Raw genomic sequence first — 144,179 nt, 5'->3', positions numbered from 1 at the left:
TGCCCTGACGTAATGCGCTCGAGGAGGCCACGGCAGGCATCGTGGCCGTTGGACGCGGTGACAGGTCTTCCGCCATGACAGGAATGGATGACAGAGTCCTGCTTAGAAGTTCCAGGTTTCAAGCCGTACCCCGCACCTCCACCAAACGTGACGAGGTTTATTGGGCTCGTCAAGTGGCAGCCTGAAACACAGTGGCAGGGAGGATAGCTCAGCTAGTTCTGCAAACTGGCAGCGTGACAAGTGATAGCCACAGAGCTTTCCAGCGTGCCAATCTCCTCCTGACTGCGAGACACGCGATGGTGACGGTACCTTCATTTGCCATTCTTGTTGGTGGCAGGGTAGAATTTCTAAGTGCCTGCGGGATATGCTGAGTGCGTCCTGCGGCGTAAATTTTTGTAACGACAGTTAAAGAAACATAATCAAGGGAACGCTAGCACAACGCCCACACACTCCTTAGGCACATTTTCCTGTCTAATGGCTCAGAGGTGCGTTAACCTGGTAGTACATTTGTAACCTGGTAAGACACTTGAAATGACTGTTATCTAAATGTGTGTACGTAACTAACGCTACGTATAAATAAAAACTATCGGTAGGTTATCACATGCTCGAGAATACTGCTTTCTCCAATAAAAAAAACTGCAGGAGCTGGAATCTTCATCACACCGAGCATTGTGTATCAAGAGGCGGGATCTGTGGGCGTCGACCTTCTCATTTGGGTAGCTGCAGGGGTGGGCTCTCTCATTCGTAAGTACGTTTATTGATACTGTGGAAGCTGTGTCGTTTTGAGGTGCTTGCGTTTTATTATGTGCATTTGCGGCATACATTATCCTGTGGTTCATTTGGCGCACATCTTGAAGTGTTCGCATTAATAATTACTTTGTTTAGCGCAAAACAACCGACACAAGAAAGACAGGACAAGGCGCTACTCTCAAGTGACATCATTTTATTGCGTCACTCATTTATTGACAGCAGAAACTAGAGGAACGTGCGTAATGAGCCCCATGTGCAGGAACCACCAACATCCGATCACAAGAGAGCACTCATGCAACAGAACCGAAGAAACCATATTCAGCACTTTACAAGGTTAAAGAAGGCACACTAATGCACTGTGACCCCAATGACTGTATGAAGAATGCTTCCGATAACTCTCGGGCGGGGGTATCCCGGCTCTTTTTCAAAATCGTAGTATCCCGAAACATGGCTTTGCACTTGCATATTTTACAATGTTGAGCCAAATGGGAACCTGTGCCTCTTGGTATGGATCGCCCATGTTCTCTAAGGCGCTCGTTAACACAGCGGCCCGACAGCTCTACATACACTTTGCCATATGACAACGGAATCTTATATACCACACCGACGCATCAATCTACAAACTTCGCGTGGTTCTTTTCACAATCAGGTTTTTACTTGTTTTAGAAATACGGCTGCACAACATTGACAGTTTCTGAGGAGCAGAAAACACTACCGGAATTTGGTATCTAGATTGTGAAAGATGTAAAACAATGTAAGGTGCTTGCTCTAGAGGTGTTTTTCAGTGCAAGAACGCACAAACCGGATGCGCCTTTCTGTACAATAGTCATTGAAAACAAATGTTGGCAGGTCTTGGTTAGCCGCGTTTTGCAAGAACAGTTGAAGCAGTGAACTATTGATGATCCTTATTGCGTAAATAATTCTTTGGATGTTGTTTTCTTTCTGGAAGACAACCATTCAGTAGCCGACGTTTTTTCTGTTCACGTCGACGATCTTTATTATTCAATACCCCACGATGAGCTATATCGTATGTGATGACGTGCATCGAAGAAAGTGGCGAAGTTGATTTTCGCGATGCGACCGGGTTGTCCTCGGAAAATTTCCTGTCCCTTCTTGACTTTTACCTAGTGCAACTTTTACCTGGTTCGAAAATATGCTTTTTATTCAGAAAAATGGTGTGTGTATTGGTTCATGTGTGGCGCCTGCTCTTCGTAATATTTTTTATCGTTTGTCGACCGTGCTCATAAGAGTGCTTGAATCAATGACTCGGTTCATATTTTTATGACTATTTTCTTGTTGTGATAAAACAGACTAACAACGAAAGCTCCGTTACGGTAGCTGACATGTTAACTGTGTTCAGTGATAATGGCGAAGGTTTAACTTTAACACATGAGCTATCTAGGGACGGTGAACTACAGTTTTCAGATTAGCAGCTATCCTTAGAAACAGGTCACGCCTGCTGGATGTACTCGCCACGTGCACGTAAAAAACCTTTACCTGATGCGTTTGTGCACTCAAAGATTGTGAAACGCACCGTTGCTTTGATGTGTCTAGAATCTTCGTTAATGAAATCTTGTCATCACCCTGCGAACCAGAGTTTCATTGTACAGGTAAATAGGCTGCAGGCTGCGGGTCACCGAACTGTGATGGTGACGTCAGTCTCAGAGGTATTGCTTCAGAAACTGAAAGGAAAGCGGCACAAAAGTAACTGTATTACACAAAAGCAGAGGCCTGAAGTTGTGTCGTATTGCCTTATAGAGTGGCTCACAATCTAAAGAAAGTCGCCACTAGATACCAAATTCCGGTTGTGTTTTCTGCTCCTTAGAAACTGTCAATGGTTTGCCGACGTATTTCAAGAACAAATGAAAAACCATATTGTGAAAAGAACCACGAAGTTTGTAGATTGCAGCGTCGGTGTGGTATATAATATTCCGTTGTCATGTGGCAAAATGTATGTAGGGCAGTCAGACCGCTGCGTTAACGAGCGCCTTAGAGAATATGAGCGATCCATACCAAGAGGCACAGGTTCCCATTTGGCTTAACATTGTAAAATGTGCAAGTGCAAAGCCATGTTTCGGGATACTACAATTTTGAAAAAGAGCCGTGATACCACCACCCGAGAGTTATCGGAAGCATTCTTCATACAGTCATTGGGGTCACAGTGCATTAGTGTGCCTTCTTTAACTTTGTACAGTGCTGAATGTGGTTTCTTTGATTCTGTAGCATGAGTGCGCTCTTGTGATGTGATGTTGGTGGTTCCTGCACATGGTGCTCACTGCGCATGTTCCTCTATTTTCTGCTGTCTATAAAGGAGGGACGCAATAAAGTGATGTCAGTAGAGAGTAGCCCCTTGTCCTGTCGTCGTTCTTGGGTCACTTTTTCGCTAAACAAAGTAATTATTGATTCTCACCAACTAGCCCGCCAACGCATTGTGCTGAACTATGTTCGGATTAGAATTTGATGGAAGAAGTCCTTCTGCAGTGACCATAAACAGGCTGATGATGATGAAAACAATATTTTTGATCATTCCGAAAAATGGAAGCTTAATACAGTAAGTACTATTCGAAAGCTGCCTATAAAGAACAACAACTAGAAGATTTTGTGTGAATAATACTGGTAATATACATAGTTGAAGCGAGCTTTTATTCGCGGTCGCGCTCATTCTAGCAGTAGCTTCAACGTCTATTCTGTTATTGTATAGTATACTGTTCTTTTCTTTATTGCCACGTTCTTGCTCTTAGGGTCACTTATATATAGGTTTGTGTCCAAGTCTATGCCCCAGATGTGCCTCCCTTCAAGTAATAAATACCAATCTCGAAGGCTATGCTTTTGCGGACTGCACCCACCGGAAGCGGCCGCGTAGCCGGGAACATGTGAACGCCGTGTATCGGACACCATCTATTCAGCTTTGTGTCGTCATCTTCTTAACTGCCCCCTCTGTTGATTTCTATTTCATTAATTTATTACCGTGCCCACGTGGTCTACTTCCTCCTGCAAAACACAAGCGCGGACGCGTACAATGTGCACAAACTTCCGCATCTCGTTGTTCGTACGCTTTGAACTTCCAGACGGACTTTGCATTGCCGAGATGGGCACAATGCTGCCATCTGCTGGTGGCACCTACGAGTACCTGAAGGTTGCCGTCGAGTCCCTAGGAAAAACAGGAGACGTGATTTGTTTCCTCTACTGCTGGTGCTTCGTTGTGGCTGACCCCATGGGGGCGGCGCTCCATGCGCTGACCTTCACAAGTTACTTTCTCGCGCTCGTCTATGGAACCTGCACACCACCGCATTTGGCGACCGCATTGGTTACTATTGCGGTAATCGGTGAGTGAGTCGCAAGATGCTTATTGATCCTGGTGTTAAAAGTGCAAAGCGTAGACGGGACACGAGGCGAGAAGGCGACACCACAAGCGCTGCGTTTCCGTCTTCTCGTCTCATGTCGCGTCTACGTTTTGCGCTGTTAACACCAGCATGGAAAGCGAATAAGCCCAAGCTGCTATTCTATGCCTATTCAGCAGCTCTCTGCCAAAAGCTGCTTGAAGTCTGCCGATCGTAGAATGCGCATTAGGTGTCCAAAACTGGTGCACATTATGACCTTCCGTCTTATCAATAAGTAAACATCAATGTCATGCGAGCCTATCAAATCATGCGACACACTGAAATCTTGTCTCGCCCAGTATCCGCAGCAAGCATTCCTTCAAACGCCCATCATTAGTAGCCACGAACAATATTTGAATGCCACTGTTTCCGCTGGCAATTTAATAAATAATGCGCACATTGCTGAATTTCTCGCATGTGTTGTTCAAACATTCTCTAACCGTTTCGAATACGAGCCTCAATAAATTGTGGGATTTTACGTGCCAAAAAGCACGATTTGATTATGACGCATGCCGTAGTGGGGGACAGCGGATTACGTTTGACCCCCAGGCGATGTTTAACGTGCCCCCAATGCGTGGGATGCGGGCGTATTTGCATTTCGCTCCCATCGAAATTGCGTCCGCTGCGGCAGGGATTCGATCACGCGACCTTGTGCTTAGCAGCGCAACACCACAGCCCCTAAGCCACCGCGGCAGGTCTATACTACATTCATGTCTATTAATAGCCGGCCACGAATGGCAACCAGGTCTAATTATGTCGAAGAAACATTTCCTGCTGGAATTGATACCCTAACTACGAAATTGGCGAGGAGGTAAAAGGAGAGAAGGCAAAGGAAAGTGGTAGTGGTAGCCAGTGGTAGCCAAACCCACCACCTTTTGCGACGTGTGTGATTTAGGTCAGAACCTGGGCTAAGATAGTAAGGCTGCGTTCGCACGAATGGCGCACACCTCTATTAGACAGTAATATATCCGTATGTTAGTCGTGGTTTGCCATATAAGCTACGAAAGCCGGACGGAATGATTAATTGAATATAAATCGATAAAAGTAATTTACTTTTAATTTAAGACTAGTTGCATGAATTTTTTTTTTGTGGCAAACTTGGTTGAACAATACCTATGACGTGATTACTGCGCTAGAAAAGGAAATGTTATAATATTCGGGAGGTACACGGAGTTAGAAAAATTAAAGCCTTCCTTTCCCTCAAAATTTCGCACCTTCATCAGGCACTGAAGCTTTACTTTATGCAATAAGCTTTGACCCTGAAAGGGGTCCAGAGGACTTATTCTAAACATTAAAATAAACGAAATAATTTCATTAATTGCTATTGTTTTTAACTGAGCCGTGTTTTTTATACAGAATGTCTTTCTTAGTAAGTTGCCCCCGCCCCCCCTCCCGCCCCGCCCACTTTTCCATATGGGATAGTTTTCTAGGCACTTTCGTGGGCTGATCGGCGAGATGGCAGAGTCTAAGAATGTGCGCCGTGGACGAAGATAGATCTGGCACCTAGGTTACCCCAGTGCGGTGCCAGTGTATGGAACAGGTAGTATCGGCACCAGTGGTACCGATGGTATAGGGAGCATTCTCACATTTCTCCTTCGTGAAAGCTCACGTTTCCAGATGCTTTCGTTGAGACACTGCGCCTTTTGCCGAAGAGCGCAGGCGCTGCGGTACTTTCAGAATATATTATATGGTTCTTAGACCCCATGTTCACCCTCAACTCATGCATGAAGACATTGTTTTTCATTGACGTCAAGGAGAGGTTGAATCATCTTCCACCATTTATTTTTTCTCTTCGTACATCTACCTCTGTACGTCTTGATAGCAGGCGCAAGAGGCGGTAACTTGTGCTTTCTGGCTTGAAAAATTGATGGGATTTCGAACACAGGTAATTGTGTTCCTGTGGCTTTTATAGACCACAATAGATTGTGACCCATTAACAGCGGCAACATACATTTTCCTGCTTACAATGAAAGCAAAAGCGACGGAACAAGTGATATCTACGATAGTGATTACGCAACATTCTCGTAGCATTACGGCCCAATATGTCCGACACAAGAGATGTTCTTTATGAGGAGCGCGAATTTTCGGATGGCAATGTGTGACCCTTACTGACACCGATCCCTGGACGTTTGATTAAAGTCAGTAGGGTATGTCTAGGGGCGTTTACACCGAGTGGTCCTACTAATGTAACAAAAGCTTATCAGCATTAAGTCTCAAGAATAGTATTTGTGGCTTGGGCCAGAAGCCATGAAATTAAAGTCGGCAAATATATATTCTTTTTCAGAACTGGCAGCCGTAGTCAACGTCTTTTCGCTACGGACGTCGATGAAATTGCAGAACTATATGTTTATTGTGAAGCTTGGAGTACTGATTGCCATCGTTTTAACGGGCATCGTGTGGGCCTTTCAAGGTAAGCACGCAACTGCTATGCTAATGTGTGGTTACTATTTCAAGGGGCATATGTTCAAGCAGTTATACCAATAAGACTTAAAGCGACAATAACGGAGAAAATATTTTGACGTATATCAGGAAACAAACGTTCTGGAGAGGCTCAGTAAGCCAGAAAAAGACGCAGAAGCGAAAGACGGATGGTGACGCCCCCATGAAGTTCTCGCGCTAGCATTCCGTGACGTGAAAGATATTGACGTCACGAGCTAAGTCCATGACGTCAAAGTCCGGGCTAGATTGTTCGAGATTAGCTAAATGTTTATAAGGAATGATAGATTGTATAGTGCTTTAAGAGAGCCCAAGGTAGAACGTATGAAGTTTCACGAACGTTTAGGGCACAACAACAGCCCAGACACGAAAAATGGCACGAAATTTTAAAACTGGTGTTGGCTCTAGGGTTCTGGCTCAAAACTTAACAAAGCGCAAGTTGGGCCTTAATTTTTTCCTCTAGAAATCAAGCTCCTATGGCTCAATTAGCGAAATAGATTATATAGATATAATAATTTATGTGTCGAAAGTCGTGCAATGTTTAGCTAACGTTCTTTTAAGGTCTTGTCAAGAAAATTCCCAAACCTAAATTTCATAAATACATGTAAGACAACAAAAATTATGAAAGTAGTCTCCGCTGGCATAATTTTGTCTTTCAAGAGATACGCTCCATACAATAAGCATGTCTCTTGCCCCTCCCCACGCAATAAAATGTACTTCTTCTTGAGCATCTCGGCGAGTTGGCAGCTACTTGAGCCTGTATATAATATTAAAAGAAAGAACACTACGGGCATGTCCCACAAGCACAAGGATACTTAGCAGCAGTATTAAACCTTCGTCAGGAATGTTATTATGTCATGTGTCGTCCTAGAAGGTAGGGAAGGATTTGTGCGTACTGAACTGAATATCGTGTTTTAAAATCTTAAATGTGACAATTACAGTAGTTCTCATTGTATGCATTAAACTGTTGCAAGAATACTGGCACTGGCTGCAGGCTAGTGCAAGTCATTGGTGAACGCTATTTCTGTGCAGTGCCGCTTCTGCTAGAGAAGTTCTCATTCAGCGGACGAACGACACCGAGGGGAGTCGTGGAAGCCTTCGCTGTGGCAATGTTCAACGGTGCCGGAAGGTAATGGTAACGCGCACAAAATTTTCTGCCTGACAAAAAAAATGAATTGATTTTCAGAAATTCGTAGATGTATACGAATCCGAGCAGGTCATAGATCAAAGACAGCAGAGCTCCATAAAGAGAGCTCGCACAACCTTTGGAAGTCCTAGAGGTTCGGCTTTGCGCACTGCCCGAAATATATCGAACCACCGCGGTAGCTTAGTGGCTGTGGCGTTGCGCCGCTGAATGCAAAAAATTAAAATAAAAGAAAAGAAGAAACTGTCGTGCACTTAGATTTAGGTGCACGTTAAAGAATGCCAAGTCATCTCCGTGATGATTTCCGTGATACATAAATCACCGGCAATCATTAACTCCTCCTCTGACGCCCAGCCACACACTGCGATAGAGACTACGAAGGACAAGATCGGCGGGAAGACCACATCTGCCGAAGTTTAGCCGGCTCTATGAAAATGACAGCAATCACCAACCGAATAAAGCGTTTCATGGACAACCCCCAGCGTCTACTGTCGGTGATTTATTCGACCAGGACAGGCAAGTGGCTGCAATGCGACAATCGCTAGTTAAGACGATCTGAATGATACTGAACAAGCTGCAAACACCAGCCGCTCGATGTGCTCTGTAAATACTGGATGCCATAAATTCAGTGCTTGCTAAAATCGTATCAGCAACATGGTTCGGCCAATAGTCTCCTCCTGCCCTGAAGTTAAATGTGTCTCGAACCTAAAATGGAATGCCAGAAGTCACAGGACATGTATGCCAGACTACCGCCAATTGGTTCGCACAAATTGTTTCCCCATACTGGTCATTTGCGAGCCCAATACATCGACCTCACTCAGACTTTGTGGAAACCAATCTTTCGTCTCGTCCACATGCGGGGCGTGCAGCAAAGTTATCCTTTACATCCGCATGAAAATTACGTATGTCGCCCACGTGGTTGAGCCTCACAATTACAATCAAGATATCTGCCTGTACGTAAAAAAAAAAAGACCGTGCCATTCAAACTTATTGGAGCCAGCATATCCCCAGGGGATCCCTTTGACGGCAAAAGCCTGAAGCAAGTGCTGCTAATGACCAATGGACCTGGATTATCACAGGTGACTTCCACACGCATCACCAACTATGCGGAAGCACCAAGTTTGGTTCCACAGGCAGGAGTCTTGCCTCTTTGGCTGCCGAACATATGTGCAATGTGAATGATGGCAACCATACGTATCTGCGGGGGTGCCACCTACAATGGCTGCTTGGACTTGACTTTAGTGTCATGACATTTCACCTCGAGCATCCAACGGATTAGGGACATGGAGACCCACGGAATCGGCAATAGTCCGACACACATCAAGACAAGTGGAGTTGAGTATGATTGGCCTTCATCTCTGTTCCTCCCGCAGCCTCAAGTGAACCTTGTTATTCCCAGAATTACAAAGAAGGCGACTCATCCATTCCCGGCTCTGAAGCAACTGACGCAAAGGACATATCATGACCGCGCACATATGTACATATAGGCGATTGATTCGACCTCATCTACCAGCATAGTTGCCGATTTCGCCATTCTAGAAAAGCGGCGGTAGAACTCAGAGCCCTCCGTGTCGCTATAAAATACGTCATCAATGAGCCGGCCCAAAAATGGGGCATATTTTGTGACACTAAGGCAGCTCTCACTGTATCAATCCGCCCTAGATTACGGAACATAGGAGGAGATGATATTCGGCATTAGGAAATATGTCACCATGCTCTGGAAACAGGGCACAACGTAATCTTTCAGTAGATTCCTGCTCGCTGTGGTCAGCAAAGCCGGTGACGACTTTGCTGACCGGGCTGCCCGGTCGGCCCACGAAGACATCCATACGCGTCCAATACATTTGGTGAAGGCGGACGCTGCCAGGGAATTTCGTGAGCTTACACTCAAGAAGACACAAGCTTTGTGGAGTTAAGGTGCCTTCCATTTCTGACTGGGTAATCTGGACCCCTTGCTACAGCTATAATCGCCATCTAGCCTGTCCCACGGCCAAGCAATCTAGCTATACTGCTCGTGACCGGGAGTGGTGTTCAGAAAAGCTTACTACTGTGGGAATGGCTCATAGCCCGACGTGCGACGCATTTAGGTGCGAGGAAACCATCCAGCACCTATTGTGTACCTGTTCCCTCTATGACGTAAAACACCTCTTAATCTGGACAAATTTGAACCAGCTGGGCTTGAGACCGTTCTCTGAGTCAAAGATACTCGGGCTGTGGCGACATCTGTCGCTGGCACAAAAAACGATTCGTGCATTAGTACAGTACTTGAAATGCACAGGTTTGAGAGACCATTTATAGTGCTTCTCTGCATCCTCCCACGTGCACTTAGTGATCGCTCTCTTCGTCTTTTTTCTGTTTACATTACCCCTTTCCATACCCCGCGTGTAGGTTACCAAAGTGGTCGCTCGCCTGGTGGACCTCCCTGCCTTTCCTCTTCTCGCATTCTTTCTCTCAGGAAGTGCTCCACATCTTTACACATGTTTAGAACACAATCATCAGTTATAGAGAACCATTCTAAAGTCCCCTCTACCTAATTTCGGCCCTGACCACTCCCGCTTTTCAGCATTTTTGTTCTGTTTCGGGCGTCACTCTGGCGGCTCCATATGCTGTTCAAGAGAACAGACTGGTGGGGTAGTTGGTACTGCATTACTTGAGGCAAAGCGCAAAATAGCACGTAGGACAACCGAAGGGAACAAGCACACAGCGCTGCTAACAAATGAATTTTATTGCACATGGTTACTCCATATATACCACAGTACAACAGGAAGAAAAAAAGCCACCATCGCAATGGCTGCTCGCTCTGCTCGGATTTTACTGGCTTCTTGATTATATAAGTCGCGATCATCAGGTGGCACGCCCATCGCAACACTCACATTTGTAACGAAACGCAAACAAACTCTACAGTATAGTGTTGTATAGCCGGCGTCAAGGCTTTATGAACTAGGGGATTACAGAAAATGCATTTCCGAGTAATTTGGGGCCGCAGTCAGTTAAACCATGCAACTCTATGTTGTTCGCAAATATCAGCGCATACTTTGATATTCGGATACCAAGATGCTTGCAGAAACTGCCGAAATAAACAGGGTCATTTTTATCTAGCGGTCAGGAATATATGAAGGCCCACTGTACTTAGCGCATGCAGCACCACTGTGAAATGGAGCTGATATTATTGGTTATCAGAACATTGACTCAAACAAGAAATTACGGTAAAGATACCGGACTATAAATAGCGTTACAGAACGTTATTTCTCTCTGAGGGTCTTTTTGCTTCAGTCACTTTCCTGGTTATAGAAATCATACGGCAACTAGCCCAGCCAAAATTATTCTTAACGTATGATATTACCATTACAGGACACGCTACCGCCAAAAAAAAAAGAAAGAAAGATGTGAACCGCTGGCCATATGACATGAAATATTTTATTTTGAGTTCTGAAGGTAGAAATCCTGGCAAGGTTTTAAAAATTTGTATTGATTACATTGTAGTTAGTTGTAAACACAAAAAGAGTGGGACAAAGGGAAAACTCCATCCTCGGTCCTGCTCTGCTGTGTATACGCTCTTGCTGCGTTGTATGCTAAGGAACTGCACGTTCTATTTTTACAAACTTTTACAAACTTGTGCAGTACGCCGATCTGCTGCATGGCCGAGGAGATGTCGGACCCCTGCCGAACAATCCCGAGGGCACTTTTGGGTGGTCTTTTCCTCGTTACTGCTGTGCACGTGTTTACCAATATGGCCTACTTCGTGGTCCTGGATCCGGGGAGCCTGACCGCAACTGAAGCGACTGCCGCAACATTTACACGACTGACGTGGGGAACCGCAGGACAATTCCTTGTGCCAATCGTCGTTTGCGTCTGTACGTTCGGGACGATGAGTTGCAGCTGCTTGACCAACGTTCGTCTCCTCATGGCATCCGCACGGAACAAGCATATGCCCGAAGTTTTCTCTCTCATATCAATGAAGACCTCACTTCCAGTGGTTTCCATATTCAGCAGGACGTGTATCGCGGTGGCATTCACCTTGACGGGCTCGGTGGGATTCCTTGCCAAAGGCTTTATGGCTATTGTTTCTGTCATGAATATCATGTCAATTTTAGCCATGCTCAAGCTACGCAGGACCCTCAAGGAAACATCGAGAGGCATCAGAGTTCCAACGTTCATCATACTTATAAACCTTGCCATCTTGTTGACCCTTGTGACCGCACCATTGCTGGGAAGAAGTCATGTCACGGAGTATATCGTGACATTTGGAACCATGCTGCTCGGATTTCCTGCGTACTTCTCTTTCTGCGCATTGAGTCAAACGAATGCAGCAACGGCTCTCTTCCACTTTGTTCAGAAACTTTTTCAGTGTGTACCGTGCGTTCCCTACAGGAGATAATGTGTGGCACCAATAAATGCAGCCGCATTTTCTTACTAGTAGTGCTGATTGGTGCGCCGTGCACTCGCCAGAGCCATGCTATCTGTCCCGACCGTCGAAGTAGAACCCGAAACTAAGTTGTCAAGGAACTTTCGAGCAATGCGATTCGAATGGAGCTTCAAGCAACTAAGGGCTGAGAGGACGAAATGCAGGGTGTTGCAAATGAGAGAAATATAAAACGTTTCGTTAGCCTCTTGATTTTCAGCGGACGTATTTGAAAACAAAATTGGGCACATATCCAAAAGTGTTTATGTTGAGTGTGTTTGTATATTCCTTCCTCCACCATTATGCAGATTCCTGCACATTTCTGCGTCGTGGTCACAATTTTTTTCTTTTTTGCTATGTCTCGGTTTATACGAGGCTTTTCCATTGAGGAAAAAGTCAGTCAATTCGTCTAGAATTGCTTAGCTAGCACCGACCGCGTGAAACTCTCTAGATATGTTAACCTTGCCTCTACTTGTTCTGAATGAGATTTTGTTTATACAATATGATTTATCCCCACAAAAAAGAACAGACCGCTTTTATGACCAACTCTTGCTGGGTTCAGCTCTTCAGATGTCAACCAATCAGCAGATGTTACAACGAACATTTACGACTGGACAATAAGGTAAATCACTTGTTCTGAATTTTAATCACTCTTTGCTTATGTAACTTTTCTTATAACGTCCTTTTTCCTAAAAGAAAAAGAATCAAAATACTGTTTTTTTTTCTGCAGCAGGTGAACATTCTTCTTCAGGTGAGATGTTGTTTACAAATAACAACTTTGATAAATTTGTTAACTCCTCACCACCAGGTTGAATGAGCAAAGTGTGTATTAGTAGAAACGCATGCATTCTTCAGATACACAAATATTTCCGAAAAAAGAATAGCTTCCTTTCTTTAACCTGCACGTCGAAACTGTATTATAGTTCTTATTAAACTTTTGCGCGCACAAAGACAGGAGGTCGAACAAAGAAGGGAGACACACCACCGAAACGTAACGCTTTTGAACTATTTTATAGTTAAGCGCAGCTATCATAGTTAGTTGCATTCAGTTTTTATGTCAATGCTACAAAGAATGCTACACCACGCAGCATACATGTATAAATATTTTTTTTTTTTCATGTAGAAGTGTCGAAAAACTCCTTCGAATGCAACGGTGGGAATAATTTCAAAACTTCCAACCGGCATCTTTAACACGTTGGGGCTAGATATTTCTGTCTCGCAACAAGTTGCATCTCTCGCGTTGATATGGCTTTCAGACATATCGCCGATTATACTTGCAACTGCAGTGCCCACGCACGGCCTTTAACCCGTGATTCCGGCGTTCTGAGGCCGCTGTCTATTCTCGTTGCGCCATATCGCGCTTCGATAGAAAAGTTCCGGAAACCAACATGGCGCTGACTTGCAATGAAGGCATGCGCAGTCACGTGGAGAGGAGGATTACTTTTGTTTGCATAGAATTGCTTCATTGCTCCCCTGCCTGACATGATTCTATGCTTGAGACAGGCAAAATAAATAAGCAAGACAACACAAATCTCAAACGAAGTTGGATCGACTTAAAGCAGAAATCTTTATTGCTATTTATATGACACGCCGATCTCCCTGACGAGAAACATCGGCCGCGGAGGCGGCGGGGGCGCGCCGATGTCTCGGCGCGCACGCCTGTTCGCTTGCCGGCGCGTGCCGAACTGCACCGACGCATGCCAGTGGTCGGGCCTTTACACTCGATGAGCGCGGACACTCGCTGTCAAAACGATAGTGTGAGCAATGCGGCAGCAGCAGCGAGCGAAGTGACCTTCGTGCGCTCTACCGACTGAACGCAAGAGCGGCGAGCACCCAGCGCACACAAAGGTAAGAGCCGTCTGCATATAGATTGGAAGATAGCGGGCGCGTGGCCGTGCGATGTATGTACGCACATGTTGGCGGGGTCGAAGCCGCCTGTCGCGCTGCGCCGGCTCCGGAGCATGGCTCCACATATGGCGCGCGACATTGAGCCGCGATCATCACTTCCCCGTACGCCCGGTCGCGAAATGCGCAGTTGCTGCCGCGGCGTCACTACGCCCATCCCTCCCTCCCATCCCCAACGGCCTTTCGCGTGACGGAAAACGGCGCGTCTGCACTCCGCTTTCAAAGCGAAGCTTTCCATGTCTCACTGATTCGTCCGTGCGTGCTGGAAACGCACAGCGGGAAAGCTGACACATCTGCGTAGAACACTACAGTTTGTATTCGCAGTAGCGCGCCAGCGCCGACTAGACGGCCGGTCAGCGCCTGATAACGGCGCGAAGCCGCTTAAGTGACGAAATCAGCAAGAGTTAGCGCATGCGCACAAAGCTCACTGGAAGTGCAAGTTGCGTCTGCTAGGCATGACACCACCCCTGTCGCGATTAACTGAACTTCCCTACTTATCGGAGACAGCAAGTACGCGTGAATACGGGCTGGTTTTAGGATCTGGGAAAAAGATATCAAAGCCCCTTTCTTACATAAAGATGGCTGGACGCCACGCTACCCAGACGAACTGTACATATCTGCATTGCATTACGCGCGTCACGCAATGCATTTCCGGCCGTCACCATGGATAGGCCGCCGCGGGTGCAGCGTACGGCAGAAGAAGAGGCTGCCAGACCCGCACGTAAGCGCGATCGCGATCGTGCCCGTGAGACCGATCCCGTGCATTGACAGCGGCATGCAGAAGCCATGTGGGAGACGCTTGTGCAGTCGAGAGGCCTACTGGTCTTGTGATCTTCAGCGTGTAGACCAGACCGAACACGTCTCGTTGTGACTCGGAAATGTTCCTGGCAAAAAAACGATGAAAACCTCAAAGCACAATAGTACGCCAGAACTCGTGTGCGGTGACATTAACATCGATGTGGCGGAAGAGCACGGCAAATGAATCGAGAGTTTCATGCTAGATTGCTACTCGCTGAAACTGAAGACGCTACAGAGGCCCACGACGCAACACTGTTCCTGCATTGATCTCATGTTTGCGAGCAGCCTGTGTCACGTTACGATGGCAGAGCCTCTAACCGTCTACCACAGTGATCCCAAGGCGACACTGTGAAAGTGTGGACTCGTCCCTGAAAATGTGAGTGCGTTTAATCAACAGCAACCTGATCTAAATTGAAGGCTATGCAACTTAACGGGATATGTCTTCATTCAACTTCAACGTTCAGAAAGTACAATCCTAAACAAGCAATCAAATGACATATGCATAGCATTGGGTCGCTCCGAATTTCTTGGGTTCGTTGTGCGGTGGTTTTCTTTGGACTTTGATTCATTTTGCATTTGGCGAAAGCTTCGCGTCAGCCGTCTTTTTTAAGAAAGGGGCTTTGATTTTCTTCGTTCGCGCACGCCAGATTGAGCCACAATCGTTGGCTTCGCTCGCGTGCTTTCACTCGCACATACAACCTATGGCGCACGGCGGCAGTGTTATCGCCCTTGGACCATAGAGAAATTCTAGAAGAGTGTACACTCGGCGAAAACTGGCAACAGAAACTACGTCACGGTAGTGCTAATGTCAACCGTTTGCTGCCGCGAGCATCGAAAAGAAAAAAGACGAAATGAAGTTAACATTGTTTTATTTTTCCTCATTCGTTCCCGGCAAAACTAAAAATATCTGCGTATAACTAAAGTTATACTTTGCGACTTAGTTGTGTTACGTAGCGGCAGGCCAGTGACACGCCAGGTGCATGCGTCAGACACGCCGCCGAAGCGAGCGTAGCCGGCCGCGCATGTGGGCGTTCGCTATATATTCGGTGACCCGTCTGCCTGTTTTTCTTCTCTTGGATATAACATAGTTTGATGGGATGCCTGCGCATTCTTGCGTTTCTTCTGCACTTCGACACGGCACCACTGCACTATTGGAATACGGCAAGGTGAGAAATTTTGTTTGACCATGTGCAACGCATTTCAACCAATTAGGCTTATGACAGGAACTTGGACTTGTGGCGCAGTTAGCTAAAAACAGCTCAGCCGTCCTGGCGCAGTTAAATTGACTCGTACTAGGAGATGTTTGCAACGCTTTCTGAGAGTCTCGCAATACTGTGATTTCGGTAGTTTTTGAGCGCACTTCCCGCGCCTGGTGTTGTGTCGCAGTTAGCGAAAAAGTGGTTCGGCCGTGTGACGCTGTTTGTTTCGCGTGTTACAGAACCTTACTAGGACACGTTCGTGACGCTTTCTCTGACCCCGAGCATTACTGTAAGTAATTTTGTTACATTTTGGGATAACTTTCGGGCACGCCCGCCGCGCCTGTCGTGACGCGCTGAAAAGCAGCTCGGCCGTGGTGACAAAGTTACCTTGGCGTGTGCTGAATCTTATGCCATCTTCGGCTCGTCGTTTCTGAGTGCTCTGGAGCGCTCTCGCGAGCGGCGTTGTCTTCGGCTGGTTGAAAAAGGGTTCGCGCCCTGCGTTCGGCGGCTTCTTCTCGATTGTTCTCCTCCATCTTCGTGCGCTCTGAGGCGCTCCGAACCAAAGCCACCTTTTTTCTAGGTGGCTTTGTCCGAACCCTCTCGTCGGAGCAGTCATCGAGACTGAAACGTCATCGCAGCACCGCGTCGCGTCTGTTGGCGGCGGCCCACCGTAACCTAGGCACCCTAGACCACCGCATGCTGGCGTCTCGACGAACGCTCGTCCCGCCGGCGCGTCCGCCGGTTTTCTTGGCAGCGCCGGCAGCTTTGGGTAGGCGAAACATCGGACGTTGGCAGCAGTCACATGGTTATGCGTCTGCCATTTCCTCCTCCGAGAGCAAGTCGCACGTTCGGCTTGCGTGCTTGTCCTCTACCTGACAGCTCGGGGAACGCCGGATTTGGCCGACTCTGCTTCGGGTGATGGAGGCGACCAGTCAAAGATACCATTAGTGGGACAGGTTTGTGACTCTTTTTATGGCCCCGCAACATCATCTACGTTCTTTCGGTCCTCGCGCTTGTCGAAAACGCGACGAGCGATTGCCAAGAGTGATAACCCGGGAGTGTGTTGCTTGCGGCGGATGAAGCGCGAATGATAACGCCAAGTAGCTCAAACACCAGGAACTAGTAACTCGAAAATTCTGTCTTCTGAACGGCTGTAAACAGGCTTTGCACCCACAAATTCGTCATGAATGCGAGTAGAAGGAATTCTGCGATCGTCTAGCACGGTCGGGTTAAGAGCCCTTCTTGTGGGCACTTCTGTGCATCCGTAGCATACTATCGCGTCGGTTGAAGGCGAGTTCTTCTGGAAACGCGCCTTCGCCCGCGTTTTTCTGCTCTTAAAGTGCAGGAATAAGGCCCGCGAGTGCAGGTATACTTGGATGTTTTGTGATATATATATACTGATATATGCATATGACTCTGCTGTAAAATCTTGGAACATATTATCTTAAAATCCGTTACACAGTTCATTGAGGCAAACAATGTCCTCCATCCATGCCAACATGGCTTCAGGACTGGTCTGTCTACCGTTACCCAACTCGTTGAGATATTACACGATTTCGCCAAAGCAATTAACGACCAGAAACAAATAGACGTTATTTACCTAGACTTCTCAAAGGCCTTTGATCGTGTCTGCCATGCTAAACTACTCCTAAAGCCTAAACATATACTAGGAGATGGGCCAATTTTTCGTTGGTATAGCAATTACTTACCAGACCGCCGCCAGTTTGTTCAGTTAGGCTCCCACGCTTCTGGAACTGTACCAGTACTTTCTGGTGTCCCCAGGGTTCCGTTTTGGCCCCTATCCTGTTTCTTCTGTTCATAAATGACATAACTAATCAGATTAAATCCAAAATTAGGTTATTTGCAGACGATTGCGTCCTGTATAGAGAAGTACTAAACCGGCAAGACCAAATTAGTCTTAACAAGGATTTTTCTTTGATAGTCCAATGGTGTGAAGACTGGCAAATGGCCATCAACTTCGATAAAACGGTTTCAATGTCAGTAACAAAAAAGAAATCCAAGCTTACTTTTTCATACGGCTGTGATAATACTATACTTAACACTGTCACTCAGTACAAGTACTTGGGCGTTATCATATCATCAGACTTAGGCTGGTCGGCTCATGTAGAGCACGTAGCAAGCAAAGCGATGCGAAAGCTTATGTTCTTAAAACGGGCCCTGCGATACTCTACGAAGGAGACCAAGCTCTTGGCCTATGTTACAATCATACGTCCTATCTTAGAATATGCGAACGTGGCGTGGTTTCCCTTTGCCCGAAATCAAATCACCACTCTTGAGGCTGTCCAGCGAAAAGCCGCGCGGTTTATCTGTAACCGATTTCGGCGCACCGACTCGCCTACTCAGATGCTATCCGAGATCGGCCTTCACACACTAAGCAGTCGTGCGATGCTGCACAGACTCAAATTTTTGTATCTCATCCTGCATAATAAGGTACATGTGGATTCTAACACCTATATTTCCTATAACACATCCAGAGAAACCCGTCACAAGCATCACCTAACACTCCAAGAATATTCTTGCACTAACAATACATTCGCCTTTTCGTTCTTCCCGCGAGCAGTTCGCGATTGGAATGCTTTAGCCCAGACGGTAGTCGCTCAGCCCACTGTTGACAAATTTGTTGAAATCGTTGGCGCAGCAGTACTGTCAACCACTACTAAATGATGTTATCAACATTGTCTTTATGATTGTATTAATTACCAAATGTTTTTGGAAATGTGTGATGTGAAATGATGTATGATGCTATCAATTGTATAACCATATGCATATCCTTCTTCCTTTTTGTCTCTTTGCAAAACATTATATGTAATTGAAATAAGCTCTTTGTGCGGCATGTTTTTGCCATACTTATTGCTGTTAACATAGCTCCATGAAACTCTACTCTTGCCAAGTGCCCTTTTGTATTCTTATGTAAATGCCTGTACTACTATGTCTACAGACCTTTCTAACCCACTCCTGTAAAAATCCCTGATGGGATTGACAGTATCACAAAATAAATAAATAAATAAAATATGCGGTATGTTTTGGAATGAGTCTGGTACCTTCTGCGCCATGTATGTAAAAGCGAATTGCCTTTGTTTCTAATGCCGCCCATTCACCACTTTCGCAGGTTTCGCCTCTAAGCGCATTATTACTATGAGGTGTTAATACCAAAATGACACATGCTTGTAATTTAATTTTTTCAGCGGACGTCGTCCGGTGGAGCTTCGTACTGGAACCGCTGCTGCTGCTTATCTGGTGCCGCAACATTCGGTGAAAGCACAAAAAGCCTGGAAGAGAGAGAGAAATAAACTTTATTGTGAGACCAGGCTTCTTGAGCCCAAAGGTGGGTGGCTTCCTCTGTCAAGGAGCATTTATACAGAGGAAATTAATAATTTCCTCACTTTACCAGGTGTCTTGCGTCTTTATGAAATTGCGCACGTGGCACATATTCGATGGAGGCTTGTAAATATCGTTCGCAATCATTTTTACTCAGCAATAAATCGATTCCGTGCCAAGATCGCACGCAGTTGAGCAGAAGAAGCGAAAAGAAAAAAAAAAATGCCGATTTCAGCTAGCCTTAAAAACGCGCGCGCTCAATACCGAAACCGGGTGGGTGGTTCCGGTATTAATGTCGGCGGCTTGGAGCGCTACAATCCGTCCGGGCGCTGGGCTGTAAAGGAGTGTCGACTCTTGTTGAATTTCTTTCTCAGCACTTGGACTCAATACGACGACGTCAAAAAGGCGCTGATTGTTTTTCCCCGTCCCGTTTCAAAGGGGATGCGACTTCATCGTCATTATCATTTCCATCGTATCGTGCCCTTTGACACTATTTGTTACACGCGCACTGCCTAGCATTGATGTGTACAAACTTTGCATTGCGGTTCCCTTGTACGCAATCCAGGAGTCCCAACATGTAGCGGTGGCTACAGCTACTGTATAAGGCCTCCCGCAGGGAGCCACATACAGCAGCTCCCCGCGGCAGCCATTTACAGTGATTCTGGCGGTTGCATATTGGGGCCAGGATTTAGGGAGTCGCCATCGGTCGGAAGCGCCTCGCTTGCGTATTATGAGGGATAACGCGGCGCGCTCCCCATAGGTTTCGCTTTCCGGCACTCAATAAAAAAACACCACGGGGAGCCCTCCTGGACATCTCTGGAAGTACTCTCGAAATGGCAGAAGTTTTTTTTTTTTTTACTGTGAAAATAATAATCATGGGCAAACAGAAAGCACAGAATGGTTCAGACACTATCTCTTTACCAAATACGTACAGTTATCGACCACTGCGATGGTCGCCGCGATGGAGTCACCCGAAGCGGCTTCTTGAGTGAAAGCTCGACAGTTGTTCAGAGCGAGCTGTGTGAAATATGTTACTATACAGGGGTCTGTCATCATCATCAGCCTTGTTATGCCCACTGCAGGGCAAAGGCCTCTCCCATACTTCTGTCAGTATACTTCTGTTCCCATACTTCTGTCAGTGGTCTGTCAGTATAACCTAAGGGCGTGACAGAATGAAGCTTCAATGCAGCGGTCGCGTGGGTTCGCGGTGACAAACTGCGCGTCTGCATGCATGTCGGCGCACAATGTTTCACGTTCGCCGCGAGCGAGTTTTCGCACCGTGCCGTGAGCGTTAGGCCTTAGCATATGAGCATTTGACAGTACACAATAAGGTATAACCGTACCTAATTGTGTGCTGTCAAATGCTCATATGGACACTATCAGAGCTGTTCAAAAATACTCTCGTTATAATCAGGGACTTCGACGCCTACGACGGCGACTTGTGATGTGCCGTCGCGACGATTCAATTTTTTTTTTTCTGCTATTCCAAGGACTTCGACGTTTCAATAGCATTATTTCTCAAGTCGCGTCGCGCAGTATGTTTATCGATCTCCTCGGAGAGCAATTACCCGCTACTTCATTTCCTAATCCAGTGACTTTCCATGATTTGGTGCTACACGAGCGTGAGCACATGCCATGCCTTTTTTAATGTGCTTTTTACCGTTCCATTTCTATCTAGCATCAACAAGTTCGTAGACGCCGTTGTTACGTTTCGCCTACAACGCGCGGTAATGCCGGCGCGGATGCAACGGACGCCGGGGCTTCGTTCAAAGCGGCGGACATTTTGGCCCGTGCGACGCCGCCGCAACGCTTCCCCGCCAAGCGTGTCCAGGCGTGTTTCAGTGCCACGTGTCTTCGTGTGTGCGTGTGTGTGTGTGTGCCCTCGCTTGTCAAAGCGCGGCAGCCGGGGAGCGGAGTTCCCCGAATGAGGAGCCTGGAGGTCTCTCGGCTCGACCGTGCGCGCCGTCGTGGGCTCATGCTCCGCCGTCCCGTGACCTTCATCCCGTGACCTTCATCCCGTGACCTTCCCTTTTGGACCGCGACGCCGAGAGTATAAGAGCAGCTGCCCCCGGACGCCAGGAGAGAGGCTCCGATTTGTACTGTTGAGTTACGTGCTCTCCCGTCTCTCCACTTCGGTCGACCTGACCGGCCGCTCTTTTGCTATGTTAGAATAAACAAGTTGTTCTGTTACCAGTCTTCTCTTGCTTTGCCGGGACCTTCGGATGCTTCCAGTGCCCCAGGCCGCCAGGCCAACGCTACCCTTGGGGCTTGCGACCCATTGGCAATATCGGGCGTCAGCACCGAGACCCCAACAACTCGTGCCAGCGGTGCGATTACAACATCTGGTTGCCAGCGGTGAGATCGCGACAACGGAGGCCAGCAGCGAAGAGATGCGGTTGACTGTATGCTGAGCAGCACAACGACCATCCGGGAGCAGCGCAACGAGCCCTGTGTGATGACTGGTTGCCTGCAGCGGAACGACTGCGCTGAATTCTTGGCTGCAAGGTTTGGTGAGTGCGGGACTTTCTTCTTCTGAGTTTTGCCAGGCTTTTGTTAGTGTTAGAAACAGAGCTGGTAATTGTGGTTGTCGTTGCTACCGGGTTAGTTTGCGGCAAGACAATAGTAGGCAGTAGAGAAAGCAGCATTCAGAGCAGCCATGGATTTGAAGTCGTTGCGCAAACCGAAATTGCTGGAGCTTGCAAGAGAGTTGGGTCTGGATGTCTCAGACAAACTCAGAAAACCAGAACTGCTAAGGGCTATTCTTGAGTTAGAAGCTGAGGATGACGAGCTGTCGGAATGCCTTGAGACCATTGAGGAGAGGGAGACGGCAAAAAGACAGGAGCGCGAACTTAAAGAACAAAAAGAGAAACAGGAGCGCGAACTAAAAGAACAAAAAGAGAAAGAAAAAGAAGAGCGCGACCGTCAACACGCATTGGAAATGAAGCGTCTCGAGTTAGAGATGGAACGCGCTCGTAATGGAAGTCAGGCACACGGTGCAGGAGAACGAGTATTGTTCAAAATGACTGACCTGATGCGGCCGTTTAAGCTTGGAGAGGACATTGGTTTGTTCCTGGTTAACTTTGAGCGAACGTGCGAGAAGCAGGGGTTCTCTCGGGAAACGTGGCCACAGCGCTTGCTCACTTTGCTACCCGGCGAGGCGGCCGACGTAGTCGCTCGCTTGGAGAGAGAGGAGGCAGAGGATTTCGACAAAGTGAAATCGAGTCTGCTAAAAAAGTACCGGCTGTCAGCGGAGGCGTTCCGTCGGAAGTTTCGGGAAAATGAGAAAGGCAGAAGTGAGTCATATACAGAGTTTGCGTACAGGCTTATGTCAAACATGCAGGAGTGGCTCAAAGAAGAGAAAGCGTTTGGTGACCACGAGAAAGTTCTGCAGTGTTTCGGGCTAGAACAGTTTTATAGTCGGTTACCTGAGAACGTGCGGTACTGGGTCTTGGATAGGCCAGACGTTAGTACGGTGGCTAGAGCCGCTGAGTTAGCCGAGGAGTTTGTGACGCGTCGGGCTCGTGGAGCTAAGGACGGTCAAAAGGGTGAATTTGGCTCCAAGTTTGAGAGGCCAAAGTTCACGCCCATGAGAGCAAAGGGGGACACACGTAGTTCGGATGCGAGTGAAAGCAGTCCGACCGAACGTAAGGAGACGGCGGCAACCGAAGCCGAACGCAGAAAGCGGTTCGAGATGAGGCAAGCGCGCGTTTGTTATACGTGCCAGAAGCCGGGTCACTTTTCGGCGCAGTGTCCGACCGAACGTAAGGAGACGGCGGCAGCCGAAGCCGAACGCAGAAAGCGGTTCGAGGCGAGGCAAGCGCGCCTGTGTTATACGTGCCAGAAGCCGGGTCACTTTTCGGCGCAGTGTCCAGAAACAAAACCAAAAGTCGTGTTTTTGTCATTATGCAGCACTGACGAGAACATCAAGCTTCTCGAGCCTTACATGCGAGACCTCCTCGTGAACGGGAAAGAGTGCCGAGTGCTTCGCGATACCGCAGCTACAATGGATGTAGTTCACCCCTCTTACGTAGAACCCGATATGTTCACGGGCGAGTGCGCATGGATCAAGCAAGCAGTGGAAGCTCACAGCGTGTGTCTGCCGGTAGCAAAAGTGCTTATTGAAGGACCTTTCGGAGCACTTGAGACGGAGGCCGCAGTGTCATCTATGCTGCCCCCCCAGTACCCGTACCTATTTTCGAACAGGTCCGATCACCTCCTGCGCGAGAAGGGGCTTTTGTTTGGTGAGGCTAGCGTTCAGGCCTTAACCAGATCGAAGGTTCGGGAGCTCGCTGCAAAGGCGGTAGTTGCGGGGCCGACGTTGTTGAACGGTGAGAAAGGGTCAGAGGCGCAGCAAGCTGGTATTCAGGGCACGCCCGAACGGGATAAAATTGAGCCTGTAGCGTTAAAGGCACCAGATACTGGAGAGGAAATTCCCGATGCGGGAAAGTTAGAAGAGCTTCCGGTCGAGCTTCCGGGACTAGGCTCAGTGACGAACAGGAAAGACACCGATCAAGTCATTAGTGACTTAATAAGTAAAGCATCGCTGTCACCTGAGCAGAAAACCGAACTACACCAGCTCTTACAAGAGTTTCAAGGTCTGTTCTCTGAGAGGCCTGGTAGGACTTCTGTCCTTACTCATGACATAGAACTTACCTCCCCAGAGCCAGTACGATCCAAGGCGTACCGGGTGTCACCCCGCCAGAGCGATATTATGGAGGCTGAGGTAAAGAAAATGCTACAGCTCGGTGTTATTGAAGCGGGGGAGAGTGATTATACCTCCCCTTTGATTTTAGTTGAGGTACCGGGCAAGGAACCTCGTCCTTGCGTCGACTACCGCAGGCTTAATTCCATCACTAAGGATCAAATTTATCCGATCCCTAACATCGAGGAGCGCCTTGAGAGAGTGAGTAGCGCTCAGTTTATTTCCACCCTAGATCTTGTCAGGGCTTATTGGCAGGTTCCACTTACAGAAGAGGCTAGTAGGTATGCGGCGTTCATTTCACCAATGGGGACATTGCGTCCTAAAGTTTTGAGTTTTGGTTTGAAGAACGCGCCATACTGCTTTTCAAGCCTCATGGATAAAGTGTTGCGGGGACAGCAAGAATTCGCTTTACCGTATCTAGACGACGTAGCGATATTCTGCGCATCCTGGCCTGAGCATATGGCGCACTTGCGGGCAGTGCTAACCCGCCTGCGCGATGCGGGCTTGACAGTCAAGGCTCCCAAGTGCCAGTTAGCACAGGCCGAGGTTGTCTACCTCGGACACGTGATTGGTCGGGGTCGTCGCCGCCCCTCTGAAATAAAGGTGGCCGCTGTGCGAGACTTCCCGCAACCGCGCACGAAGACCGATATTCGGTCGTTCTTAGGTGTCGCCGGCTACTATCAGAGGTACATCCCCAGGTACTCTGATATCGCGTCTCCCCTAACGGATGCTCTAAGAAAGACAGAGCCGCAAACAGTCGTCTGGGACGAGGCAAAGGAAAGAGCTTTTAGCGCCCTAAAGAGCGCCCTAACAAGCCAGCCTGTGCTACGATCGCCCGACTACACAAAAGGGTTCGTTGTTCAGTGTGATGCTAGTGAGCGAGGCATGGGCGTTGTACTGTGCCAACGGGAAAATGGAGAAGTAGAACACCCCGTCCTGTATGCTAGTCGTAAGCTGACCAGTCGTGAGCAGGCGTATAGCGCCACCGAGAAAGAGTGTGCGTGTATCGTGTGGGCCGTTCAGAAATTGTCATGTTACCTAGCCGGCTCGAGGTTTATCATTGAAACGGATCACTGCCCTCTCCAATGGCTGCAGACCATCTCTCCCAAAAATGGCCGCCTCCTGCGCTGGAGCCTCGCTTTGCAACAATATTCCTTTGAGGTACGTTACAAAAAGGGGAGTCTCAACGGTAACGCCGATGGCTTAAGTCGAAGCCCCTAACGTGGGAATCAGCCTCAAAATTGCTTGTTACTGATGTTTTTCTTCCTGAGGCAGGATTTTTTTTAACTTATTGCTTTTGTGTAGTGTTTCAAAGTGATGATGTGCTTTTTAGTGCAATTTTTCCGATTTGTGGACGCGTTCTGAGTGCTGCTAAACTACTGTAAGGAACTAGGCAGCAGTATAAAAGGGGAAAGAGCCTGGCAGGGCTTAGTGAGGGTTGTGCCGTGCTTGCTGACTGAGCGGTTGACTTTCGGCGTAGTTCTAACGCTTGCCGGAAACGAGAACAAAAATGTCAACTCTCCCGAAGTCACTTTGCAGTGTCCTGTGTGCACCTGAACGTGAGAACGAGGCCTTCTCTGTGCGCTGCGCTCAAGAAACGCCAAAGGACGCCCGACTTCGGTTATGAGCATCATCGAGCGACATCCCTCCGGACAGCGGATGCAGTCCCCTGACCATCGGGATCTCCTTCCCCCGGCGGGGCGGTCTGTTACGTTTCGCCTACAACGCGCGGTAATGCCGGCGCGGATGCAACGGACGCCGGGGCTTCGTTCAAAGCGGCGGACATTTTGGCCCGTGCGACGCCGCCGCAACGCTTCCCCGCCAAGCGTGTCCAGGCGTGTTTCAGTGCCACGTGTCTTCGTGTGTGCGTGTGTGTGTGTGTGCCCTCGCTTGTCAAAGCGCGGCAGCCGGGGAGCGGAGTTCCCCGAATGAGGAGCCTGGAGGTCTCTCGGCTCGACCGTGCGCGCCGTCGTGGGCTCATGCTCCGCCGTCCCGTGACCTTCATCCCGTGACCTTTATCCCGTGACCTTCCCTTTTGGACCGCGACGCCGAGAGTATAAGAGCAGCTGCCCCCGGACGCCAGGAGAGAGGCTCCGATTTGTACTGTTGAGTTACGTGCTCTCCCGTCTCTCCACTTCGGTCGACCTGACCGGCCGCTCTTTTGCTATGTTAGAATAAACAAGTTGTTCTGTTACCAGTCTTCTCTTGCTTTGCCGGGACCTTCGGATGCTTCCAGTGCCCCAGGCCGCCAGGCCAACGCTACCCTTGGGGCTTGCGACCCATTGGCAATATCGGGCGTCAGCACCGAGACCCCAACAACTCGTGCCAGCGGTGCGATTCCTACACCGTCTACATGTGGCGCATTAACTGTCTCGAGAACCTAGCGCCACATGGCGTCGCACGATGGAAGTGCAGCCCGCTTCTGCTTCGGGCGCTGCGGTCTCGCATCTGCACCAGGGCGGCGGTCCCGCAGCTAATTCCTAACGCGAAAATCTTGAGTTGGTTCCTTGTTCTAAGGATCCTGCGTTTACATTCTCCGCGAGAGTCTACTTGTGCCCGTAAATCTACTCTCGCCTGGCACATTAAAGCGATGCGCCTTCCTAGCGCATTACCGCTGTTTGCATGAATGTGATGCGCTAGAAATGCAATGCGACGCTGTCGCATTCATGTTAACGGGACAATATACCAAAGCTTTATGACAACCGGGCAGCGCGTGCGGGCGACCGTTACAGTGCGCGCTTTCTACTACTCGCCGAACGTCGCAGACCCGACGTCGTATCAGAAATCTTCGTCGCAGAAGTGCTTGCTGCACACCCGAGCTGTAGTCGATGATTGCTTACCGGTTCTAAGTTTCCGGATCCAAGCTTCACGCAGCTTCCTGTCCAGCGGGTACGTGCGAAGGATGACACCGGGCTCCATTGCGTACGTCCGGCACTGCGGCACCAAGCAGTAGCCTAACGAGTCGGACGCCTTCAAAGGCAGCCACTACCTAGTATAGGGCTTTCAAGTGTTGTCAAGCGCACACCCGAAGTGGGAAAACCTACCCACTTAATCAGAACCGCAGCACAGATTGAACTGCTTCGGCTCTTCCCGAAGCAGCCGACACGGCCGCTGTGTCCACGTGATTCCTCATACCACCAGCTTTTTTAGTGGTGGAACTCGCTCCCAGTATCGGTTTCATGCTGCGCTTAGCTGTACCTGGTGAACTCAACCAGGCTAGGTGGTTAATTTTCACCACTCCGTTTTGAAGGGGACGCCAATAAACTGTTAGTTTCACCGTCATCAACAGCAACGTATTGCGCCACGCGTAAAGGCATGTGACATGTGCACCACGTAGTCTGGGTACTTTTGTTTGCTCTTCGGTACACGCTATGGCACTTGCTCCCAAGGTACGAAGAACTGCTGAAGAAGGCAATCGTAGAGCTACGCGCGCTGTTGCAACTAGGCAGCATCGGGCTCAGCAGACCGCTGTGTTGAGAGCAGGACAAGCCGCAGCGCAAGTCGCTGCTTGCCGTCGAGACGCTGGGCGGACAGTTCAGATGCTTCTCGTGAATACGACGCGAAGGCTCCGTAGTGCGTCATGCCTAAAATGGAGCTTATGCGGCGACTGTGGTACGTGTACTGCGCAGGCCTGTGACATTTACAGTGAAGCTGTTAAGGGCTAGTTCCCCCAGGATCGTGTCCGTGTGTCGGCACAAAGCTCGAGCCTCCTCCTCCGGCGTTTGCGTCAGACGCCACCTGCGTTCGTGCCGTCGAGTACGCGCCGTGATTAACGCGCCGCCGTTCATCGTTATTCATTTTTTTCATTAAGTCACTTGTGTGTTTTAGATACGCCTATCAGCCGACATTGTGTGCAGAGGCTTTAGGTTGTGATTTTGATTTATTTGACGATCGCGCAGAATACAGGTGTGCTCACTGTCGTTGATTTGTCGGCCGCGATTCAGGACTGCAAAACGTAGGTTCGGTGAGAAACGTTACCTATGTGCTCACACCAAAATACCCGAATGCTAGAAAATATCTTTCCTTAAAGGGACACTACAGGGAAACAACAAATCAGTTTAGACTAATGAACGATTGTTTGAGAACCCCGCAGGCAGTCATTTCAAAAAAATAGTTTGATTATTAGATGAGAAAATTATGGTCCAAGTATCAGTATTTGAATTTCGCGCCGAAACCCCCGCGCCGGTACGTCAGGGTGACGTCAGGGATACCAAAGTATGTTTTACTATTTGGGCCCCGTTGGCTGGGTAAAGGTTCCCGAAACTTGCCATGTTTATTATTTGGTTCCTTTAGAACACAATGTAGTCAATCTGTACCGCTATATATATTTAGTGGGCCCTAGAAAATGCCATGAAATTCTAGGACGTCACAGCCACCAGGTGCGGGTACTTAGGTAGGCGTCGCCACCCGTATTTCGTTCTTGCGCTTTTTCTGGCTTACCAAACGTCTTATCGTTGTAAGCGCGGTGTTTTTGGTGTTGTAGAAAGGTAATTTACTTTCCTTCTAAAAAAAAGTGGTACTTTTTTTTCTTACCAGTGATTCTCTGGAAGCTGCAGAAAGCAGCGGAATGGTCGTGCAGATGCAACAGCAAAACAGACTCGAATGTACCACGTGCCGGTCACACCCTCCCCCCCCCCCCCTCAATCCTAAAAGCAATAAGTGCATTTTCTTTCCCTCCACGACCGTGCGATACACCGCAGCAAGACATTCGGCACAACAAGGAACTCGCCACCGACGTTTTAGAGCGCAGCACTGAATAGCCCGTTCTTGCGGCGAGCGGCATCGGCGTAACCGAGTAAACGAGCGCCGCAATGAATAAAAGCGAACGTGGAGCGCACCGGTAGATGAAAGGAAGGTCATAGCGAAGAGAGGAGGAAGAAAGCGCAGGAGGAGGGTGCAGCGCCATGAAGGCTAAACCCCACGAGCGCGATTTTGTGCGCGACAGCGGCGAGCGACAGCTTCGCGCGACGGATCGGGCCGTCGCTCGAACAGATCGCTCGGTCTTGTCGCGCAATCGCTCGGTTCTGCAAATCTAGAATTCGTCGCTCGTCGCCCGGAAGTGCTATGAGCGACTAGCCAATGGTAAGCAGCCGGAACGGCATGTACATTAGTGACGTACTACCGGTTTGCGCACGTGCGCGCTTCTCGGTATACAAACGGAACGGGCAAACTACCAAATTTTGATATGTAAACAAAATAAACCTATTGCAAGGCCTTCAGAAACACTTTATGTTGCTTTGTACAGCCAAACAAATCAACTTAAATAATTAGAGCAAGTGTCACGCCAGGTTTGGCGCTAACTCGATCCCCTTATACCGGCAACACTGAAGAGCTGCCGCGCGAAGCGGTCGCTCGCTTGGAGTTTGACTTCTGGGCGACGAGCGAACGTGACAGCCATCTCCATCGCGTTGCTTGTCGCTGTCGCGCAAGAAATCGCCTGCATGGGGTTTATACTTGAGGCGGAAAGCGGAGTAGGCGCACAGGGGGACGGCCTGCACATAATTTGACTTTCCGGCGGCCACAGCATCCATGCACAGCCGTGCGGGCGATCTCGCCTGCGCTTACGAGAGGGTCCAGGGTGCCGTGAGGTGGGGAAAGCTACGCTCGTCCAGGGTGTCTGCTGCTGAGGTCAGTCCGCGGTACCAGCAAGTGTGACGGGGATCACTGCTTCTTCAAGGGGCGATGGCGAGCGGCTAAGAGTAAGGCTCGATGTGACGTTCTCTTGGGTGTTTTCGCCGCTGACGCTGTCGCCAAGACTTGCCCGCGACGAAGGGCCACTCTCGTCGTCGGTGGAATGAAAGCGTGAGAAGAGAAGCGTAGTGCCATGCAAGAGGGGCTCTGCGGCGACGATGGCTACGATATGGCTCTAAAGTAGCGTGCATCGTCTGTATGGAAACAAAGCGCTGCTTGAGCGGAAGTCTGTCTGTGGCGGCTGTTGTGAATTGTGCCGAACGCGTCACCCACGTGCTGCCTCTCGCGATCTCCCGATTAGCGAGGCAGACGCGCCATACCTTGCTTCGTTTGGAACGCGCGCACGAGAAAGATTTTCCGCCCCAACCAACATATTGCGAAATGAAAGCACCTATAGAGCTGCGCTCATATTTTGCATTAGGGAGCATCATAATTGTCGGTGAATTTTTAATAAAGGGAAAATCAGACATCCACCCGTTCGTAGCAATTGCTACAAAGGTTTTTTTTGCTACGTTATGTGCTCAATTCCTATGGAAAATAATTCTCACGTGGTAGCGACAGCGAAGAACGACACAGTGTAAAAATTTTTCCTTACAAACGTAAATCTTTATCGGGGCGAACTTGTACCCAGCAATACAAGTAACCTTTAAGCAAAAGGATAGCAGCGAGCAAAGTCAGCGATCATTGAAAATCTGCTCAGCGGGTCAAGCGCATCAACTTTTGCATCTGATTCGTCGAAGGTTCCAGAGTAATGGCTGGCACCTGCGTGTCTTCCAGAAAGTTCTACAGTATTTGTGTCGTACATACACTCTGATTACACAAGGTTCGGTAACAGACAACGGATAGAACAATTGATAACGTCCGAAAAAACTTGCGATACGTGCAGGCGCGTCTTGCGCTGAGCGATAACGTTTAACCTTTGTTAGCCGGTGATAAGTGGTCACCCGATAAATATAAACGATAGACGGCTAATATGGCCATCCTACATGACTACGGAAAGACTAGGTACTGCTCTTACTCTTCACTACGGAAATTACGTCCAACCGCTGGTTTGCCTTTGTGTGACTTGAGCTATGTGCCTGAGCGAGTTGAGCATGCACTTGTTGCTATATAACAATATCACTGTGAACGACGCTCATTCACCTGCTCGTTAGCTTCCATCAGGAGACAGTTGTGCGAAGATGTGGTGCTATACTAGCGGACAAATTTCTGTCGCTATGAAGGGAAAACGATGGGCGCATGGCTGCTGCACATGTGTTACCACGCCGAGTAGACAGTGCTTTTGGTTGCTCGGAACAGACGTTGAATTGACGCAGCTTTCACTTGCGGCGGTCTCTCGTTTCGCCAGACGCAGAAGGGAAAAGCCGTAAAGTAAGTAAACCAATACACTCAGTGGTGTGTTCTGTTTTATTTGACTGTTGCTACTGAGGTGTTTGTGTTTTGTCGTCCCCAGCCTAAACAAGCGTGGTATAAAACGCGGGACTTTTTTCAGAAGCACTCTCACTCGCACGTGCTTTGCTTCTGTAGCTTTCTCTTCATAGCCAAAGAAAGTTGTGCGCGAGTATAGGTAGAATGCTGCAAATATCCACAAAGTGAACCATGAAGGCTTTTTAAAAGTTCTTTGTATAAACACAAGCTTATATTCATGGTTGGTAATGCGCTTACCATCATCGGAGCTCCTCATACCCATATTTTTTTCATCTTCACCTTCCCTATGACAAGAGTAGTAGATGAGTATACTTTAAGCTCAGACCGACCTCACTAGGTCTTTAAAAAAAAATTCCCTTCTCTATCTCCCTCTTTTGGAGATTCCCACAATACATCGCCACAAATAAATGGTTTCTTCGCCTTTTTGATCCCACTCCTATAACAACATTGCGCCACGTTGCCTATCACCGCCGATAGTGATCGGCCATTCCTAACAGAGCATTGTATATGTATATCTCTTTGATGTGGCTATTTCACTATGGTAAAACAGCGCATACAACCAGGTGGATGAAACAAAGAGGACATTGCGCTGTTCCGTCTGTTTCACCCATCCCCTCATCTGCCCTGTTTCATTGTAATGAACGTAGACTAACAAGCCCTGCTCATTGTCCTTGCGCATGTCTTATTTTTGTTTACACTTGTCACTAACAGCCATAGTTTCGCCCGAACGGGGAAGCATCGATTGCGATAGCAAATTATTATACAGCTATACGAAGTGAGGATAGTAGTCTTATCGGCCGCATGAAGTCGTAAATACTCGCTCATTAACTAAATGAACAAGCACGGTGTCATGCGCATGGTGTCACTCGATGACCGCGGACACTCGCTTTCAAAACGTTGCGTTGGGGAAGAGCGGCAGCACTAGCGAGCGAAAAGACCTTCGTGCTGCCTCTCACTTCAGTGTGAATTACGCGACGAGAACACAGCTCACACGAAGCTATCAGCCCTCGGTGCACCTAGACTCTGTACTCATCGGAGATCGCTCTCAAGATAGGGCCTTCGCGGCCGGGCTCAGATGCGGCATAAGCCGCCGGAGTAGAACGGTTCCTGCCACCTTGGGATAGGCGTAAGACGGCGGGCTTCTTCCCTGCCTTCCCTCCCGTCGCACGCGCGCGAGTTCGAGCCGCCGTCCTCTGCACACCCTCGCACGTTTTCACTTGCACCCAAAGGACACGGCACGCGGCCACGACGTTACGAAACTTGGACTTTATGTGGAACATCACGTGAATAGCGATAGGGACGATGATGGCGGAAATGCGCCTGAAGTGTTGATATAATAGCTATCGCAACAATAAATGCACTTGATGAAAGTTAATCGTTTTTATTTCTGAAACATTTAGGTTATAGCTCTCTTTTTAAACTTCTAAGACCATTACTTAGCGTCTATTTTGTCTAAATATTTTCGTTAAGCATCGGACCAAAGTGAGATAATTTTCACTCTGAGAAGCATCTCACTTTAGTTTCACGCAATCAGCACATGGGACACTTAGAAACAACTTCTGAGCTGCCTTGTGTAATTTCTCTCCGGCGTACCGGCGCTGTACAGTCTTAACAAGGATGTAAACTGGCAAACCCACGAATAGGCACCCTATACTGAATGCATATCGCACGGTTTCAGCCGTTGAAAAGAGCGGGAAAAGAATAACGGTCAGAGAGACGCCAATGTTGACAAAAACGAGCCAAGTCGGCACTCTTACGGGCCTTGCGGCGTCTTTCATAGTGACACGGAGCCTGAGCATAGCTACCATCACCACTACAACATTGAAGCAGTAGAAAGTCATGGAGCTCTTAGCAAGAAAAGTCACTGATCCAGTCAGAGCAAATGGTAGGGCAATGCACGTCTTGAGCGCAATCGCAACGACAGGGAGCGACGACTTGACACTGATCAAGTTGATGAAAGATGGCAGGTGCCCTTGGCGAGCAGCGGCCATAAAGAGTCGGCTGTTGGTGAAGAATATGGCACTCAACGTTCCAAATGAGCAAATGCAGACTATGGCGGGCACAATAATCTCGCCCGCCGTGCCCCACGCCTCCCGGGAAAAAGTTGAGGCCGTCGCTTCAGAGGCTGCGATGCTCCCGGGATCCAGGACGACAAAGTAAGCCGCGTTGGTCAGCACTACCAGCCCGGTTACCAAGACAGTTCCGCCCACGACAGACTTCGGGATAATGCGCGATGGATCAGACATTTCTTCGGCCATGAAGACGATCGATGCGCTGCAAACAAGCGGCGAGAATTTTGAATCCTGGCATGTTCTCAGAAGTCCTGCAGGTTACAAAGCAATAGCACGTACAAAAAGTATGAACCACGGGTTAATTGAACATGGTTGTGTTCCTCGCTTCGTAGGTGTGACAGTTGTAATGTGATAGGTGCACTAGCGTGTCCGCTTTTTTACCATCAGAGCGAGCATTTCACTAGAAGACTGCATTTCTAGACAGCGAGGTAACTGTCTTCTTTCATGGCAGCATGCTTATTTTGCCAAAATGTGTGCAGACAAATTACCCTACCGCAATAAAGAGCGATCGATGCTCCTGATTCTTACCTTCCTGCTCCTGGGAACAGAGCTATTGAAAATGCTGCGACCAAATTTCCTGGGGTAGTGTGACCGTTCAAGGAGAGCCTGTTTAGCAAGAACGGTGCTGAAAATAAAGCAAGATCTGAGGCACTCGTGCAGTCTCTCCACTCAGCATTTGAACTCGCCGAGCGTGATGGCGCCAGACAAAGCATGACCTCTGAGATCACAGGTTCAGCAAACACACTCTGCGCTGCTTTTATGTGTAAATGAATGCGTAGCACTGCTTAGTTTCACGCTAGAGGCTGCAATACAAATCACCAATTTTCCGAAGTCGACACCATGTGAGGCTAAAATGCATTATAGCGCGCAGATACAGACGCTGTTATTGTTACTCAAGACGCTCTTATTGTTACTCAATGATGCTCTGAAGACCAGTTTTACATTATTCTGCTAGCAATTATATGGACACTCCAGGTGCATTTCTGCCGTCGCCGCCATCGTCACTGTGATATTCCGTATAAAGTTCAAGGGCGATAACTTCGTCCTCGCGCGCAGTATGGTGTATGGGCCAATGAAAGCATGCGAGGGTGAGCCGACGATGACGGCTCAATGTCGCTGCGCGCAAGGCCGGAAAGCGGGGAGTGGAGTAAGCGTGCCGTCTTCCGTCGCGCGCAAGGCACTTGGGGAAAGGGAGAGAGAGGGGTGGGGGCATTCGACTGTGGCAGCTGTTACATATGCTACACGTGGGCCTTATACTGAAAGCGATCTACGATTAATACAGGGTCTAGGTTTTCCGCTCGTAGCTTCGTGTGCGCTGTGTTCTCATGCTTGGTTTGTGTTCAAGTGAGAGGCAGCACGAAGGTCAATTGGCTCGCTGCTGCTGCCGCCATTGTTCACGCCACCGTATTGACAGCGAACGTCCGCGACCAACGAGGCCATGAAAACAATGAGGGTAGATGCGCTCATGTTGGCCTGTGTGCGCGTGACACCGTATTTGTTGAGTTGACAAGCGAATGTTGAAGAGTTTATGTGGCCGATAAAGGTAACGCTCTTGGTTTTCAGGGTTCGTCTAGAAGACATAGATCGATCTCACCCCTGATTAAGAAGATGCGAATATGCTCAATAAGCTGAAATGCATATCCATGACTGGTTCATTGAATGACACGCTTGCTTATTTCGGCCAATCAATGTGGGATTCAGTGAGGTAGCCGATATTACTTGTAATGTGTGAAAATATGAGCTTACCTCGAACGCACCATACGGTGCCAGTGATGATGATTCCCAGAAGTACAGCAAGCTTGAGCGCGAAAAAGATGTTTTGAGTTTTCATGGAGGCCTTCAAAGAAAACACGTTCACCACAGCTGCGAGTTCTGAAAATACAAAATGGAAAGCAATCCAATAACTAACACAACTTATTCAATTCTATACTCATAGAATAACTTGATGATTATATTACGGTAGCTTGTTGGCTACAGAGTTGGTCGGCTAAGGTCGAGAAGATGGGTTCAACCACGGCTGCGGAGGCTGCAATTCGATGGGAGCAAAATGCAAAAACGTTCATATCTTTAACGCCCACCTAAATGTAGGTCCACGTTCAAGAACAAGGTGGTAAAAATGAATTCGGAGTCCCCCGCTACAACGTGCTTTAATCTCAGATCGTGGTCTTGGTGCTAAATACCCATAATTTAGGTGTGATCGTGACCGCTAATATGTTTGTCCACAAATTATCCCACACAGCCAAAAATGTGGTAGAAGCTTCCACCAGCATGTCCACAGGAATTTTGCACATTGCCTCTTTAGCACATTGTCTAACTTTACGGCAAAACACTAGCGTAACTGAATTGACACTAGTTTAAAGAAGTTATACATCAAAATATCGGCCAAGTTTCAACAAGCTTCAACCAACAGCGCTAAGGAGGTACTCCCTTCTTGCTACGCCTGTATTTACGGCACCTAGTCGTAACTATCGTATATCGTATCAGTCGCATTGCGACGACTGGACGATCAACCGTTGTCTGTGCAGGTGCTACTTCAAATGTTGGGTGGACCAACTCCAATTCAGGGGTGGCCCAAGTTGAAATTTGAGGATAGCTCAACTTAACTTTTGGAGTGGACCGACCTAAAGTTGGTAGTGGGCCAGTGTGAATTTGGGCGTAGGCCATGTTGGAATTTCGGAGTGTGTAGGTCAAATTTGGGAGTAGGTCAACCTAAATTTGGGGGTGGACAAACTTAAAATCTGGGGGTGGGCCGAGTTAAGTTGGGGGGTGGACCAACTTGAAATTTGGATGTGTGCCAACTTGAGATTTTTGGGTGGCCCAGTGTCCAACTGAACGCTGCTACGCGTCCTTAGGGCTATAAACACCTCGCGCGCTAGCGAGCGCGTTTTTATTGGACCTTACCAAGAGGATCTTCTCGGAGCTACCACCGGATGTGGACGTGAGGTTTGGAGCTCTCGCGTCAACGGCAGACGATATAGCGTCTCACACACTTGTTCTCGACCTATTCCGACTTCGACAATAGACGCTTCTCGCGACCTTCCTCGGCGACCTCAAAATCACCACCTATGCAGCAGGGACGCTCGATGCACCCACGAGCCACCTTGCTCGAGCTAAGCCTCAGCGTGGTCAGGCTTGGCTTCCAGCTACTGCTGATCTTGTCCAACACCGCGAACATCCATTGACCGCCATCATGTAGGTGCAAGCCACCAACCGTAGGGATCCAGCAACAAAACGACATCCAGAAGACCCGCGGATGGACCATGGCCCACCACCCGTGGTCTACGGGGCCACCGCACTGACGCTCAGTTTGACTCAGCTGCCCGCAGCCAAGAGACACATCGTTTGAAACTAATTGTACCACGACAAGCCCACGGCCCCCACCTCTGACCATTGATAATTTCAGTCATCCTGAGCCCAAGAAATGGTCTCACGTTTGGTGAGTGGCCTCGCCACTCTTTGACTTGCGTCGTTGGCCTCGAGGCAACCCTGAAGGGGCAAGAGGTCGACGAATTTCACCTACGTGTTCAACCCGCTCAAAGCATCGCACTCATCAGCACGCCAAGCGATTGAATAGCGACCATACTCAACAACATGGCATCGCTTATGCTTGGCCCGCATCGCTTCCCCACTCAGCATGCCTCACCTCTCCCGATCCCGATAATTCCTGCCAAAGATTTATCACAGGTCCCGACGCAGGGACTACACAAACTGAACTTTTAGATCACCTGCTGGCACCTGGGGTGGGAATCTTCCGTGCTTGCATGGTGGGGCGATCGGCCATGGCCATCACTACATTTGCTGGTCTCAAGGTACCGCATTACGTGAGGTGTTATGGGGCCGAGTAGAGATGCTACATACACATCCCCAGGGTCCAAGTCTGGAATCTGCCTTACATTGGGCCATCGGTCGGACGTCTGCCCAACGCCAAGCATCAAACGCTGCACCACATGTGGGACTGAAAACGCATCCAACACCGAGCCTCACCAGTGCCAGCCCCTGCCGAAGGAAATCTCGGGAAACACACCACCATCGAGAAACACATCGACGCTCACAGAATGACACAACTCGAGCCGTTAAGCCGGACTCCCATAGGCCGACATTTACTCTCACCGCTAGGCTACCCACAGCACTCACGCTCTACGAGAACAAGTTCCCGTCCCTCAAACATCTGAACCATAGTCACCATAGCAATATACTTGCAGAGCATTATAATGGTGGCCGCCATGCACATGCTAGGTACCTTTAGAAATTCCTGACTGCCCAGCTGGAAGGCATCATGTATTACACCGACGCTACCCTCAACGATATTGCGATTTGGAATAAAGAAACACAAGTGTCAGTGGTGCTGAAAGATCAGAGTAATGTCTCTTCGTGTAGGGTCTAAAGCGGGGCTATGCTCACGGGGGAGCCGTTGTCCATAGCACTTGCGATCAGCCACATCGTCACCGACAGGACCAGATCCCGTAAACACGTCCACATCATCATTACAGACTGCCACGGCGCATCTCGAGCCTACCTCGGGGTTCATGATACTCCAGGAAGCTGATCGCGCCCTAGCCAGCGCACGAAAGCTCCCCACAGCTCTAGATCCTCAATATCACACATCAGGCTGATTTCAACAACTGGTCATGCCTCACTGTCGGGCAATGACTGCGCTCACGCGCTTGCCCGAATACTAACCTACGGGCCACTGGCAGTAGTGCGACCAACCCGGATCGAGCCTTCCAGAGATTGCCCAACGTATACCCTGACACTCTAGACTTTTACAAACTAGGGCACTTGGGATATAACTCCCAAATCCTTCTCACGGAAAGAAACCGTCTCCCGAAGACGGCTTCAAACCAACTCTCATCCCAGCCTTCTCCTTCTAAACAAGTTTTTCTCATCCTGATACCCCACCACCTGCCAAGGCTGCGGTGCAGCACCGACGACGTTCCTCGTCATGGTTGAGTGCCAAAGACTACCAATCAGTGTTGCGAAGTTACCCACCCGGAATTTGAAGGACTCCGGAATCTTTACCTGTTCTCTCGATCCCGGAATGACATGTGAATAAAATGGTGACAGCGCTTGGAGTAATGGAATGGGAATGTGAGTGAGCGCCATTTGCCCGGAATGGAATGGGAATGGATTTATGTATTTTTCCGAAAATAGGGCTTTCTTTCGTCTACGCGCAGTTGTTTTTTGTCAAAATATGCCGAAGAACCAACCAACCCACGTTTAAACATTAGTAAGTCAGAGCCTCAAATTTAACAATAAAGAAGTATTTTTAAAATAGCTTGGCTGATTATAAGCAACGCGCTTACTACAATTCTGTCCTTATAGACTGAGTTTGCGTAACCACGGCTCTACGCCGTTTTTATCCGTCGTGCGTAACTACGGCGGTGGCATACTCCTCGTCCGCCCCCCTTACGCCTTTCGATTTTTTTTTTACCTCGGCGGCGCCTTCGCCCCAACCGCCTGTTGCCTCCCCACCTTACACTTCTTTGTTTTTGCCTTTCTCGCCGTCGGCGACACGGACGTGTATTCGAAAAAGCGCTTCTCTAAGTTGTGATGCCTGTTGATGCTGGCGCGATGTTTGTGTTCACTGCAAGCTTTCGCATACCAGCTTGTGCGCCGTTTCACTTCGTACTCATCTCCCCCTCCTCCAATCCTTCCGCAATACTGTCCTCCCTGTCTAGACACACGGATGCCTTTGCCCGAAACTCGGGCGACGAAGGTCTGCTGGTTAGCACAGCACACAGTCGTACACAATGAACTGTGCGCCCTCTCCCTCCATACATGGCGAGAGAGAAAGAATTCACTTTTGAAAGCAATGCTTCACGAAGCCAGCCGAACCAGGGGAGTCCACTAACTGCGGCCACGGCGGTGCCTCCCCTAGCCCCGACGCGACGATTCCAACCAAAGAAAATCCACGTTCGCTCTGTTCCAGGGAGCTCTGTTCTATTGCAAATAAAAAGCGCTTCCGTAACGCACTACCACACTGGCTCCTGCGCTCAGTGGCTCACGCGCGCAGTAAGTCCGCCATCTTGGCACATTGGAAACAATTGTTTTGAGATTACCCGCGAAGAAAACAAACAAGCTGCACGCTGCAAGCTTTGCTCCGTAGCTATACATGCGGCAGCCAGAGTTTCATCTAGTTTGATTCGGTGCCTGAAAAGAAAATCCGAACATGAGTACACGCAACTAGAGAAAGGGCTGGCAAGCCAGTCGAAGATAAAATCGGCTTTCACCGCTGAGCTTTGTCCCTGTTGATCGAAAGGCTGCTCTTGACGACGCCATAATCAACATCATTTACGATGGCATGGAGCCCTTTCGTGTTGTCGGGAGGGAGGGACTCAAACAATTCGTAATGGTAAGTTTGACAATATCATAAGCTGCCTTTCATCAAAGTAACTGATTTGTATTCGTTCACATTCAGATCGCCGTCCAGGGCTACAAGCATCCATCGCGGGATGACCTGCCCGGGAAAGTATGAGCGCTGCAAACCAAGATATCATCGTCTCTGCCGCGAGCGAAGTACGTCTGTATCGCACTAGACGTGTGGACATCGCGGTCTACGGAGGGCTTCCTGGCTGCCGAAGCAACATTCATGGACAGCGACTTCATGGCTCACATATACCTTCTCAGTGTCACTCGCATAACGGGGAGTCACACAGCTGCTCGGATGCGCTACGAGTTTGACGCAGCTTTGCTGCAATGAAACATCGCTGACAAGGTGAAATATGTGTCTTCGTACAATTTCGCCTCCGTTAACTGTTTTTATTTCATTTTCCAGCTCCTTCGCGTGGTGACAGAAAACGCTTTGTCAATGATAAAGGCATTTGCATTTACCGGGTGGGTGACTGAAAAGGACGATGATAATGAAAATTTTGACGACGCTCCGTAATGATTAACCAAAGAGTGTTTAAGCGAGTTCCATCAGTTAGAGGAATTTCCATTTGGCTGCGCCGCCCACAGCCTGCAGCTTGCCGAAAAAGACGCCATTCGGCAGTTATGCGCTATTAAATAACATTTGTTTCACCTTATGTTCATTGATACGCCGTTCATTTATTACTATTTTCATGAGCAATTGTTTCGGCCAAGCTTTGTCAAATAATTTGCCATGACTGCATTGACAAAGAATGTATGAATGTAATAATTGCAGTTTGAAAAGAAAGGGCAGACAACTGTGCTTATTACAGTTCCGGTGCTTCAGAGCTTTATTATGCAACCAGCCCCAGCTTATGTTTAGTCGAATTTGCGAGCATTTTTCGCTTTTTCATATCGCGGTGCATTTGCTGCCATGGCCGAGGTAGCGAACTCTGCTTCCCTTCAATATGTGGCTGCGGATCATTTTTCTGCCGCAGTCCGGGCACCAAGCTTACATGACCTTGAGGTCGGCTCTCACCGCATCAATCAGCTGTTCTGAAATACCTCTAAAGATAAAAACAATACTGGGTCATCGTGTAACGAACGCCCACGGTGCAGCGAAGTTACGTTTTAAAAGGTTTGCATTTATTTGATTCCTTGTGCAAGCTATTTTGTTTGTCTTATTGTGTTTGGTGCTCCTTGCTTTTTTTTTTCTCCTTTCGTGGTCTCCTTCTCATTATGAGAAAAAAGGTGAGGCGCGCAGACAGCACACAAGAGAAGTGGACAACACATGCGATGTCCACTTCTGTTTTGTCCTTTCTGTACACCTCACCCTTTTTATATAATGAATACTGATCAACTAGCTCAGCTGTCTGTCGTTCTAAGTCTCCTTCTCCATTTTCTTGATTACACCCTCCTCCCTTCCCGCCTGGGAAAATGAAATCCTGCGTGCGTCACTGTTTGTAGTACAAATCGCTCTGCCTATAAACACACTTTCCCGGCATATAAGACCAGTGAGTGAGACGGCAGTCTGCTGCTAGTAGGTTTATTTGAATTACACAGCCAATTTCATTAAGATAATGCCAGCAGTAGTGCCGTGGCCATGGTACGACTTGCACGACATTTATTCCTGATGAACCGGAAGATGCAGCCTATGCATTAATGTGCACTCAATTTATCGTAGGGCTGGAGAAAACTGCTGTGTCTGTCGCCACTTTATTTTGTCTAATGCAGTCTTGAAGAGTGTCAGATTGTCGTCGAGTGTAATTCCATCATTCTCTTTATGAAACCCTATTGCATTGCATGTGTGCCGTTTGCGCTACTTGTGCTTGCAGTGGCGATATTCACTAATTATCTTCCTCGATTTCCTTTAGGACCCAAATGCCGAGTAAGTCGTACAAAAATGCGGTGCCATCGTTGCATCTATATGCAAGAGCACCACCGACACGGAAGAAGTGTTGAATGTGGCTGGTCTCCATTTAGAATCTCAGAATGCCACGAGGTGGAACTCGCAGCTGCGAATGATGAGAACACTCATTACCACGTTTTCGAGTCATTCGGGCCTGACAAAAGCTCTGTACGCGTGCATGAAGGCTAAACTGTCTAAATATGAACTGAGGCTGGCGATGTACTTGATTGAGCTTCTACCCCGGTAGAGGAAGCCACGGAGTTGCTGCAGAAAAGGCACGAGACAGCCGGGCTCTTGCTTAGCACGTTGCGAAGTATCGAAGTTTCCCTTGCGGAAATCTTAAGCAAAGTCGCACTTTGCAAAGAGGCGCCTAAAGGCCTACAGCTTAGCCTGGAGAAGCGGTTCGCAAGCACGTGGACCTGCTCTGTGTTTTTTTATGGGTGCCCTCTTAGGCCCACCATTTAAGCCTTTTGTGTTCAGCTGCAACAGCCGAGCAGATGCATTCTGCTGTGCTGGTGGGGGAGGGGGGGGGGGGAGGGCTCTTTTGTTAGGGTAGGACAGCGCCAGCGCCGTCGCCGTTGCAGACTATGAAGCAGGGCCAAGCAGACTGATGTTTAAAAACATCTGGCAAAATGAAAATGCCACCAAGTCAATATGCCTGGATCTACTGCAGGGTAAATTTCTCTTTACCTTACAGGGGAACCTTGCGTAGACACGGTTGAGCCCCTGACCTATTGGAAGGCGAACGGTAGCCGCTTTCTCTTGCTTTGCCGCCTCGCAAGGGCAGTTTTCACTGTGAATGTGACGTCAGCTGACGTGGAACGCGTGTTTTCTGCGGCATCATTGATAATGACAGCAAAGCGAAATCGGCTGTCAAGCACCTCTTTCGATCAGCTCATGTTTGTTAAGGGCAACACATAGTTAGGTAGACGGCAATTGTTTTATCTCACATTTTTCTTTTAGAACTAACCGCTGAAGCAAACATCATTTGCACTTCGGGCTTTCAAGAGTAAACGGCGAAGCGCCCATTCAGCTCATGACATTTTGTTTCCATATTTCGAGGAATAAAACCAAAATGCAGCTTCTTTTTGTACCTTGCACTGCTTGCGACCTTTACTACAGTATTTAAATATCACGACGACATCTAAGCGAAAATACGCTATGTCGTCGTTCTAGCATTACCACATTTAAGCTTAAACAATATTAAAACATCACAAGCCGTTAAAACATGCTGACTATGTAAATACTATAGGTAGTGCGAGAACTGCCCCTATGGGAATTAGTAGTGTGGTTGTACTGTAAGAGATATGTCACCAAGCTCCTATCCCTTGGCCATAGTAACATGTTTTGCGTATTTTTTCATTTCTTAACGCGTCTGATGACATCAGGTTAATGGTAGGTTCATCGGTAACTCGATAAAACTACCAAGGTGCCTTTCCTACGTCGAGGAATTACAGTAGTGGAATTGAGCTGCGCGGCCATTCCCGGAGTGAGGAATGGCCGGACGGTCTTTTTCATTCCGAAGAATTCAAAGGAATGGAATTGCTGTAAGTTCTCATTCCTCGTACTGGAACTGGAATGGAATGCGGGCGCCCACAACGCGACACTGGTACCAACGACGCATATCTGTGTTCTGAAGTTCCTCCAGCAAACATATGCGTAGTGGGACTCCGTCGCTCCGAGCCTCAGGTCTGGCTGGCCCTGATACCCCGCCAACAAGTGCGTACGTTGTACGGCAGGGGTGGTCGTGTGCACCGCATCTTGAGAAGAATTTGCAGAGGGCTAGACATCAAGGGATAGACATCAAGGTCGATCCGAATAGGTCGCCAAGCTTCGGGTGAAAAGCGAGTCAGAACGAACTGTCCCCGAGATCAGCAAGGGTGGTTACGGGAGCAGTGATTGAAGGTTACAATGTTTGCAGGCGAGAGAGATTGGGAAAGAACACTTCTTTTTAAATGAATCGAAACACTGATTCATTCAGTGAAAGGAAATTTTGTTAAATTTTTTTATGTGCGTGACATCAAAGAAAAGACAACTCTATTTTATTTCATTGTTGTCGATAAATACATTTTTTTCAGCGGCCAGCGTAAGAGGGGGCGGCGCGTTGACGCCGCTATCACTTTCAATGCAATGCAGCTGTTGAGTGCAGAAAGGCGTGCTCGTAAAGCTGACCTGTTATAATACGCCCCCCTGCCACGTTGTGCTGGTTTGCTTGTTGATAATGGCTTGCGTTGGACAATGATGTCCCTAAGTGTACTGCCAGATTCACTGCCAATATTTTGACTTTTCAGCAGTGCTACGGTAACAATTTAGTTTAACCTTAAACGAGCAACATCGCGTGCTTAATAAGAGAAAGTACGCTAATTGTGAGCCGCATTATATGTGGTCGAAGACTGTAGTGGGGAAAGCGTACTCGAAATAAAAAAAAGTTATTTTTTTCTGATCGAGAATTTGTACAATAAAGGGCGCGCCGTTTATGATATGGTGCGTATTAATCACCAGACCCTGCATTGTTGAAGAATCGATATCAATTTATTTCATTTCTTCTTCTTCATTATCTACAAAGTCCAAGCTGTAAAAGCTGCAGAGGTTCAGGAAATGAAATCAGGAGACTTCGCCGACAAATGCACAGGCACTGCTCCTGAAATAAATTAAGCGCACATAAACAGATCGTGCTGCGTAACAAACAGTTGCGTAAATGCTTAGCGCGCAGACAATCGAACGTTCACGTGCAACCATATGGCTCACCTATCACGCACACTGTCACCAAAGCTGTTGCTCCATGCGGCGGCGGGCAAGTACCGTAGACCAAGCTGAAGGCGTATCTCGTAAACGTAAGCCCGTTCAGGGAGACGGCCACAGGGTCCGTCAGCAAGAAGGTCCACAGATAGAAGAAAACCAGTAGTTCGCCTGCTCTTCCCATGGATTTAGCGGCCGCGTTAACGTACTCGTAGGGCCCGCCGGCGGATGGTAGTAACGTCCCGAGTTCGGCTATGCAGAGCGCATCTGTAAATTCGGCAATAGAGGTCATGTTACAATGGGATGCCGAGCGCATATATGTTTGCGACAGCATTTCGAAGGAAGGCTCAAGTAGGAATTCACCTGTGCAAGCTTTGCCCTGCAACTTACGCCTGTGTTAAACGCGCAGGACTGTATCTTTTACGAGCTCTGGATAGTGGCTGCTTGCTTTAAAAAAATGGCGCTCGTGGAGTTCCTTGATGTGACTTCGTACATACCTGAAGGTTGCCCGTACATGTATCAGGCTAAGCTCGTGGTCGGGGCACCTGCAGTAGTAGACTGTAAGCCAGTTTCCACATATACGGGTTTTTCTGTGCCTGTGAAGGATACCCTCATATCCCTCAACATGTGCGTTTCGCATTCACAAGCGCCTTTTATCGAGTTTGGAATTCACAATACTCCACCCTCAGTAAAGGTGGATGTTCACGGATCCAGTTACGAAATTTTGTCCTTCAGGCAGGAATAAATATGTGATTGAATTAAGCTATACTTAAACCCTGTCAGTAAAACCGACCTTTCGACAGCATATTTACTGAATAAACGAAGTTAAAAAATTTTTTTCTGACCTAATATACATTTGGTTGCAAACTCACCATAATAAGTGAAAACATTTAATACGACAACCACGTTATTAGCGCATGAAATAATAGCGCACGCATAATCTAAGACAGATAACAAGTAGCAGCCCTCTTCGCGATACTAATCGACAACATCCTTCGGCTCCTCCTCCTCTCAAGACCAGAAAGCAGATGATGACGACAAGCTGCAGCCCACATCTCCATGTTTATTTATTGCCTGACACATAAATGACAGAACTCACTTCGTGTGAACGCACGCTAATAAAGCACACGTAGAGTTTATGCCAAATAATAGAAGTGTGGAGATTTGACAAATTTAGCTACATCGCTAGCGTTGCCTAGGCTGTCACCATGTTTAAAGCTGATTTAACGCTGTCGGGAATTTGACACTTTCAGCGTATTATGGGCTTGCACAAAATCGCTTATACTTTCTCTCAAGCACTGCCCCTCGAGTCATAGCAAGAGCTGCCCAATCTGTGTATATAGCCGTACGTTAGAGAGCATTAATGTGAAGCGCCGTCTGCGCACATTCGCGAAAGCTGTTATTGTGCGGACGTTTCTGTGTCAGTGACCTATTTATAATTGTGTATTAAACAGTATCGCAAAACTGAGGTTCGCAGACATAATTTTGAGTTGGCACCATCGGGTCTACCACACTGCCTAAATAAAACACTCTTACACCGGACAATCACAGACTTATAAGGAGTAAGCTGCGAAATATTTCCTACACACTCACTAAATTGCCTTAAACATTCAGTATAGATGTTCTTGCTAAAGTTACGCATTACTTTAAATACCTAAAGTTCGCGCACAAAATGCTTGACGCAAGTTCGTGTGTAGGTACTTCCAATTTCTCAATTTCTTGATACAAGATAATTCACTGTACATTTACGTTATTATGCATTATTGCTAGAAATGATGTTCTGTATCTTTATTTTATTATTTTTATGCTCTTCTATGCACTAATGACCTGCCGCTAAGACCATTCAGCTGTTGGCAGGAGCCCAAACAAACAATAAACAATGAGGGTGTGTCAAGGGAGTCTTGTACAGCATTCTACCTTTAAGGGTTGTCTGGGAAAAAGAAAACATGTCGCATTTTGTTTTATTGGCAGCATATCTCACGGCCACTTTTTGATTCTGCCAATAAAGCTATCCCATGAGTGCGTTTTTTTGCGAGCTATGCGGGCTTGCGACCATGCAGATCTAGATCGCGCTTCAAGTCCGGCTCCTCGTCTGAATCCTACCACCGTAAAGGAAGGCCTAATTCACAAGGTTTCTTTTCACAGGCCATGCAAAACTATATGGAAGTTGGTTGATCTGGTATTATTTCCTACGTGCTATTTTGCTATTGAGAACGAAGGTAGTACAAATCAACAAGACAAGGAAAAGAGACACAGCAGTAACCCTGAAACGGAAGATCAACACCTTGGCCTTTTGTGCCCCATCCTTCCCTGGTACAATATTGCCGCGTGCAAAATGTGCCTCCCGTTTAAAGTCAGCGCTGTTCCTTACTCTCTTGCTTGTTACGTTCGCGCGGTTTTCTTCCTAAAAAATCGCACTTGTCCCTGAACCTCACAGTAGATCGTTGACAATTCTGGCCGCAAGTGGGCTAGAAGCAATCGTATCGCAACATTTGGTTTTCCAGTTGTCGCTCCCTGAAGCCCGTGTCTTTCTGACAGTATAAGCGAGCCACCTCTTCTCTGTCGGCTCTGTTGGGACCGCTTGACCACCGCGCTTCTGCAGCTCGCGCGACTGTGTCAACGAAATGTCTGCCCATGTGAGAGGTAGAAACACTAATTGAGTTTCCGCCCTCTGCGCTATGCTACTGGGTGTTGAGTTGGGTGTCCAATTTAAATGCTTGGAATTGAGGACGCGGGATTACCTGAAGTTTTCCCATACTTACGAGCTAGAGATGCTAGTCCTCCTGTCATCCAGACCAGAAGATCGGCGCCGCCGGAACCGGCATCCTTGTAGACAATACTTGGTGCGATGAAAATCATAGAGCCTGTAACATTGGGCAGCATAACGAAGATGCCAGGTATGAAACCCTTGCCTAGTAGAGGTTCCAGGATAGTGTACTGCACAAGAGAGTGACGTTCGTGTAGTTATTGCATATCTGCCATTTCTGTTGTTGCATTTCTGCATTTCAAGGTAAAGTTAGTGCATTTTTGTCACTATACCCCTCCGCAAATGACCGAAAATGGTTTGTGCCATGCCGACTTTGCCTGCTTGTTACGCGACGCCATGAAAAGCACCACACCTCCACATATGGTACAGTGTGTTCACACTGACTATGCATAATTTAGTCGAAAGAACGCCAAACTTTTCTTTTTCTGATTTTACGCCTATTTACGCAAACAAATTCTTCTCTCTGTATACTCCGATCAGACAGTGCCAGAACGATGAGCGGTAAGGCATCTCATATTCTTTTCGATATAGGAGTCTCCAGCTCCCCCCCCCCCTTCCCAAAAAAAAATCTAGTATTGTGTGGCACATTAATCATCTTCAATGCGCACACGTCACGTTTACGTGGTTTTTTCGAGGTTTTGTCACGTCGCCCGACAGACAGGCGAAATAGGCGCAGCACGGAAAAAGTTTTACCAACAGCGGCGGGCTAAGGGCGAAAGAGGCGTATAATTGGAAAGGATTATATTTCTTCTTTTCGGTCCACCTATCCACTCAGGATGTTATGTTACTCCTAAAGAGACAGATCTTCGACGTTAAAACAAGAGACGTTCGAGGCATCCTTGCCCTCGATCTCACGAAAGCATTCGATACCGTCTCCCGCCGCTTCGTACTGGAGTCTGTTGCAGGCCTCGGCCTCGGCCAGAGATTTCAGGAGTACGTACGCTCCTTCCTGAAAGACAGAGAAGCCCGACTGCGAGTCTTAGAACTTAAGTCGGACCCTTACACGCTGGGCTCCGTCGGAACACCTCAAGGCTCAGTCATCTCTCCATTACTATTTAATATAGTGATGAAGGGACTCGCAGACAAACTACGAGACATCCCGAACGTAAACTGCGCTTTATACGCAGATGACATCACCATTTGGACCCCGGGAGGCTCCTTGGCTGACATGGAGCAGGCATTACAGTCTGCCCTAGATACCACGGAAGACTACCTACTAGACACAGGCATGAAACTATCCTCCAAGAAATCGGAACTCTCACTATTTCGCAAGTCTTGCCATGGAGTCCGCTACCTAACTCCTCTAGACGAACTGCCGATCGCACTACACACAAGAGACGGACAACAGATTCCGCGAGTCGACCACATACGCATTCTTGGGCTCCTAATCGAAGCCACCGGATGCCACGGACACACTATCAAACATTTAACCACCAAAACCGAAAACATGATCAGACTCATCCACAGAGTCTCGGGGCGCAGAAAAGGTCTCTGCGAAGATAACCTTTCGCGCGTATACCACGCATTCCTTATGAGCCACATTAATTACGTCGCCTCTGCGCACAACTGGACGAAAATAGAAAAAACGAAACTAAACACACTCATTCGCAAGAGCATCAAACAGGTCTTGGGCATTCCACAAAGAGCAAGTACATCAAAGGTTGAACAACATCGACGAAGTGATCGAAGCTCAGACTATGGCGCAAATACTACGCCTATCCTCGTCCAAAGCCGGTAGACTAATCCTAAACGAAGCTAATATATCCCCATATCTCTATTTCGAGCATGCGATTACCCTACCGAGCGAAATTAGAGACAACTACAAGGTCTCACCATTTCCTAGAAACGTCCACCCACAACACATGGGCAGGCGCCGGGCCCGCGCCCGCGCGATTCTCGATCGCACCGACGCGGATCGCGAAGCCACCGCATTTGTGGACGCGGCCCAGTACGGCAACACATCCACTACACATCCAACACATCCAGTACAGCAGTCGTGGACGGTAACCGAACCTTACGATCATCCGCATCGGTTAAAACGACCACCAGCGCTAAAGCAGAACAGATAGCCGTAGCCATCGCCATGGCAGACCCCACATTTACTCATGTCCTCACGGACTCGCGTGCCGCAATTCGGGCCTACGAAAGCGGCAACGTATGTAAAGGAGTGGCGCACATACTAGTAGCGAGCTCAAAGGAGAGCAAACGACGCCTCTCCTGGTTCCCCGCTCACATGGGGAAAGACATTCACCCGCGGAAACGAAACCTCAATGAGACGGCCCACGACCGTGCGCGAGAACTTGCCCGCCGCGACGGTCCCACGGCCTCCGAGGGGCTGGACATTCAGTTTAATGACCCGCTACTCACTTGTCACGAAATCACCTTATACTATCGAAAAGGCAGAATGAAATATCCGCTCCCGCACTCCAAACTCGAACGCGCGCAGGCGGCCGCGTTTCGAATGCTACAAACGGACTCGTATCCGTCACGAGGCCTACTGAGTCACTATAACTCAGACATCCCGGCAAATTGTCCAGACTGCCAAGAACTTTATTGCTCACTCTCGCACATGCTATGGCAATGTACCGCGTTACCAAAGGGCCCTCTCTCTAGTGAGCCCGAATGGGAAGAAGCCCTCAAAAGCCCGGACCTCAAACTCCAGCTAAAGGCCGTCCAGAGGGCCCAAGAACTGGCGGAGCGTCACCACGTTCCCGTCCCGACTTGGGCGTCGCCTACGGTTTCGGCCCGAGGAGCTCCCCGTATGGGATCTCTAACGGCTTAAAACTCCTCAGGACCTCACCGAAGTTCTTGACTGACTGACTGACTTTTCGGTCAACTCATGCATAATCAAAGTGTACATGTCATGCCAGCTGGGTAATACCGTGGTTTTCATGATGTCGTGTGACAGACAGGCAAAGTGAGTGCAGCCACAAAATCGTTTGAGCAGTCTGAGAGGGCTGATTGCCTAAACGGCACAGAAAAGTTTGGAATAGCTTTATCTTATAGCGCCCCGGAATGGAATGGTCTTACGTTATACGGCCGTTGACGTTACAGCGCCCCCAAGCAGTTCTATTAGATATTTTTGCCGCAGGACGTTCTATCCTTCGATCCATATTTGTATGACCCAATTTATATATATGTAGACTTGCAACTTGAAACTTGAGTACCGGCTCCATATGTAATGTAAGCTGTAATAATCCGCAGCTAAACCAGCGCTTGTGACGGCGCCAAAGTTGCCCTTTTGACCATAAACAGCGTGTTTGTCAGCGGGCGTAAAGAACATTCGATCTCAGCCTCTGTACGGGTGGCAAAAATTGTGCTTTGTGTTTTTCTGAAAGGGGTGAATAAAAACAATCAATGCCAACAAGAAAAAGCTAAATTTCAAAATCACCATTAAAGCTAAGAGAACAGTAATGATTGCTCTGTTAAGGCTTACGTACTGTCGGGAGCTTTATGAAAACGAACCCGTGAGTGCGCAGCACATAACCTCGCACGGTGCCGATAAGAGCGGTCGAAATCGGTCGATATACGGTCGAAATCGAAAACAAAAGTACAGAGAAGGGAAGCCTTCCAGTCTCCAAGCAACCATCCTCGGGAAAACGTCTGCCGACTAAGTTTCTTTGGCAAATTCGTTTTCTTGAGAAAATTCAGGGAGAATGATGCCCTATGCACGAGCCTTTGTGCTGACAATCAGTGCTGCATTTTGCTTCGTCATGCCGCTGTTCCCGACATGCAAGATTTTTGAGGTGAAGTCTGCTCATTGTGCTATGAAGTTAGCATGTGCGAAAGGGCAGCTGTCCCAGTTTGTTCCTTGTGTCGCAGACTTTGCTTATGGTATCCCTTCGACAGGTGGAAAAGCTTATGTCTACCAAACACGCTGATAATTAAACGAGAGGTTTCGCGAACACCTCTACAGCGTGTCAAATTGAGTGAGAGCCCATCTGGGTGTTGATTGTAAGCAGCGGGATTGCCGGCCTGAGTTTGATAAGTATGAATTATTAGCAAGAAAGAGCAACAAGATAACATGGGAAATAATGGAAACCCACAAAAGATCACTACTGAAGGAGAAATGTTCCGCTGCAACATATATTTTGCTATACGAATAGGAATTTACTTACTCGTCTGAAAACTCATTGCCGGGCAAGGTTACTATTCGCGCCCTTCATGCTTTACAGGTGACTCCTTTATTGTGTCATTTCTCATGTTCGTTTAAAGCTTTTGTTTTTCACCTTTGACGATGCGTTTCAGGGTATTAACGTTTGTCTGTCGCAATAATAATGCACATGTTAGACTGCGCGACTTCTACATTGTTTTGTCCCGTTACCTTCGTCTGTTTTCCTAGCCTTCTGACAGATCGAATTTGAGGTGAAGAATTCGTTTTGCTTCTAGTAATAGCACCAGTAGTAGTAGTAGTAGAAGCGGTAGTAGTAGTAGTAGTAGTAGTAGTAGTATAAATGAAAAGGATGATGATATTAGAAACAACGTTACACTACACAGTCTTCGGTTAATGAAGGCGGAACTTTGAGCCACTTGGGTCCGATATGTTTGAAGAAGGAAAGATTTTCAGCCACTCGTACAGAAGTCATGCCTGGTGCCAGCATTACGCTTACAAGATTTTGTCAATCCTCTTCCAGTGCCCAGTTGAAGAGCGAAAGCCCCGAAGGCCTTTGCGATGTGCGGTGGGCAAACACGAACACGTAGAAAGTAGCCATAAGTTTTTGCTCGGCACGTAGTTGAAGCGATTAGGCTAGCGCAGAAGCCACATTTGCTGCTTGATGGGTAGTAACGTAAAAAAGAGCTCAGTGTAGGAGAAATCAGGTTCAAGAGGGGGGAGCTTTGAGCCAGTTGTTCCAACATGTTCTGAAGTCCACTCCTTCATGTTACGGCCCGTCTGAAGTCGCGGTTCTTTTCCTCTTTAAACATCTTCGGTTAATGTTATTTAGTCATTCAGGAGGGCGTCGTATTTTGGAAGCATGTTTTGCAGCATGTCATAGTGTAAAGGGTGAGAGTTGCAGCTTAGCGCACGCGTGGAGTAAGAACATTGCCCAAAAAAAGTAAGTGCATTGCAACTTCAAAAAAGGAAACACTCCTTCGGATAATCAAGCTCTAGTTGCGTCAACAGATCAAATTTTCATGTGGTTTAACATTGCAGAAACAATCTAATGGTGTGTGGTCAATTCACGTCGAGCTAAAGTATTTTGTGCAAGTGTCAATCGGGAATACTTAGTTGCACAAAGATATACTCTTTGTATTGTCAGAGATAACCACGGACGCTTCAACGTGAGAGCTGATTCCGCAAGGAATGTATTCAACCGATAGAGTCATTGTTCGAAGAGGTACTCTGGTATTCAGTACAATTGAGATTTTATACAAGACTCCGAATCAAGTCTTTGCAAAAGAAATATCCGCGTCCTAAAAATAATCTCAGAATACAAAAATAACGTTTCTTTTAGGCAATGGTCATGTGTTCCCTCCCGGTTTTGATCAGATCATTGATTAGAAAAAAATGGCCAGGCTTAGCTTGGTTAAGCCAAGAATGCGTTGCATATTGCGCGGTCTTTTTTTTTTTTTCACGCGCCGGCGCAGCGCCCCTAGCGGGAGGAGCGGGAGTCAGGTGGTGGCTGCGGCCGCGCGCGACCGCACGAGTTGGGGCCCAGCTTTTCCTCCGGCTGTCGTGACGTCACGTCACGTGGTTGCGCTAAAGGTCAATGGTGGCTGCCCGGCCGCGCCCAAGGGCTGGAGTGAGTGATTGCAATATGCAACGCATAAAATGTGAGGTAGTTTTCAAATGGCGATCTGGAACGGTAGTCCAAATACTACACACCGTTATATTGCGCACCTGCTTATGTACAGTTGTTTGACTGCGTTAAAGCCGGAGGAGGACCAATTGAACAAAACGAAGACACTTCAAAGAGAAAGACCTGTTGCTGGCAACGCAACCTGCTTATCGAAATAGTGGGGTGTTATTAATCTGTAATTCTTGCAATATGAAATCAGCAGATATAACCGGTTTCGAAGAATAAGTCACCTCTTCGTTATCTTCTACACTCCTTAAAGACTCTCAGTTATGTGGACCCACGAATGTTCAATCACAGCCACTTTAGATGTTTAATAGTCCAACCTCGTTATAACAAAACGGGACATACCAAGGTATGCGAAATTCTCCTTGAAATGCCCACGAAAACCCATGTATTGATAAGCTCGTTTTAACGAATTAAAATTATCCTGCCAATGGATATAACGAACTAGATTTGTTTTAGAAATCAAGAAACAGCGGGCCATTGCACGCCGAATACGTCGCTTTTCACGTGGTTTGCCCCACATTCCGTGCGGAAGTCCAAAATTCCCGCGTCCGCGCGTTCAATACGCTGTCGAGCAGCACGGGTCCTTCTCGTAACTGCGCGTGCGGCGCGTAAGATGCGCCTCATTATCGCCATCGAATTTCTCACATTTGGCGCGCTGTGTTCTATGCCACGTGTTGCTCGAACACGACCCTCTTTGTTGGCGTCACAGCGTGGAAGCTGTTTATTTTTGAACCGCGTCGCCGCCTCTCTGGTTCCACGACGCTGTCGACGAGCCAAGCGCGAAGCGAAAACGAAAGGCCGTCACATTGTAACAGAAGGCGGCTATCGCAAACGCAGTCGCGTCTGGTAAAAAGAAGTGGTACGTTGCGCACGCTGAAGATTCTTTTGCTTTGTTGTTGAAATGTCATTGCACACTTGGCATGTATCGGTTCAGTTGGCGTGAAAGCCGTCTTCGTTGCAAGTTTGAAGTTGTGCACCGCCATTAGGCAATAGTGGACAAAACGAAGTAGCAGATTGACGAAGTAACTTCGGCGGCCCCTTCAACTTCCTTATAACCAGATCTCTCCTAGTAATATTTTTCTGCAGCTGTACACGGGCAATCAGTCGTGGAATCATGAACACTCGGAGATGAAATTACAGGGGTTAAGTCAAGGGCGCTGGAAGGGAAATGACCTGTCTGTTTTTGAGGGGGACAGGCGCATGCCGCTGAAAAACAACCGTTGCACTGGTTTTCAACCCATGTCGTTGGAGCTTAACGTATGCCTGTGTTCAATACACTCCTCCACAGGTGCGCTACATTGACTCTACTAACAACGTTCAAGCCTGTTATCACTCAACGACCCCGTCTAGGTGCTCTATATACGGATCACGGCGGGCTCAGGGGTAACGGACGCCACAGCAGTGGCCTTGCTGCACGCCGTCTGCTATTTCCGGTGGTAGAAGCTAGAAGAGACAACACATAGCACTGATATAAACCCATCATAAGAAGCCAACAAACACTGACACCAAGGACAACATAGGCGAAATTACTCGTGCTTAGTAAATTGAAATCAACGATAATTTAATGGAAATGAAAGTGGTTGTAAAAAACTTGCCGCCGGTGGGGAACGATCCCACAACATTCGCAATGCTGACACGGATAATGTAAAATTTCAAGTTCAATTCTATACCCTTTCGCGCTTTATGAGTAATTCTCCATGCATTATCAATGAAACAGTCGATCTTGAATAGTGGGTGAAAAAAAAAACGAATGTTATTGAGCAATGTTAAGACTGAAAATGCGCTTCATTTCTTTCCCTTCTTTTTACCCTTCGTCTTTGGTTCGGAGGGTCACCCAGCAGTGGTTATCTATGGTATCAGCCACTCAGAACCGCCCCAAGAGAAATGCAATATGGAACAAATCCTTATAAAATACGGGCCCAGACATTCTACGGACCCATATATATGAACTGAATAGCTGCACTGCCGGTCCAGTGATTGACACAGCAGCAGGCTCATTACGTCGCTACAATGGACACAGTTTTGCCTCAGAGCTGATATATAGCGTAGTAGAATAATTACATTCTTTTAGAACACTTACCTATACTGTTGCCCACGATCAATGCCACTGCACTGAAGAGACCCATGTCCCTCCTGAGACGAATGGGTGCGGAGCCTGCGGGAGTTTTAGTATTTATTTATTTTGCGATCGACGAGCTACGGCCTTCAGAGAAAAATCTTTAACACCTTCGCCTGTCTAGCTTCATCACTTTCGGGCCACCTGTGCTATGTGCACGTATACGCTTGTGAAGATCTATTTGACGTTCATGCGCTAGAGGAAAGCAGACGAGTTATTTTAAATGATCTTCACCGAAAGACGTATCGAAGCCTTACTGAAGAGAAGACGCACGGATGACCAAAACAAGAGTAGGGTGTATCGGCATCGTGCACGTACTGGTTAAAGGCCGGAGGATGCGTAGTGAAATTGTAAGGCTCGTTCAATATTTCTCGATGAGCAATGAACATTGATAGTCCTAGATCTACAGCGCAAGTAATACGCAGACAAGAAAAAAATGGATACATTGTTAGCTATGTGCCGTGCCTACTCTACCTCGTCGATGTTCATCGCGTTTCAGCCTTACACTAATATCCAAAAATGTAGCGAATATCCGGCATACACTTATATAACATCTTTTCATCGTAAAAAATAGGAATTTTGACAGTAACATCAGCGTCATCTTCAGGTAAACTTGAGCAATCTCAACCTCTATTGGAGGTGTTGAATCTCCAGCTGATACATCTAATGTACCTCCAGGCAATATTCGTGGGTTTATGGAGCTACTACATCAGAAACGCATTCGAGCTCCCTCTAGACACTGTCGTTATTTCGTTCTCACTTAAAGCATTCCTCCATATACCTTGACTGCAGTTTTGTATATACCCTATTTTATTATCTACTTGAATTTGATATCATAAATTTTACTGCAATACTACTCATTTGAATTTAGTGCTGTATCCGTGTCATTTGATTGCGTGCATTTAACAGCTCTATTGCGGTGACACATCGATGTCCTAAATAGTCCCTGAAGTTCAATATAATTCTTATGTTAAATATGCTGTCCTGCCAATTACGCATGATCTTTGACTGGTTGGAGCAATTGCGCTTAGATGCTAATTCGCATACCTCAGAGATGGTGGCCAATTTGCGTCGTCGCCGTATGTAGATAAACACATCAAAACGCTTGCCTCGGTGATGTATCTGTATTCGTATGTTCTGTGCGCGTTCCACTTGTAACGCATTATTTGGTAGGCACGGATGATGGGAGTCGATATAGAATAAATTTATCCAGGTATGAAAAATCTGGTCCATACTTCCCCCAGGAGCGGTTGCTGACAACGTGAAGCGTGAAAAAATTGGGCGACATGCATTCCATTGTAGTGGTTTAGCACTGTCTGTTCCTGGCTCTACCGTGTGTGCTGATAAGCGTTGAATACTTTTAGCCGTCTTTGGGAACTTCCCCAAGGTTGAGATATGTCTATGTATCTCTACGTAGCTGCGTATATTGGGTCACTGGATAGGTGTTGCGCGATAACGACCCTATTTCGAGCAAACTTGGGTCACTGATTATGTGGCCACTGCGTATGTGTCACTCTTCAACCAGGCTTTGATGCCAACTTGGATGACGTGGCACTTGTCACAGGCTATGCGGAGCCCTTCAGTGATCTCTTTCGCAGTAACTCAGGTCCCTGGGTGTGTGCCCCGTGCTGTGTGCCGCTTTTCAGTCAGCCTCTTTCGCGCCAGCTTGGGCAACTCTACATGTGCGGAGTACTCTAACACTTGTGATACTTTCTTGCTGGCCAAGAAACTTCTCCGTAACGCTATGGGTGAGCTTCACTCGCTGCCACCAGTTACCGTGCGGTGGCGCCACTGGTTCGGAGGGGCACGTGACACGCGGCGCAGCAGCTGGCCGGTGTGTTGGTGTGGTGCCCTGTCGCGGCTTTACGCGGTATTTCTGCCTTTTACCATGCGCACAGAAACTCGAATTGTAGTCGGGAGCGTGAACAACGATGCCGAAGACTCGTTGTGTGCCGCAACGTTGTCTACATTGGGAACGGACGAAACGGTATGCCAATTTTGTGAAACCAATCACCGATAACAGCGAAAAAGAACACCGTGTCGACGACGCGATGGCCATATCACTTGTGCTTCTTGTGTGGAAATAGGCGAATGCCAACCCTTGCCAGGAAATTCACTTTCAAGGTGCGTCGATTTGGGTCGGTGGATCTTACACCTAGCTCCGCCGACGACTTCGCGAGCCGTCTGCCGGCGGACCTGAACAAAAGTACAAGCAATCGGGACGAAACAAACTGATCCCTTAGTTCAGTTCTGACCAAAGCGATTTGGCATGTTTCATGCTACATACACACAACAAGTGAGAAGCGGTGAGAAGGCGCAGTACCGACACCGGCACGTAACCGTTTTCCACCGAAGGCTGCCGGTTGCACTCGCCGAGTGTGACCACATGTAGGGGCAGCTCTTTGTGTACTGTTTAGGACATGCAGAGGAGGTCCTGGTGTTCTTATGCTAACACAGTTGCTGGCCTATTATGCTGAACGGGAGACAAGGGACATCTTGATTTGATTTTTTTTAGCGCGAATGAGACTTGACACAAGAAGACACACAGGACACAAACGATGTTTTGTGTCCTGTGTATCGTCATGTGCGTCCTTTACGCCTTCTTCCGTCCAGTCTATATCACGCAGAAAAGAAAAAAACGAAAAAAAAAACCCAGATCACGATGCCGTACCAACAAGTGACAGGCCTACAATACTGCAGCGCGCCTCACTCAATGGTGATGCGAGTATGCAGCAGGCATCGAGGTTTCCGAGAAAAATCGACGCGCTCTTTTGATGAGCGCTCGCGCGCAGAGCGTGCATCATGAAGTGTAGGAAGCGAGAAACACCTATCAAATACAGCCCTCCAAAGGCGCCGGCCGCTCCTGTCAAGCAGCTTCAGCCGAGCTAGTCTGATGCGACACTACTCGTATGCGTCAACCTGCACGGTTGGAATTTCAGGTAATATTGTCAGCGCTGAGCAATTAACACGGTGCATGAGCGAATAATCAACAGTGGTTGTACGTGCCGGCGTAAACAATTTCACCGCCCGGTTAAATCGGTATTCAGTCGCGAAAAGGTGGGCTCTAACAATTCTCGATACCACCAATATGCGACATGTTATTTTTTTTTTGGGGGGGGGGGATAAGTAAAGCAGGAAAAACGAAAGCAGAAAAGAAAGAAGTCGCCAGCACGGATGTAAAAATCAGCTATATAAATTTTGTGACCTCAGCGTTGGAGCGGGAGGCCGTTGTGTCTTTGCAGTATGACAATAAAACGATCTCATTTGTCTGTCCACGATTCCACTTCTGACGACAGGGACGTCGGCCCGACACACCTGTTGCAGAAGCTCGGCACGCCAAAATCGCCCGCCGTGTAGGCCTAGTGAGACCGCGCCTAAACCCGTCTAAGCTGTTCGCAAGCGCCGATGCAAGACGACGACACCAGCGATTATAATGTGATAATGATGATAATAATAATCATTTATTGGCGTCCCCTTTGAAACAGGGCGATGACATATAATCATCTAGCCTGCTTAAGATAATTACGTATGCCGCAAATGCGGTTTGTTCTAGCGTTTTTGTATACACTTCCCTAATCTGTTTCTCTCTCTCTCAAAACTTCCCTATCTTCCTTGTACCGCTACCTCTACCTGTAACGGATCCGGTGGTGTCAGTTTCTTCCCGGCTTTAATTCCCACCAATACTCCAAACAATCTGTGACTTTTCTTGGCTGCTGACCAGTTGATGCCTTCCGTCCGCTTTAAATCCAAGCGCTCCTGGAAGGCACACGCTGCCTACGGGTCTCACTGGGTGAATCCCTTCGCATTCCAATAGAATATGGTGAGTGGTGTCCAGATTTTCGCTGCAGCATACGCATGCTAGATCTTGTAGCGAATATTTAGTCCCGTAAGCTTTGTTTTTAGGCAATAAGCTAGAGCGTCAGCTAGCATGGCACTGCCCTTTGTGTTATTGTACAGATTCTAATTTCTTTGGTCCATTTTTGTAAATCTCCATGAACTTTCTTTTTCTGTTCTTTGCATCGAATTCACTGTCTCTGTCTGTATCACCTTTACGGTTGTCTCTTTACAGTTTCACTTACCCTGTACTTGATTTCGAACTTTCTTGACCTCTTCCTCCATTCTGTGTCCACGCTTAGCAAGTAGAGATACTTGTGCATTTTGCCCGCCCAAGTATTTTGATCCATCTTGCCGAGTATTTCTTCAAAAAAAAAAAAAATTTGCTCTGCGCTTCTCCGACTTGGAAAGAGGCCCAGCCTATGTCACCCTGCACTGCTAGTGACACCCGTAGTGGCCTCTTCTGTCCCTATAACAAACTTTGGCATGAAGTTTGGTGACCAGTAGAAAAGTATTAAAAGGATTATGGTAATGGGAAGAGGCGGTGTCGCTTGGTAGCTGCCGCTCTTCAATAATCTTTTTTGACGCCAATTTAACACCCATGGTTTGTGTCGCACTTCAAAGAGAAAATTATTATGAAAGTTTCTCCGGTGCAGGGTGAAATAGAACCCGCGTCATAAGATATGCAGACAATATTTTCTGTGGATATATTCATACATGTGCGTACTTCGTGGCAGTGTCCATAGATGGCACAGCGTGTCAAGAGTGAAGTTCGAGGGTGAAACCTTGCTGCATACCTGCCTCATACTTCTCTCAGCCGCCTGCAGCAAGGTGTTTCCCTTCATTGCTTCAGTGCTGACAGCATTTACGTCGACGTTCATCGTGAGATGAGCTCTGCCGAAATTTCTTTTCATTACCACATAACGTGACCCTCTCTCATTGCGGGACGCAGTTGTTATCGTTGAAGAGACAGACGAAACTCAATCGGTGCTGCAAAAGCTGTTGTGTACTCATTAAGCTGATGGCACGAAATGAATATCTATAGGACAGCTACACCAATTGCACCACCTGGAATCTCGCGTAAAAGAAGTAAGCAGCTTTCTTCGATCACTTCTGACTGTTAGGACAAGATCCAAATCACAGTGTAAAGAACAATTATGTTCATCAACTATTTGCTAATCCATTAGATGTTTCGGTGGAGCCTTATATTTGCTAATATGAGGCTCCACCTAAACATTTAATGGATTTCCTAGAAGAGACATACACTGAATCTGTGGAGCTTGAAATAATTTCACCATAGGTGAGGGAGAAGAAGTGAAGAGAAAGTTGTTAGACATGTTCCCACGGCATTCAAGATAAGTGCTATGCGCAACATGCAAAAAACGACAATACCGCGCGAACGTTGTGTATTTAAGTACACGTTATGCTTTCTTAGCGAACAACAAGCTTGAAGCTTTCCACTATTACGAAAATTGTTACAATAAGCCATCTACACACCTTTGTGGTCGCTCATAGTGCTCTTCCGTTGGAGATTTTTTGAAAAGCTGTGAGCCTAGGCTGCGAGATCCAGAGATGCACACATCGTCTCCGTACTATCGGCCACCGGGACGCAGTTTTGATGCAGTCGACAAGAAATTACGGGCCGTAATGCAAGGAGAATAAGAATAACGAAGAATTTGAAAGCTAGACACTAAAACAAAAATATCATATGAACTAGACGACAGTCGTTTACACATTTGCCACCTCCATCCGATAGCGAGCATCAGCTTTCCGACCGAAAAACGAACATGCCTGTGAAACGTTCAATAACTCTCGAACCTGCCCTGCGAGGTTTTTCAAATGTGGGAATATTACATAGTGGGCGCACAGTCGTACATTCTTTCCAGCTGTTCAGATCGGTATTGCTACGTGTTTCAGGCGATAAAAAAAAGGTAGCATGGCTCACGGTGCACGCAGTGCTTTCACTCAGGGACAGCAGCTGCAGAGAGAGCAGGATGTGGAAAATAAAGGAAATCAGCATTTGGCGAGTAAGTGCTTAACCGTGTGTACTAGGGGAGAGGAAACAAGAGGATATCTAGGAGCTGAGCGCTCGTTTCTCAGCCCGTGAAGAATTGAAAACAGGAAAAGCTGCGTTCATTTCGTATGTGCAGGCGGTCATGGGTAATTAAGCCTAACGAGTTTTCACCATTTTTCTTAAAAGGATCGATGGTTTGCGTTAAGCCGTCAGCTTGATGCACACGGGTATGCGATAGATATATGTATGTGATAAGCGATTATGTTAAATTCCTATTTCATGATGTTCTCAGAGTTGCTTCTGCTATTCTGCACTTTCTCGTTGATTCATCCAATAAAAGAAAGAGCAACTATTCTTTCTCACCCTCTTTTCTTATCATTTCTTGTTCTTGTGCTTATTATCATCGTTATCTGCTTATAAACGTACTTAAAGAATTGTCAGGAATTAAGAGCAGAAGAAAACAAGGCAAGAATTGTCGCCTGAAGTACCTCCGCTCCTGTTTATCCAAGAAAGAGAAAGCGTTCAAATAGAGCGAAGAAGAGAAAAGAGCATAGACGAAGTGCACAAAATAGAGGGCTGGACGAAGAGAACGTTAAATTCCATCGAGCGGAAAGCAGTGAGCAACGAAACGCATGCAGAAATAGATGGAGCTTATCCGCGCGTCGTAAGACATAGCATGCGCGCAATTGCCATGTTTCTTTTCTTCGTTCTCTCGTTCTTCCTTTGTCTTTGTTGCAATTGCAATTATCCGGACGCTCTAGGCGCATTCGTGCCGTCGGTGCCGCCGCCGCCGTAGTGTCTCAGCATTGTGAACCGACTAGCCCAGCAACATGTACTTCTGTCTCAGCGTTGACGGTGCAAGCACGATTCCGACGTGGGGGTATTAGAAGGTCGCACGAGACGCACGGGATTCGCAGTGCGTTGGCCTGCAAGCCTCCACTATTTGCATAAGCGGTGCGTGCGAGTGGCGTAGCCAGGGCAGGGGGCCGCTTGCCGGGCTTCAGCTGCCCTACCCTGGAAGAGTTTCGGGCCGACGCCCTGTTCCCTTTTACGCTTGGTACGTCGCCTATGAATACGCATATCCTTCGAACGCCCGCCCCCTGTTAAGTGCAGGATGGTGCAACCAGGCCCCGCCCAATCTCAAGTTACAGGGATCGCGACAGAGGGCGAAAAATAAACCGCGGTGCGTTCCAGCATGAAGCGCGCAAGTGGAGCTACTGTAATTTGATCGCAAACTTTAATTTCGGCTTTTTCTACTGGGGGCGCTCAACGCGGCTGAACATTTGACCTATAAATGTGCATATTATAACCGACAAACATAGTGAACATGTCATTTTGTTACAAAATAAGTACACACTTATTTTTAGTGGACTTCTGTAGTTAAACTCGGGGATTTATTACTCGAACAAAGGCTTTGAGACATCACTAACGTCTGATTTGCAGCAGTCCACGGGTGTCGATTGCAGTACGTGCCGATTCAAAATGCACAGCGGCAATGTTTACGAACGGGGTGATCGTTTTCTTTGAGCAGCATCACGCAAGTTTGTTTTAATTAGATAATAATATCTCAGTCAGTTTATGCGTCAAACATTCGATAGCAGCCACCAAGCAAACGTGTTTAAAGACGGTGAATTTTATCAGCTGCGGCGTTTCATTGCTATAACGGCTGCATACACGGCTTCCGTCGTTAGTCATCTGCTACGTGTGGCCGCGTAACGACGTGTTGGTTTTAAAAAAATTAGCTAGCTAGCGTGAAAATTCGCCGCTGGAATCGAACATGGTTCGTTTGGAAACTACCCACGAAAATAGATTAACCTTGCAGCCTCTGGGTGTGTGCACCGGTGAGCAAAAAAGCATTGCCTCGGATTTTCAACTTTGAATTTCTTTGACTGTGAGGCGGGTAAAACACATTCCTGTAGCCATTCTTAAAAGTGGAAAATAATAATTATCAAGATATTGCTCTTCAAAGGGAATTCAAACAAAGCTCTTGTTATTTTGTCACGTTGCTAGAATTCCCAGCAGGGAGTAAATCAGAAATAATAAATAGTTTTGGCTTTTTCTACATAAGTGATACGCTGCGATAATTTCACTTCGCATTAGTGCAAATGTACTTCCGATGATAGTTGGGTTAATTGCATTTCGTACATAACAAGATTACCGTTTATTACGTAGTAGATGGCTAAAAATTTCATCTAATCGAGGCTTCACTAAGCACAGCCTACACAAGGACACCTTTGAAAGAAATGCACACTGAAAGCAGTGTTGTGTGTCTGTGTGTGCTTTTCTGTCACGGAGCGTTTTGTGCACGGTTCTTAGTCATACATCAATGACAAACCCATTCCCACTTCCGCCATTGTAACTGAGGCTCTCTTGTTTTTTACTGCAGCCTCCAAGACACTGCTCATATTTGTTCGCCCCTTTGGACTCTTGTCTCTGGACGCACAAGTCAACAGTGAACGTGTCACGACTGGGTCAGAGTTCTCACAGGATATGTTTGTGAACATTTCACCTAGAACCATGAGTTGCTCATTTGTTCGACTAACTTTTGTTTCACCATTTTTTTGCTTGCATGTTCGCCATGGTTTCATCATTTCTCCTTTGAGGAAGACTCCTTTCAGAAAAAGAGAGATTACTGGTCTGCAAGCTGCCCACGTCGATCCCTGGGAAGCTCAACAGTCACCATAATGACAACAGGTCCTCTTGAACGATGTACCTCATCATGAAATGTTTGAAAGTTTACCAAACAAAGGGGTGTGAGCCCTATCAGGAAAGCAGCAGTCTATGGTTTTGTATCGTACCGAGCGGGAATGCTAAAATTTTACATACCAGCCTTCTTCAATTTGAGAGCGTTTAATGACAACCGAAGAAGTAACATGTTGAGTGCCAACTTGTTTCTTTTCTAGTCGTTATAGCCATGAAGACCGGAAGAGAAACAATGTAGCAAGCTCCTACTTGCTAATTCACAAACTATGTCATGTGCTCTTTGCTATTCAGTTTGACGGGAATTACTACATATTATCATATCATCCCAGACAAGGTTAATTTGTTACATGAAAATTCAAATAACTTTAAAACCTTCAAAAACGCTCAATGCAATTTTGAAGAATTTAAACTTCATCTTGACGGAAAGCATTGCAGTTACTCTTCAGTTCAATATTCTATCTTTTATTAACATACCCTCAGGGCCATATGGCATTAAAACGGGGAGTGGTTACAAAGTAGCAGAGTAAAGCAAACACACATAGAAGTTCAGTGAGTCATGGTAACGTAATGATTCTCCCGGGCATACAATGTTAGCTAATGTCTAGCAAAAAGTTCGCTATTAGCGATGGCTACCATTCTTGAGGGAAGGTGGTTCCATTCCTGAGATGTACGGAGGATGAAAGATTGAAATAAAGACTTCGTGTAACATGAATAAATTCCCACTTTACTGCGATGCTCAACGCGGTTTGAAATGTACTGAAGTCGCCATATGAAGTCATTGTGAAGTGTGGTGGGATGAAAACTTTTAGGAAATAGCGAAATACTGGCAACTTTGCGGTGCTTAGCTAGTGGAAGAAGTTCTAGGTTAGTTTTCATTGTAGTACTCGTGTTACGGTTATGAAATGAGTAGAGTGAAGTAATAAGATTAAGGCTACTAGGATCCCATATTGCAGATGCATATTCAAGTTTCCAGCGTATTAGCGTCTTGTTTAACTAATTTTGAAGTAGATAGCGTGTTGGAAAAGTTGCGCCATACCCGAGCATCTGATTTGCATTCTTGATGACGTATTTTATATTAATGTTCCAATTTAAGTTACATGTAATCCGTACACCCAGATATTTACATGACATGACGAAATCCAACAACGTTGTTGAGATGGTGACAGCTAGGATTAGAATTAGATCTGGATACGCGCATTATTTTACATTTGTTAACTACAAGAGGCTCATGTAGAGTTTGCATAAAATCAACAACTATGCTAGCCCTGCACCGTAAGAAACAGTTAGAAAAGGCAAATGCACACAGCCGGCTTACTCCACAGTTTTTAAACACGACCAATCACTAACAAAATCTATTCTTTCTCTTCAAACAGCAGCTCATAAACCTGAGCAGTGTGCTCCCTAAAACCTACTCGGAGCAATTTCGGCTTATCATTCAACCAATGAACAGTGCACCAGCAAGGGAAGCCTCACAGTGGGAACTTGCCTTCGTCACGGCCCTCACAAATATGTTTGCTTGTTGAAAAGTTGGCTCCAGGCTGAGGCTTTCCTTGCTCACCTCTGTTATTGAGTGGGAATGTTCATCTCCCTGCAACCTTTTAGACTTGTTTGAATACACAAACCGAGATATTTTTCAACATGAAACAGTAAATTGCATTTGCCAAGGATCAATAAGCATTAATTGACCGTATATGTTTATTTGGTGCCCTTGTTTATTCACAGAAAATTTGCAAAGGTCCTTGTAAGCACTGTTGTCTCCACAACGTTCCTCGCTCTTCTACGAGTACTGCGCTTGTGTCGAAGCCTTTCCTGCCGCACCTGAACACTAAATGTTCAGCAGAAATATCAAGAGCAGATAATGTGTGGCGTAAAATTTGGCCTAACGTTTGTTTCCCCCTACACTTCGTGCCTCTCGCCAATGTTCTATGAAAACAATGGGACATTGCAGATCGAGCTTATCTTGCGGAAAGTACATATTCGCCGAGCACTTTTAATGCTTCTTTTTTAAATATAGCTAAAATCGTTGAACGCAGACAAAATACTATGAACCACGTCAAGCAGCACTGTGCGCAATACAAGTACGAAGGTAGCCGACCATAAATGTCGTTGTCTGAAGCTTCGTACCCCATGCGGTGGCCGAACACGATTAGAAAACTCAATTTGAGCTTTCAATTTCTTTAAATAGATGACTATCTTTCCTGTACGTTGTAAACTCGGTGACTGACAGCATAAACTCCACCTGACCTGAACGAAAATTCTGGCACGTACTGCTTCATTCACCACTGAGAGTTTATAAACAATGTAAGCTTACCTAGTTGTTTGAACTGCTTCTTTTTTGCCAGTTGAGGCCTCTAGATCACCTGAGACCTAATAAAAAGATCTGTAGTCATGTTAGAGTACCTTACACACAAATACCGCCCCCAAAGCGGTAACAAAGCATCCAAAACCAACGAACGAGCAGTGCAAAGAGCCCCACCAGCCGCTACCTTAGCGGCCATATTGCACACTACGTGATAATGATGATATTAGTTTTGATTTTGCTAGCGCTGTCTCTGGGTCCCATGTTTTATTTCAGAACGCCGCCGCTACTCTTATTTCTGTTGTACTATGGAAGGTAGTTTCCCGTCTCTAAGTTTATATAAATGTTCTGTGGTACAACGCCTTCAGGCAGACCAAGGGCCGGCTCAAGGTAATAGTTGTTACGCCCCAAGCATGGAAAACTTGACAGAGAAGAATGGAACATTAGCCCCCCTCTCCCCCCCCCCGGAAAAAATCCTGACTGCGCGCCTGTTGCGTGCACGAACGTGATGTACTTGCAGACAGTTTACTGTGGCATTGGCGAGAAAGCTGCAAGCGCGGAGTTTCTGCACATGTGTTACTGCGCAAAGTAGTCCGGCAGCACCTACTGCGCATTTGGTTTGCTGAATCAGCCTAGGTTCCGCGTGTGATTGTTTCGCCTTTATCCGAACGCTGAAAACAAAAGCAGGAAAATGCATCAACTTTAATATTCAGCTGTGAATATGTCTTATTTTGATCTATCTATCTATCTATCTATCTATCTATCTATCTATCTATCTATCTATCTATCTATCTATCTATCTATGTATCTATCTATCTATCTATCTATCTATCTATCTATCTATCTATCTATCTATCTATCTATCTATCTATCTATCTATCTATCTATCTATTTATCTATTTATCTATCTATCTATCTATCTATCTATCTATCTATCTATCTATCTATCTATCTATCTATCTATCTATCTATCTATCTATCTATCTATCTATCTATCTATCTATCTATCTATGTATCTATCTATCTATCTATGTATCTATCTATCTATCTATATATCTATATATCTATCTATCTATCTATCTAATCTCAAAATTGCCGCGCAACTGGCCGTTCGAGACACTTTGCGTGTATTCATGGGCTTCTTTCCCGCTCGAAAAAACAACTTTTATTTAGCACGTATTGAGCAACAGAAAGGTGTATCGGGGGTTTCTCACGTTGCTGTACCATTTTCGTATTGATACTATTAATCTAATTATAATCAATAATCTGAGCATCTCCAAGCGACGGCAAACATTACTTTGGTTCTGTCCAGCTACGCATCATTTGCATATTTCTAAAGTTTGGCTCAAGTTAAGTGTAACACCCCGTATTGTTTTTCTTCGTTTTGTATGTGATGAATCAAGTAAGCTTCATGCCAGTCACTGTGGTAAAGATACATTTGTGACTGGTATTGAAAAAACGTAGTCTTTTTTTTCTTTATTTAAAGTATGTGTCACGTGCAGCCTTGCGGAGATTATGTCGCAGTTGAACTAGCTTGTCGATACTTGTCTGCTATAAACATATATAGACAGCCAAATACGCCAGTAGCTACCATCTTGTTTATTCATTTTTCGGCGACGCAGACACACTTCACAAAGGCTTGCTTCTATTGGGACCAGCTGCTCGTGAAATGGGCATGAATGTTTGCCATACAAGACATTCCCAGATCTTTTAATACTGTCCTTTATCATTTGCCTCCTAACACTAACAGTTTGTCAAAAATTAGTGCCACTTTTTGCATCTTTGCACAAGCCGTACCTGTGAAAGCTTGTCGTCTTCTCATGCGAAACCAGTTCGCGTTCGTTATCTTCTTTTGGTTCGAGTTTCTGAAAATGTTTGGGGGAATCTATCATTTCTCCCGATGTTTGGTGCCACAACACCACCATCTTTCAAGAAAAAATCAACCGATGACATACTTCCTCACATTTCAAGTGTCCTAATGAAGACCACAATTAACTACAAATTTTACATTTCTTGTTACCTTTAGGTTATTATCTGCACGTTATTGTTCTATCTGAGTTGCACGCCATTGTACATTACACTCAGCTGTGACGGTGGTGTGCACTGTTCGTTTAAAACTAAAGGCTTCTTTATAAGTATGAAATGGTAAAAGTTTATGAAATACGTTGAACATTTGCACGCGCCCTGCATTTCTGTCACGTGGTGCTCTAGCGATGGACACACGGCACACTGAGCATCAGTCTCTGTAGAAACCTGTTCATGTTTGTTCCGAAGCTTGACCGCTGGACCACCTTCAATGCGACGTAGGCGGGAAAACCTGCCAGGACACACCAGAGTGCGATTAGGTATTGCGAGACTTGAGCCACTGCTAAGACGGGGACCAGGACAACCACGAGGGAAATGGCGATGTTGACAAAGACAAGCCACGTGGGCACCCTGATTGGTCTGTCGGCATCCTTCATGGTCACACGCAGCCTGAGCATTGCTAGCATCTCCATTATAGTCATGAGGCTAAACACTGTCATGCCACCTTTGGCCAGTAGACCCACAGAGCCTGTTACGGCGAAGAGTATGGCGAGGCAGCACCTCGAGGCTATTGCAACTATTGGCAGTGAAGAGTTCATCGTGATGAGCGAGAATGCCCAAGGGAGGTGCCTCTTGCGGGCGGCAGCCATCAGCAGTCGGCTGTGGCTGAGAAAACTGGAACTCATCGTTCCGAACGCGCACACACACACAATTACTGGTACGATGTAAACGCCCGCCATGCCCCATGTGGTCCGAGCAAAGGTAACCGCTGTTGCCTCTGAAGCCATAACACTGTCGAGGTCCAGGACCACAAAGTAGGCCACGTTCGTCAAGACAACCAGCACAGTCACGAGGAAAAGACCGCCAAGGAGTGACCTTGGTATGGTGCGTGAAGGATCGGACATCTCTTCGGCCATGCAGGCCACCATAGTACTGAAAAAATGAAGATATTGTCAGCATCAACGTATGCGCCTGGAACGCACAAAAAGACAACACACGCCTGTCAGAAGGGTTCACAGACCGGCCTGTTCGTAACCACTCTATATCTTGGTCATGTGTCACCCTGCATGCAGTTAAGATCTAACATCACAATTAGTGAAGACTTGTCACCTGCAGCTCGACTAGCCTGTGAAAAAAAGTTATTGAGTTTGCTAAATCTTAATCATGATCACCCCAGTTTAAATTCAGGTACAGGAAACTGCTATAAATAGCAAATGGTACATGTACCACTCTAGCTCGGTAAGTACCTAGGAGGTTCAAGGACGCAGCGTGAGGCCTCAACCACGCTGTGGCTCCTCCGCAACGCGCTCCGACATTTAGGGATGCACGAGGGGTTGTGCGCATGCGCTAATTATTGAAATCAGCATCCTTTACACTAACATCAGAGTTGTTCTCAAAAAGCATGAGCCATCATCATCCGCAATCCGCACATATTTTACTAATACTGTGTGCTAATACTGTAATACGTTTGTGTATGAAACGTGGCTTTCGAAAGACGTTTGTGACTCCGAATGTTTTGGTAATAGTAAGCAAATCACGGCATATGGTCGTGATTGAACAGAGCGTCGTGGTGCCGGAGTACTTCTTGCTATTTCGAAACGTATCCCAGCGTCATCAGTAATTTAGAAACAATGTGGGCTACAGTAACTATCAACCATTAAAAAATAACTGGAGTCGTTTGCTACCATCCACACTCCCCGTCATCCACATTTACTAATGGTGATGTGATCGCTTGCATTAGGGGAAAGCGTCCTTCTATACCTTCCTTTCCTATTTTCTGGCATTTCTTGTAACAGAGTTTCGAAATATGGTCTACCTTACTTATTACTACGTTCTTCCGCTTCAAAAGAACATTTTTGTCAACTCAGTAACCTGTGTCCTCAAAATGCCTCTGTCACTCATAACTTACCCGGCCTTAGCGGCCATTTGTTACTAAATATTCACCTTAATACTTCTTTTCTGAAACTTCCGAAAAGCCCCTTGCGCCATAAAACACGACACATCATCATCAAACTTGCGAAAAGCAAAAAAAATACGTGTGGTTATTATAGGAAAGCTATAACTTATAAGTAATAAATAATGAACCTAGTTATTTCTTATTGTATTTTTGAAGGATTTTGATAATTCTACTGCGCAGTCAAAGTGGAATATATTTTTTTGAGGGGTTGGCGGCAGAGGTAAATTGTTAGCCAGTAACCACATTCGAACCACTACTATAACCTGTAATCGGCGTGCGCCTTGGTACAATAATTGTTTAAAGTGGCTATCCAACAAAAAAATGAACGTCTGTATCGTTCCACAAAGCAGTCACCCACTGACACACATTGGAAAACTTACACATTTACATCTGATAAATATGTAGCCACACTCAAATACTCTAAAGAAACATTATAATTACCCACATTTTAATTTACGCGGATAATTAATGTAAAGATGATACTTGCATGTTATACATTCGCTTTCTGATGATCTATCACTCTTAAACTTTTTCTGGTAAAGTTGTTCCAGAAAACCTTGGTGCAACTCTCCTGAATAATATTTTTGTTGTCTATATCTCGTGCACTGTCGATAGTGGGACACATGTCTTGAATGATTAGAACTTTTTAACTGTGCCTTCAAGGACTGCTTAAGTTCCCGATGTATTTAGGCTAATAGGTTCACTGTAGATACTCATGTTACCCGGCTTGGACAACATCTATACTAAATTATTGAAAAGCACCTCTTCAGGTTTCATTATATTAGTTAAATACGCCAGCAATCGCTTTGCACATCTTCTGTTCTATGGAATGAACAAAGAAAAAATTATGCCCTTATACAGATCCAGCAGCAAGATGTCAACAAGTATAGCAAGTATACATCTTGTCACTTGATTATCAGAATTTACTCAGAAACTACATCAGAGCTTTACCGTTCTTCTCTTGTTGAATGAACAGTACTAGATTTTTCAAAAGCCTTCGACAAAATGTGTCATACGAGTTTACTTTATAAACTAAGCAAGGTGGAGCTTCATTCTAACCTCAGATGGATCGAGTCGTTTCTTGTTAATTGTTTCCTGTTTTGAACTTATAATGCTCATAACTCACCTCATAGCAACGTACAGTATGGATTGGCACAAGGCTAAGTCATCGGACCTCTGTTATAACTAATCTATACTAATGACACACCGTCAGCAATAGCAGCTTACATATATCTAATTGGTGGTGGCTGTGTAATGTTTAAAGAACTAACGAACATAACATCAGGCTGGTTAAGACCGACCCTATTACCCTCACAAATTGGTGCCGATTGCAGAAATGGAAGTTAACAAGGCGCAAATTTGTGAGAGTACCCCGATATAGCGATAACCTTCTTATGCACTACCTGAATAATGTTGCTTAAGAAACAACAAGTGCATATGAGTACTTAGGCATGCATTTACCATCAAAATTACGAGGAATTATTATGTTTAATATACAATTAGGAAACAGAGCTGGTTGCTGGGATACTTGAAGTTGTAACTTTTCTCGCGCTACACGCCCTTTAATAATATAACTTTATGAAACCCTCTTGCGGCCGAACTTGATATATGATACGCTATACGGTATCTCTTTAACAAAACGCTAATGTATTCCTTTGTAGCAATAATTCCATTCCTCCATGGTGTGTGCGCCGCACTCAAGTAAACCTTACAATCCGACGACTTCAGAAAAAGCCGGACTTGCCGTCATCAGCACTCAAGCAACTAACTTTACTTCTCTTGTACGAGAAATACAGCGACTGCACACACGTCTGTACTGATGGATCTTCTACATCCACCAGTTCCGGTGGCGCTGTAGTTATACCAACAATGAGAATAACCCAGCGGTTCCAGACTTCGAATGTCGCTACGTCTACAGCTGCAGAGCTCGCAGCTCTCCGCGACGCGCTTCATGTGATAAATGCTGAAAGTCCTAGAAAATGGGCAGTCTTATGCGATTCAAGGCCGGCCTTGCAATGTGTGCAGTCGTTTCTCCGACATGGAACTCACGATCAGCTCACGCGCTAAATCGTGGAACTTGTCCATCAAGCGAAAAAGGCCACGGTATCGGCTTTCAAAGGATACCAGGTCATTGCGGTATCATAGGAAATGATGACGCAGATAAGGCAGCTCGGGCGCCAGACCAAGAAGACCGCTGCGTCACCATTCCTATCTCAAAGACCGACGCCGCGAGACAACTTCGCATTCTAGCACGCACGATCTCCTTAGCAGAGGGGAATACTGCGCATACAAGGCGCACAAGACTACACAGACTAAACCCGTCACTGCAACTCAGACCTCCAGCCAGTCTGTACGGAGGCGACGCGCTCTTCTGTGTCGGTTGTAGCTTGGACTTGACATCACGAGTGCCTACTCAGCACTAATTGGAATGGCTGATAGTCCTGCATGTGATGTTTGCGGATGCGAGGAGAACATTGACCACCTATTCTGCCATTGTCCTCAATGTCAAGCACAAAGACAATGTTTGTCCAACACATTGAGGAAATTAGACGTTCGTCCTCTGAGTAAACAGACAGTACTAGAGCACCGTCCCCACCGATCATCGGCTCAGAAGGCAGTGAAGGCATTTTTGTGTTTTCTCGGAACGTCTGGTTTGCGCGAGTGGCTTTAACTCAAGCATTGTCCGTCCACGTCTCTAGACCTTCTCTCTCTCCCTTCTCTCTCTTCCCCTTCTCCCTTCCCCCGGCATAGGGTAGCCAACCAGACTCTTGACTGCTTAACATCCCCGCCTTCCTCTCTCTCTCTCTCTGTCGTAGGAATAAAAAATGGCCTGCTTTATTCTTTCAGCAGCAAGCGCGCTGCGAGCGTATCTTCAATGAAATCAAATGTTTCTCTTCAGCCACAGGCAACACGTTAAAGAATTTCTCGCCTATAAATTTTTCATAAGCAGCATCACCACCCTACTCTACATCTTAATTTCATGTCCCAACCATAATACTCATCTAAGCACACTGATCGCCAGCATCAAATTAGAATTTGTGCATGCAACACGACGTGCTTTTTACAAACACTTTTGCCAAGTTCGTCAACAGAATGTAGTGAACTTCTTGCTGATATCGCTTCCATTATTAACAATGAAAGTTTTCGAAGCGACCTAGCTAATATGGTGTATGCACTTTTATATGGCTAGTACAGCGTACGCACTTGCTTACATGTGTGTGCGCACTTGTATGGACTAGTATTGGTCTTTCTTATGTTGCTTATAATGTGCCCGTGTTGTATTATTCCACTCACCAAATTTTAAGCTAAGATTGTATAGTTACTAAATACAGTACATCAACTGGCAGTTTATTTTCTCACTAGTTCTTGTGTAAACCATTCGCCTTTCTAATGCCGAATGACACTGAGGGTAAAATAAATAAATAAATATTTCGAATAACCTAAAACATCATACATCGTTATTTGCAGCGTTGACAATGCGGATAAGTTTTATTTTTCAATGAGAGCGCAAAAAGGCTATAGTGATTCTTACTTACATTCAGAAGGCACACAATGCCATAAGATTGACTAAGCATTAATAAAGCCGTTAACTATGCATTCTACGCGTCACCCATTCAATTCTCAAACCGCATATATACAGTACTTATCCCACATAATTTTGGCACCAGTGCGATAACATTTGCAATGGGCGATAAATGCGCAGTTTCTTCATATGTACAAGCAAGATAGTAGCGATACTCATAACGTAGTGTATGCCCAGTTAGTTGTGCACAGTTAGTAAAATATAGCAGTCCAGATCACCGTGTCATTTCTCCTACGCGGAGAGGGAGATAAGAGTCGTAAGATTCATACCTTCCACCCCCGGTGAAAGAAGCTACAGCGAATGCTTCTACTAGCTTTCCCGGCGTTGTGTGACCATTGAACGAAAACTTTGTAAGCAAAGCTGGTTCTGAAAGAAAATTATAGCGAGAACTTACCTGTAATTATGACATTCGGAAGACATGCAGGTATTTGACGGGTTATAAAAGCAATAAAGGCGATGTATGTTTCAATGCTGTACATAACATTGAAAAAGAGAATAAGTTGTCTTCTTCTTCTAAATAAAATAAAAAAAAAGAATTTAGTCACAATTAATGAAAAATCATCCACCAACGCCTATGGCTGATTATTACATTACCTGGGTGATGTAAATTTCAATTCAGCTGTACGAGTACCATGTTTGCAATGCTGATATGCTACTTCAGCGCTCAATAGGTCGTTTCGTACTCTTCCTTCCCAAGTCCTTATTTTCCTTTTTTGGCCCAACGATGTATTCTTTATTCTTTACTTCAAGACACACGACACAGTTTCGTAAATGTTCTCGTCATTCTAGCGCGAGATTGCAGGCTCCCGAGATGTGAAATGTTATATCAAATGTATTTCACAGGGTCGTGAAGGGGCCCTATATTATCTTAATTTCCAACTATATTTGTCATCACTGAACGAAGCCACAAGCCTTTCTTTGCACCCTACAGCGGCACTGGTTTGATTTTTCTGCACTTTAATTCCTTGTGCTCGTTCGCGCACGCTTCTGTACCTAGATACATGTATACCATAGGTATGCATTACTCAGTAGCTAAGTGCAGGCCTTACGGACGTGCGAATTAATACTGAACAGTTTCGCTCAGAGTGCGCGACAATGATGACGATAGCTATATGCAACCAGTGAGAACCGCAACTTTCAACGATTTTAAGATGGCTTACAGCGCCAGTGTTTCAAACGCTTTTAAAACGAAGCTTTCATTGTCTACCATTCCACAGTTTCGCCTTGGTTGGTCGGTATCTTCGGACTGTGGTCAGGTTCTGGCTGCATTCTACGCATTGAGTTAAAAAAATGAAGCACAGCCTGCAAGAGGATTCGAACCTCGTCACCCAGTGCAGCAGCCCGATGCTCCAAACGCTGGGCCACAGCCCCATTTTTTCTTCCGTCATTACAATTACAAAACACATCTGTACAGCATTTACATAGCGGCGAAAACAGCCATAGCCGCGTCTACCGCAACAAGACAAAGAATTCGCAGTACAATTATTACAGTAAAAAGTTCTCTAAAAGGCAGGCAAAACGAACACTTTATCAACAATGGGTATCAGTCCGGTTGGAAGTCTTTTGATCATAAAAGTCTTTCAGTTGTCAAACCATCTGAATGAACTCTTCCATGTACTACAAGTACCTATTGTTCCAGGGTTTACATTCAGCGGTTCCACAGAAGCCCTGCAACCTTAATTTGGTCCTCATCTTATGAGCCAATGAAGCGTGGCAATATTTTCAGACCAGTTAGTGCAGGCGGACTGGGAGTACTTCACCTTTGTGTTAGACAATTATTGTCTCGTTTCTTCTTTTTCATGACTGTTCTCACCCATTACTTCGGCGTTCTTAATGTGTTAATGTTGACAAAGTTTTACCAAATTTAGTCATTTCTACAAATTTTGCTTCAGGTCCACATTTGCAGGGATTCATGCGTGAAGTGTACCACTGAGTGCGCTTTCTAGCAGTGAGGCTCACAAATGAATACTTATCGTTTTTCTCACAGAAAACTCTTTATATAGATCTCATTGATATGCCTTTTTCACCTCCGTTATACCGATCACTGTACATCGGCCTACCTGGATATGACATGCTTCCACGTGTCTATAAGATGAAGATGCCTATTTCTCCACATCCGAAACGCTACCTGTTGAAGACTGGTTTACTACGAAAGACATTTTTGTATCTTGAATTAGCTGTCATCTCCGTAATGTACCGGGAATTATAGAACACTCTTTTCTTGACTGCAAGGACGTCATCTAGTTTTGGGACGTTCTCCAAAGGACATTTAAAAATTGTGGTGGCGCTGTCATGGCATGGTCGTCATTACGCCGTCGTCACCATGTGATCGCCGTGCATTCTTTGTCATACCGTGACGGTGTCGCCGCAGCAGTTCTTTGATCATCGCCTGTCAATCTTTGTGATTCGAATGTCGCCATACTGCCTTCGTCACACCATCGCCGTCTTACAGTCGTCGTCACCTACGCATCGTCATCCCATTGTCTTTACGCCGTTGTAGTCACGCTACCGTCGTTATACTGTCTTAATCGTTTCAAATTTGTCACCCCGCTGTCGCCATGACGTTGGTATGCCACATTCGTTGTTCCATAGAAAGAACTATATTATCATCACAATAACTTCTTCCTGTTCTCGTCGCCATGCCTTCATGGTCATTGGCGACCCCGACGAGGGTCACAGCAAAGTGGGCCGATCGCTGAGAAAGTGTATGTCGCATATAGCATGTAAATGCGATCTCATCGGGAAAAGAACAAATTTTAAATAAAGGTATCATCAGCAATGTGGCGTGCCGATACATTGCTTGAATGCTAATGGAATTATTGTCCACAATCATCGCGAGATAGGTTCTGAAAGAATTTTATTTTTGTATAAATCAACATTTAGGCTGCAAGTTATAATACAGTTACTACGTTAATTGCTTCTCGCATTTCACGCTGGATGACGGATGAAGGTCCTGTTTGGGGATTATTCAGCATATATGCCAGAAATTCTACTACAAATGATGTTCCACCAAACACTTTGTTCTAGGCGTATCCACCACGTGGGTTTGTGTATTATTTGGGGCTCATCTGTACAATTATCACGGACGCCTTCTTTGTGCAACCGACGCTTTTTTCACGAGCATGAGAACCAAGAATTGCGCTAAAACAGAGCTTCATATTGTTTAAAACAATTTTTGTAAGATGCACATAGGAACCGCGTTCGTAACAAAAATCTTGTTCAAGCTGGCCGGATTGAAAAGTATTGCAAATGGAGTGCCCCAACAGAAAAACGGGAATGACCGCTCCCGCCGTGGTTCTTCTGTGGCTATGGTGTTCGGCTGCTGAGCATGAGGTCGCGGGATCGAATCCCGGCCACGGCGGCCGCATTTCGATGGGGGCGAAATGCGAGAACGCCCGTGTGCTTAGATATAGGTGCACGTTAAAAAACCGCAGGTGGCCGAAATTTCCGGAGTCCTCCACTACGGCTTGCCTCATAATCACAAAGTGGTTTTGGCACGTAAAACCCCATAACCTAACTTTTTAATTTTGATAACCGGCATATATCACGTAACAACCGGCACTGACTTGCGCTCATTCCTTACAGGCCAATTTCTGGCCGCGGCACGCAAACAGAAATAAAATGTAATCACTGCCACTGTAACTGAGCGGGCATTGTTTCCCATTGTGCAATGAATTTCGTCCAGTGCTTTCAGACAAACGCCAATGCAGGTCCGAGAGCGCCGTTAAACAATGTGTGGAAATGCATTCGCGCCACCATTAGGGAGCAGTGTGCGGCCGGACCGGTCTAGTGTTTAAGATCTGATAATATGGCATAGCCAACACTGGAAATGCTAAGGCATTATTCGACCTTCATTGGCCCAGCCACATCCGACTCCAAACCAACATTAGCGCCATCTGATGTGCTTCCTGTTAAAGCTTGCGGACACTCACTGTTGTGTCCTTACCATCAGCACTTCAAACTCAACCAGTAGACTGAGATCAATTGGTACAAATTTATTGTCAGTGAAACTATTAATACAAAGTGACTAATCTAAAGAGAAGAATGAGTGATCGCAATACCGCAACCATGCATCAAGCAAAAAAGATAATGAAATTTTAAAACCTCTACTCACCTCTTAGGCAACATACGGTGCCGGTGACAATTATTGCAAGTAGAATTGCGATTTTCACAACAAACAAGACGTTCTGAAATTTCATGGACGTCTTCAGAGAGAAGCTGTTCACCGCGGCTGAGAGCTCTGCATGATAAAGTCCCAGTAGTAAAGCATACAGCAACATTACAGCAATTTAAGGTGAAAGGTTTGCATGCCCTATGAAGCAGGAAATCCGGTTAACGTCTGGCGTTAACATGCAATGAAAAAATAAACCACGTGACCAAGGAATGACGCCACAATCCTGGCGCTGGAACTGCTGCAGCTGCCATTGCGAAATCCTACAGTGAACAGCCACGGCATCGAACAGACGCTGGGGCCACACCCAAAAAATTGAGTTCGCCCAATTAAAGAACTGAGTTGACCCACGTCCGAAACCTACCTAGCCCAGTTCCAAAATTGACTTTGCCCGCCCACAAAATTTAGTTGGCTCGCACTCAAAAATTCAATTCGCACATCTGGAAAATTGAGTTGACCCACGTTCGAAACCGACCTTGGTCACTCCAAAAGTTGAGTTGTCACGCGCCAAAATGTGGGTGGCCCACTAGCAAAATTGACTTTGCCCGATTTGAAAATTGAGTTGACCCACATTGAAAACTCACCTGGCCCACTCCAAAAATAGACTTGTTCAACCCCTAAAATTTGGCTGACCACCCCCCTCAAAATTGACTGTCCAATGCGACCACATGAGCAAGTGAAAAGTATCACGCGGAAGAGTGAGAATTATTTCGCATTCACGGCACATAAGGAGACTTAAGTGCCTCTCTGCATTTTTTTAAGCAGCTTACTACATTTCTACGAAAAGAGAGATGACAAGGTTAAGCATAAATCTGCAACAACAGCTTGGTTAGACACAGGTTAGCGGTCAGTAGTTTTACACCGGTTCATATAACTCACCGATCACGACCACAGCTAGTAAAGCTGTAACGGCATGCGGTGGCGTACAAGCGCCATACACCAAACTGAGAGCGTAGCTTGTGAAAGCGAGCCCATGTATGGCGACGGCAGTTGGGTCCAAGAGAAGAAAGCTCCAGGCAAACAGGAATGACAGCAGGTCGCCCAATCTTCCCAGTGATTTTGCTCCAACGCTTACGAATTCGTAAGGCCCTCCAGCGGATGGCAACATTGTGCCCAGTTCGGCGATACAAAGACCATCTGCAAATCAAGGTTTACAGACAAGTTGACACAAAACGCTGCATCGACACACAATGACAAATCAGTGATTAATACTAAGTTCGTATGGACTCAACCAGCAAAATATGGGAAATGAGTGGTTAAGAAGTTGAATGAATATATTCAACTGAGCATTGAACGTAAAAAGACAACCACATCAGGTCGTGCATCTATCGGCCAGTGCTTCTCAAAGCTCTGTTTATGTGAAAAGTTACTGACGGTCTTTACGTCCCTGTCCAGCAATGCACAAATAATTGCTAACGACGCTAGAAGCACGGCTCGAATCCTTTCGTCTTTCCCGTGGCTTTCGCACGATACCCGAATTTGCGTCAACGCCTGGCTCGGGTGGTTATCAACCTCGTTACACCTAAATATCTTTTTTGCTGCTCAACATAGAATCTTTATTTGTGTGACCGCAAGAAAGGCGCGGTAATTTCGGCAACATTGAATCAATGGGCATTCTTGAGTGTTGCAAGCGTATCTACCGTTTCACGGGAAAAGACGTCCTTATTCGGCTCAAGCACAACGAAGGCGGTCAAACAAATGCGGGACAATAGCCGCAATCCGGGATATGTAGATGGCTGCCTAGTGCGCATAAATGAGTTGTTCCAGCTGCCATAAATGAGTAAAAGAGTTCACAGATTATTCTTACGTGAATAAGTGCACGTTGTTTACAATCTTGCAGCAAAACCGCCAATAACTTTCAAGTTCCTCACATTGAATATAACTAAAAGTGTTTATCTAACTTCTAAGTGTTGTTTTTTGTCACATTTTGTTAAAACGGTTTTAGAAAATTCTAAGACAAATCAGAATGAGCGTTTAGAGCAAGACACATATCGCGCGTTTGCTTCTTCCGGCAAATAAAGAAAGGTCGCGAAATATGAAAAATGTCACGTGGCGGCTCACTCGGGCGCACAGAATAGCAGCTCCATGAAACGGCGCACGTGGGGAAGCAAGCTGTTCTAATAATGGCCCGAGCGGTGGCGATAACAGTACCTGCCTTCTTCACATGACGCCCGAAAAACTCCGCGCGGAAGTTGCTTATTAAGATCAAGAAAATGCGCTGCCCTGAACGACCAGCGCGAAATGAAGAGCTGGCTTTCCCACTGAGAATATTTTATGGAGCTGACATTCCCTGCGCACGGGTGTACAGTCACACGAAATTTTTTCGTTATTTGCGGGCTTTCTGTATTTGCCGGGAAATGTAAGCGCACGATGTGTAACTTCCGGAAACATCATTCTGACGTTTGTTCTGTACAACCGCCGAATTGACATCGTGAGAACTAGACCCAGAAATAAAATTTTGGTTTCTTACTGTTTCATTCATTATTTAGATGTAAGTTGCGATTACAATAAGAATTCATTAGGTAGAGCTAATATTTAGTGATGGTTGCTCAACACCTTTAAACAACATGCACTTGGTTTTAGTCACGTAAAATGATCCGCATTTTTCCTAAATCTCGCTGAATTTACTAATCCAAAACGCACTTCCTGCGGCAGTAAAACGTAGTTCGTAATTAAAGGCGCCAATTGTATGTCTTGAGGGAATTTTCATATCAAAGACCCAGTTTCTGTTGCAGTGAAACGTGGTAGGCAATTGAAGTCACGAAGTTTGTTCATTCAGTAAACTTACGAATGAGAGACGCAATTCCTGCAGCAATCCATACCAAGAGATCAACGCCTACGGATCCAGCGTCCGTAAAGACAATGCTCGGAGTGATGAAAATTCCAGCGCCTGTAGTGTTGCGCAATATAATGAAACTGCATTAGACTACAAGGAAGCCTATCTTGTGGCCTTCGTAACAATCGATAAGATTGCTGCTCCCATATTACACACAAAATTGAATCCAAAAGTGGCCTTTTGGAAGTTAAATCATAAATGTCTATTAAGAGAGTAGGCATGCATCTACTAGGCATGTCATTGATCACATTGGGGCCAGAGTATGCAATTTCTGCCTTAAACTTTTACAGCGTGAGCTGTTACGGGCTCATTCGGATAGCTGTTTCGGTTGGTGGTATCCACCGCCACCCGCGTCTGTCGCAGCTATCAGAGGCCCCAAGTTTATCACACCCTATTTCAAGTATAAAAGCTGGTCTCGTATTTAATGTGTCCCAACCTTGTTTTAAGCCGATAACCGGGGTGAGTCTCAGAAGGTGGTATTCTTAAACTTTGATTTTTAACAAACATTTCTTAAAGTTACATATTTCTAGTAATGATTGCATTCACATGCTTATATAAGTTGTTTATAGAGTCCGCCTTAACATATCCGTCTGTTGATGGCACTTCAAATGGCAAAGTGTTCACCGCGACTATTATTTCTTTGTCATAGTGTTGCAGCGCATTCTTGAATATATAGGACATCCGTGGTCCTTATAAACTTATGAGACATTAAAACTGAATTTTAGGGCCACCTATCGTAGGTGCATGAAGCCTTGTTTAAACTGATCCAAACAAAAAGCTAACCCTTTAAGAGATGGATTATCGAAAGCATTTTTGCAAGCCACAAGCATTAATATATTGTGACACGTGACAATCAAGCTGAAATTTTAGCACTGGAGTATTAACTTAAGCACTAAGCTGCCCGAGTTCAAATGTGTGCAAAAGCCACTGTGTAGTCTTCCTAGAGATTCAGGCGGGCTCTTTATATGACAAACAGCGTACTAGTAGTAATAAGCGGAGCCTTTCATCAATGCGCTGTGTGTACAATAAGCTTTGTGATTCGTAAGGTGGGGAGGTGATGATATTGTTGAGAGTGATAATATTGTCATCAATGAATCTGCCAACCAAATAGCGTTTATTTTGCCGCAGGCCATTGATTAGTTTTTCACTGTTGTAAAAGTAAAGCATTCGAGGACGCAGGATAGTTTCGTTTGCTTCGACTTCGTACGGGAGCTACAACCACCTGCACGTTCCGGAAATGTGGATAAGGCATAACGCATAAGACGGCGGAGTGCAATTTGTTCAAGCTTCAAGGGTGCATATGATGTACAAAACATTTGTTATGTCCACTTAATCCTGCGATCCTGTATGTGGGGTTATGATAACGTATATCATGCTAAGCTAACCTGACAGTTGTCACATAGTGGCCGCGAGCCACTATGAAATGATTGAGAGGACCTTAGAAAGCGTTGGGCCTTCTTTGTCTAACGGCCATGAACTATTATGGGATGGCTCGTTCGTGAATTTCTGGAAAAAAAAAAAAAAACGGGGACAGGACAGGCCTCACAGCACCTTCCAAATGGGCTTTACATGCTCTTGGAGAAACTTTGTTCACATCGGACGCAACAGCCAGGCAGTTTTATTGTTTGTGTTTGTTCACGATTTTAGTTTTTATATACTGACGGGCTTCTAATTTTACTTGACCTAAAAATAATAGCGATGTTTTCCGGGTGCCTCAATTCTTTAGAATTAACGCATCAAGTTACAATGACGGCCTCATGAAATTTTTGGGCTTCGGGCTGCATTTTCCCACCCAGCATATATGCTGGGTGTAGGAGGCGAAAGGCAACGAGCCTGGGCCTTTTTTCGGACCCGCCAATTATAGTTTGGTGAAACGGGCCATCGTATCGTCTTGCTTTGACAATGGCCTGAAAACGTTGTGAGAACCCGGTGGAAGACATTCTCCTAGAGCAGGCTAAACAAATACTCGGGGCTCGCTATCCTGCTCCCTTACTCACTTCGGTGGCGGAAAGTTCGCTGAGGCGCTGCATGATGTGAATACGGAATGCAATGGTACGTCCTCAATTGGCACAAAGTTTATAAATGTACGCTACTTGCTTCGCATTTCTGAAAATTTCAAAAAGATAGGTAAGAAAGCAGGCGTCCGGGTGGTCATCGCTGCTCCTGGGCGACTGCGAGGACATTGAAGGCGAGTAAAAGAAGAAAAAGCGGTGGTGGTCGCTTGTCCACCGCAGCTCCGCAGACGTTTTCTTGAATGCACAGCGAATGCAGTTTATCTTGTTCCCCTGCACATATAGGTAAAACTGGCAGCTGCCCAAACCAAAGAATAGAACGGCACTGTTTTAACGTGAACTCAGCCATTTGCAGGCGTGTGGGGAATGCATCACCGAGATTGTGGGTGCAGATAACATTTCCCCAGTACGACAGTGCTTATCCACTACTCTGACAAGACGACTAGCTTTAGCAGCAAAAATAAACAGGATGACTAGCAGCAAAAATAAACAGGATGAGGTACGTTGAAATATAGTTTCTGACGTTCACTGAAAAAGACGAAGCGATTTTTGGTATGCATTTTGGCGTAGAGCGATAAGCAGCTGTGAATAAGCAGCCAGCATGGGATTTTTTCATCTGTTTATTTATTTTTGTGTGTCCTGCGTAAGATATATATTTCGTGCCCGTCATAAACCAAAAGTCGTTGTATTCAGCGCATGTGTTCTCGCGTATTCGTCTCGTCCTCGCTAGTTCGCTGTGTTATTTGTCCCCTGTGGGACTGAATAGAGCTGACGTTTTAAATTGCCCCTAGCGCTTTCCTATACTGGCTTCATCCGCCACTGTTTCTTTGGGTGTGGCATTCCCGAGCTCGGCGGCTCGGGTTTGATCCCAGCGGCCAGGGCCTCATTTCAATGGGGGCGCAATGCACAGGCGCTCGCCTAATAAGATTTAGGTCACCGTTAAAGCACCTCAGACGGTGAAAGTTATTCCGAAGTCGCCCATAATCATATCGTGGCTTTGGCACGTAAAAACTCGGAATTTAATTATTTGCACTGGCTTCCCATTTGCTGGGACAGATGAGGTTTATTTAGAGGAAAATGTGGCAGCCTCTTCACTTGTGCGTGCGTGCGTGCGTGCGTGCGTGCGTGCGTGCGTGTGTGTGTGTGTGTGTGTGTGTGTGCGTGTGTGTGTGTGTGTGTGTGTGTGTGTGTGTGTGTGTGTGTGTGCGTGCGTGCGTGCGTGTGTGTGTGTTTATATATCCTTGGTCGTCACTTAAAGTGAGAGGAAGCACACGTAGGTGTAAATTTAGTGTATTTGCCCCAGTGGCAACATTTTCTATGTAATATGGTGCCCATAGGCTGAAGCAGGCTTCCTCGCAACGGCGTTTACATTGCAATCACTGGACAAATGTTTTTCCGCGACAAGTGGCTCATCTAAATGTTCCGCGAAATTTCCGACTGACATGAGCAGTGTCATCATTCAGCTGTTCGGAACTATTTAAAATGCATCCTCGGATCTGCTCAAGTACCCCAAAAGCTTATCGTGCCTGCATCAATAATATCCATAGACAGCTTCGTGCAAAAGCTACGCGAATTGCGTTTCAAATTTCTTTTTCGTGGTAAAAATAAGAGACAACTATGTTTTCGTCCGCCGCTTACCGACGCAGTTTCCAACGACCACAGCCATTGCACTGAAGAGGCCCATGTCCCTTCTCAGACGGCCAAGCGTATGTCCTGCATTGGTGAATCCCGAAAATATGAGTTATTTGTTCTTTGATCGTCGGGTAGCTAAGATGTTTGCCTTAACGAATTCCTGGCATTGAACTTAAGGTAAGATACGTTCTTGCTTTTTTTTGTTAGTACGAAGAACATATAATCGCAGTTGACTGGTGCACTGTCGGTAGTGTAACAACGACCAAACAGTACAGTATGTTTCCTCTAAGGCACGCACGATTCTGTCACAACATTAACATTCATATATTTGGATTCACAAGCATTGAAGATTACGTGTGCATATAGCGTGTCTTTGTGAGCGACAAAACACCAATATATTCGTCTTTTGTGTAGTAACTTCAAGATCTCCCATGTAATATTTACACAGAACATTAATGAGCAAGTACATAGAATGTCTGGACAGTTGCTGTGGCATGCGTTGTATAGATTCGTATATGCCAAAAGTTCTAGCTTTGGATTTTTAAAGGGAATTTCGCACTGTGACATCGTTCGCGCGCAGTCATGAGAATAACGTCAGGAGAAATCATTGAACATACCTTTCCGATCCACCATTTTTTTTCTCTTTCCCGGTGCAGCGCTTCTCCAGTGCCCACAACGCGTCGACTCCCTCAGCTCATTGCTCATTGTCCAACCAGCTACTTTTGACGTGTGTTAAAGACTGCGCGTCGTGCCTCTTTCAGTAACACAAGAATTCAAATTTGGCGAGCGTTACGGGGAGCGAGATGTGGAACTCGTCCGAGGTCCCGGGGATTCGCAGCTTTTCAGACTGGTATTGGCGGGCATCGAAACTGCGGGACACACATGCGACTGCATGTATGTCCCTCGTTTTTTCGCAAAGCTGCAGGTTTTTCTTTCTGCTCTTTGAATTTCTGCAGCTGTACTGCTGCGCCTCCGGTTGACGAAAACGACGAATGATACGCTATGTATATGATAAAGTACACAATCAGTGGGAGTGTTGTTATTTCAAAGAGAGAGAGACAAAAAGGGAAGGAAGGACAGGGAGGTGAGCCAGTGTAAATACCGGCTGGTGTTATTTGAAAATGGTTATGGCACAATGGCGGTGTTATCATCAACTGGAAAAACTAAGTTTATTGTGTCAACAGTTTTGAGAGCGGCACTCTTTTCATCGAGGCTGGTTGAAAGTTTCAAACCTTGAAAATTTCAGCCCGCTGACTTGCGCGACAAGTGGAAATGCAAACTGTGCTAATGAACAACCACTCACTAATTAGGTTAAATAATTCGTTTGCACCTGATATTGTAATTTATCAACTGTTGCCGGTGAGTTCGGAAGATGTATGCACGAAATAATTTTCATTATGACACCAGTATCGAGATAGCCATTCCTGAAGCATGTGAAGGAAAAAGATTGCCTTTACTGTCATAACACGACATCTTTTTTAAAAAGTAAGCAGAACTAGAGTGCAGTTGTGCTGGAGGTTTCACGGCGGAGATCCCGAAACCAGTGCCATCATTAGAATTTGTTGTAAATGCATGGGCCTTGCAAGCTCGCTGACTACAATTGGTTATTTGCTGTATGCACTGTAAAAATAATTAATTAAAAACCGTGTTACTGAATTTTCACTTAATCAATTATCCATTGCGAATTATTGGACCTGCCTATCTAGGAAATTATCGTGCGCCTATTGAGCTATATTGCCTGCGTATTTGAGCAATCTAATTCCAAGGATTGAATTGCGCCATCTGTCACAGGCCATTTTCGAAATTCTCTATTCTTAGACGCTATTATGTGGCGTGAAATATACGCAATATTAAACTCACTTTGGTTTTATCACTCGGTTCCCCTTGACAGGTGGCTGTGTACAATCCATCACAGCAGCGCCGTGATATGCCTTGATGTAAACAGCTGTTTTATGTAATATTCCACACAACGTCCCATGAAACACCGTTGCAGCGTTGGTGCAGGTAAATAAATTTGATTTGTTGGACTTCACGCAATGAAATACCCTGTGATAGGACGAAAGTTTTCATCTTTCTTTCTTTTTTTTTTTTTTTTGGGGGGGGGGGGGGGTGTTGAAATACTATACATCGCACAGATCCCATGGACTGTAGGAATCGATGTTGCGCTAAGCATATATAGGGCAGCCGGCCATCCAGCATTGTTTGGGGTTCCGCACAGATTTACCAGGTAGACTAACGCGATTGTGCAAATCAAGTAGTGTCTGTGCGACGTAAGCGTACCTGTGTGTGACCAGACCAGCGGTGACGACTATCGTATGACGGCTACAACATGATTTTTTACTGCTTGCGTTCGACGCAAACTCACACGGCAAGCCGATTTTTTGGGTATTTTTATAGATATTGAACGGGCCTAAGCTAGAGACACGCGGACTGTGACGTAAGATGCGACAACGCGTTATGCAATCGCACCTAGCTATGTGTATGTTAGGGGATTTATCTTGAAAAAACGATTACATTTTTAATCGGGCGAAGAAATTTTGAAACGTGATTAAACTGGGCCAGTCATGAAGTCCTTGCAACGTGGCGCAGTTTCGAAGTAGCATTAGCTGTTGCGAGGAAAAGACTGCATGTGGAATGTGGCCCGGTCCCGAAGACGGTCGAGTCTAACACAGCGTGTCAAAGCACGAGTGATCAACATGAAAGAACACTAGAAACTGCTTGAAGAAAAGAGCGCTACAAAGACGCGGACTAAAAGAACATGTACGACAGAAACTGGCCCATGTGGCATGCGCCAAACATGTCAAAGAGCTAGTCGGCTTTGGTACGAGGGTGGTATGCGGGTCATCATGGCGTAATGGTTTGAACATTGAGCTGCTGTGTTCAAAGGTGGAGGTTCGATACCCCGGCCAGTCATTCATTTTATTTTTACTACAGAGTTCCGAAGTGAGGGGAGAATAAAATTGACCCGCCTACGGCAAGATATCTAAAATGAGGCAAAGAATGGTCCGCTTTAAAAACTTGCAATTTCTGTGGCGAGACGTCACAAAATTTTCTACACAAATGCGGATGAGCCCGTACACAGGAAAAAAAATTATGGGGTTTTACGTGCCAAAACCACTTTCTGATTATGAGGCACGCCGTAGTGGAGGACTCCGGAAATTTCGACCACCTGGGGATCTTTAAGGTGCACCTAAATCTAAGTACATGGGTGTTTTCGCATTTCGCCCCTATCGAAATGCGGCCGCCATGGCCGGGATTCGATCCCGCGACCTCGTGCTCAGCAGCCCAACACCATAGCCACTGAGCAACCACGGCGGGTTGTACACAGGATTCTTACTCAATGACGGTCAAATGAACACACGTCATTGTTGAATGCGAGTAGTATGCATAGATAAAAACGTCCGACATTTTATTCACTATTCGCCACAATTGATTTTTCGAAGTACAGTCAGCCCCCCCCGAAAGGCGAGTGCTAGTTTCGGTTTCAAGGAACATGCGCGCTCCAGGAGGTTGTCAGATATCCTAAATTATATTTTTTTTAATTTCTCTTTTCACCAATTTTAAATCGGGCGAAGCGCGCCAAGTAGTCTTCGTGCGTCCGTCCAGCTTACCACCGCTCACCCTTGCCACTCGCTCAGCGATATCAAAAGTCACATCGCTCTTGGTCATCTGCTTTGGCTGTCGTCCCAAGTATGAAGATGGGGAAAGATAAAACAGAGAATCTCGATCAGGCGTGCAACGAACGGAAGACCCAGGGAACCAGGTCAGTCAAGCATTAGACGAAGATGGCTAAAACGGGGCATCACATGGGTTGCTCGGCTCTGTGGTGTTCTAACACCGGGAATCCCAGTTCTGCGAAGTTCTTCAGGTTTTTCTAATGACAGCTGGTAAGCACAAGTATTTCTGAGCACGTATTCATTTTGCATGAGTAAACCAGTTCAGTGCAATTCCCAGTGCCCTGACCTAGGAGCAGTGTCGCTCGACTCTATTCGTCATCACGGCAGCCCATCTGAATGCTGTCGGTGAAATACTTGTACTGAAGGGCTTGAGTGCGTGTTTGTTGGGCTATTCATTTTGTGCACTCTTTGTCGACACCTACGGCCAAGGCTAAAGTAAAGAAGAAAAAAAAACCGTGATGTTTTATCGAATTTCAAGAGCAATTACGGCAAAAGGCTGTACGCACATAATTTCTTGTTGCGTTTTGATGCACCATTTACTAAGATATCGTACTGAAGAAGGTTGAAGGCCTCTATTTTGTCGTAATTTTGGAACATAGACGGTACCATACGCTCAATTACCTTGCTTTAGGCACAGCTCCGGTGTGTGCGCTGCAAGCTGTTAACGTGTTAGCCACAAAGCACACGTTAACAACTTGCCACACCTTCCATTATCTAAACATGTTCGACTGCCAGGTGTACGTTTGACAATATGAGTGTAACCGTTATACAATCAGGTTTCAAATCGCACTATGATCGAGAAGTACGAGAATCCTTTCTCATCCATAAATTTACCACTGTGTCATCCGGTATCAACGAGAGCGTAGGGAAAGTGTGGTGCCTTTCTGCCATATCTTGATGTGTATGTTCTTGTACAGAATTGACAAAGCATGCCAAATCACTTTTGCCATGTCGCAATCGACATTACTTTGTACTTCATGTACAATCATCGTGACACGTTAATGATATTTCTTGCATATCATTTATCGTGCTTAAGTTATATTTGCTGCTGTACTTTTTTTCTATTATTTGCAAGTGTACAAGTGCATGTACTACTGATTATGCCCACGTGCGCATGCCCATAAAAGCGGCTAGGCGCTCGTATCTGTGTTTATTCTGACGAAGGCCGTGCCACGGCCGAAACGTTAAAAACCATTAAAGATGCAATTTTCGTAAGTGTGAACCTTCATTTCTAAAACTACCTATGCACCAGACTTACAGAACTTCTAATTGAATTCTATATATATATATAATGTAGAGCTGATTCTAGGATACGTCCCGTACTGCCAGGTGTCTTGTCGCTTCTCGGGTCTTTTATATATCGTGATTATCTGAACTTGTATGATCTGTTATAAACGCGTCGCAGCATTTAACTATTTCGTGCTACTTCAAAGGTGCAGCCATTAGCTGGCTCTACGTAGCTGGAACGAACCATTCAATAATTTTGCTCTATAAAAACAGGAAATACCATAGACAGGTAACGTTACTGAAACTATTGAAAGGTCAGAAACAGAAAACAAAAAAAATTGTAAGAAATATCAGACTAGAATGGCCATGCTCTGTTCTTACAAAATCTTTTTGCAATTTGCATGGCCGTAATGCGCTGTGTAGTGCTTAATGCCGAAACAGTGACGTTGGCAGAAAGCGACACCACCACTTGCAAGTATGCGGCTCATAGAGCTATAAAAATGTATCACGAATATCTTGCATGTAAGAGAAAGACGCACACCCATTAGAAAGAATGTACGTTTTTCTCAATATAAGAGCACTTCAGCGAAGCCACTTACAAGCTGAAAATGCCTGTTGACACGAGTTGGCAAGGTGATTAAACGAAGTAGTTTTGACCTTCCCAAGCATCTTTTTTTTTTGCACCCCGTATTCCTTAAACACGTTGTTCGGGCTAGGGACGATGTCTAAATAATTGTTTTTCATATGTCAACGAGCTCTGCATGCAACGTTGTTGAACCTGAACGTTGGAGCGCAGCTGTCTTGCTGTCCACAGTCAGAAGACAGCTGCCCATCACGTTGTCTCTCCGGAGGCCGGTACTCATTGGTAACGTTCTTGTCACAGGTCTCGCAAAGCAAGAGTTTCTGCAGGAACTGCGTCAGAATTTGCGTACCAGGAAACACGCATTGGTTCGCGTGAAATACGACGTACGCTACAGTTCCCGCGAGCAAAACGCCCCCCAATACAATCAACATGACGTAATCGGTATTCTGCCACAGATTGATCGCAATCATGGCGAGGTTTAGGGCGAAGCTAAGGAAGATGAAAATGTATGGGACAGTGACGGCCCTTGGGGCGTCCTTCATAGTAATTCGCAGTCTGATCTGAGCGAGGGGTGTAAAGAGGCTGAAGAAGCTCGAGACTATCAAAATACTGTTGACGATTGATTCGACAGAGCCTATCGTGGCGAAAGCTACTGCCAATATTCCTCTTGAAAGAAGAGAGAGCACTGGTACTGACGACTTGATGGAAATAAGCGACAGGAAAGATGGCAGGTGTCCCCTTCTAGATGCCGCGAAGCCGAGACGACTGTGACTGAAGAAACCCGCCGACAGCGTTCCAAAGGTGCTGACAGTCGCCAAGATGGGTATTACCAGGGCCCCAGCCGTACCCCAAGATACCACAGCGAATCTGATGGCTGTGGCATCAGTGGAGGCAATCGTGGCTGGTTCCAGAACGACGAAGTAAGCCAGGTTGGTGAAAATGTAGAGAGCAGTGACCACGAGAGAACTCAGGATTAGTGCACGTGGAATGGTCTGCGACGGATTCTTGACCTCTTCACCGATGTTGCAGATGGCGGCCCTGCGAAGAAAACGAAGTACGGTATTCGACTTACTAACTACAAGCATGAGAAAACACAAAATGTCGGTGAGTGGCTGCGTCAGCCTATTCAAATTGATGCAGCAGGGCTTGTCACATCGGTTTAGCATTTTGCGGTTGGGTAAGGGGTTATCTTGCGTCTGCTTCAATATATCTGGTGCGGAGGTGTTTGTTAACATGTGACAGCGTCCATTTTGTACAGCTTAATTGCGTTACCATTAGTAGTCTGCACGTCAGCTATCCTCCATGATGTGCGTGCGTGGCTTCACGGGCATTCGCAATTTTGGCTTCCCTGCTTCCTGCCGTTCACGACACACTTGGGTCACTTTCGCCAATGATGAAAACTTTTCTACTAGGTTAAACCATTGACCAGGTGTTGAACGTGAGGCCAAGAAGTAAGGCGGGAATCTAAAGCTTTAGGAGGAACGGTGAAAACATATTAGACTGATTCACATGTTCTCTACTCTCCAAAGAGCAGCAATCCCGGCTATGAAATTATGACGAAATAATGCAAAAACAGGCTGAACTTCTCCCGGGAGTAATACTGCCCCCCCCTCCCTGACCATAAGGCTACTTGTCGTATAGGCGTTTATGACGTACCATGTTTTTCTGGACAAAAATTTTCAGGACGTGTGGCTGTGTGTCTGACACATGAGATCCTCACAGACACGAACACCTGGTAATTTATGTTACGAGGCGTTACTTTTGTGTCTTTTAAGACATTTTGAAGCGCAATCACTGCGTCACAGTTTGAATTACGATTTTAACGTATCTCACTGACAAAAATCTTTAAACTTTATTATTATTATTACGAAGCAATATGTGGGTCACTTGGTTTTATTCACGTTTGCACCGAATGCATTTTTTTGACAACTCACCATTGAACAACCATGCCATCGGGACTCCAATCGTATTCAGCACCCTAACCAGCCGTGTATGCTTGATAGGCTCAACGTTCTAGGATATTGTATTGAGAGATAACGCTGCTAATCTAGCGTCATATTTTTCCTTTCTACTGCAAAAGCTTTCTTGTGTCATACATTTGAAGCTGCAATAAAGAAATACAGCTTCGTTTCGCACGACACAACGTTTTTTTTATAAATATATGGTCCGGGTTTTCATACCATGGTGGCTGTTATTCTGACTTGAAAGGACTAAGTGTAATGTGGGTCATGTTTAAGCCGTCTCACACCCAGCACAATACCGCACTTCTCAAAATATCACCTTAAATGACTTGACGTCTTCTCAGCGCTACGAGTATATACGTCTTCTATTCGGTCACAATACCCTCGTTTTGTTTCAGTGTTAACAAATTCCTGAGTGCTTCTGACGTGTATTCATGCCACCCTTGATTAGTTAAAGCGCTCAGTTTTTTGTAGCAGACATGCGTTCTATAGCTCAAGAAAGTAGCACAATTAAGTTGAAAAAAAGATGCGTGACAACGAGGCAAGCAGAATGAGCCCCCTTGATTATAACGTTGTCATCTGTCTGGGTTTCTTGCGATAACTATTTAACGAAGCTTCTAGTTCTGCTAGGTGGACAAGAGCTTCTGCCTTAAGAAAGCTGCAGCGTTAGCAATATGTCTGTCAAATGTATACGAAAAGAAACGATTCCACGAGATTGCGAACTTTCTACATAAGCTTTGCACAGATTTCAGTGGCGAATGACAGCTATGATTAAATAGCTTACTTATTATGCACAACGCCATATTTTCCAACAAGTTCCAACAAACGTGCGAAAAATGCGAGCTTACCCTCCTTCCATACTCATGACGGCAGCGAAGTAAGCCTCTGTCAACCCAATGGCCGTAAAATCCGCGCTGATGAAAGGCGCTTCCATGTGGTTAGTTCCTGAAGTATGGAAAAGAAACATATAATTTGCTAAAAACACGCCCACAGTATCGGTTAATAGGGGCACTGTGTAAATGTGAACTGCTTTCCGATGCTTAGATAATGAATAATAAGCTCCACAAGAGGACGGCACCGGAAAAGTGCTAGACGAATGCAGTCGTACTATTTTACACAGTCGTTGTACAGCAAACGGTCAGTTGAATATATCCTTCCTGGTGCCGTCCCTCGATTTCTTAAATGACGGAGTTGTCATGACAAGCAGGGAGACGGGAAATGACTTTATATTGCTGACCACAACATTCATTACACTGAAATTTACAATGATGTCTTATACGGAAAAGATTATACTCGGAGAGAAAGTGTTTTAATGGAAGCTCGGCGCCCTAGTGCCCTGTACCTTTGAAACAGTGACAACAGGCATGAGCTCCATTTATTTTTTAAACCCCGTGTCAGTGGGCGCGCACGACAGCCGACAGTCGGTGAGGCCATAGAGTTTCCTACGAGAATTACTAGGGGGAACTCTGGCGCTAGTGTCTACGGGAGCTGCAATGGAAGCGGTTGTCCCAGCATGGGAATTATGGGAATTACATGAATTTGCCTAAACTTCGTCTTTTTGGCTTCAAACGGCTTTGTCACTTTGTAAACTCGTCATTTTCAACAGTATATTGCGCAATAAATAATTAAATAAACATCATTAAAATTGCCCGACGGCAGGATTCGAACACAGGGACTCTAGCACGGAAGCCTGATATTGAAACCATTAAGCCACGGACGCTTTTGTTTTCTTTGTTACCTTGATTTCAACACCACTCAAACGCGTACAAAGTAGGTCACTTGGTGCAGAAAAATAATATTACATCACTTCGAGCGACTACATATTTAAAAGGCACTCAAAGAGGATATCACAGACACCAAAGTGTCAAGCTCCAGAAACCACTCTGGCGGTTCAATCATGTGCTTGAGGGCATCACGCGTGTACCTAAGACTTTCATTTAGGTGTTCCCTCGCAAACCTTTCATCTACGCGGGCATTCCTGACATCCATACGCGTTTTCCACACGCTGCTCATACACAAAAGCATTATCATGTACGGACGCATGCATCGACAAGCGAGTGAAACGCCCTTATGAAATTATCGCGGGCATGCCAGTGCCTTGAGACGCTTGGCTCATTTCGATTTGGCCACCTGGACAAGCTCAATCGTTGCAATTAATAGCAATTGTACGCGTTCCCGGCGTCTTCTGCACTTCGAAGAATATAGATTGCGCCGAAATCTACGACAATAAGATTTATATAGCGTAATATACAAAGCCACAAGAACGCCTGAATCCACAAGCACGAAGATCAGACAAATCCATGTACTTCCCATCGTTCCCAATTTTCCCTCTCGCACCCGACAAACGGCTGGCGATTCCTCAAATGAACGTCTCGTTCATTCCCATGGTAGGACAACGACTGCAGCGCCAGAGTTCCCTCTAGTAATTTTTGTAGGAAATTGTATGGGTGAGGCAACACGTTCGTACTACAGGCAGTGATTCTGCCGGTGGCGTCCCCTTGGGATGCATAGCGAACATTTGTTCAGTCAGTGTGGGCCAAGTTCGTCAGGTGGCACCACTTCTCTGCTGTGTGGCTTGCGTTTTGACGGGTAGAAATTCTGACCGCCTCTAAAACGGTTGAAATTGTTTCGCCCATGCACATGGTCCACGTGCCCACATTTAACGATTCGAACTGTAACTACGTGCAATGTAATACGATTTTCTGTGACGTGTTCTCAATTTTTTTAGATAGTTTTTTTAATCTAAGAAAAATATGTTTCTTACCGCATTCCCAAGCGTACCGTCTGGTCAAGCTGCTACGAGCAGCTTTTTCCCCACTTTAACCCCGCAAGCCTGTATTTCGTTTTTGTGGAAATAAAACATACATACATACATACATACATACATACATACATACATACATACATAAATACATACTACATACATACCATCAGTGTAAGTTTGTTACAAAGGATAACTTGGACAAATACATAATTTCAGTAGTTGTAGAAAAAGGGTACCGCCTAATAAAATGCCTTGCACGATGTGGTATATGTAATAGTTAGTAATGAGTTGTAATAACAAATACAAAGTGTACCAAACACAAGAGTCATATGAAACTTCAATACACAAGCCAAGTGGCGGCAAAAGAAGGTGCAGTTATATAGTATGCACAACACAATTAAAATGTGTAATATATAGGTTTATACAATATAAATGAATACAAATACAATGCTTTAGAAGAAATCCGTCCATTGTTCTCATTAAAATACAGTACAATCTCGGTAAAGGGAAATTCCATTTAACGATAGTAGCTTAGCGCCAAGGACAAAGGGACAAAGAAAAAAAACTGCCAGACAGACGAAGGTCGCGTGCTACTGACAAGATCTTAATCATCGGCCTCACAGTGATAGTTGCGGTATTTTGGGTACCAGCGCACCGTCACATCACCGCCTAGCAGGGGAATAAAAATTTCACTTAAATTTGCGCGGCAATTTCGCGACTTAAATTTCACGCATGTCCTTGCACAAAACTGTATTGAGGAAATTGCAAGCATATATACGCTTCGCCGATACAGAGGGCATTCTTTTAGAGAAAAAAGAATGCTAGGCCAACAGACAGTCCTCCATAAATCGCTTAAACAGAATAGCCGGTGCAACAAAACCGCCGGCACTATATTGGTTGATTTTGTAATTTGATAATGGAACAAAACTGTCATTATTCTAAAACAAAATTTTAGCAGCTCTCAGTGAACGCAACCAGAGAAGCAGGCTCCGGAGCATTTTTTTTTTTCAGAAAAGGGCAAGAAAATTTCGGTGACACCTGTCTCTTAACAGAAAGACATCCTTAAACAGCAGTGGCAAAGACTCAAGCAAGCAAAAATTGTATCGGTATTTAATGCATAGCACGTGCAGTCCGGACAGCTTTGCGGCACCACCACTCACCTTACCGTGCACGCTTCGATAATTTGGACTCTGCCAGCATGGCTTCGTGCTAACTCAGCTATCGAGCCAAGCAGTAAGAGCAATGATCTTGCACTGATACGTCGTCCGTGCCTCCTCTAAGTGGAAACTAACTGTAACATTCACTCCTTTACTATTGCGATAGCAATTTTATAGACACTCCAGGTGTATTTCTGCCGTCGGCGTCGCCGTCGCCGTGAGGTTCCATATAAAGTCTCAAGGCGATAAGATGTTGGCTGCGTGCCGTATGCTGTATGTGCGAGTAAAATCGTGCGAGGGTGAGCCGGTGATAGCGGCTCAATTTCGTTTACGCAAGGGAGGAAAGCGGGGAGGAAGCGCGCCGTCTTCCGTTCACGCAAGGCTCCAGGTGGAGGGTAGAGAGGAGGGCCCTTTCTACTCCTGGTGGCTGTATCTTCAAAGCCATCTGCGACGGGGGACAGAGTCCGCCGTTCGCTGTGTTTTCGCCGCCTAGTTCACATTGATGCGAGAGGCAGCGCAAAGGTCAATTCGCTCGCTGCTGCTTCCGCGCTTCCTCACTCCAGCGTTTTGACAGCGAGTTTCCCCGCTCATCGAGTGAGATATATTCATGTTTGCTTGTGCGAGCGTGACACCATGCTTGCTAATGTAGTTAGTAAGCTATGTTTAGAAGTTTATGCGGCCGGTAAAACTGCTGTCCTTACTTCGTATAGCTGTCTGTGAATTTGCTATCGCACTCGATCCTTCCCCTCCCGGGTGAAACTGGGACTTTCTTTGTTTAACAAGTTTAACACGGTGCATAACGGTAAGTGCTGCACCCCTGCACATCTCCCTCAGTAAATTGAACTCCTGTTAGTTATTGGGAACATATTTCTCCGGTCCCTTGAAGTTGAGTGTACCAAAATTTTACTGCACGTGTGCCTATGTTTATGCTCATTAGCTTTGCACAGTATATGATACTGCTGCCGACGATGACAATGAGTTTTGTGTAAAAATGATTTCCTACATGTAGTCCTTGCTGACGTGGGGTGTAGCAAATGTGTTACAAGCATCAACACAGCTACAAACGAAAAGAAAAAATTGCAGTCTGGTCAGGAGCGGATATTTTTCTGTTCAATGTGCACAATACAAGTATTGATAAGAAAGTTGCCAATATGATTGCATGTGCCGCGAAGACGTGATTTATGTTTTGAATCATCTGCGAGATTCTGGTTATTGACTCCCTGGCAAGTGATGAAAATATAATCTATACTCTAGTATGTTTATGCCAGTTTACCATTCTTGTACAGCAAAATAGCGATAGCTTTCCATACTCACCTGTCGAGACGGCTGCTATGCCGGTTCCGATTATCGATAGAAGCATGGCTAACTTCCCCATGACAAGAATGTTCTGCAGCTTCGTCGATACTCCCAAGGAGATACCGTTCACAGCAGTGGCCAGTGCTGGAATAAAGCAGGCGTCAATGCAAACGGCCTTTTCTCTCAGAATCGCCATATACCGATTAGAAGGAGCGCACGAATATCGGATATTTGACTTGACTAGCTGGTCACATACCACACAGGGCAGATAACCAGAAACCTATTCCTGCAACGGAATGCTTACCATGAAGAAAAAAAAACGCAGTCGCTCACGGGAACAGACTGAACTGTGTGCTGAGATTAGCATATTGGCCGGCATATGAGAGTCTGCTGACGCGAGGAATTCTTATTGAAAATCGATGAGACAAGACGTCGTCCGACAGTGGACATAAATAGGGTGATAATGACATGATGATGATGATGACAACCACAGATGTAGGTGGTATAGAGGTACCTAAATCTGTCGCGATACCTTATCATCTCTAAAGGTGAAAATGACACCTTCTGCTAATGTTCGCGACACTCGAAAATGTTTCTGCTATTACACAACCAATGAAAAGTGTTCGTTCTAGCTAATTTTATGTTTCCTTTCTTTCCAAGATACTGCCTAAACATGCCAACTGTGTCGACCGTCACACTAACGTTAACATGCGTTTTGACTGACTTTTATTGATCATAGATATGGAACGTACAGTTTGAGAAGAGGAAGGCAAAGTAAATGCTGCCGATTAAGCAGCTACACCAACTACGCATGCGATTACACACTGCATATCATGCATTATTAATAAACGACATACATGCATTATGCAGCAGCACCCAGTTTTTTTCTGCAGCACCCAGCTTTTCCTGAGTTACCGTGTAATAAGTTTCACCTCAGCTGAGCATTCACTCACTAGCAAATGCTACCGCAACAAGCACGGTGACCGCATAAGGTGGCTGGCACGTTGGGTAGAGCAGGGTCAACGCGTAACTCGTGAAAGTCAGTGACTGTAGGGCGGCGTTCATGGGATCCGCCAGGAGGATGCGCCCCCACATGGACATGAAAGTAACAAAATCACCGGGCCGGCCCAGTGAGTCGGCCGCCGCACAGAGGTACGCGTGCTCGCCACCAGATGCCGGGACGAGCGTTCCCAGCTCGGCCAGGCACAGTGCATCTGCGATTAGGACAACGCTTTACATAACGTTTTCACGTGTCAGGATAGGTGTTTAGCCTTTCACGCGAAAGATTTCACCCAGGAATTCCCATCAACCATTTGCGAATCAGCCAAGCACCTTATGTAAAGGACTCTGGCTCCCCTGCAGCTAGTTTAAATTAGAAATGATAGTACGAAAGCTGTTGTGATTACTACATTAGCGATAGAAACAAAACGCTTCTTCAACATTGAACTGCATAACATGTAAACTCATTTGTGACAGGATTTGTCGATCGAGTCACTATTTTCTTATAACTTTAGTCGAGGGCGAGCGATTAAGCCTGCAAATGGACAGTCGCATCAGAGTGAGGAAATGTGTGAACTTTTTTGATGAAAAGGAGAGATGCTGTTGCGCATTAACAGACGGCATAATGCGACACCAAACACCAATCATTGCACTCTTTGCTTTTACAAAAATAAAAACAGAAAAACAAGGCCGGCGTCCAAAATTCATGTTATCTTCCACCGCAAAAAAATTACGCGAGCTTTCCTCCCATTTTCTGAACAAGCTCTTCATTTCTCGTTTCTCTTTCGCTTTGAATTCATAACCCACCCAATGCTCAACTTCCGCCAACAAATTCATCAAGCCGCTGGGAAGAAACTACGAAACAGTCCATTTATATTCAAACACAATATTTTACCCCAGCCCTCCAATTGTGGGTCATAAAACACCGAAATTTGAACGCCAACTTAAAATAGGACGTTTAATAAAGTGTGACTAATTACAAGGACGCAGTGGAGAATAGTCAACAGGGGTCATCGTAATAATCTCTTGTTTTCAATTCATCTGTAGATACGTTAGTGTGATTAAATATCTTTACACGATGCGACGAAGTGACATTGCTGTTATAGAGGGCGAAAGGCGTTATCGCATGTTTATTAACCGCCAACTTGACTGCAGTGTAGTAAAGGAGACAGTTCATACCGCCACTAATACCATCAAAAAGAAAAAATATAACTTGCACTAGGATAAACATCACCATTTGTAAAATGACATTTACACCCACATTCTCATGCTTTGTCAAATAACTGGGTCAAATATTGCTACCCAGTCCCGTTGTGTAACTTAGAACTCGAGAGAGAGAGAGAGAAAGAGAGCAAGTACTTTTTCTTAGAAGTAGAACTCTGCTTACGTAATAGAGCCATCGCCCCAGCTGCGAGCCATACAAGTAAACTGACGCCGACCGTTCCCGTGTGCCTGAAGACCAAGCTTGGGGATACCAGTATGCCTGATCCTGAAGTAAAGAAAAAAAACAAATAAACAAACGAACACCATGTTTTTCCTTAAATAGCGTTTCAAGCAATCCCTAAAGTAACGGCGCATGCATTGAATATCTGTCTTGAACCTTTTACATTTAGAGTCTGTGTAGATTTTCACGACAGTTCTTTAAAAGCAAGTGCAAAACAATGCGCTATAGCGAGGTCACCATTGTTCAACATATGTTGGGCGCGTACATCATAGAAAGTACAACTGGTTGTCTAATAAAGTGCAATAAAGTAGATTATGTTGAAACGGAAGGAAAACTCCTGTGAAGGGCGGCGGAAAATTTGTCAGATATTCTGTTTACAGGAAATACAGAGAGATTGGCCTATGCTGTGCGCTCTAGCCTGCTGCTCTTCACTGGGGAAGAGGGAACCTAAGTTTATAGGGATGACTGTTGACGGTGATAAGAGAAGGAAAAGATGCATTTCTGCATTACACAGCGGCTCTACGAAAGCCGCTTTTCCTCTCCTGTGGTTTGAAAGAACTCCGACAGTGATTTCGCAGTCTCTCTTGCAGATGTCTAGACCTATGTAGGTCATTGCCCGAGAACTACGCCTTCCCACCAGTGGTTCTCAGCCGATGATGACTTGTAAACTGTCCAACTTTCATATGTGCGTCCCATATGGTCAGCAATTAGATAAGATGTTTTCCAGCGTTTCACCTGTCTGGTAGTGTCCGCAATAAGGGTTATTCGACAAGTCGGTCAGGTGAGATGTTACTTAATGTGCATGCATAAGGTTGGTTCGCCTAATATAAGTGGGGGCAACTGGAAGCTTCTAGGAGGAGCATTTGTCCTAACGTGCATAAAAATTGACTAATTGAGACGATACACATTGAAACAGAGCTCGAGCTAGCGCCAATGAATGTGACAGAGATATCGATTCAGAGAGAATTTGACTCACGCTGCAAAGAATTCCATTACCATTATTTGCCTACATCAGCCGTTTTGAGCCCGTCTGTCTGTCTGTCTGTCTGTCTGTCTGTCTGTCTGTCTGTCTGTCTGTCTGTCTGTCTGTCTGTCTGTCTGTCTGTCTGTCTGTCTGTCTGTCTGTCTGTCTGTCTGTCTGTCTGTCTGTCTGTCTGTCTGTCTGTCTGTCATCTTAGGCCTAGCCAGTGTCCTATGTTGTCCACTTGCTTGCGCAACTAGACATTTTGCTCGTGGTCGTGATGCCATCGTGGTCGTTCCATCGTCGTCATTCCGGCATCGTGATCTGTCGCGTCATGCCTCATCGTCACTCTTTGTACGCCAACTCGGCGGCCACAAGTTGTCTGATAGCTTCAACCACTAGGCATAGGCTGGTGGCCATGATGCCAACGTGGTCGCTGCATCGTCGTCATTCCAGCTTTATGATCACATCTTGTCAGGCGTCGCTGCCATTCCATCGTTGTCATTCCACCTTCGTCATGCCGTCGTTGTTATAGGCTTCGTGATACAGTCGTCACCACGCCCTTATGGTCATAGAGATGTCATCGCATGTCCTCACACCGTTATAATGACATCGATGTCAGTGTGTCGACGTCGAGCAGTCGTCGTCGTTCCTTCGTCGTTATGTCGTCGTCGCGATGCCTTCGTAGTTGTTCGCCGTCGTAATTCTAACTTCATCCGAATGTCGTCATTCCGTCCTCGTCGCGCGATCGTCGTGGCACAGCCGTCATTGTACCATTGTCTTCAGCCGTCATCGGCACGCTGTCGTTTTGGCATCATCATCACTTCGGTAACGTCATCCCATTGTTGTCATGCCGTTGTCGTAATACCACCTTCGTTGTTCCACCGACGTCAGTCCTTGCTCGTCATTCTATCGTATATATGCTGTCGTCGTTGAATCATCATTAAGCTGCCGTTGTGATACCGCCATCGTCATTGCGTCATCAGACATTCGCTATCATGCATCTGTTCTCACACTGGCATCTTCAAGCCGTCGTGGTCATGCTGTCGTCGTCATTCCGGATTTGTTATGCAATCATCCTCACACAGGCTTCGCGATATGGTCGTCCTTACGCCATTGTCCTCATACACTGGCCATGATCCCCTTGTCATCGTAGGGGTGTTATGCCAAAGTCGTTAGCGCGCTTCGTCATACAATTATCACCATGCATTCGTTCTTTTGCCGTTGTCGTGGTGCTGTCGCGCTCATCATGTTGTCATCATGCCACCGTTGTATCACTGCCTTGGTCGATCAATCGACGTCACTTCTTCTTCGTCATTCTATCATAATAGTGCGGTCGTCATTCTATCATGGTTATGCCGCCGTTTTCGTGCATCCTCATCATTGCGTTCGTCGTAAGACAGTCGTTATTATGCTTCCCGGTGTCATACCGTCGTCGAAAATCCGTCGTTATTTGGAGGTCGTCATCATTCGAACGTCGCCACGCGCATGCATGCCGTTATGTCGTCATTGTCGTGTCATCGTCGTCATAGACTCGTCGGCATTCCATTGTCATCGTGCCTTCATCGTCGCGCTGTCATCGTTATAGCGTCGTTATTTAAGCATCGTCATTTTCGTCATGACATCGTCCTAGTACCACTTTTTTCGTTGCATCAACGTGATTCCTTCTTCTTCATTCCTTCTTCGTCATTACATTATCATCAGTGTTTCGGCACCATAGAGTCGTCGTAATGGCGCCATGCTCATGGGCGATCTTGGCAAATGAGTGCCATAGCAATGACGGATGTTGACAGAGTATGTCGTACACAGCCGAACCAACGGAAGGCTCAGGTTGACGGCTGCCAATCTTAAATAAGTGTGACTTCAGAAATACGGTGGGTCCCTGCATTGCTCGAGTGCTAATCGCACTGCCATCTACAGTCATCGTGAGATGAGTTATGTGATTTCTTGAGGCACTCATATCGAAAAAAAAAATCTATTAGGATAATAATTTAAGTAAACTCAGAATTGACACCGCATCGTATTGTGACGGGGCCTCAAATAGACCAAAAGGAAAGCACTAATTATATATCGTCTATTTATTTCTTCTAAATCCGGTCGTCTATTATTTATATATCGCAGTTTCTTGTTAATATTACTGACAATGAAGTGTTTGCATTGTCATTGTTACTGCCCTTGTAAGATTTTTTTTGTACCCCCTTCCCCTTCCCCCACTGTAATGTCACTGTGGCGCTGTGGGTAAATAAATAAATAAAGGTAGCCAAGATGTCCGAACAAGCGCAACGTCCCCTTAATAATCGTCTTCTTCTTTAGTCCAAAGAGGCGGCTCGTAACGTTTGACATCCCCGCTGGGTGGGATGCCATCTTGGCGCATACTAATTGCATAAAGAGACGGTGGCGGAAACTACGGTTTCACCCGGGATAAGCGCATGCCGTCATGATATGACAGGGTAGATGGGAAAGAACTGCCCAGTAGCGCGATATAATGGTTAAGGTCACTAACTTGCCGTAAAACCTTGTAAGGACCAGTGTGATGCGACAAAAGAGAGAGAGAGAGACAATGAAGAGAAAAGGCAGGGAGGTTAACCAGATATGAGTCTTCGGTTTGCTACCCTACGCTGGGGATGGGGGATAGGGGTTAGAAAGATGACAGAGAGGAAAACAAAAACTTTTCGGAACGTACCCGGCGCGATGGAGTCAATGAAGCACAAGAGATACCGGAGAAAAGCAGAGGTGTCAGCGGCTGTGGCCGTAGCGTTTCCTTTCTGAAATAACTGCAAGTTGGAGAGTCGCCGATGAGCGATCTGACGTGCCACATGTGCTGGAACGGCAGCATCTCGAACATACTCTGTGCTATCATGCACAACAGCAGGCAGTAGCGTGTCACAAGGCAATGCTGGGTGGTGGCCAAATCGTTGGTAAAATGGCGAAAAACCGGCGGTGTCGGGACGTGAGTTGTACGCGAACATCACGTACCAATGGCAGTGTGCTGTCCCAATCACGATGACCATCAAAAAAGCGCGTCCCCAGCATATCAGTTAAGGTGCGGTTGAGCAACTCGATGAGCCCTTTGGTTTGCGGTTGGTATGCTGTAATAGGCTTGTGCTCCACAGAACAAGAACGAAGGGTGTCATCAACGACTTTGCGCAGGAAGTAGCGGCCTCGGTCTGTGAGCAGTTGCCTAGGGCCACCTTAGTGAAAGATAATGTCAGGAGGCACAAAATCGGCGACGTCAGTGACGCAACTGTTCAGCAAAACTCGCTTATGACGTACCGCGTAGCGTAGGCACTCATGACCGCGACCCACGTGTTCCCTGAGGCAGACGTAGGGCATGAACTGAGGAGATCAAGACCGACGTGGTGAATGTCTCCTGGGGTATGTCATTGGCAGCACAAGGCCTGAAGGCAAAGCCCAGGGCTGTTTGCCTCGCTGACAAAGGTCACATGCAACAACCTAGCGTCAACGAGACCGGTAGTGACCAGGCCAGAAAAACCAGCGCCGCACGTGGTCGTATGTGCAGGAAACTGCATGATGGCTAGCTAATGTATCATCGTGGAACTCATTGAGAGGAACTGGCTTGAGGAGGACAAGCAGAAGCTCCGAGCCGTCTGGGGGAGTACTTCGATAGATAAAATATATGGTTGCTGGTTACACGATTCAAACAGACGGAGCGGTGCGTCAGGCTGAAGAGATAATGGAGGCGGCCGATGTCAGACCGCAGCGTGTTGTTGCTTTTCTGGCTAGATCAGCAATAGCCATGACGAAGTTGTCAGTATCAAGCTCGGCCGTGCCAGCAGGGCCAACAGGGTAGCATCTTGTTGCATCAAGTCAGACATGCAGTGTACGGCAAATGTGCACTCTTGGAGCCGTAATGCCCACTTCCCAAGCCTTCCTTTAGGATCCTTCTGTGACGAGAGCCAGCAAAGGTCATGGTGGTCCATGATGACAGAAAACGTGCGAGCTTATAAGTAGTGGCGGAATGAGTTAGCTGGCTACACAAAGATCAGGAACATGTGCTAAAACGTGACGAAAGGGTAAGATGACGTAAAGATATGCAGTCTTCATTATATATAGGGAGGCGGAGTGGCTTGGATATTTAGCGTAATATTAGCCACGGTAAGACGCAGTTCATCAGATACTGTCAACTTCTGAATGAAGATACAGTGGCGCCGATTTATCTGCTGAAGAAAGTCTCCATTATTTTTATTCTCACTTTCTCTCTGGCACAATAAGTTTTCAGAATTCGCTTTATTTGTTTTATTTGTGGTGCTTGTTTGATAACACGTGCGCGATGGCGCAGTTCTTTGGTAACTCTTTGATCTTCCTCAATGTAAACTGCCCTGTCGAAAGCCATTTAAATCTTGTTTTCTGAAACAATGAATGCATATATCTTGCAGTTACATTATCGTGGCGACGTGGCAGCATTTAGTCGGCACGCAGGGTAACGTTAGAACTTCCTTGCGCACCTTTTCTTTATTATTTTTTATCATCCTTTTTCTCACTATGCCTATGTTCTGTAACTATGTAAGAGATGGTCCCATAATTTTGATGTCGCCTTCTTGTAATCAGTAACGAGATATCACTACAGCTCCGGCGACGACAAACGAACCCTGACGAGGATGCAGATGCCGCTGAAATTTTAATGTGGAATAAAATGTTGTAATAAATATGTGTAGCGTCTGTTAGGCTTCATCCAGCCATCTCGGAGTTCTGAGCCAGGCGGCTTAACTATTGCACCAGCGCCGCCTACACAAGGAAACGAAAACGTTTATACTTGCACAATCGTGATATTTAAGGTTCCTTTTTTTTCTATTGAACTCGAATAAAGGCAACCTTGACTAACACTCATATACTGAACAAAATGAGAGTTTTCACATACCTACAGTGTGGCCTATGACAATGGCTATGGCACTGAACAATCCAACTTCCCTCTTGAGTCCTCCACTAGTAGAAGGCACTGCTGTAGTGCCATATCTTGGAATTTTCTCGCTTGATGCTGAGGACTTCGGCAGAATAGGCGCAGAATTTTGACGTCCTCAAGAAGTAGAAGGAAGGCGAGCGTTAGCTAGAAAGCAGTCATAAATCACATCCCGAGCAGGCGCTGCTCTAGATAACCAAGTACTGAAACGCACTCTCAAGAATAAATAATATTATTCGGAACTAATATCCCATGCCATCAGCTAATGGGTGCCTTTAGGGAGCATTCCAGGCGGTACCAAGGTCACCTATCACCGTATGGAAACCTTAAGGACGTGTTAGTGATACGTAAAAGTAAACCCTCATTTTACCAGCAGTGTATAGCCCTTTTCTCGTCCCAAGTGTAAGGCCTGCTAATATCTTCAAAATGACGTCAAATTCAAAGAGCTCGAAGTCCACTTTACCTTCGCTAGCTCTGAAGTCAGTTCTATGGGTGCTACCACAAAGAACACATCGACAAAGGAGGACAGGCAACGAATCTTCTATCAAAAGGCTATCGTGCTGATGAAGAAACTTTCCGAAGCAGCCGCCGAGAATTTAACCCCGTCAAGTCACAATTCCAGAGATTAAACTTGATGTTAAACCATCAAACTTTCGTTCTTCCAGAGACAAAAAATAAGTAGTCGCATTTCATGTGCTACGTTAGCCCTTTTATGAAACCGACAGGCGTAAACGCCATGAAAGGGGGCACTCAAATATATTGATTGTCTTACACAAAGTATTCAAAGGGCATGCCCTCGATTGTGAAGACTTATTTCAGGCCACAAAAAAACTTATATTCCCCGCTGAATTAATTTTTTTCTCGCCAGCCATTTGTTTTACAAACTAATTTTCTTACTAATTTTATCATTGTCATTCCTAGTCAAATTGAAATGTCCGTTCTTTATTTGTTCTTTTTTAATATAATAATTAATGGGGGAGTTTTGTCTGTCTGACCTTTCGAAAACACGCCACTGCTAGTGATTGCTTGCACTTTCCTTTTACACTTATTACTTTTAACCGCACACCTACTGACACTACCTTCTTTTAAACTTTCTGACTTTCTTCAGTTATAAGTTATTCCTCGATTTTCAAGAAAACCGAGACAGTGTATAACTTCTTCCCTCTCGCTTTGTGGGAAAACTGAGCCCAACGAATTCACAACGCCATCATGGACGTGGGCGCACATTCACAAAAAATAAAAGAAGAAAGCTCTTGCACTAGAATTGTTCGCAAGAGCGCGCTCGAGCCGATCGAGATTCTGGACGCATTATTGGCGGACTTCTGGCCAATAGCACGGAGCACTTACGAACAGAACGCTTTGTGAATTTGGCCTATAAGCCTTGCATTTCTCTTCACACCTACTTGGAAGAACCGTCTGCATGAAGAGAAAACACTTCGCCCCCTTTCCCTATGTATCGAAGACAAGACTCCCACTTGCTGCAAATTTCGAATTCCCTCATTCCACTTACGCAGCAGCATATTTGCTCCCCTGTTTTGAGGCTGACAGATCGAACAATCTAACACTGTGAAGGAGGGCACTCGTTATCGTGACGAGAACACCTTGACCTGTGGAAACGAAGTCTCAAGCGACATCACTTGTTCGATTACTGTGTGTCCGTTACGTATAATGTGTATATGAAAAGGACCGTAAAATTCTATTCTGTAGTACCAGCGTTCCGAAATCTCGCTATTTATCTGCAATTGATCTGCCAATTTCTATTAAATTTCGTCAGCTTAGTGGCAGTGAAGAGTTTCAAATTAGTGCAGCAGAAAAAAATATCCGTCTTACCTTTTTCCAGCGGAGGCATGGCAACTTCCGACAACTCTTCTGTTTGTGTGTCCGGTAGTCTATGTAATTAGGAGAAGCACGTCTTGAGCAGCGGCGAAAACGCTTGTCTGATAGTCTTAGAAGGTCACAATGAAATCACTGTCTACTTAGCCTTTGTCGTCGTCATATAGGACACAAGAAATTCCGCATCAGGCGTTACCAGATAGTTATCCGGATATATTTTGAGCTTTGTCATGCTTCCACCTTCCCTGTACCGAACACACTGTATGTAAGCACCGCTTAAGCACTCGGAGAGTGGCAGCGTCGGCAATGCCTGAAGCTCGCGCCAACGCGACCGCCGGCTATGGACTTCGAAAGTCTGATAACCTTACTTCTATAACGTTTTTCACTGACTAAGCAAAAATCTGAAAAACGATGACGATGTATCTTTTAACAAAGGTTATGCAGCCAGCAAGGGAAGCTCGGTGCGCCGATTTTGTCGTTATTATTATGCCCCAATAAAGCTGACCTCTGGAACAGCCATAAAACTGGGTCGCTGCGGCTGCAGCTGGCGCAGCTATGTTGCAGCAAAAAAAAGAAAATTTGCCCTTTCGGGCACATATTTTTTTATTTTTAAGCCGCCTGGATCAAGTGCTTAGAGTGCTGCACTCATGGCCGTTACTTTAGGTCGCATCCTGCAGCTAGTGCAAAACTTCCAAAAAAAGCGTTTCGGCTGCGAGCCTTGCACCTAGAAAGTTTTGGTTTTGTGAGGAGCTTCAGTAATAGAAAACGCAAACTATCGTCACTTGTGTGTTACCAGCAATAATCAGTTATCTGCAGGGCGTCACTTTTGGAGGTGGTTCGCTAATGCAATGGTGCATGTTTATCTTTTTCTTCTGATATTGGCAACCAACCTCTCAAGGCACCTTTTCCATGCAGAGTGCGCAAGTTGCACGGCCCAACATTGGTATTTGAAATATAACAGTCATTGTTTATGATGGGAAACCGAGTCGTGAAGGCACCTTTTGGAAAGCAACGTTTACCAGAGAAGTCACATTTCTTTGTGTTAATCGTTTGTGACGTAATGTGACTTATTCTGATGAAATTAAAATTGTTGGCAAATGTTGTGTACCCGACTTTTCCACAGGAACAGTTCTGCATTACATGTATGTGTTTCCGGTTTCTTTTTAAATTCCTTTTCTCTCTCTCACCAGTCGCATCCCTTCGCTCCTCCCCCAGTGCAGGGTAGCCGACCGAAGATAATATCTGGTCAACCTCCCTATCTTTCCTTTGCCTTTCTCTCTGTCTCTCTCTCCGCAAGCAATAATCTGTAGTAATAGGTATTTTAACCATATTTGTATTTTGCTCAGCGTTCACGAATATCCCTATTACTTTCCTGAGTATGCGGCAAACATGAGGCGCAATCTTACAATAATTTTATACAGGGAGGAGGGGGAGGATCAACCTGGAGTCCGTATCAACCCAGACAACAGTATACATACCACAACTGGTACACTGCAACATACAAAGAAAGAAACAAGCCGAGCCGGCCGGATAAAAGAACTGTTCCGTTATCTGGCCGGCTCGGCTTGTTTCTTCCTTTGTATGTTGCACTGTACCAGTTGTAGAATGCAATACCAACTCGCCCAATTTTCAACCCTAGTGAGTATACATACCGCCATTCTACATTTCATATATACATGACTTCAGCGCCTTGTTATGTTGTGATTCTCTAAACTGGAATTAAAATAAGATGTATGGTCAACTAGACACTCCTCCGATATCCCTGCTGTTAGGCGTGCTTATCTGCTATTGAATTTAGCCCCATGTTGCGTTTAAGGAACCACGAAGGCTGAAAAATAGATTTGGCTTTGTTCCATTGATATCTTGGACCAGATGCCTCCATGGTTTAAGTTTCCAAGCAGGTTCGTTTTGTGTTTGTTCTTCGTGTATCCGCAAAAGAGAAAAAATGGTTACGCCATCCGGAGTGCCTCTCTAAAGTGTGAATGACAGGTCGCTCAGCCTGACCCTCATTCGAAGATGAATGTGTGACCATCAAAACTAAATATTCGCGCTTACCAGACACGTACAGGATGCATTAATATAGATATTATCGTGTACGCTATTCCGGTATAAGAAAGCGAACTGGGCGTTTTACCGGAGGAGCGTTTGCGTAAGGGTGAGGTGATAATGATGATGATGATTTATTGGCATCCCCTATGAAACGGCGTGGTGTCATACGGTAACCTAACCTGCTGATTTCGTCTGGTATGATGTGCACGTTTCTCATTCTAGCGTTTTTGTATACGTCTTAATCTTGTGTCTCTTCCTCATCTGTGCCCGTATCTTCGGCCAAGAATCATGGGAGGCCATGTTCGAGGCCCCTAATTTGGAGGACCAGTGCAAGCTGGTGAAGCAGGCCAGGAAATCAGCGAAGGCCAATGGCTACCTGGATTGACGGGGCCCCCACCTCGGTTGAGGAAAGAAGCACTCTTTCTCATTGATTCTGATAAATAAACGTTTATTCTCTCTCTTTTCCTCGTAACTTTTCTACCAAACTTTCACCTCTACCTATGCCTGTAACGGATCCGATCGTATCGATCTCTTCTTTGCCTTTTCCCCACCATCACTCTAAACGCCTCTTGGTTATCTCTATTGCTGATTGGTTGATGCTTCGGTCCACTTTAAATGCAAGCGCTTCTGGTAGGTGTACATTACCTGGGGGTTGCTCTGGGTAAATCGCTTCGCGTTCCGTTAGGATGTGCTGTGTGGTCTCGGGATTTTCGCTTGTTGCATCTGGCAAATATTTGCTCCGGTATATTTTTGTCCTTGGGCAACCAGCTCGAGCCTCAAATAGTAAGGTACTGCCCTTTAAGCTATCGCACTGATTTGCCCTTCCAATTTTTTTTCTTGTTCTTGTCATTATCAAAGCATTGCCCTTCTTGTTGTACACATTTTCCATTCTACTTTCTTTCTTCCCATTTTTGTAAATCTCCATGGTCCATTTTGTTTCCATTCTTTTCATCCAATTCACGCGGTCTCGGTCTCTCATTTTCTTTCTCCTGGTTGTCCATTTGCATTTCAATTACCCTGTAGTTAGGTGCCAATTTTCTTGATCTCTTCCTCCGTTGTGTGTCCACGCTTTCCAGGTGCACATATTTGTGCACTTTATTCGCTTATTTATTTTCATCCATGTTCCTCAGTTTTTCTTCAAAAGTAATCTTGCTCTGCGCTTCTCTGACTTTAAAAGAGGTCCAATCCATCTCACCCTGTAGAGACGATTTGTGGTTCTACCGTGGGATTACAAATCAACCGACCTGCCTGTCTTTGGTAAATATCCGACCCCGGCAAGACATCCGATTTTAAGCACTTTATGGCATTTGCGAACGGTATTTATTTATCGCTGATAGCATAACTCCTTTTCTAATTCCATGCACCGCCTCATATTTATTGTGGCCCCAAAGTGCTTCATGTTTAATTTTTACTGTATTCCAATTCCCCTCTATTTTCAGATTACCTTGTTAGGTACATGGAATAAATCTTTCCTTCGTTTATGTATGCTACGCTGTAGTTGTATTGCATTACTATGGGTATGACTTGCTCATGAATTAACACCATGTATTTACTCGTTTCTTCATTAAAGTTCATGTTTCCCAATTTCTCTGTGCTAAAACTAAGGTCTAGATTTTTCGCTGCCACATATATTTGCGAGTGTATGTACATTTCTTGCACTGTCCGCTGGTGGCCCTATGTCGGCCGCATACATTAGTTCCGGAGAGCTTCTGTTGCACCATTTGTCCATTACGCATGCAGTGTTCTAGTCGTGTTTCTATGCCCTTAACATAAAGCATGAACAGCAGATGGCCACAGAGGACGTCGTTTCTTCGGTTGTTGGGGGATTTCCATGACTTCATCACATTTTCGACCTTCCCGTACCATCTACACTCGTTTGTCTCTATATATCTTCCTCAGCAGCTCCACGAAATCGTCATCTATGCCATGATACCTGAGAATATCCCATAAACAATTCCATATCTACGTTGTCGTGGGCTCGTTTAATATGTAAAGCTCGCCTCCATGAAGGCCTGTTTTGAACTAGGGAAATCCCTTTGCGTTGAGTTAGCAGAAGCACGTTATCCTCTAAGCGTTTGCCTAGCCTGAGCCCATTCTGCAGTTTCCCGAGTACATCATTTTTCTCCACAGACTTCGACTGTTGTAATTTTATGGCTTGTATTGGCATTCTATTTATCACCGAGGTTGCTTTAACTGCCCTGTACGAGCTTGTCTTACCCTCATCACCTTTGCTTTGTAGATGAGGTTCATCTTGCTGTCACGCCATCCAACCGGAATCTTCTTCGTTCTAATCACTTGGTCTCTGGAATTAGTCAGCAGTACCTTGCTCTTCTGACAGAGGCATTTGATTACCTATATTGCGATTTCATTGCGTCCTCCGGCCATGTTATTAGGGTTGTTTTCTTCTGCTACTTTCCAGTAAAAGGTTTCTGTGCTAAATTTTGATATCTCAGGCTTCTCTACTGTTGCTGGATCTCTTTTAGTCAAAGCTATGCTTTCTTTCATGCCTAATTATCCCTAGTGACCTCTGCAATGTACGACAACGCATCGCGTCCTTCGCAAATGCTACCGTCTTCACTTCACTTCACTTCACTTTATTACCTTAAAGGCCCCCGGTGTTGGGGGTGTTGCATAAGGGGTGGGTTACATGTATAAATCATAATAAACAAAGAAAACACGTAATGAACATAAATTATTCGCTGTTAAATATAGTAGTTATACAATTCAGAAATTTGGATGTACAGATGATTGCGGCGATGTCGTGTGGAAGGCCGTTCCAGTCCGGGGCTGAGCGTGGAAAGAATGAAGATGCGAAAGTAGCAGTGCGCGTACGAAGCCGTGCAACTTGAAGGGGATGACCAATGCGGGGGGAGATACGTGCCGGCGGATTGATGTAGGGCGGATGACGAAGTGAGCTGTAATAAAGTTTATGAAACAAGCACATACTAGTAATACGACGTCTACAAGCTAGAGATGTTAAACCTGCCTCTGCTTTTAATGATGATATATTAACGTTATATGAATAGCATGAATATATGAATCTTGTGGCTCGACTTTGTACTGATTCTAGGGAAATTGTTAGATAATTTTGGTTAGGGCTCCAAATAGCAGAGGCGTATTCTAATTTAGGACGGACAAGTGATTTGTAGGCAAGTAGTTTTACGTTTTGTGGGGCATGTCGTAGATGACGTTTTAAGAATCCAAGGGTTCTGTTAGCGGATGATATGATTTTTGTGACATGTGCGTTCCAGGTTAGATCATTGGACAATGTTACGCCGAGGTATTTATAAGTGTGAGTTAATTCTACCGTGGCATGCGAGATTTTGTATGAGAAGAGGAGAGGATTACGTTTTCGGTTAAAAGACACGAGTTTACATTTATTGGGGTTTAGTTCCATGAGCCATTGGTTACACCAGTCCTGTACGCTGTTTAAGTCATTCTGGAGGGCGAGCTGATCAGAGGTGTTATTGATTGTGCGATAGATGACACAGTCGTCGGCGAAAATACGGATGTTACAAGAGACATGCGTTGGTAGGTCATTAATGTATATTAAAAATAATTCATCCCATGTAGCCGTTTGCGAATTCGTTTCATAATCTTTTTGATCCGCCTTGGCTTCTTTTGGGAATGTTATGTACCCAAGGTTCGCTTGTGCGTCTAATTTTCTCTTGAATGAGCTCGCTCGCCACCCTTTGCTCGGTATTTGTTCCATCTAAGGCTCACCACTTAGTGTAATCCCAACTTTTTGGCTTCTTGGACGCCTGCTTACGCTCGTCTATAGCTTGTTTTATGTCCTCGTTCAACCACTTACGTGGTTTTCTCCTTTCACCCCAAGGATTTATTTTTTTGCCGTCTGTCTCATCTCCTGCTGAATAACGTCTTCCAGTTCATTATACTGCCAGACTATTGTAGGAAACGCCTCAATTTTCTTCTCTGTGTTTATTGCGATTTCTCTTATTTACTTTTCCTTCACTTTTAGAAATTCTGATGCTGTTAGTTCATGTTTCGCATTACTATCTCTCCAAGATTTTAACATTAAATGTTTATGATTGCTACCCAGGTTAATTTTTTACATGTTCGTCTATCACTAATTCTTCTGTTCGTTCATAGACCGTTTTTAAGACTAAGGCATAGTCGATGCCCGCCTGCCTGTTACCACATAACCATGTTACCTGTACATGATGCTTATTCTCCCTGTTAGCAACTATAAGGTTCTGTTCATCGCACAGATCCAGCACTGGAAAGCCGTTGTAAGCGGTGTATTCGCCAAAATTCTCCATGTGCGCAGTCATGTCTCCAGCAATGCCACCTGGCCCGATTTTCCAAACTCATTATTATCCTTTATAATGCAATGAATGAATTCTTTAGTTTTATCTCTGCTATCACTACCTCTCCATAGGTAATTAAGCTGCTCCAAGCCATGTGCTTTCGCCTTCCCATGCGCCGCTAATCCTTAAAGGCTCCTTACAAGCCTCTTTTGGCCTTTGTCACTTCATAGTTAGCCTTAATAGCGCACCTGCGCCTCTGCCATTTCTCGACCCTCCCATACAAAAAATTGTCAATAAAAGGCGGATTCTACAAATCTCATAGAGGCGTTTGGGTCAAGGCGTACACGCTAATAGCTTCGTCATTCAGTTGCGTTGGAATTTCCAGCCATTCTTCCTGCTTGTGACCAACCTGCACATCCATGAAACAAATTGTACTGTCTCTGTAGTTATCATAAGTGCGTCTTAACTATTTGTGGTCTAATTCTACTCCTTGCTGGTGTGTCGCTACATTCAGTACTTAATCTTTCTCCCTGATATCCTGGGGCCCGCCTAAAAAGCTACTGCCCTTGCCTCGAATCCAAAGCGTTCCATACATTAAAAAAAAACATGTTCACGATTACTCTGCTGCCGAAATTTACACCTGCAGCAAAGTAGAGTACATTTGGTCGCTGTCACACTACCTGCGTGTTAGTCTGGTTGAACTCTGAGCCCTCAGGTGATTCCACGCTGCAGGGGTATCATGTTTAAGCTTACTCCCCTCCGGCAAAACGGCCAGTTCGCCTTGATTTGCCGAAATACCTGACCCGCAAAACTCTCTAATAATACTCTCATAACCGTCCTTTGCATTTGCGAACAACAAATGTAAAAAGCAAACCTGATTTTTGTTTTACATTGAGAGCCGTAAATCTTATCGAATGTAGCGGGCATATTGTCAGTCATGTATGTCTACTTAAGTTAAGCCTTGCTTCTCTAGCACTTGCTATTTAAATCAAACTAGCCTCGATCTCGTGTAATGGCGATGCGTGGAACCATCAAGGTGATGTGTGGAGCGCAGAGCATGAAAGCCAGATACGCTCTTTTTACGCAACCTTTTGAGTGGCTAGATAAAAATGACAGCGGAAGCCTTCCTTTGTCATTTGTTTCCTTTTGAATTCCTTGCCTTATATGAAGGCGAAAATTGTGCTTAAAAAGTTCCTAAACCAACGGGGTAACATGGGGAATGTTGAACTACTTGTTGACGTGAAAATATAAGATGGAAGCATAAGAAAAATACGCGTGCTGCATATACGTTCGACTATGGGCGCATGTATATTCAGGAACACGCAGTGCGAGAATAATTTCTCGGGAATTTTCCGTAATGAATTGTCTCTGTCAGTTGCGGATGTGGAAAAAGAAAACGATGATAAAGAAGGCTGTATTGTCCTTAGTATAACACATTTATTCTGTGCCGCGTGAAAGAATTGTAAACGACGTTATTATAAACCACCTGTGTAAGCGCACTGCGCAGCTTAAGAGAGGCGCAGCGCGCGACGGGCGGCCTTAAAAGGGGGGACGGGCAGAACTAGAGAGTAGAGTGGTTAGCTTGTCTTCATATTAGTCCCGTGTACGAAATATCAGAACACTTGATGTTGGTAGGGGTGGTAGTGAAATATCCGGTTTCCTTATTTAACCGTCACGTATTAGGAAAGCTAATGGCTTGCTTTTGAATTGGCTTCGGTGGACAGATGCACAGAAAAGGCTGGCGTCACGTTGTTAAGGTTCTCTGCTGCTGAGAACAAAGTCGTGGGTTTTGGGCTCCCGGACGCGGTGTCCTCTTTCCTACGGAAGTGTAATGGGAAACATTAATGCGCCGAGATTTTGTTCCTTATCCAATAGGCTCACGATGTCGCTATTAATCCTGTGCTCGTCACAACTGCAATGGTTTCCACTACTAAGCAGTGAAGTAATAGTAGACCACGTCAACCCACACATGGTTTCAATTGTGCCTACCTATGTCCGCGTCTCTGCTTTCGCTATTATCTTACGAAGTCCTGCCGACAAGCCCACGTTGCCACCTTCCTCGCCTCCAGTACGGGTTCTCTTCAAACCGTGTGTTCCTCAATGGGCTTTTCACCAGGTTGAGGTGTTGTAAACAGCCAAGCGCTACGCATTCATCACGCGTCCACGATTGTGTCTACGAACCAAAAAACCGCAGTGCGGCACGAAAACAGTTTAGATTCCCAATGAAAGACCATATGTCCAGTTCCCCTCGAGGAAGCCCCACTTTAGGCGGGAGAATCAAGGCGACCCGCTTGAACACCTTCAGGTCAGACGCACTGTCTTATGGTGTCTACCAACCGGGAAAACCGGGAATTCTCAGGAATATTGAATAGGGTGCAAGTACTCAGGGAAAACTCAGGGAATTGGTGCTTCTATCACGGAAAATTAGCAGCAATTTTATTGAAATGGAACAAAAGTCGCGGTAATGATGGCTCGAGTAACATAGATGAATCGTATCGAATCGTCTTTGACGCCGTGTCATCGGCTGGAGAAGTTGCCAGTGTACAGCCAAAGACCGACTTTGCGGACGCCCGATAATTCGGACAGCCTTGCGGTACCAGTAGGTACGCCATAAAGTCACTGTATACAAATTTCGGATGCAAGAGCCCTTCGCAGTCCGATTTTCCCGAATTTTTGCCGTGACCGCAGGTCCGAAATGGCATTAGATCAAAGTCACTGCCACCGCCATTTTTATTACGTCGCCGCCTCGAACAGGCGCTCTCGCACGCAGATCCGCTGGCAGCCGTAGCCACCACTGGCGGAAACGCTAGGCCTTCCTGCTTTGACGTTCGCTATTAAGCTTCTTGCCATACGGTGCCGTGCTTTTCCTTGAAAGAATTTGCCGTTGTCAGCAATGACCGTGACTCCGCCTTTGTGGTCCTCGCGATTAGCTTGGAAGCTCGTACAGCACGGCGCGTTGCATAAGGCCGGTTACAGAAAGTCAGCTTCATCTCAGTACACAATTGTTATGCGAGGAAGCAGAAAAAAAAGTATTGAGGTGAAGCATAACAAGCGTCGGAGGGGGCAATTGTCCCGGAACACGGTATGTATTCCTTAATTATAGACGCGAGCACCCGCCATCTCCCGTCACAGTACGAGCACCGGTATGCCTAATAAGTGTACTAGCAGGCCTTCAGAGTTTTTTTTTTTGGATGTTCCAATGTCTATTTGTGCTCTTAAGAACAGTGAAAGATGTGCATTTTTTTTTCGAACTGCGTGACTTTTCGGCCGTTTTCGTGGCCCCTAGGGAGTCCGAAAAATCGGACGTTGACTGTACAACTGATCAAGAAGTTGGTTCAAATGGTCCGGTGGCCGACAGCACGGTGGAAAGTGGGCGAGAACAGAAACAACCTTCGCATTGAGGAATGAACGGGAAAGAAAGCGTGTCGCCGATTCTTTGAAAGAGCTTGAGCTCAAAAAAAGAAAAAGAAACAGTAGTCACTAACACCGCGATGCAGGTGCCCCTCATACGAACCAAAATAAACTCTTGAAAGCAGTGAAATCCAACACTGAGGGGTTGTGCGCGGCCTAAGAGTATGTCAGGTATGTCAACTTACCTGTTGTTGAGAGAGAATCTCACTTGCGACAAAGTTCGGGCCTCATACAAATGATCTTGCTATCAATTGATAGAAATAACTAATATTCGAAGGTATTTGCTTCCTTATGCATCTCTTTTTTATTCGTGTTTTAGAATGATGGACTCAATTTGCAATGGCTTTTACTACTTATTCGCAGTGCCCTCCCTTCTGTGTTATTTTTGAATAAGGTAAACACTACCTCTTACCATTTAAACTGCATTTTTTTATTTTTTAACATGCTTACTAGAGAGTGACAGCATCAGGCGACATGGTGTAAGCCCGTCTTGACATAAAACAAAGTTCTGTGTCACTCAGGGGAATTTCGCAAGGGCTCTCAGGGAAAACCTGGAAAATTCGGAGAATTTTGGAAATGCCAACTTGGTACACACCTTGGACTGTATGAAAGGCCCCCGATCAAAGCACGTAGCTTCGGTAAATCACCCAATGTCTAACGTTCAAGGCTATACTACTGGATCGAAGCCGAGCAGTAAAACCGGAACAGAAGAAGAAGGAGAAGAGGAGAGGCTCACGAGATAAACGTGACGTGGTATCTCGGCTCTGGCATGCTAGATGGCAGGTAAGAAATTTCGGTTACAGACGCTAGTCAGGGAAGAGAAAGAGTGTTTCTATGTGGCAGGGCAGCTAGAATCCTTGTAGCATGGCGGTAAGACATTTCAATTTCTCTCATCTTCCAGAAAAGGAAACCAATTGGAATAAAATGCCACCTGCTTGGTGCTTTAAAACTTCCTATGTTTAACACAATCTTTAATGGCCCAAGTCAGGGCCTCTTTGCGAACGTTGAACTCAATCAGTTATACGGTCAGTCCATGAACCCATCTATCCATCCCGCTAGCCAAGCTATTATTCATGACCTCTAAACAGTCAATCGCGTGGATGCGCTGTACGGGCAACAATGTTAAACGTAAACGTTGCATGCGATCACAGCACACATTCTGTACTGAACGAGGACGTTGCGCGTATTTAGCATAAGTGCACTTACTCTCCTCATCACACATGCATATTCAATCTTCGAGTGCCTCACTCTGAATGTCACCGCTACATACCCCGGGATGTTCTGTTCGTACTAGCGCTTTGACTGGCCAGTTAGCTTTTAATGCGATTAGCATTGTTACGACATTTTCTTAGGATCCAACGCACTTTGGTCACTAAGCGCTTTGGTGTGTTGAGCAGGGAGAATTGGAGTGCTGTGCTAAGGGAAGAGGGTTCGAAACCAACCATTGGACTATCTTGGGTCCCCCAGCATGTGGCATTGGGCACATGTCCAGTGGCACATGTGCCACTCTTCAATGAAACTGTTTGATGCCAACTAGGGTCACTTAGTATGTGACATAGAGTATCCGCTGCTCTTCACAGGCAAAAAAAGATCCTGCAGAATTTCTCTATTGCAGGGTTGAATCGAACGCAGGTCACGAGTGTCTTGAGCCAATCCTGTCTGAATATTTACTCAGGCACGCGCACGTCCGCACAGAACGGTGGTGTCACTACGATGGCACAGCGTGTCCTGAGGGGTGTGCCAGAGAAGATCCCGGCTGCGTAGAGGTCTCATACCTGTATGGCACTTTTAGGCGGTGACAGTACGTTGTGTCCCATACAATGGCTCAACGCTAATCGCACTGACGTCGACATTCTCGGAGAGATTGGCTCTGATTGAATTTTAATAAGAAACGTAATTCAGTTCAGGCAGCATTGGGGGTTTTGCTTGCTGAAACTGCATGTAATGAAAACGAGTAACACTATCATCGCTTATACCGTTGCAACTTTTCTATGCCCACGCCTTAGTCTGGTATCTTTGTGTAGAGTGGAAAAAAAACTCATTATTGGAGCATTTATGGGATGCGCGCGCAGATTGTGCTGTTGCCGCACCGCATGACATGGAGAGGAATTGAGCTGCTTGCTCGGCGTTCAGAGGGCCATGGTTCAGCACTGCGTTTGTCGATGCGAGCGGTAATAGTCGCATTTCAGAGCATTCACTTAGACAATTAGTAAGTATAATCCGTCAAACTCACGACTGTGCTGATCAGGAGTTCTAAGACTTACAAGTGTGCAATGTGTTGCAATAGCGAAATTATGACGCTTGCTCGGCTACGTCACACGGGCATTTGGCACGTACTAGTCATGTGAGGACATAAATAGACTCGGGCAGCCAGCCATAGGGAAGCAAAACCTCGCCCACTCTGAAGTCAGTGCCTGAGAGCAGAAGCCCCAATTGCATTCAAGGGAGGGCGCAGCGTGGATGTTGTATGTTCGAATTAGGTTAAAGTCTGAGGTTTTAGGCACCAGAACCACGATCTGATCACGAAGCACGTCGTAGTGGCCTCAGGATTAATTCTGTACACCTGGGGTTCTTTAATGCGCAAGGAAATCTACGTACACGAGCCCATTGTGCCCATTGCCATGAGCTCCATTATGCTACGAGCGCCATTGTGCCCCAATCGAAATGCGGCCGTCGAGGCCAAGATCGAATGCGCACCCGGTGGTTTAGCGGCACGACGCTGTAGCCATAGCTGTCGCAACTGCTAGGTAATGATGCACAACAAGAAGAACCGAAAAAAAGAAAACAACGCAATGTCAGTAGTCTTCCAAGCAGCCACTGGTGTTACGGTTCTGAAATATAAGTACTACCGAGAGACACCTGTTTTACGCTGTGCTTGATGGACTGGACATTCGCCCACTATGAGCCGAGAAGAAATATAAGCAAGTCCTCGGCGCAGAAGACTATATATATATATATATATATATATATATATCACAGTTCGTAATGTCCACTTGCCTATGTGTCACAGACTTTGACAACGCTGCCTAGCCGCGATTGATTGCCTACCCAGAGCTTTACATAGTATCTTCCTCTGTCTTTTTTCTCTCTTTCTAGCCCTTTGCTCTACCTTTCTTGCAGGTGGGCCATACAGAACTACCCCCGGCTTCCCTCCTTTTTGCACATCTTCTCTGCCCATGCTGGTGCTATTCGAACACTTTTCCCATCCCTCACTGGACCACATGGCTGTGAAAGCACTTTTTTTGTTTCTTTTGGGAGACTTGCCTGTGTGAACGCCTTTGTTTTACCGGTGTCTTGCGTGGGCTTGCGCAATTTGACCACGTCTTTCATTCCTCTCTCTCGATCTCATCTTACCATACCTCTTTTCGCGAACTCCAGCGTAGGCTTACCAGCCGGACGGCCTTCTGGTTAAAGTACGTGCCTTCTCTATTGCATTTCTGCCCCTACTCCCCCTTGCCCTCTTCTCACTCTCTCTCGTAATATCGATCCTAACCCTTCAGCAAAGGTTCCAAAACCTTACCGCTATGTGACAGTCGATGTTCATGTATCGAGAAATCAAGCTATGCACAAGAAAAGTTTGCGTGAAGCAGTGAGACAGCATTTGGAGTAAATCACACAGATTTAGGAATCGGGAAACGAGTTCCCGGTCAGCATATATTCACACCAGTTCGCAGCGCAATATACAGATTCCGTCATTTAGTCGACTGAGGTGAAAGAGCCGGTGTTGTTGATGCTCTTCAGTGGAGGCGGACGGTGCAGTAGTCAGGTGGCTTCGCTTATTCCTGAAATGAAGAAGGATTATCACACACGTAATAGACGAATTCAAATCTTACTCCTGACAGGTTGTATGCTAAATAATATTCCCAGCGGGCGGATCTTTTTCTCGTCTTTCTTATAGAACATCACCCGCCGTGGTTGCTTAATGGCTATGGTGTTGAGCTGCTAAGCACGAGGTTGCGGGACAGAATCCCGGCCACATTTCGATTGGGGCGAAATGCAAAAATACCCGTGTGCATAGATTTAGGGGCACGTTCAAGAACCGCAGGTGGCCCAAATTTCCGGAGTCCCCCACTACGGCGTGCCTCGTAGTCAGATCCTGGTTTTGGCACGCATAACCCTATAATTTCTTTCTTTATAGAACATCTACCTGACGGTAAACTAAAGTATCTTCAAACAGATTATACTCTACTGACGGCCAAATTGCGTTTTAGTACTTGTTCAGTAAGCGCAACGACCAAATATGAGCCGGAGTCACACCATTAGTGTAGTGTCTAAAACTATAGTTTAGTGCAAGTACCGGGCGTTTGGGATAAAAGACACGTCGTTGAGAATATATAAGTGGGTAGGACTGAATTATCCATGCAGAGGCGCCCCTGTAATTACAGGTCCTGAAGTTCGCCTCCTAGGGGCGCAGCATATTCTTGAAAAAAACGCTCTCTAAAGTGAGAAATATGCCTTGGTAAAATAGGCTTTCCTCCAATGCGACGTCCACGCACTGCGTACACTATAACGGGTCCGTTCATTTTTACTCTAAGGTAGGACCAATAAAGAAGGCTAATAGACGATGCTTACCTGCCAGTGCTTAAATAAAGGGACGCAGGTTGCAGCGCTCATTTGTGATGCTTCACAAGGACCAGCTTGCCGATGACTCCCCCGCCGCCGCCACCGGCGCCGTAGCCCCCACCGTATCCTCCACCGAGACCTCCGGCTCCGTATCCCGCGCCACCGTAGCCGGCGCCTCCACCCAGACCGCCGGCGCCACCACCGACAAGTCCGGCGCCTCCAATCCCGGCGCCCCCGCCAACGCCTCCACCGGCGCCTCCGAGACCAGAGTGCGCAACGATGGCTCCGCCGCCATGAACTTGAGACACGTGGTGCACCGTGCGAACGAGGAACGCCGGTCCGGCCACTGCTTTGCTGGCACCCGCGCGGCCGCCGTTGAGCAAAACGACGCTGCTGCCGAGACCGACAGCTCCTCCACCGCCTCCAAGGCCTGCACCTCCTAGTCCGCCTCCAAGGCCACCGGCACCGAGACCTCCGCCGTAACCTCCGAGACCACCTCCACCAACGCCTCCGCCGAGACCGCCACCAACACCTCCGCCGAGACCGCCACCAACGCCGCCTCCGCGGCCTCCGCCGATGAATCCACTAAGGGCGCTGCCTACCAGGGCACTCAACACAACAGTCAACACCTGCAGTCGGACACGAAAATGGTACGGCTGACTTCATGAGCTAGGACTGCATACTGTTTACAATGAGTCGCTTGTTTCTTTGACCTTTGCAATCAGATGTGCGATATCTGAGACATGATTTCTGATACATTCAGAAAAAAAACGAAAGAAAATGATCTGCCAAGTGTAAATAGGAAGTTCCTGACCACCAACGAAAAGAGCACGTCCTCTACAATATTTTGAACCTTGCAACTCCGCTCTTCGCCGTATGCTGTTGGCTTTCAACAATCATGTTATAACTCCTCACCGATTCCTTGCTCCCAAATTTTAATCTACGTTTTCCTTTACGAATTTAGGCCTATTGAGATTGCCTTTGAAACCTCTGTTTCTTCATTCTAACCTGGAAACTTATTCCTTCCGGTGGCTCTCCGAAGCTTGTGTACTTAGCAATATATATGTGGCTTGAGAAGAAGCAAGTTGTTTTCTTTCTTGCAGCGATTTCTACGGTTGGGTGAGTCTTTCAAAATGGTTCTGCAGCATTTGGGGTCTATAACTGTGTATCGTTTCTGATTATAAAAGCACAGCCAAGGTGCATTCAACTAAATAAAGAGGAGTTCACGCACTCTTCATTCTGCGAATACAAGGTAACAACGACATATAGAGTTGGCGCTTTAAGTTTACTACACAGCGCCGTTTACGGGCACTCTACCTCTCGGTGAAGCCCACAACTGTTTCGTGCCCGGCTGTAAGCAGAACCAATTTGTTCTGGCGGCCACTAGGTGAAGCCGCAGCGCCACCTTCGCACCACTGCGATGGTGCCAGACTATGCCACTTTGACTACAATCATGGAGTTCGCGCTGTAAGTGGTCGAGCGTAGCAATTATGGGTCTAGCAGACAGATCTAAAGCGCAATGACAGTATTTGCTCCCGCACTACTCTACAGCAATGTCCATGTTTGCTGATATTATGTTGATAACACGCCCGTTGGCTGCTGCCAGCGCTTCCTTTCTACAGTAGGTGAGGAGGACAACAGTAAAGGTTGTCATTGGAGGAAGTGATATAGTAGCAAACGCCTTCAATAATAATACTGCAAAATTTAAAAGGCAACACCTCTCACTCCTTGGTTCTTCTATCCCGTGCATGCCTATTGAGTCCATAATCTATTTTACCATTAGCATGCACGCTGTATAAGCATGATTTCGACCACAGTTGTTAATGTTATAGAGCACAACCTAAGGTAACAACAGGCGAATCAATGAAACGTCCCCGTACTCGGAACAACCACAAACCACTGTCGCATCCAGTGTTATTCCACCGCCGGTAGCTTACCAGGCCGTTCATGGCGACTTGAGCTTGGTCTAACCTGAGCACGAACGACTGAAGCGTCTCGGAGAGCGTTTGTGCCTGCTCACTGCCTGCGAGGCACTTATATACCAGACCAGACCTACACACGTGACTCCTTTGTTGTTACGTCACAGAAGAGGCCAGGGGTGCGCCGGCACACCGTTTAGCCCAACCCCCGGAGGAACCGCGCAGCTTCCGGTGACGGGACCCCTCCTTCCGGGATGGCGAACAAGAGCAAGAAAGGGCTAACCACTGGGACCATCCCCCGTGGCAGGCTTCATCAGTCGGCGAAAGTGCGCCCTCTCTCCGGCCAGCACAACAAAGTGCTGCGCGACGCACCCCGTTCTCTCTTATCTACATCTAAAACACTGGGCCCAAGATTGGGAAAGCGTGGCGCCAATGCGGCCGATGAGATAAAACAAAACAAAAACGAAGGAACCGGCACGCAACAGAGTATTTGTGAAGCTACCGATGCGCTCGGTCGGCGTCCCGGTTCGCTGGCACGCGGTCACTTTTGCTTTCTCAACTAAGGGAGCCCACATAAATCGTCTCCAGCGCTAGCCGTTTGTCAATTTTATCTTTTCTTTTCCGTTATGTCGAATGGATTACGCTTTCTCGTACTTAAGGGCTGCGGGAGCCGGGCTGTACGAAACAACGGCATTACGGCGCGCGCGCTTGTGCTGATGGTGTCGGCGGCATGAGCAATTGAACGCGCCGGAGAATCGAGGGAAAAAACCCTTTCGGCTCCGCACGCAACTTGGGGGAACGGCGATTCCGCTCGGCTTCGGGTTACATCAGAGTCGGGCGCTTCGCGCGGTGGTCGCGACCGCATCGGATTGTTTAGTTAGGTTTCCTTAGTGGAATTGAGGGTATCGGCGCGACCGAGGCCGTTTATCGAGACAATACACAGTGCATAGTAGCCCGGACAGTGTAAGCGAAATGTGCTTCTCTATACCGCTTAAATTTTGGCATTGGAATTCCTTAGGGCTAAAATGTGTACAGACAAGAGACACTCATTGAGGGTACCAGGCAAAGGGAGCTTCATGTCGTAGCACTGAGATATTCTGTTTTTTTAAGATCTTCTTTTAGGCAGAAACAAATTTTACAATGTTCGGCTTCTAGACGACGTCCCTCGCAATGAAATGGGGCATTTTATAACTCAGCCATTTCGCTGGGTAGGCCTCCAGATTCTGTACATTATGCAGGAGCGATTGATAACTTCTTGTAATGGACCGTAGTAGTAATGATCCTTCTCTGGTCAGGAAATAACTGAACAAAACACCTGCTGCGAGTCAATTAATAAAAATACAATATGTAATCGCGCTATAGCCGTTTTTTAAGCATGGAGTAGCCGCGATAATGTACGCGTTGGAGTTTCAATTAAGCCAATCTTTCAAATACAGTTGCACGTGGAAACAGAACAACGCATTGCACTAGTTTAGGGATTGTTTTGGTTAGAATGTATGCCGTTAGTACGTGCTGTCTGATTTTATATGGTTACAGCTAAGAGCAACCCAACGACACGCGGTGGCTGCCCCGAGGCGCTAATTACGATCGCTAACTGTGGGAATCGCATTGGGCACATTGTCGCGTACGGCTTGAGGAAGTGTTCCTAATCTGGAGCATCACCTTCTGTCGCTTGCCGAACACTCGCTACACTATCCTAACAGTGCGACCGCTTTTGTATAGCTCCGTGCGGTCTTGCTAGCGATCTCTAAGCATCGCAAGCTTTAGTCCTCACTACTGGGCTCTCTGATGAAAAGGATGTGAAACACAGTAGGCGTGCTAGTCAGCCTCATGCGGAACTAAACTTCCGCTCATTCGTTAAGGTTAGGTCTTTTAACCCATGCGAATTTTGTTTATTTATTTAGTTATGTATTTATTTAGTGCCTTCGGCAAGCGAGCTAAGGGGCACAACAGCAAGTAAGAACATAAAGGCTTATATGTAAAAAAGCTTGTGTGAAAGAATTAAAGTAATAACCTAAACCTAAAACGCAAAGAAGCTGCTAGAAACAACGCAGTGAAAATAAGCTCGCGAGATCATTCACACAACAATAATATAAGAGCCAGCATGTCGCGGAATTCTTTCGTAAATGATGTCACTCGCTAATTTCACAATAATATTGATCCCCGATAATATTCTAATTTTCCTACAGTAATAGTCTTGACGACATCACGCATCCACAAGTAAACTAAGCGTCTAAAAAATTCTGTTCTGTATGCAAAATTGCGATGTGCTTGGCATGCTTTACATTATTGTGATGTGTCCATAGTTAATTTATGTTGAAATTTCCGCTTGGGTATTGTGACTGAATACCTGACAACATAACTTCAGACTGTCATGCTGCATCCCTGACCTGCAGCTTTAACTTCGGCCATTTTCCTGCAATTTGATGTCGACTAATCTCTACGGCACGAATTAAGAACAAGCCAAGTCCCTGTTTGTGAAACGCTTACAATTGAGGTTATATTTCTGTGCACATGGGCTGCGACATAAAACATGCATACTCAAGCAGCTGCATCACAGTTCATTTGCACGCGAACAGCATGGTTTCTGGTTTCGCGCTAATCAGTTTTCACCGCAGTACGCACCACCTTTTTTTTTTTTTTGTGACTGTGTGCTTCCGCAAATGTATTCGGCAAGGCGCATCCAATTGTCAGTGACTTGCGGCCTAAGATATTTATATTTGGACACTTGGTTAACCGATACATCGTGTGTGTCTGAATAAAACGGTAGTAACTTCTCTTTCCACATCATTCCCGCGGAACCTGAATTTTGAGTGTGTTTACAGCCATTTCCCCCCGCTTTCGCGGCTAAGACCTATCATTTTTAGGTGTTCGGGAAGGTTCCCTTTATCGTCAATGGATTTTTTTTTTAATTTACACGTGTCTGCCACAAGATACTTAATGACAACTTTAAAAAAAAATACGTCGCTCATGACTAATGCAAAGGCAGCGTAGAGTCGCTAGTTAATATTAGTTGTGGTGTGGTGTGAGACGCGACCGGTTTGAGCAAAGAACAGCCTTTGAGGAAGCAACGCCTAGTGGTGGCGAATGCTCGTGCTTACTCCATGGATCATTGGTTGAGAAATAGGCGCTCCCATATTCGCACACACAAAAAAGACAAGTTTTGAGATGGAATCGTTTGCAAGAGCAAATGCCAGCCAATACGGATGCTCGATATAGCGACGCTCCTACTTGTTTCTGTTCGTCCGGTGACCGCATTTCACCGGCTAACAAAAGTTATCACTCGGGTCAGGACGCGCCTTTCTGTATCGGCACTTTCTTGAATGTTATCGCTGGTTCTATCTGTTGTATATATTTTCGCCGAGCCTTGTGCAATCAGATTGCGTTTAATTGGAACGTCCAGTGATTCACGTACAAATAGTGCACGCATATCATCCGCAGATAAGATTTTCTACGGTGGACGAGTGCGCTCGCCTCTGTCATTACGCCGAGTGTGACTTGTTTCGATAGGCACAGGTTCGCTATGGGTTCGCCTCATAAACAGCTAGTTTCGTGATTTGCGTTGGGCCACGTGCTTCTTCAGGTTGCCATTATCCCTCAAAAGAAAAGTGTAAAACAGCTGTGTCTTACCAGTACTCACGTACGGGGCAGAAACCTGGAGGCTTACCAAAAGGGTTCTACTTAAATTGAGGATGACGCAACGAGCTATGCAAAGAATGATGGGTGTAACGTTAAGGGATAAGAAAAGAGCAGATTGGGTGAGGGAACAAACGCGAGGTAATGACGTCTTAGTTGAAATCAAGAAAAAGAAATGGGGCATGGGCAGGACATGTAATGAGGAGGGTAGGTAACCGATGGTCATTAAGGGTTACGGACTGGATTCCAAGGGAAGGGAAGCGTAGCAGGGGGCGGCCGAAAGTTAGGTGGGCGGGTGAGATTAAGAAGTTTGCAGGGATGACATGGCCACAATTACTACATGACCGGTGTAGTTGGAGAAGTATGGGAGAGGCCTTTGCCCTGCAGTGGGCGTAGCCAGGCTGATGATGATGATGATGATGATGATGATGATGATGATGACGACGTGCTTCTTGACCACTACGACAGCAGGACAAAATTCACGATTGCGGCCCGCAAACAGCTAATATAAGTTATCAACAAAAAAGTGTGTGATTTAGGGTCACGAGGATAAATCAATGTCTGTGCTTTTAGTTGTATGTTTAGTTATTTATTTACATGCCCTCAATGGCGCTAATTTCAACCTTCCTGAAATTGGTAGCCTATACTAGCTGACAGCGATGGAGGCCGGAACGAGCTTCCAGTCGTCCGGAGTCCATGACACGAATGAATGAAAGTAATCATTTGTGCTGCATGATGGCACCTGCACCTACATATGACAAAAGCTGCAAGATGAATTGTAATATGGACGAATGCACAATTGATATTTAAGGATAGAAATATTCGATAAAATGTTACGAAATAGGGAAAAGATTGACTCGGTTTTACGTTAGAGCAGCTTCTGGAATATGAATTATATACTATCACTCTCTTTAGAACTGTGAAGCGACGTGCAAAATCCAATGAATGAATGAATGAAACCACGTTTATTCCACATTAAAATGCGCCGAAGACGCTGCGGTGGAAAGAGGAGGGGTGTTATTGCAAAAGGGGAAGGGTAACGCTGCCTCCGTTTTATTAATGAACGTCCTGGAGGCAGCTAAGAGGGGGCCGCATGACGCTTGTGGCTGTCGCGGAGCCGATCGCCGACGGGTGGTACTGCAGGGTCCTGGAGGAACAGCAGCAGTGCTCGCCAGAGCTCGATGGCATGGTCCGGAGACGTGGTATCCGGGCAAGCCCAAGTCTGGAGAGAAGAAGGCCAGGGTCCCCGCTGTATGGTGGCCAGCGCACGAAGCCTTGGTGGGATGTAGAGGGGGCACTACCAGCAAAGGTGGTTGAGATCAGCACGACATGTGCACATGGAACAGAATCTAGGATGACCATTAGCTCAGCGCGGGTGCTGGGCATTGCTTCTGCTGATATATGATGGCGGCGGTTCTGATTTTCATTTGTCTGGTCGTACCACGCAGTGGCATAACAGGTGTTACTAGCGTCGTCTGCAGGCAGTGCAGCGTCCGTGTATACGATGCGTTCAGTCAAGGAGAGTGAACTCCTAGCCTTGGCATGCCTCTTGGCGTATGCAAGGCGCCGCATTCGCTGAGTAGGGCCCATATTGAGAGGAAGTGGTCTGCCACCGGTGAGAGCCGTGATTTCTCACGGCGGCATGTTGTTGGGCAAAATGGGCATTGTGTGGACGTCATACCCGAGGAGCATGAGTGTGTGTTGCCCGGCTTTTGTGGCGCGAAGTCTCGTCTCTTGTGTATAGATGTGCACGTCTACGAGCTCGGACAGGTTGTTGAGTTTGCTACAATTTTTAAGCGCTTCGAGGCTTGTGTGCCTTGAGAGTCCAGTTACAATGCGTTTGGCTTCGTTAAGTAACCGGTCGAGCGCGAGCATCTGTGTGCGGTTGACTGGATGATACGGCAGCCCGTACATGATACGGGAGACAAGAAAAGCTTGAGCGAACTGCCGCATTTCACGTTCGTTTACTCCACGGGTGCGGGTAGAGATTCTGCGTAAAGCGCGCAGGATTTGATTGCGGGTCTTCGTAACGCATTGGAACCAAGTGTTCGATGTGCAGTTCTCGTCTAGGTGCATACCGAGTATTCGGATAGCAGATTTCCGTGTGATGGGTTGGTCACCGATGTACAGTTTAAAAGACTGCTTTTCTTCCTGCTTCCCGAAGGTAGACCTGCCACCATGAATGACGACAAACTCTGTTTTTTCTGGGGCAGTGTGTAAACCAGTTTCCGATTAAATGAAAAGCGAATCAGTGTGCTGTGGACGCCACAGTTGAAAGTATGGGAGCTGTATTCTCCGAACATTCAATTATTTATGGAAGTTGCAGCTTCTGAAGGAGACTTGCCTCGTTTGTAGAGGGCCGTCAGGTATTTGGCGCGTCCTCACTTTTTTTGTTACTTTCACATTCAACTTATTCAATCTGGTCATCCTTACTTAAGTATGAAATTTCAGAAATGTTTATATTTTTCAGTTGCTTACTCAAGATGGCTGCGGGCACGTTAGAGGCTAATGATGGGGTGTCGATGGGCTTCCACTGCGCTTAGATGTTTTGTCGCTATCCTTCGCTGCAAATTGGACATGCATGGGAAACACTGGTGCTCATAACAATGCGCACGAGAAGCGCGTCGAAATATTCAGATGATGTGACTCCTGGATTACTGAAGGCCTGAGCCGATGTGAAGATTACTCAGAAATGGATGGATGCACTGAAATTCCACTGCGTTATATCCGCCATCGATGCGTACCCTCGGTCGAAGATTAACAATGTGGAATTCGTTCTTTCCAAGTGAATTAACTTTACGAAATTCAGCTCCCTGATCGCATAGTGACATGAAGCGGCCGAAATTCATGCCAGAATAAAATAAAACGCTACGGCAGATAACATGTTTCTGTGTCGCAGATGATTCACCTGAATGACAAATATTGCGTTGAACGTTCGACGATCGTAAGCACCCGCGTTCTTGATGCTGTGACCAGCGTTTGCATATAACCTTGTTAGCCTTACCCACGCTAGTATTTTCTTACTGTTCTTATGAATAGCCGATCACTTTTCTTTCTTATCCTCTTTTTAGTTTGTCCGCTCATTATATAACAGTAGATGCGCTTGGTGATTTGGTTGCGTCGACAATGACCCTAGAAGCTTTACGCGCAAGCTTTTTCTCCCTCTACACTTCAATAATTTCAAACAGGAAATGAACGTTCTTTGCGGATATAGCGATCTCTGGCAACTCACTCGTCCAAGAAAGTGAAGCTGTGTAAGTGACTTCTCCCTCTCTTAGGAAGTACTGAGCATCTGTTTGTTATCGGCTGTAAGCGATCATTCGTCACCGACGCCGTGTACATGTTCTCACCGACGCCCTAGCTATACGACAGCTTCGGGGTTCCCACGTAGGTGGCATTGCTTAATTGTGGGGTTTTAGGTGCAAAAAGCGCGATGTAATTATGAGGCACGCCATACAGTGGGGTACTCGGGATAATTTCGACGACCAGGGGTTCTTTAACGTGCACCAGATTCTAAGCACACGGAGCCAATAATTACGCACTACCAGCGAAAACAAAACGGTCATAAATGAACATTTATGCGAGGTATAGTGAAGGTAATTTTTTATAGGCCATGGCTAAAAGTATGTTCTAACCTCCATTCAACTTTCCATACAAATATTTTAGACGGACCCGCTTTTGTCCTTTCTGGAAGCACCTTTGTTCTGTCATTTTTCACTTCAGAATACTTCGGGCGTAAGTACGCTGAACAGCTAAATACTTGTTTCCCAGAGGCAATCGGTTGTTTTATGCGTGTTGTGGTGCAACGTGCCTCTATTGGCGGAAGCTGCGCTGATCGGCGGGCTCATCATTACTGCAGCAACTGTCGCACCTGCTTCCATGCCAAGAAAGACGCATTACCCCAATCGTCCACAGTATGCGGGAGAAGAACTGGAATCTTTGTCTAAAGTCCTTCGCGAAAGGATCATAGTAGCCCTAATCCCCCAAAAAAGCATGAGTCCGAAATGCCACCGGGTTCGTAGAAGTGCACGAGGTCGCATATTAATGCACCAATTTGTTAGAAATCCAGACACGCTCTACACAGATGTCGCTCCATGCGTAACTTACAGGTACGCCCTCGCAGCTGTAGGAGCGTCCACAGATCAAGGGCTTGTGACTTGCCCACCGCTCGAGTCGCATCTGCGAATACCACAGAAGGCTCAGCCATTGCGCTAGCCATTAAAAGTAAGGACGCTCTGGGGCAATCGTCGACAATACTTCGATTGCCAAGTCGCATGTAGACTCTTCCTCGCCGGGAGGCTACCACACAGCGCCGCTCACCTATTGAATCCAACCTAACGCGGAACCACATGATGATCTGGTGCCCGGGTCGCGCAGGACTCGAGGGAAATGAGAAAGCCGACGGCGCAGCTCGTGCTTTTGTCGACCGAGCGGCCGACCACTCGGGCGAAACCTCTTTTGACCACGACACATCCTTGAGCACCAACGGCGCGAGCGACGAAAGTACAATCCACCACACCCTGATCTATCCGGGCGGGATTCTTGCGACTGGCGTCGAATACAGCCGCACACATGCCCAAACCTGTATTTGAAACATGCCACCCGCCCCACACTATACAGCGTTCGCTGTCCATGTTGCGGAGGCCGGCAAACTTTCGCCCACATTGCGCGGGATTGCCAGATTGGCCGTCTAAAATTAATACACTGCAACTAGCCATTAAACCTTCTGGAAGGGAGCAGTGGCAGACTTGGCTTGCCAGCGAAGATAGGGAGGTGAAACTACCGCTCAAGCCAGTGGAGCCATGGACTAGAGGCTCCACCCACCCGCTTCGTACACCTGTTTTCTTTTTTCACTAAACGTTTTGACATATATATATATGAAATATGCGATGAGCGCGTTGTATTTTGTTGCTCCGTGACAGGGCTAAGGCGCTAAGTGTCTCCAACTGATAGCTTCAGCGAAGGAAGTTATTCTCGCAAGCGGTTGCTCTACTATCTGAGCTAACCAGGAGGAAAGCAGCTGGCATCGCGAGACCGAATTGAACTGCGCGAAGCAAATTAAGGGACACTGAATATGGCAAACCTGTTCTGCGAAAGCCCGCAGTGAGGAAGAAGGCTCATAAAACTGAAAATTGACATCCACCCGACTCTAGCAGAAAGTTACAAAGAAAACCTGCGCGGAATTCTCTGCAGCAACAAATTTTCGCAGTTGAAGCCAGATTAGGCCGGGCTCAAGTCTTCAGAGCGCTATAGAGCCATTAACTCGTTTGGAGAAAATTGTTCTATGTGACTGAGGAAACTGCTGAGGCTCTGTAGACGAATGCACGGGCTTCGTGCGGACGTGATAGATGTTGTTTGAAGGTCAAATTACTTCCCAACCCACTATGAAAAAAAAAAAAAAGACGAAGGCTGCCGGGAATTAAGCACAGCTTCAGCATGTGAAGTCCCTGGTAGTCTATTTTTTTTTAATTTCCAAGCTAATAGCTCCCTTTATTTCGCCCGTTTCCGTGCTAACTGAACTTTCGCCGCCTATACAAGGGTGCCGATGCTCTCCGTGGGGTGCGTCAATCGTCGACCGCACACTATCATAGATATTTGAGACGCGCATGCCTTCCCGCGAAAGCTTTGGGAGCGTCTGAAGGTTTAGATGCTGCGATGGAGTGAATTATGCATATTTATTGCGATACAAGTGTAGGGACACTCCAAAAGAACTTTCGCCGCCGTCGCCGTTTCCGTGAGGCTCCGCATATATATTTAGGCACATGTATGCTATGTGCCATGCCGCGCGATATGCCATGTTGTGCATGCGGGTTATATTGCTGGACCATTTTATCGCTAAAATTGCTTATACCAGGTCTTACGTTCATGACAAAGAAGGAAAGATTCCTATGCATTTTTGAGAATTGCTGCCGACGAGGTAATGTCATGAAACGCCAGAATCACATCCCGTGCCTTTTATTCTAAACCTTGTCAGTCCAATAAATATTTAAAGTGCAAATAATGTCAGCACTCAAACCAGGAAGTAACGTAATTTTATTCGTGCCGCTCTTTATGTGTGGCGTAGTCGCATCTGCGCGATGTCGTCACATGCCTTACGTTGCGTGGTAAAGCTTCTGAGGGTGCCCGAAGATTTGGCGCATCCACGTGGGTCGGTTCCGCGATAGCCGCGCCTGCGTCTAGTCAGAACAGCGTCCGAGAAGTGGAAGGGCGACGCTAAACCTTGCTCTTGCAGTCAGTGAATCGCCATTTGGGCGAAATCGCCAATACGTTTCCTCCGCCGCCACTGCAGGAGAGGGCGGCGGAGGGAGACGGCGCCGGTGTCGCGAGAAGCAGATGATGGCCGCTTTCCTCGCCAGCGCTGGTGTCGCTGGAGCTAACATCCATTCGACGAGTCTGATTCGATGTATAGCCCCGCTATATTCCCCTAGCAGTTTTGTTAACGGCTCTGTTCTCTCCGATGAAGCAACAAACGCTGCCTATATAAACACTGTGACGGCAACAAACATCCACATTCAAGCGTATCTTTTCTTTAATTAGGCGAAATGCTTTCTAGCAGCGTCTGGCTATTAGCTTAGATTGACTAGTGTCGTAGATTGTTTGTACTCATCTTGTTCTCTGTTCTAATTTTGCATGACGATGGTAGCTTGCATTTTAATCTTGCAGACAACATGGTAGCTTCTGATGCAGTAAATTCTGCTTATCTGCACCGCATCATTATGTTTTATTTAATGACTGTAGGCAGGGCACCAGAAGCGTGCTTCACTGAAAGAAACTTGAAAAAAAAAGCGCTGCTAGAACGGCATAACGCAGCTTTTCATTTCGAATTTCTGGTTTTTGTTTACAGCTGCAGTGTTATGTATACCATACATACCTCAAATGCGGCGATATATAAGGCGCCTTCCGTAAACGTCGACGAACCAGCTGTTCTGTAACATCACAACAGAAGCCATCCTGTTGTGAAGCCAAGGCCACATAGCAGTTTGCCGACATGCCAAGCAACGAAAACAGATGGTTTAGGCCACTGGAAATGCGCAGTGCTGCTGCCATATTTGTTATCTGCGACACCTTCGGCTACTGCTTACTGCTATATTTATCTTAACGACTGCTATCAAGTAGGTAAAGTGCTGCATAAAGCAGGTGGAGTTTATTCAAGACTCTCAGACATCTATGTCCAAGTTACCGAATAGGTCGTTAATTAAGGCCATCCGACTATCAGAACAAAGTAATTTCAGCGGTACCATCATGGCCGTATACGAGATTGAGACATCACGTGGTTAGCCGCAACATAAATGGCTTCTTAACATTCGCGTTTTACCTTGGCGAGAACGGCAAGCCGTACTTCTTATTGCAATGACACACCCGTAAAGACAGCGACCTTACAAAAGTGCTGTTGAATAGACAGACCCTGCGTTTCTTTTTCCCTAGTTCTTTTTTTTGTGTGAACTCGACACGAAATGTCATCACAACACACGTTAGCTTTTGCAGTTCCTTAGAAGATTCGTTTGCTGACTGGTTTATGGCGTGCCCAAACATTATTCATCGGAATTCCAGGCGTATGCCAGAGCTTGAAGAAGATCAGCTCGTGTGAGATTTCTTTGTCTTTTGCAGTACAATCGTCACTGTGAAACACCTTCCTTTTCAAGTTTATCATCGTTACTCCATTTGTGCATAGAAGGCGCGGCAGCCTATGGGCTCTAAATAGCAGGGTTAAAAAAAAGAGAGGTCCTTTTGCAGAGCAGTATGCCTACGATTACATTACTGAAGCCTCTTAAAAAAGCTACGTGGCTCAGCGATGTATTTCGTCGCATAACTTGGGAAACATTGTAGCGGAACTTGCGCAAGTCTCGGAATTCCTACTTGTTGGACGCGCCTTGAGCAAGCACGGGACCAGAGATAACAAAAGACGGGCTCCTCCCCCGTTAGCAGCAGCCCTTACCAGCAATATTTTCGTGAGCAGCAATCCAACATGAGCTATCCACTACCACTTCGCCGTTTTAGATGTCAATCACCAACGAGTAGGGAGAGATGCTGTCACGTTTCTTTGTTCACTTTTTTCTCTTTTGGTTCTTACAAACAGTTTAATTTTTGTTGCAGAAAAATACGCTCACAAATGCGCATCACTCAACTGACTCCTTCATTCTCCTAAATCAACTACCAGAAACAAACGTTATGAGCACCCGACTTTGGACGCTTGGTTAGATAACTGAGAAGAACCGCCAGGTACCGCTAGAGCCCACACAAGTACACCGCACTCTCTGACAAACATTAAGGCTCAGTCCTTTCTCTTCATTTGTGAAGTTGCATTCCATATTTACACTATATCCGACGTACTCTTTGTTATAGCCCAGTAAGATACTTCGCTCTGTGTCGTGCGCACTTGAGGTAAGTCAACAACAAAAAAAAAAAAAAAAGTTTTACAACACTCATAACAGAGGATACTTCGTAATTTCCTTTTAATTAAAGTCATCTATAGTTTGACGTCATAACCACATAGACACGAAGCTCGCAGTATGCGATCACCGGTGGTAGCAGTCTACGTGCCCGCAGCGACGGTGGTTGTTGATGCTCTGGCGGCGTCTGGATGCAAGCGCTACCTAGCGGATAGAACTTGAACAACAGGCAGCAGTGCTGTCTTGGGCCACCCACATGGCAACCGCCAATCGTTCCCACAACAAGGAAAAAAAGGTGCCAGTCACTTAAGTATGCTTACGTGATTTGAATGCAAAAGCATGGGACTTGTCTAAGCTATCAGCTTTAGATTAAAACTCCACCTTATGGCAGTTTAATCCACCTTGTCCTAATTCGTGCCAGGCTTAATCAACCTGAATAAAATTTATTACACCTGAATCCACCTAATCTAAATTAATCCACTTTAATACACCTTTATCCAATTCTGGGTGTGGGCCAGGTCTGTCTGTCGGGTGTGAGCCATGGCGTCCGTCCGACGCCATGATTGTTCACCGTGGCCTTTCGCAGTGCGAGCCGCAGCAGGTCCAGCGCCGGGAACATGACGTCATCACTTGGTCACGTGGGTTTGGTACCATCGGATAATAGCGGTGGACTCCGGAGGCGAGAGTTTCCACTTCATAGGGTATTTAACTCTTTCGCATTAAAAGGAAGAGGAAGATGTGGAAGAAAGCGAAAATACGTTACAGTAGAGTTGCACATGTACTAACGTTGGTTTAATGAATATTTCAGAATAACGAACTTTTAGAAAATACCCGGCGGGTCTCCTATGCATTCTTTGCAAAAATGTTTCAGTTAAACAAATTTCTGGATAGTGAACGTTTCAGTTGAACGAACTTGAGGCTCCTGATGGACAGTAGCACTGGATACAATCAGAAACTGCTGGCATAAATGCGGCCTTTTCCCTCTGTGCGGTGAAAGCGAGCAGGAGGAACAGCGCGACGAGATGTTCGACGCCGGGATGTGGACACAGGTCTGTCGTCAGGTGGATGTTGACAGCAACACTTCGTTTGAAGACTGTGTGCAGGGACAGGGAGCTCGCTGCCTGTGCTGAACTATTAGATCTGGAAATTGTTTCCAGTGTTCGTTCCGAAGAACACAGCGACGAGGAAGGTGCAATGGCGGAGGCAGGTTCAAATACTGTAACTCTAGCCGAGGCTGCAGGATGCCTTGGAAAGTAGAGACACTTCGTGTATCACCAACAAGCTGTGCCAGCGGAAGTACACAAAAACTTCCTGCGCTTTAAGAGCACCAGTGCCAATGAAAATTACAGACTTTATTTCCAAAATGAGATAGGCAACATCGGTTACAGGTATTACGTATAGGTACTATTATTATGGGTATTACGCACTTTCGTATAATGATGTACATAATTCCATAAGAATTAATTTCACATTATTGACTTGTTGTCTACTGTGCCCTATGCTATTCCATATTCTAGTGAGTATTCAGTTTAGGGAACTTTCAGTTAACTGAACAATTTCCCTGGGTCCCTCGAAGTTAATTCAAGTGAGAGTTCACTGTATTATGGGCTAAAGACGCGCCGCGATGATGAATCAACAACGCAACTGCTGTAACTTCGCTGCGAGAAAAACCGACCATGGCGAAGTTGCTGTAACGTTTGATTCGAAAGCAACTTTCGCTTTCCCGATCACAAGTATGCCTGCTTGGATACCTACCTCTCTTACGTCACGTCACACCGAGCCCGACCGAAAGCCTACCAAATGAACTATTAGAATTGACTCATTTCCTATTTTAAAGTGACAACCCGAAATGGCAGCACGGCTCCCTTCCCGAAACATTGGGCACTTTCGCCGGAAGGGAGGAGCATTACAGTCAGTTGCTATTCTAGCGCTGCGCTGAAAGTCCTACTTGAAATCAGCGCAGAAAATGACGGCAGCGCCAAGTTAAGGATACAGGACGAGCGTTGCATAGCAGCTAGCGGCATTTTTCACCTGAGAGAAGCTTTTAGGTTTTCTATGAATGCACCGGGTGACGTTTTGGCATGGCGACAGAGCAAGCTACATGGGTACAAACGGGTCCCTGGTAGCTATTAGGCGTCTTGCAACGCTGGTGTCATAAGGAACGCCTCCAAGAGTTTACTGGTTCTCTATATTTTTATTTATCCTCGGGAGCATTTTTCGCAGGCATCCAATCAGGAACGAAGAAAATAAAATAAAATTAGTAACTCTGCATTGCGTGCTATTTGCCGCAATGCATTGTAAACGTATTGTCCGCCATTTTTATGCGAGCTTTCTTTTACATCGAAAGATGAAAGTTCGACATTCAGGTGTAAGCAAACACTTAGGTACCATGACGCGTCAGATATTTCATATAACGGCCCTGACGCTTTATAGTGCCATGTTTTACATGTCACACTAAGAAAGAAAATATGTTTAAAATTTAACGCGACGTTACATAAACAGCATTATGTGTAGGCATAGTTCGGGAGTGCCAGAGCAGTTGGTATAAGCCAGCATAATCTGAGAGGTATTAGAAATAAAGCCTTGTGTGCCAACTCGGCACATTCCAGTTTCATGAAAACTAATTTTGTTTACAGCATGTACGGCAAGTTGTGTACTATTGTTCAAAACTAAGGACAATATAAAAACAAACTATTACAAGACGTGCCATTTCATTAGGTAGATCCAGAGAATGTAGCGTTTTGCGTACTGACATCGTGTGTTTGTTGGCAAACTCACAATAGTTTGCAATTGTCCGGCAGCAGAGTGCTAATCAACGCCTACAGCAAAATCGTGTGTGTCGTGCAGGTTTATGATGAAGATGAAGAAGGCAAAACAGATTCTTTCTGGTGTCGAGGAGCGACGCCCTCGTCAACATATATTTACACAAGTCACGAACATAATTTGCACTATTGAGGTCATTTCTTCGACTTAGATGGCAGGCGTAAGCTGCGGACGTTTTCCCACAGAGGCCGATGTTGTACTGCCTTCGCTGAAGATTCCTTGTTCTGAAAATAAAGAGGAATATTAAATTCAGCGTCATTTCAGGTAAACTGTAGCGGTTGACACGAATGAAGCGGAAGAACTTCAAAGGTGCCTTGGGGACACTCCGTTACATTAAGATATAACTGAAAAGCGTTCATTTCTGTGGCACATTTGACAATACCTAAAGCAAATATTGTAATCTGTTCAACGTCTGTTTGGTTGTTTTGTCTCATATGTTTCGTTACAAGCCTGTGCTAGACTACTTAATTCAAAGAAATTCCTCGAATCGGACATGCAGAAGTTTTACTCGCGTTTTGCTTCAAACATGCACTTTTCAGCATCTTTCAGAGAAAGCCGCGATTTTGATATGTTTACTACATCGGCCGCAGCATGCAACTTCTGTTAAATTAAAGCATCGGAAACTACCATTCTAATATTGCTCACCCCAAAAATGACATCATTCAACGCGAGCAGTGATCACGTTTGTGTATTCGCAAGCACACTGATTGCGATTTTACGACTCATACTACTACCCTTCAAATGCTGAACTACCTACAAATCCTGCCCAATACGTGAGTGTCCTTTTCGGTTTTTGTGCAAGTTCTTTAGGCAGATAAACAATGGACTATACCCATGCACTTACATTAAAATGCCGCCAGTACTTTTGCCACTTTTTTTTATCAAGCTATCTATCATCCTGCCTAAAGAGCACTACCCGCTTGTCTCACATGTGAAGCGCCGCTGTTCTACACAAGGATCCACCAATTCACATTGAGCAAAGCATACGTTTACATAATTTTCTATTTTAAAGCTCTATCAAAGGAGTAACTCACCTGAATGTTGCATATGATAGAAGCTGACTCTCATTTGTGGTGCTTGATGAGCAAGGCCTTGCCGACTACACCACTGCCACCGCCGTAGCCGCCAGCGCCGTACCCACCGTAGCCGCCAGCGCCGTAACCACCGTAGCCACCAGCGCCGTAACCACCATAGCCGCCGTAGCCCCCGCCGAGACCTCCGTATCCGCCTCCGAGACCTCCGACACCGCCGCCGAGACCGACACCTCCAGCGCCGGCGCCTCCGCCGACGCCTCCGATACCGGAGTGGGCCACGACGGCTCCGCCGCCGCTGACCTGATTGACGTGGTGCACAGTGCGGACCAGGAATGCCGGTCCAGCCACGGACCTGCCGGCACCCGCCCGGCCACCGCTGAGCAGGACGACGCTGCTTCCGACGCCAACGTTACCGCCGCCTCCGCCGAGGCCACCGACACCCAGGCCTCCGAAACCAACGCCGCCTCCGAGACCTCCACCGTAGCCGCCTCCGAGACCTCCGCCGTAGCCTCCGCCGTAGCCACCGAGACCGCCTCCACCGACGTATCCACCACCCAAACCACCACCCAGACCACCACCTCCGCCGCCTCCGATAAATCCGCCAAAGGCGCTGGCAACCAGGGCACTCAGTAGGACGGTGCACACCTGCGATGATATTGACGCGCACATTTATCATTCTCTTATTGTCTTAGTGTTCTGCACGCAATGTTAGAAATACTTTGTAACACTTCGTGGCCCACTTTTGCGAGACTCATTTACAAAATTTCATGCTGTGCTATGTCCTTCTTCCTGGACGCTCGCTAATGTGTAAAAAAATCTGTATTTTTATTTCATGCGTCTGCTGTTTTAGCTGCATGTTTGAATGCTATTCCTGCTGTAAGCGCCAGAAAGAGTAATTTTACCATCTGCCTGCGATTAGTTTTTGCACTGTTGATAGACGATAAAGATTTCAAATAAATAAACGTAACAATTTCACGAAGGCACCCTGGGTTGCAACCAAGTTCACATGGCAGGCGAAGAGCTCCGCGATGCTATTGAGAACCATAAAACTCGGAGCGAACCCGATCGGAGACGCACGCGAAGCAGTTAGATAAAAAATTGATGGAGCTGACTCGGCGCGGTTTAGTAGACGTGATGTAATTGCGCTCGCTGATTTCTTTTGGAGCCTGTAAATACGCAGCAGACTTACAGTCGGCGCACATTTGTGCTAAACGTCGCCAACGTGCGATAGTTGCTCACGTATGCTGGACCACTCTGGGCAGTATACTACAAGACGAGCAGAGCCCGTATTCAAAAAATGTTCGCAAGCTAGCAATCTTCGCAAGAAAAAATTGCAGCGAAACCTTGTGATGAAGCTAACATTAGGGAACGCGACTGACCAATGGCAAAGGGCACTACGAAAGAAACTTCTTTTTTTTTTGTAAATCGGGATCGGCTTCTCAAGGTGACAGCTCAAACTACATTTTTCTTTCGGTGGCCTTTGTCGGGCCGCGATGCAATGAAAGACAAATGACCGAAGAGATACTCAACGGTTTATCTGTGCCGATGTACAGACCTCCACAGTAGTTCCTCTAGCTCTCGTCATTTTTTAAGGCATCTCGAACAAGTAAGTTGAGTGAAAAATACAATAATCGGCAACTTTACGCTGCATGAGTAGTAGTTTAAAACTTCGCGTGTGCGCTTTACTCTGCTGATGGCTTCCTTTCACTGCTTCCTGGTGTGCGCGTCCGGTGTAAAATCTTTGACTTCACGCTCAAACGTTCCCCGCACTTTATGATTCACTCTGACTGTAAGCTGCTTGTTCCGAACGCCGGCGCTGTTACAATCCTTTTGATCAGTGATGTTAGCGCGTGCGCGAGAACAAGCATTTTACAACGCAACCAAGCTCTTCGCAACCAAGCTGGTATCGGAGCTGCGCGTTGCTCTTTTCTCGATCACACTGTACTGTTAAAAACAGTGTTTAGCGACCACAAGCTACTAACGTTCACCACGCAATGTAATTTGTCAGAAGTCTACATGCGCTCATTGTCGCTGAAATAGTGTGAATAATGAAGCTTCCGAGCCCGCACCTATCACTATGCTCACGTGGTTTTCGCTAAAATATGCCTTGCCGCAGTAGCTTTAGTGGCCTTAGCCAAAAAAAAGGGTCTGAAAAAATGGCACGGCTAAAGCAGAGCTCATAACGTAAAGACAACATTAGGCTCGCACAGATGATTTGTTACCCACCAAGAAATATCAATAACATGTTGGAGTATTGTGCACCACTGGCTATTACGCGATTGCTTATTGATTATAAAAGTATATGAAGCGAAGACGTCAATTTGAACAGACCTTAGAAATTATTCCTGCTAGACAAATAATAGGTCACATCGGGGCCCCTGACTCTCAGGGAACACTTCTTTGATTCTGTGGTGCCTGGTTTATCAGTGGCTAATCTTGGCTGGGCTGCTCTACGAATGTTACGAAAGCCGCTATCCAGTATTTATGTTAAACACTCCAGAATGGAACCATGGTTTTCGCTGATGGATTTGAATCCTTCCTTCATATTCAGGAGCTGCAATAGTGCTGTCACAGTAAAATCTGACTTTTTTTTCTTGGTTCCCATGTACCACTCATATTTCGATTATTGTTTTCTGCAGGGAGGATGGGACGTAATAGTGCTCGGCCTCAAGAAATGAACGCTACGAAAATGTGAAAAAAAAAATTACGCAGTGGTCAGCTGGATTTATGCTACACCACTCAAACGGCCTGTGATGCCGTGCAAATAGCTATGCTGTTGCTGTATATGTTAAGCACGTTGCCATACAAAGCACGCTTTATACACAAGTTGGTGCTATGCCAATGTGGTTGTTTGCAAAGTTCAAATTAGTTATAGGCCGTTGCGCGGATTAATAAAGGAATGGGGCATTTGTGTACCTACTTGTGCCATTACAGCGCAAGACGTGCGCTGCTTGGTCTCCTACTATTGAAGCAATCCTGTGCAAGCATTAATTCAAAATACGGTTGAAGAAACTGGTATGCTCACTTACTGTACTGCGTGCCCAATGCACCGACAGTGTTTTAGGCGAAATGAAAGCGGGAGCACTTTACAATGTTTGCGTTTCGTATCCCAGCAAGGACTGCATTTCTGTCATGAACCGCAATCGCGTTAGGTTCCATGCTCGGAGCAGGAATAATTCATAGACGCGCCTCGAATGTTCACAACACTCGCGGATTCTATTCGCAAAAGAAGCTATCGCACGGATCCAGCCTAGAAAATTTCTGGACCGGACGCGGCGTTTGGACATTCCGGGAGCGGCAAGCCGGCAGATCCTTACCAGGGCGTTCATGGTGAAGACTGGCTGATACCTCAGAGCACAAGCGATCGGGAGACTTTGGAAGATGAGCGTGTTCTGCGCTCGGGCAGGCGAGCTTTTATACCCAGCCGACAACGCACCGCCCCACGGTGCCTTTCTCCTTACCTCACAGGGGAAGGGCCCAAGGTGTGCCTCCATTCCGTGCAGGTGTACACCCTCGCTTGAAGCGCGTAGCTTCCGACGTCCTCCCTTTCCGTGTCGGACAGAGGTGGGAGGGCGAGGGAAGACGTCCCGGCCGTGACAGTCCCAGCCCGAGCAACGCTTCCTCGATGCCACAGTGCGAAAGCATAAGCAAACGGAGCGAGGCCCAATCCTCTCCTGCTTATCTCGATCTAGAATTCAAGTTAGACGACACGCCGCGAGGAGGAAGTGTAACGGTAACACCGCAGAAAATGAAGAACGGCAGCGCAAGAGCGTTCGGCCGTTGGTTTTGCCCCGCCGCTCTCCGTCAGGCAGCGGAAGAGCCAAGCGGTCAATTTCTCTTTCCGCGCTTCCGCCACGTTCGTGGCTTCCCTGGAACGCCGCCCGCCGCGCATTGTTTTTCGTTGCGGGTTGGTCAAATCGCGTTCTGTATTCTAGCTTCGCCCCACACGTAATGTGTACAAACCTATTCCCTGCCATTCCCCCTCTCTTACCCCCCCCCCAAAAAAAAAGAAAGAAAGAAAGAAACGGTCGTCTCCCACCCCAGGGGTATTCATTTTTGGTTATACCGGCGTATCTCGACATCGTCGGCAGCATAAGCAATTGACCCTCTCCTACAGTCAAACAGAATACGACGCGGAATATACAGCGCGTGTATTACGGGAAAGCCGGAAGGCTAGGTTCTTTGCCTCCGATCATCACGTGCCGCGCGTATGCAGAGGCACCGTGCTCGGTTACCGTATTTACTCGTACAATTCGTATGCTCTATCCTCTTGTGAAGATGTTACAGGCCGCGGGCTTTACACGAGTCGGTGTTACGGCTACTCACTCACGCGGGTGACGCCTACTGAAGCACAGTTAGCAATCTTAGAACAGCGTCACCGACCTTCCTAAGGGTTCAGTCGTGTTCCAACAACTTTCAGATCCACCGCGTGCAGTGTCTAACAACGTATTTTTGAGATGAAATCAGGTTGGGCGGTCCTTGCACGAAGGCACGTCGTAACCAGTGTTTGTTGATTTTGCACGAGTTGGCTGAACGTGTTCACTCCGAGCGCCGTGGAATGATGACAATCTTTCTTGAAGTTAACTAACCGTAATTAAAAACACCGAGCACACTTTTCATTCTAGCTTGATCAAGCATGAGTTGCAATATCGCGAAAGAAAAATGCTCCCTTTCATCAGACTGGCACTAAGAAGACACGAAGAAAACCCATGTGGACGGCTCAAAAAGAATGCAGCGCAGCAGAACGAAAATTCGTCCTGGTCTGGTGATCGAACGCGGGACCAATGCATTTCTCGGGGGATCAGTGTGCCGTTCGACTAACAAGGCGCTCCGCAGATTACCAAAGTGAGGCCGAATAATTCGACAACTCCAAACACACTGCCTATAAATATAGCAAATCGTAGGACCGAACTCGGAAAGCTTTTCGTTTCTACGTGATTTTTGCTATTGGCTGGCCGCCTTCGCTAGTAATACTGTATGCCCAGCATAATGATTGGCTGGAATGTTTTCTTAAGCGAGGACACTCCTATGGTGCTCTACGATTACCCAAGTTTTGTACATCAATTTTACGTTGTACAAAGGCCGCGCCGGCATATTTCTCGCGAACCTATCCATCATCATACTGAAGAACAATGAAATGTCATTACTTACCAGAAAATAAGATGTATGAGCCTATGAATCATTACACACACAAAAAAGAAAGCGAGCGTATTTGTCCTGGAGTCTAAATATTTTTTGAGCTCAGACTTTTATGGTACACGTGAGCTCGTT

General features: G+C 46.2%; 4 protein-coding genes across 4 annotated transcripts; 1 reads left to right on the top strand and 3 right to left on the bottom strand.

Moving 5' to 3' along the window:
- The first annotated feature begins 6,427 nt into the window (after positions 1–6,427).
- On the top strand, positions 6,428–12,353 carry LOC126519183 (b(0,+)-type amino acid transporter 1-like). The gene is made up of 3 exons (XM_050168802.3): positions 6,428–6,540; positions 7,599–7,695; positions 11,332–12,353. Exons 1-3 carry the CDS (start codon positions 6,456–6,458, stop codon positions 12,086–12,088), a joined length of 939 nt encoding a protein of 312 aa, XP_050024759.2. The 5' UTR covers positions 6,428–6,455; the 3' UTR covers positions 12,089–12,353.
- A 20,170-nt stretch (positions 12,354–32,523) lies between these two features.
- Positions 32,524–106,831, bottom strand: LOC140213442 (uncharacterized). Its single transcript, XM_072284666.1, has 10 exons — positions 106,813–106,831; positions 97,614–97,874; positions 96,679–96,804; positions 92,292–92,388; positions 90,179–90,520; positions 68,137–68,737; positions 47,005–47,179; positions 44,252–44,509; positions 34,993–35,118; positions 32,524–33,497 (listed from the first exon to the last, which is right to left on the bottom strand). Exons 1-10 carry the CDS (start codon positions 106,829–106,831, stop codon positions 32,686–32,688), a joined length of 2,817 nt encoding a protein of 938 aa, XP_072140767.1. The 3' UTR covers positions 32,524–32,685.
- A 13,332-nt stretch (positions 106,832–120,163) lies between these two features.
- Positions 120,164–123,437, bottom strand: LOC126519187 (uncharacterized). The gene is made up of 3 exons (XM_050168805.3): positions 123,044–123,437; positions 121,116–121,735; positions 120,164–120,325 (listed from the first exon to the last, which is right to left on the bottom strand). Exons 1-2 carry the CDS (start codon positions 123,053–123,055, stop codon positions 121,154–121,156), a joined length of 594 nt encoding a protein of 197 aa, XP_050024762.1. The 5' UTR covers positions 123,056–123,437; the 3' UTR covers positions 120,164–120,325; positions 121,116–121,153.
- A 14,493-nt stretch (positions 123,438–137,930) lies between these two features.
- On the bottom strand, positions 137,931–142,313 carry LOC126519052 (uncharacterized). Its single transcript, XM_055065105.1, has 3 exons — positions 142,226–142,313; positions 138,909–139,553; positions 137,931–138,098 (listed from the first exon to the last, which is right to left on the bottom strand). The coding sequence occupies exons 1-2, from the start codon at positions 142,235–142,237 to the stop codon at positions 138,939–138,941; spliced, it is 627 nt and encodes a 208-aa protein (XP_054921080.1). The 5' UTR covers positions 142,238–142,313; the 3' UTR covers positions 137,931–138,098; positions 138,909–138,938.
- Positions 142,314–144,179: the final 1,866 nt, after the last annotated feature.

Source organism: Dermacentor andersoni, chromosome 10 (genome assembly GCF_023375885.2).
Source record: "Dermacentor andersoni chromosome 10, qqDerAnde1_hic_scaffold, whole genome shotgun sequence".
NCBI lineage: Eukaryota > Metazoa > Arthropoda > Arachnida > Ixodida > Ixodidae > Dermacentor > Dermacentor andersoni.
The sequence above is the reverse complement of the archived record's forward strand: the minus strand, read 5'-3'. Positions and strand labels throughout refer to the sequence as shown.

Coding starts and splice junctions, on each gene's coding strand:
- LOC126519183 (XM_050168802.3), top strand. CDS start 6,456: ATGAAATTGCAGAACTATATGTTTATTGTGAAGCTTGGAGTACTGATT. Junction 6,541..7,598: donor CATCGTGTGGGCCTTTCAAG/GTAAGCACGCAA, acceptor ATTTCTGTGCAG/TGCCGCTTCTGCTAGAGAAG. Junction 7,696..11,331: donor ATGTTCAACGGTGCCGGAAG/GTAATGGTAACG, acceptor AAACTTGTGCAG/TACGCCGATCTGCTGCATGG.
- LOC140213442 (XM_072284666.1), bottom strand. Junction 90,521..92,291: donor GTCATGAGTATGGAAGGAGG/GTAAGCTCGCAT, acceptor TTTTCTTCGCAG/GGCCGCCATCTGCAACATCG. Junction 33,498..34,992: donor CACCGTATGGTGCGTTCGAG/GTAAGCTCATAT, acceptor TGTAACCTGCAG/GACTTCTGAGAACATGCCAG.